The sequence below is a fragment of the Melozone crissalis genome, unplaced genomic scaffold, assembly GCF_028551555.1.
Source record: "Melozone crissalis strain CALT ecotype California unplaced genomic scaffold, PUWL_Pcris_2 ptg000068l_1, whole genome shotgun sequence".
In the NCBI taxonomy this organism is placed as follows: domain Eukaryota; kingdom Metazoa; phylum Chordata; class Aves; order Passeriformes; family Passerellidae; genus Melozone; species Melozone crissalis.
This window is the reverse complement of record NW_026535846.1, coordinates 6,284,148-6,415,591: the sequence shown is the minus strand read 5'-3', so window position 1 is coordinate 6,415,591 and position 131,444 is coordinate 6,284,148. Positions and strand designations below refer to the sequence as shown.

At 44.6% G+C, this 131,444-nt stretch overlaps 2 protein-coding genes across 3 annotated transcripts; one reads left to right on the top strand and one right to left on the bottom strand.

Annotated features, from left to right (window-relative positions):
• Positions 1–13,026: 13,026 nt before the first annotated feature.
• Positions 13,027–87,626, bottom strand: DCX (doublecortin). Of its 2 annotated transcripts, none has more exons than XM_054289416.1 (7): positions 87,391–87,626; positions 85,505–85,895; positions 75,335–75,675; positions 30,122–30,224; positions 25,283–25,420; positions 17,906–18,000; positions 13,027–15,503 (listed from the first exon to the last, which is right to left on the bottom strand). In XM_054289416.1, the coding sequence occupies exons 2-7, from the start codon at positions 85,866–85,868 to the stop codon at positions 15,447–15,449; spliced, it is 1,098 nt and encodes a 365-aa protein (XP_054145391.1). In that variant the 5' UTR covers positions 85,869–85,895; positions 87,391–87,626; the 3' UTR covers positions 13,027–15,446. The 2 variants fall into 2 exon arrangements, with proteins under 2 accessions (XP_054145391.1, XP_054145392.1); XM_054289417.1 differs by having other exon boundaries at positions 25,298–25,420.
• Positions 87,627–115,941: 28,315 nt separating this feature from the next.
• On the top strand, positions 115,942–122,406 carry SERTM2 (serine rich and transmembrane domain containing 2). Its single transcript, XM_054289615.1, has 2 exons — positions 115,942–116,409; positions 119,375–122,406. The coding sequence occupies exon 2, from the start codon at positions 119,955–119,957 to the stop codon at positions 120,228–120,230; it is 276 nt and encodes a 91-aa protein (XP_054145590.1). The 5' UTR covers positions 115,942–116,409; positions 119,375–119,954; the 3' UTR covers positions 120,231–122,406.
• The last annotated feature ends 9,038 nt before the right edge of the window (positions 122,407–131,444 follow it).

Sequence of the window (131,444 nt, the reverse complement as noted above, 5' to 3'; positions counted from 1 at the left end):
CATGCTCCCTGCAGTTCTACATCTGCTTTGAGCACTGGGATGTTCCACCTTGGAACGTGCCATTTTTGGTGGTGTGTTGATCATGTAATGACATTTTTTTATTCAGTGAATGTTTGTTCTTCTTGCAGTTTCAGGTGCCAGCTCTGCTCTCACAGTGCTGGTGATTTCTTGTGCTGTTGTAGATTTCCAGGTGAAACTCTTCACATGGAGTCTGAAGGGGTGATTATCCCCATCCTGCTGAAGGAGTGATTGTCCCCATCCTGCTGAAGGTGTGACTGTCCCATCCTGCTGAAATTGTGATTATCCCCATCCTGCTGGTGCCTGGGGACCAAAGAAATTCTAAGCCCATTTTGGGCACTTGCTGTGTTTTTTCTGTGGTCCCAGGTGACACAGAAACCTGTGGCCACATCAAGAGCTAAAATCTCCTCAGTTTTAGCCCCCTGCTCTAAATATTCTTTTCCTAGTTCTGGTGCCTAGCATTTAGATGATCTACTTTTCTGACCAGAAAAGCAGAGTATGGTGAGTCATTTAAAAAAATTAAGGATATTAAGGGCAGGCTTGGTTTTATGCACCTAAGTCTGTGTTAAGGGGACAGAAAGGTGTTTTTTAGTTTCTGTTTTAATGGGGTATGCCTTGTGGGGATGCTGTACTGGCCTGTGTGTGCCGGGAGCCTGTTCCAGGGTACTTTGTCACAAAACGCAGGAATAAGGGAATTGTCCTTTAGGAGGAGAGCACGGGAGGACACGTTTGCCCTTGTCCTCAAGTTCTCCAGCACGTAACTGCATTCCCCCATCTCGTGTCCCCTCCCCACCCAAAGCCTGACCCATTCATTTGCAGAGCTACAAAAGCTTGGCCTCATCTCCTGCACTTGGCTCCTACTCCCGCTGTGTGTGCACAAGCAGTGCCTGGGTGGGCGACCTCATTTGAGAGCTGATTTCATTATAGATCAGCTGTGTTCCTCCCCCCATGGATCTCCCAGTTATCTTCCTCCCTGATGAGGACTTCTTAATTAAAGCATGGACAATTTGTGACAGAATGGCATTTTCCAAAGATTTTCTTTCCTGCTTGCACAAGTGTGTCTCTCTCTCCAGAGGCCAGGCTGGTCATGTGTTAATTTAAAATGAAGGTTTTATTGCTGCACCCTGCTCTGGGTGCTGCTCACTTTTCTAGGCAGCGCTGGAAGAAACAGCATTTACAGGCTGATTTGGCTGTAGATTATTCCAGGCTTCTATCCTGTGTTAATTCAACCTTATGTTGGCATTGGTGCCTTATTTTTCAGCAAAACTGAGGCCGTGCCAGAGTGGCATCTTTGTCCCCCTCCTCTTCCCAATAAGAGTAATTGACTTCTCCTGTTCCACCAACTCTGAAGACCTGAGCAGATCCCAGGAAGGTCTTTCTGCTTCCCCCAGTGTTCTCTTCCACGGGCTGTGGCACTCACAGGGACCCTGCCATGTCCCCAAATTCACCGAGGCCACATCAGAGGGAGAGGGAGAGGGAGCTGTGCTGCCTCCCAGCAGTGCTGCCCAGCTCAGCCCCTGCCCTGGCACACAGGGGATGATCTCAGTGGCCTGGTTTAACCCCATGCCCTGTTTAACCCCATGCCCTGGATTAACCCCATCCCCTGCTTTAACCCCAACCCCACACAGCCACTCACTCACTGCCCTGCCAGGGTGTGACCGTGTTCCCAGGGGTTCTTGGATGAGGGAAGAGACGAGGATCTGACTCCATGTTTCAGAAGGCTGATTTATTATTTTATGATATATATTATATTAAAGCTATACTAAAAGACTAGAGGAAAAGGTTTCATCAGAAGGCTAGCTAAGAATAGAATCAGAAAGAATGACAACAAAGGTTTGTGGCTCGGACAGAGTCTGAGCCAGCTGGGCTGTGATTGGCCATTAATTACAAACAAACTAACATGGGCCAATCACAGATCCACCTTTGCATTTCACAGCAGCAGATAATCAATGTTTACATTTTGTTCCTGAGGCTTCTCAGCTTCTCAGGAGGAAAAATCCTAAAGAAAGGATTTCTTATGAAAAGATGTCTGCGACACCAGGGGATGGGGGGGACTCAGAGGGGTGAAAGTGAGAGAACTCATGGGTTGAGATAAAGACAGTTTGATGCATCAGAAATTAAGAAGCTAATGATGACGATAATAAAGGAGAATTACAATGTACAAAGCAAGTGATGCACAATGCAGTTGTCCAGCCCATGGATGGCTTTCCCTCAGTTTATGTGATAAGCATGACTCCAGATGGTCTGGAATATCCCTGGGTCAGTTGGGGTCAGCTGTCCTGACTGTGACCCCTCCATGCTCCTTGTGCCTTGAATCTCCTCACTGGCAGGGCATGAGAGGGTGAAAAGTCTGAGCACAGACACTGCTTAGCCATGACTGAAAATAAGTGTGTTATCAACATTATCCTCACACCAACTCCAAACCACAACAGTTGGAGCTACTGGGAAGAAAATTAACTCTCTCCCAGCCAAAACCAGGCCAGGGAACTCTTAGTCAGGTCTCTCATGTTCAGAATATTAATATTAAAAGCTTTTGCATACGTTTTTAAGGTAGCTAAAGATGCAGGTCAGGCTGATGAGGCTGACAAAGCACTGACACAATTAAAGCAGTGCCATTGGGATGTTCGTCCCACTCAGGGGTTTTCACAGCTCCCTGGAGAATCTCCTCATTGTTTTGGTCACTCCCATCCTGTGGGACACCTCTGCTTTAGAACGTGGTCCAGCACTGCCTGGTGTGTTGTCTGGAGCACAGCACAGAGCCAGCCTGGGGTGACAACCTGAAAAAAGCTTTTTAAATCACAAGATTTGATGGCAGATGGTGAAAGGGAGCAGCAGAAAGTAGGGTCAGACTCTGGATTTGATGGCTTAGGAAGCCCAAAATCTGAACACAGATGCTGAGCATCATTTCCAGGGATCTAAAATCCTCCTCTGTGTTGTCTTCACAAACCAGGAAAAGTAGAAGACAGCAGCCAAGGGGTTTTGAACCAGGCCAGAAGTTACTTCAGTCCAAGCAACTGATACCACATAAGGGCTGACACACTTAGACTGAGACTTTCCAGGAGCAAACACTCTTGCTGCTCTGATGTACCAACATATTCCAGGATCCCTGATGTTCATTTCTGTCTAGATCCAGGCTGATGCAGCAGGAAGGCCAGGCTGTGGAAGCTGGATTTTTTGCTCTCACTGACACAACAATAAATCTGGAGTGATTCCATATGTGCCAGAGGAGTTCCTGCTAAGACAGCAGCATCATTTCCAATGGCTTGCAGTGCTGCTTGGGGGTACCACACTACGAGCATTTAGATTCTCTTTAACTCTCTCTCCAGAGTCCCTGGGATAGCTGTGATAGATGCACACAGCAGGTTTTTCAGAACATTTTGCATGGGCAGGAGCGTTTACTCCAGGATTTTATTGACCTGATACAACACATAGCCCCTGGAAGAGACACCAGGCTGCTTTGTTGCTGGCTCCTCGAGTGCACAGGGACACAAGCAGAGAGTTTTCTAAAGCACTCGTTCTGCTTTTCTGATAACATTTCCTTCAGTTTCAGCCCATGCACATTCACATAAAGGCTGCCCTGAGTGTGGTTTTCTCCTGGTTTCATGATGGGAACTGCATATTTTTCCACGAGGCCTTTCCCTGCAAACAGAACTGCACTGTCTGTGCTGCCCTGGCCTGTCCAGGCACCAGTGGGTGCCAGCACTTTGCCAAGAGGGGCCATGGGTTGGTGGCCCAAGGTTTATTGTCATTTCTCAGGGCTCACAGGGAAGAAAGCTTTTGTCCTCACTGTGGTTCTGACAGAGAGACCAGGAAAGGAAAACTTGGAGCTTTGTCAGGCCTGTGTGGGAAGGCAGGACAAACACAGTGCAGCTCTCAAATGTCACCAAACTTCCCCAAACTCATGTGGGACTGTACGGGCCTTGCCCAGGCTCTGGATGCCAGGGCAGAGTTCAGATGGGGGCCACATTTGCTGCTCTGAATCTGCAGTTTTATCTGCAGGGCTCACACAGGGAAAGAGCTGCCCTTACTTCCCCCTTTTCTCCCAGAGTGGGACCCATACAGAGTTCATCCCTTTAGGCAAAAGGATGGGGCCTGCACAGGTTGGGCTGCTTCAGTCAGGCAGATTTGTATCCTAATTAATTCAGGGGCATCAAATTCCCTCCCCAGCCTCTTTTTTTTCCTGCCTTTATACAAATGGGGCAGATTTGGGAAAGCTGAGGTATCACAATGAATGAGTGTTCTATAATTCACAAGTCACAATCAACACACACTCGACAAATAAAAGCCTCAGAAAGGTTTTTATCGGCCTAAATATTGAAACCAAATTTTATTTTTTGAAAATGACATTACACACATCTTGCAAATGTACATTTAGATGAGAAAACAATGAGTAACAAATATTGAGAGCAAAGCTATAAAGTGGACAGGTTCTCTGCTGCATGGCATTGCATTACAGGAATACTCAGACTCGGGATGGTTATTACAAGTAGTAAAAACAGTTCACAACACCTCACAAAAATGGAATTTTTTCCTAGTCAAATCTTCTGACAAAAGGAAATTCTGTTAAGGGAGAAGAGCCATAGGGAATAGAGGTGTGGATCTAGGTACACTTTGTGATTTTGTGGCACGGCTTTTTGGGGTTTCTTTAAGTCTATTTCTCACAAAACGCATCTTTGTGAGTGACCCCATCTTTTCCAAGGCTTTGCCCATTTTCTGTCCTCCACTGCCAACAGAACCACAGCTAACAAACAAGAAGCCCCTTGTACTCAACTCAGAGCTCAGGAGTGTGGAGAAGGAGTTGTTTACAGACCCCCCCAACAACACAATTCCCATATCCCATCCCCACTCCCTTGCTGTGTATCCAGGAAAATCAAAAGTGTGTGCAAACTCCGCAAATCAGGGGCTGTGGGACGCGTCCCAGGGACATCACCCCCACCACCACCACCAGCAGGACTGGAGGCCACGGCCTGCGCCGCCCGCGCCTCTTGCCTCAGCTGCAGAGGCCCAGCAGCGCCTCACCCTCCGGCAGAGCCTCACCCCCCAGCAGCGCCTCACCCTCCGGCAGAGCCTCACCCCCCAGCAGAGCCTCACCCTCCAGCAGAGCCTCATCCTCCCCAAGGCTGCACTGGCTCCCCAGCTCGGGCAGAGGCACCGGGGGCTGAGCTCCTGCTCCTGCTGGGCCCTGCAGGTTGGATCTGATCGACGTGCCAAGGCAAGGCACCGCGACAAGTACGTTCCCCCAGAGAACCTGTTGAGAACTGCTTTTCAAACCTGGTCGTTCATCGTTTTATTTATGCCCAAATCTGTACTTTACAACCACGAGAGAGAGAGACAAAGACAGAGTAAGAGAGAGGGAGAGAGAGAGAATCTTTCCAGGAAGAAAGGAAGAGCTAATTAAGAAAAGAGAGGTACAGGACCATGCATTTACTCTCAAGAGCTTGTTCACGAGCAAGCCAACATTTCTAACACTACAACCACTCATCTACATCTGTTTGCTAAGTAACTGAGTTCTACCTACAACTAGAGAGCAGAAGGGGTCTTTTTTATTTTCTTCCCCCTCCCTTTAAAACGTCAATAAAAATGTTTTCTGTACAAGTTGAATGGCACAAAAGGTGGTTAAAATGCTAAGTAACTCACCACAAATGGAGAATGCAAAATTAGTTCAAAACATGCATGGACTGTGTACAGGTAAGCAAGGAATCATTGGCATAAAGCTGCAATATATTACAAGATGATACAGTTGAGATCTTTTGGAATAACCTCTGCTTGTTCTGTCCCTTTGAAGAGACCTTCACATAAAAATTCAGCATAAAGGGAATTCAAGGTACATATCCAAGCAGGAAGTTAACTATGGGCAACGTTATTTGTCTGAAGAGAAAAGCATTTCCCCTCCCCTTCCACACACTCCCCCAAAGTACAAAAGTCAACATGATCAGCATTGCTGCAGGCTTGCCAAAAAGAAAGGTTAGACAGGTCTGGGGTAGGAGAACAAAAGCACCATTTAAATTAATAACTCTTTGTACAATGTCATTAATTAAATACCTTACTCTTTAAACAAAAACATCCTGAAGCTTACCAATCCCACCAAAATAACCACGGACCCCTTCCCACCCCCGTGTCCTCCAAGGTTATGTACACAGAGTTTAAAGTATACCAGCTAAACTTTAAACCCAGCTGCCCCTCCAAACCCCACCCTCTGAATCACAAGAGAAAATCCACGGTGGCCTCTCAGTTCTGTTATATTATATTGCAGCTTTGTCGTTAATGAGGAAATCATACGAACTCAATGCATGGTCTGAGACAGAAATCCACCATCAGGTTCCAGTTGAGCTGCACATCTCCCTCCCTCAGCACTGCTGGGTGCTGGCTCTGAGCTCTGGGTCCTGAGCAAAGGCAGCTCCTGCTCTCCAGACAGGAAGGATCCTGCTTGGGACAGGGTTTGTGACTGAGAAAGCAGACAAAGGCTGGTGACAGCAAAGCCAGCAGGCTGATCCTCCTTTCCCGTGCTTCCAGGCTAGCTTTGTGACACTTCTGTGTCACAAAATCCAGAGGATTATGGAGGGGAATGTGTCATTTCAGAGAACAGAAGAGTTTTGGCTAGACAGGTTTCCTCTTTCCAAAAGACCCTGGGTGTCTTCTAATTGCTAATCACAGCTGTGCTAGGACTGCCACGGTGCTCAAGCTGCTTGGATCACCCATCATTTAAATAAGAAGCAAACTAACAACAATTTCACATGTCAGAATTCAGCATGTAATTATAACTCACAGGCTCCCTTGTTCTTACATTCAATACTCCTGCTTCACCATATCTAAAAACACCAATTAAGTGCAATTAATTCCCTAGACATTCTTCTTTTTAGGCAGATGCATCATTAGACATCACATTAAATCTGGAAAAAGCTCCTCTGTCTTAAAGAGAGGGAGAGAAAGGAAAAAAGCTGTGTTCTGCAACCCCCCTGTGACTGTATGGTCAGCATGAGAGGGAAACAGAATATCACAGGATTTCACCTGCCACCTGCTAAGGAAAGTGAATTTCAAGTCCATCCATGCATGCTCTGCAGTGGTTGGAAGCAGATAGAGAAAAGCAGCCATGCTGTAATTAAAAAAAAAAAAAAGACAAAATATTCCTCCAACATAACCCCAAAAACCCCAAACTACAACAAAAACAAACCCCACAAAATGTTTCTCAGGGATTCCCTGAAAATAAAATCTGTCATGTTAAGAACTGGGCCTGGACTCAAGGTTGGGATCCTTTGTTCCCTTTCAGGTATTTCCCAAGTCTGACCCTGTGCATGGGTTTCCCAGAGCTCAGGTTTGGTTCTGGCTCTCCCTGACCAGGCGCCACCACCATGTTCCATCCTGCCTGCACGTGCCAGGTGAGTCCCAGTGCTCTGCAACAACCCCTCTGTGCAAATGTGACCCCAATTTAGCTCCATTTCCTATCAATAACTCTTGCAAAGTGAGGTGGAAGAACCAGCTTGGATAAAACTCAAAAGCAGCCTTGAGTGTAGATGAGTCACCTAAAATGAACCCAACTTCCTTTTTATTTCAGAGACATTTGGCAATGCTTTTCTCTAAAAACCAAGCCAACCACAAATCTCTGTTCTGCCTGGTACTAGCTGGGACTAGAGTAGAAAAATACTGGTAAAAATAGAAATACTACTTCTAGTCCCATAAACCTGCTGCGTTCAGGGCATGTCTATTGGTAGACTGAGTGAGAGTGAAGTGAGATAAAGTCAACACTCTTTAGAAGTAGAAATTATGGAGGAGGCCGTGATTTGCTGAGGTTCCTTGTTTAATTTTCAATTCTAAAACTTGTAATGTATTTCAGCAAACTATTTCAGCTTTACTTATCAGTAACTATAATTAAACTATATAAAATATCTCCCATCTACAACTTGCTATTCAAGGTCCATACAAGAGATCACTTGATAACTGGGGTCAGTGAGGTTTTCTCTGCAAAGGCTGCAGCTGTCACCCAGGAAACTGAATCTGCACTCAAGTAATCTATCACACAAGAATTATCAACTGCAATCAATCTTTGAAATAGGAGATCAACCTTGGACCAGATAGATTCATAAATTAATTACAGAGGAGCTTCTGCCTAGTTAAAGCAGCAGAAAATTAAGTGTATTGGGCTCCGTTTGCATTGTATTGAGTGTCTGAGAATTTATGGAATTTAAAGAGATGCAATCTTTATGCCACAAAACGAATAATCTGAGATTGTACAGCAAAAAAAGTGTTTGCATGAGTCATTTATTTTGTGGTTTAGGATTAAATTCACAAGTAACTCAACTGAATTTAGGAAAAAGGTTTGGCCTTATTTCTGCCAAGGGGAGAGGGACAGACACTGCTGTGGACAGACACCACCCTCTGGCCCAGGTACCTGCAGGGACATCACTCTCAACAATAGCCAGGAGCTGCTGCTGCTCTTCTGTCCACACCAAGCTGATTCTCAGTGAGCCCCAGCCTCCTCCTTTGTTTGTCCCTGGAATTTCTTGCCTTTTGTCTTTCATTATTCCCACACATCAGTGGCACTGACATGTCCCAGTGCTCTCCCTGCCATTGGATTTTCTCTGAAGCTCCAGTTCATTTCATGACTCAGCACCTACCTCCTAACAAACATCCCCCACCATTCCTCTAAGAACAGGCTTTCCCCTTCCTTCGCTGTGTTTTCCATCATGGCATCTTTCCCTGATGATGCCAGCTTTCTCTTTTTCAGCTGACACATTAATTACTGCCAAGATTTGTTAATTCCCTCTGGGCATCCTCCTTTTTCTTCAGTTTGAGTGATAAACTGTCAGACCTAGGGACCCTCCAAACTGGCTCAAGAGCCCTGAGTTCAAGAGGGAAACAGAATATCACAGGATTTCACCTGCCACCTGCTAAGGTGATAAAGAGCAAGAGTCACAAGAGGTGAGTTCAGTTGCACTAAACAAGGACACTGCTCTCTCCCATGTAGACATCTGACCATGAACACTTTCTAAACAAGAAGGTTTTCAACACCTGGCCCACTGTTTTTTTGGTAAAAGCCACTGAAATAATTAGACTTATTCACTGTTTATAAACAGAAGGCCCATATTTTGACTACTAGCACGAATTGCCCTGATATGTGCAAGTACATCTAACAAACAGAGGGGCAGTGGGGGCTGTATCAGGCAGGAGAGAAATGGGCTGCTGGATAAGGATATCTCCTTCCTCCCAGGGATGCTGCTGGCTCCCCCATGGTTTCAATGGGGAACTGAAAATGAGGTGTCTCTCTTTCCCCATGACTGAAATACTTAAACATTTTTACAGCAGAGTTCTGAGAGAGCCAGAGTTCTGTGAGAGACTTTCCAGTTTGCTTCTGTAACATGCTCAGAATTGCTGAGCAATAAATACATTCTAAAATCAAGCTCTTTGTATCAGCTTATCTCAAAGCAAGCTACAGATGGAGGGAAGTATTGGGCCCACCCCTCTGTGCACTGGCACAAGGAGAAGTGATCTGTCCAGAGTAGTGCCACACCCCAACAGCTCTGAAACCCACTGCTGAATCCATTAGGTTTGATTCTCATTTGCCCAGAAGTTCATCTGTTGGCCAGAAATAGGTGTTGATGTGTTTAACCTCCTCTAAGCAGTGTCCTGAGAGATGGACAGTGGTCTGTGACCCTAAAACTCCACATTTTCCTCTGCAGGTGTTGTACTCACACCTGCCCTGCAGCTGGGATCCTGTCAGAGCAGCTGTGCAATGGCATTGCAGGAAAAACCCTTTCCACCCACCTACTTATATTCCCTGAAAATCTCCCCTCTCCCTGTTAAAACATGGGTTTGTCACCATGTGTGACAGTCATCACTGACTAGAACTGTTCCAGAGGAAACAAACCAAAGCAAAGGGGGGTCTGTACATTGCTGCTCCCAGCCTTTCACCTGCAGGCACCAGGAGAAGCCAGCTCTCGAGCCAGGAGCAGAGGAGGAGGAGGATGAAGAGCATCTGAACAGCAGAATCAACAACCACTGCAGCAGAACCCAGCCCTGCTCTCTCCACAGTGAGGAGCAGCTGTGAGACACGAGGCTCAGCTGTAACATTTCCTGAGATACTGTGGAGAGGCTCAGATTCATGCAGATGGGACAGCCAGAAGAATTCTGTGGTTCTGGAGACAGCAATATTTAAGAGATGTGCTAAACACCTCGAGAATTGAAGTGTGTCCTGTCTCCCTTTGAACCCCAGGCCTTGCTGGGCACATGCACAGCGCTGCTTCTGAAGCCCAGGGGATGTTAGAAGGCACTTAAAGTCTTCACCTTGCTGCTCTCATCACACCAGGGTGGGGTTCCAGCTGGATCCCTTCCAGGTGTCTTGAGTAAAGCACTCGTCCTGTTGCATGGACTGGCCTGACTCTTGGATACCCAGAAAAAAGATCCTCATCTCGTGCCATCCATTTGCTTCTACAAAGAACCTCACCAGTCCCAAACACTGTCCCAGCCTGCTTCCATCAGCAACCAGAAAATTGACCTGGAGCCTAAGTCACCACATGGAAAAAAAAAGCTGTTTTATTTCATCATGGCCATGATCAGCACCTGGCGTGTGGCAAACACACCTCTACAGAGCTTTCCTCTGGTTATAGATTGTCTTAGCTTGAGGAGACATTTTCTAGGCTAATTTTATATCTACTTTACTTGGCTATTTTTTATCCCTTTCTCTAAAAATGATTCTACAGTGGAAGAGAGCCCTTGGTTGCTTTGCATGGTTGTGGGGCACCACAGAGGTCAGCAACAAAATCACTCCAGTGCTCTCAGCACACTGGAGAAGGCTCAGGCTGCAAAATCCACACTGGACCCTACAGAGAAAATGTCACTTCCAGGGATGGCTGTCCCTGGAACAGTGTCTGGGTAGGGATCCAGCCTGGAATCCCAGAGCATCCCACAGGCTGTGCTGGGAATCATCAGGAAGAGCATCACTGACCTCAAAGGCATGAAAAGGCAAAGTCAAGGCATTCCAGGAAATGTTATCCACAAGGAAACTAACACTTTAATGCCCTTGCTTCCCATTGGAAATGCCTGGGTGTGACACTGCTTTGCTGTTTGCCACAATTTTTGGTTCTGCCTCCTTTTTTTCCCTTTCAAAAGTACTGAACAAGCAAATGAGAGAGAAATGGCAGCTTGACCAAGTGTGGGGATTTTTGTGTGCCTACACATGTGTTAGCTGAGGGTGAGAGAGATGGGGAAGCTGTTTTCTAAGCAGGATTATTCTATCATCTATGGAAATAACACAATTAGGGTTTCTAACTCCTGAGAAGACAATAAATAATGTGCAGATATTGGAAACCCAGACAGTGGTAGGGAAAAGCTGCTTCCAACTCCCACCACAAAGTAAAATCTCATTGTCAAACTCTTTCCAAATCACTTCAAGATATTTAGCTGGTGGAACTGAACTAGCTCCAAATCATATACCAGACGAGGCTTTAAACCAGAAACTTCAGGATTATAAATGTTTTACAAGTGATAAAAATCCCAAGGCTGAAGGTTTTGCTGCATTGCTCTCATCTTCTACAGTCAAGACCATCACCTGAGTGTAAAAATGCTAAACCTTTCTGTCTGTACAATTCCTTCCTAATGGCTGTGCCTGAAACAGGGATCTTAATATGCAAATTTGCTAAATTATTCTGAATAAAGACAGATTTCAAAGAAACAAAGCCCTGCTACTTTAAGAGTTCCTCCAATTTGTTTTTAAATACTGTATTGTTTTAAAACAATATAGTCTCAGTGATTCAATTAGGCTCTGAAAGCACTAAAGGCAGCCTCATGAGGCAAATTAGACAGGGTTTTTATAGCAGAATTAATATGGCAAATCCTCATATCACGTAGAGCTTTATGTGCTTGTAAATGTAAAAAAAAAATAAAAATATGAAAGGTGAACTGTGGAGTATATAGTGGAATTACTGTCATTGCTCCAGGATCTCACAGGGTCTGGAATTGCCATAGTAAATTGGAAGTAATTACTAATTCACAGCAGTTCAGGAAAGCTTTCTGATCAAATCCAAGCTTAATCTCGTGAAAAGTCAACAGAAGTAAAGCACGTGCTAAAATTTAAGCTTTTAGGTTTTTTTCCTGAATCACAGCTGTCCTTCTGTTTCAGTGACTAAGGTCTGATGCCTGTGCACTGTTTCTCTTTGTATTCAAATCTAGATGAGGGATCCTACAAAGCCAAAGATAACTAGTTCTGAATGTATGTCACATTCCACATGCATTTCTGTACAAGAACTCATGCAATATTGGCATTAATACAGACTTCACTCTATGCTACAGCTGAAATGCTCACTGACTTCTACTGCCCAGGCATTTCTACCTAGAAAATTGCTTCTTAAAACTTGGGAGTCTGACCTCATACCCTGTTTTCTTTGTGGCTTCTGCTGGTTTGAATGGCTATTTTTCCCACTGAACAATTAAATTTAATCCTTTTAGGCCTTTTCAAGGTCCCCCTAATTCCCTGAAGGAATTGCTGGGCTCAGCCCCACCACAGGATGATCCTGATGCAAACAAAGCTGCATTCCCAAGGGACAGCTGGCAGGATCAGGTCTGGGATGTGTCACCAGGTGCAGCTCAAGAGGAAGAGCTCAGTGATGTTGCACCAGGAAAAGCATCTCCAAATAACCAAACAGAGCTTCTGGCAGGAAGGAAAGGAACCCCTGCTCAACAACCATCCAAACAAAGCATCATTCCTCCCTTGGGATCCTGCTTTCTCTTACACAAACTGGGTGAGAGCAGTTTCCCCCACCAGCAGCTCAGGCTGCAGAGGGCAGCCCAGATTTGGGTTTTCTGCTGGATCTGTGGTGAGCATCCTGCACTGAGCAGCACGAGAACCTTGGTGGGGCTGCATGGCTGGTCTCCTATCTGAGGAAAGGTGGCAGGACAGGCTCACCCTGACTGTGACAGGAGTGGCCTCTGTCACAGTGTGACAACCCTGGGCTGCAGCTCCAGTCCGTCCATGGTGACTGCTCAGGGTCCCTGCACAGGCAGAGACTCAGGGAGATTTCCACCAGCACAACAGAGGAGAGGGTAAGAGCATGTCAAGTTATCTGTCCCACTAAAGCTTTCCCTAAGACAAAAGCTCTGATGAATAATATTGTTATTAGCATAACAAAGGCCTTTGACATCCTTATGCTGAAAAAAGTCCTTTTTGCTCATGACCAGCTTCTGCAGTAGCACTCACAGGATTAAACAGCCAAAAATTAGCACCCATAACCAAATCTGCACCCAGAATATTTCAGCACCTTCTGTTAGAGGATCTGAAAGCACTTGACACATGTTAACCAACATTTGGCCTCACAACCCCCAGTGAGGTAGAACAGAGCTGTCCCTGCAGGGACAGACAGACAGATTGAGGCACAGGGTTACTCAGAGACCTGCTCCCATTCAGTCACAAAATTCAGCAGTGCCAAGGGCTTAGAGGTGTGCTGACTGCTGCACCCAAGCTTTGTCCACAGCACCATCCTTCCCCCCCACAAACCCTCAATGAGCCCTTAGCCTGTGAACTAACCCCAGATTCTATTTACAATATTTAAAATGACCATTTAGCAGTTGTGCAGTCAGAGAGTTATTCAATCAAATGAAGCTATCAGCGAGAACAAATGGCTCCTTGTGCAAAACTCTGGCTGTAAATGATCATGCACTAAGACTACTGGGTGCAAATTTGGTGCATGATAACTCTGACCCCTTGACAATTCCCAGTCCTGGCCTCTCTCTGATAAATCTCTTTTAAAAAGTTGCATTATAAGTATGATCACACGAGCCTTGAAAGATGCAGCCTGCACAGATTGTTTTCATCCCAGCAATGCAAGCAAACAAAACGTGGAGTGGCTTTGGGAACAACCCAGCATTCATGGAGCATCAAACATCACGAGGATGAAATCCATCCTAACCACAAGGGGCTGCAAGGCAACAGGGAGTAGGTGTCTATGTTGGGAAAAAAAAAAATAGGAAAAAGCAAATAGAGCAACAAAGAAAGGCTTGATTGCACAGATTTCAATTAGGTAAAGTTCTGCAGGAATCAGTTTCATCAAAGCTTGTTCCATGAGGGAGGGAGGCAGTGGCAGCTGGCCTAGGACGAAGCTTTGGCGCAGTAAAAACCACCAGCCCTGCGTGAGGAGATGAACTTTGCATTCTGGAGGAGGCATTACTGATTAATAAAAAGCAAAAGCTTCTCTAAATACAGCGAGTTTGTTTTTTCTCAGATAGAAGAGTTTCTTAAAATACAGGTTTTTAGAACACCACAAAACTTCATTTGTTATATAAGTAGAGAATCTGGCCATAGTTAGGAATACTGAAGTGTAAAAAACCAAATACGTAGTCTTAAACATTACAAAAACTATCAAAACATTCAATATTTTGAATTGACCGTTTTTCCCCCCCTACACGTGTCTGTTTTGGCAGTGATGACAGGATTTCTAAACTGAGTTGCTGTTATTATTGTTCTGCAGTTGTGGTTGGTTTTTTTTTGTACTTTTTTTTTTTCTGAACGTGTTTTTTAAACAAAAGAAAATTACCAGCTTTTATAAAAAAGAAGGAGCTTGAATCCTTACTCCCAAAACACAGATAAAAGGTTTTCCTTTATAAAAAGTGTATTGATTTTTTTTGCTATAAAAAGTGACCTATCGGGTGTCAAACCTGAAAACAAATTCTCACAGTGTTTTCAGTGTTGGCTGTTCACAAGGCATTACTGTTACAAACAGAGATAGAGAGATACCATAGGGGAGGTATAAATATTTGTTACCAGCTAGCAGCATTGCATGTGGAAGATGTTCTACACCAGATAACTCAGCTGATTTATGGGGTTTTTTGCTTAATTATTAAAAAAAAATCCCAAACAATATTTGAATAATTTGAATTAGTGTACAAACTTTACTTAGCATCTGACATAATCGTTCCTAATCTCATCCAAGCTTCTGCTGGCATATTAAGCATCCAACTAGAAATTCCCTTCCTGCTCTCCGCAATAAAACCAAGACTCTTTAGAATGCAGGTGCCAAAACTGGGGCTGTGAATGAGGAGCAGGTGAGCTGGCACTTTGCACAGGTGGGGAACGTCACCTGCAAACTGCCCAGCAAGGGCTCCATTTGCACGCCTCCAGGGGAACTACTTTACTAACACCAGGAAAACCACATGGTTGCAGCAGCAGAGGAAACAACAGAAGAAAATGGGAAATGCACAGAATCCTTGGCACAGAGGCCCCAAATTTCTCACAATGCCCATTTTGCACCCCTGTGACTTAAGAAGAATGGTATCCCTCTATCTCTATAGACTGGCAGGTGTTGGTTTGTGGCACAGAGAGGAGAAATCACAGAACAAAAATGACATTTAACTGCGTGTCCTTTGACTTGAAAGCACCAGTCACCGATCTGCTTGTGTGGCAGAGGAACTTTGCTGTATCCCAAATGCAACATGGACATCTTGCTCTACATGGAGTCTCCCAGGGAATCCGAGTCATCCAAAGACAGAGGCAGGTACAAGTCCTGTAGGGAGAAAGGGGAAAATGTTAACCCTCACCATCAGCTCCCAGCCTTGGCCACGCAAAGGGAAGCAGCTCAGAGGCTGAAATTCACATTCCAGAGGGTGGAATGTGCTGGTGACTGGGCTGGGATTACCAGAATCCAGGGAGCTCAAGGCTTAAATCAAGGCAGGCTCCTTGCACAGAGGAGCAAGAGCATCTCTGTTCCTGATGATTGGCCAGGAATAACTTTCAGAAATGTTTTTTTTATTCTTCTGGATCAATGTGTCCATTCCAGCAAGTGCATCTTTGTTCCTGATGACTATTCAGGGATAAGTTTCAGAAGTGTTTTTTTATTGCTCTGGATCAATGTGTCCATTCCAGCAAGTCCATCTCTGTTCCTGATGACTATTCAGGGATAAGTTTCAGAAATGGTTTTTTTGGTGTTCTGGATCAATGTGGCCATTCCAGCACATGCATGAAAGAGCAGCATCGTGCCTTAAACACATCTCTTTAAGCCTAAATCCAAAATAAAGAGTCTTACCTTGGTTTGACAGCTGCCCTCAAGACAAATCTCCAGGAAAATCACATGTTCCATGGTTTTTTCTTTATTTTAAGTGACTTCTAATCAGTTGGAAAGGTTAATAAAATAATCCCAAGTTTGTTATTTGGATCAAATGCTCACTGTAAAGCTTTTACTGTGTCCCTTTCTGGTGTAAGCATTTTATTGCATTTGTTAAAAGTTCTGTGTGGGACAAGGTACAGGAATAAGCTCAAGAGCTCCCCTGGCACCTTTTTGAACTCTGACCCACACATAGGTAATAACTGTGAGCAAAATGAAGAAAAAAACAAGTATTTGTGAAAGAAATCCCAGAAATCTTGATATAAGAAGAGGTAAAATAGGACTTTGTGGTGAATTCAACCTAAGCATTTATCACTTGAGCTTTAAGGAGAGAAAAGTGATTTCATCATAAGCAGGAAATTACTTCTGGCAGAAAGACAATGATGCATGAATATTCTGGTAACCTAAAATGCTGAATTAGTGTTTGCTGATTGGCTTAACTTAGTGGAGAAAATCATAGCTGGGCTGGCTTTGCCCTCAGCAATCTCCATCTATTACAAATGGTCTCAGGGCTGCACTGGAAAGGTCATAAATCAGCCAGCTGCAAACATACATAAAACATTAAAAAGGTGAGTTTTACTTGTCTTGAGCAAGAAACAAATCCTCATCTCCAAAGTTCTCAATGAGCTGGAAAGTTTGGAAAATATTTAGTGCTCCTAATGCTGAAGCAAAGGATGCAGTTTGCAGCATTACTTCTGCTGAAATGATGAACTCAGACCATGGGCCAGATTCTGTCCGCAATTATAAATGAACAACAAATCTGGACACATTGTGTTAAATTTGGTGTCTTTCCTCAAACTTAGATTGAACAGCTGAGAACAGAGTGAGGTCCTGAGGAAAATACAGTTTTCATTTGGATTCAGCTATGTCTTTGTTAAACAGAATTCGTTCAACCCTGCAAGCTGCCCCACGGTGGGTTCCACATGGCTGCTGACTGCAAAACTTCAGCACCACCAGAATTTTTAAATTACTCTTCAAAATCTTTGAGTCAATGCTTTCAGAGTCAGGCTGAGAGGTGCATTTTGTTTTACTAAAGAGAAACCCCCCTGACTTCCTCTCTCACCTACTTTTGTGCCCAAGCTCCAATTCCCGGATCAAGTGAAAACTGTTGGAAGCAGCATTGTGGCTATTCCAGAAATGCAAAGGCTCACAGAAATGAAAGTCAGAACTCAGCACACAGTGGCCCTGAATAACAGGAACTGAAAAAGCTGTGACAGCTGCTGTACCTTTTAAATAAATCAATGCATGAATTATCCATGAGCCAGCACAGGTTTCCTGGTCCCTGCCAGGATGCTGTGCTACCTGTTGGCCTGTTCCACAACACAATTATCACACCAGCTGTAAGAATCAACTGATTCCTGTAAAACAGAGCATGGCCTTAAATAATTAAAAAAAAAACTTAAATTCTTCAGGAGCATCATTAAAGTGACGTCTGAGAGCTCCAGTAACATTTGTGTTGCCTCTGCTCTTTAATGGGCCTGATTTGCCAACGCTTGAAGCTTTTCAGGCCGGGAGGGCTGACATGAAACCACATCCATCAATGATTTTTTCAAACAGTGGTACAAGCTCATGGTTAAGTTGTCTCCTCTGATCCCTTTGGATGGTCTCCAGCACACATTAACAACTCCAGAGGAGGAGTTGGGCTTTGCTCACCACCTTGCCCTAAAGCACAACTTTTACAGGTGAAGGCCCAAACTGCCCTGTTTGAACATGAGTTGTTGTTATTCTTCCAGAGGATATGGCCATTTCAAAAGCCGAGGGGCTGAGGCAGAAGGAGGTGTAGTAAGGTATAAGAAACGTAATACCTTGTGCTTGCGGAGGCTCCCGGGGCTGGTGGGCGTGGAGATCGGCGACTGCTTGGACTTGGGGGTGGACAGCTGGCTGCTGGAGGTCCCGTTGGCTGCCAGGAAACAGAACACAAGCTGGACATAAGGCAAGCAAGGGTGTCGCAGACATCTTTTCATGAAAAAACCTTTCTTTAGGATTTTTCCTCCTGAGAAGCTGAGAGGCCTCAGGAACAAAATGTAAACAATGGTTTTCTGCTGCTGTGGAATGCAACAGGTGGATCTTTGATTAGCCCATCTTGGATGTTTGTAATTAATGGCCAATCACTAGCTTGGGCAGAGAGCCCAAGCCACAAATCTTTGTTATCATTCCTTTCTATTCTTAGCTTAGCCAGCCTTCTGATGAAATCCTTTCTTCTATTCTTTTAGTATAGTTTTAATGTAATATATATCATAAAATAATAAATCAGCCTTCTGAAACATGGAGTCAGATCCTCGTCTCTTCCCTCATCCTAAGACCCCTGTGAACACTGTCACGCAAGGGGAAGGGTTTTCTCCTTTGGGGAGATGGAAGGTCTCCAAACATTTAACACCAAGGTTTATTCATATTAATAAATAGCAGGAGGGAATAAAAACCAAACCAAGTGAACAGCATAGCTGTAAAGATAACTCGAGGATTTCAGCTGCAAAATACAGTGAGATACAAAATAAATTGAGGGAGCAATATTTCACACAACAAATACTCACCAAGACAATCCAAGGCACATATCACCAGAAAAACTGAAAGACAATTTGTGTTCTCAAACTGTTCAAGGGCATGACTGGAAAACAGAGGCTGAAGATATCCTGAATCCTACTCAAGCAATGTGAGATGTCAATGATAGACATAAAAAATTAGACAAACAGCAGCATGGAATGGCCTGGATGTAGTTTGCTGAGGGTGGGATTAAGTGACCAAAGAGCCTGATGGACTTATGCTTTTAATTTTAACAGCTGAATCTACAAATCAGTTACTTAAAATTCATCAAGTACTTGAATGTCTGGAGGAGACTGAAGAAGTGTATAAAGTATCATAGAGTAAAATGTTTGAATGTTGTATTTTTAAGAGCCAAACCAGGACAGCTCTTGCTTTAAAGCCTCACAAAACCTCACTGCTCTTCTCTGTTACCTCCTTGTGATGAATAGGGGTAGCTCAGCCTTGCAGCAAAGGCAGAGGTCAAGCAGGTGTGAAAAGAAAGATGTGCTTGTGAAAAATGCATATTTTATGATTGGCTTTTCACAAATATTAAAATGAATATTATATGTGTTGTGTTAGAAAGTAATGCTGTACTAATTCTCTTAAGTACTGTGTTAAATATAGTTATAGGTTATAAAAATTGTTATAATAGAAATGATGCTATGTAGGGTACTTTTTTTAAAGAAAGGACTCGCAATGAGATAGCAGCCTCAGGACACCTGAATCTTTCAGAGAAAGAGAATTTATTGCTCCATTATCAGAAGAAATTAACTTCTTCCTGCCTCAAAGGCGCTGTCAGGATTCAGAGGAAGAAGTTGACACTGACCAGCCAGAATCCTGTGTTTGAATGGAATTTATGCATCATGTATGAGGTGTATGAATATGCAACAGGCTGCTGCTTTTAAGGGTGAATCCTCTGGTAACATGGGTCCTTTTTCGGGCTCATGCTGCCCAGAAAGAGGTACCCGGACTGTCCATAACTCTTTGTTTCTATTGTCTCTTATTGTCCTAATCAAAATTGTCCAAATTATTATTATTCTAATTGTAATACTATTTTTCTAACCATTTTATTACTATTAAACTTTTAAAATTTTAAAAACAAGTGATTGGCGTTTCTCACTTGCTCAAAGCCCTGGGACACAGGAGGAGCTGCCAGCACCTTAAAGCAACAAATTCATGGTGTTGTGGCTCCTCTGCCTTCACATCCATCCTTTCCTGTTGCAAGAGGAGGGTATTCATCACACACAGCTTTTTTCCTATTACAAATGCACCTAACTGAGGAAATGGATATTTTTAAAAGGTGGTAGAAATAATGATTTATAGATAATTGGGGAACAGAGTGACACTTCACCTCCTTATCTTACTCAAACCATGCTTTATTGATAGTGGGAAAAATCTGTTCTTGAAAGGCAGGAGCTGTTTCCTGCTGGCTCCTGCACTGAAATGTGCCACTCTACAAAATGAGCTGCCCTCCAGGCTGGTGGGAAACAAAGTAGAATTCTCTAACTGTATGCCAAATAATGAAGGCAATTCAGTAAAAAATAACTTGGATCTCTTTTATGTTTTATTTCACTGAGTGAATTTGTGTTTCCTATTAAAGAAAATGTGGGGAACAAGAGGACTGATATAATCTCCATTAGCTAGAATCCATTTCCAATTTCTAAAATGCCTCTTTCTTTATCTCCAATTGTCACTGATCCTTCCTAAGCTGAAGAATGCCACCTAACAACTCTGCAAGAAACCCCAATCTCCTTTCCATAAACAAGACTGGAACAACAGCAGAGCCAGTGTGCAGCAAAATGGATGTGATTGCTGCAGGGCAGGACAGAAATTCCCTAATACAATGAGAGTTTTAAGTGCTACAGCAGGCATTGTAAATATTTTATGAGCATCAACAAAAAACCAGATGTGACATCCAAATCAGAAATGGAATGAGATGGATGGATATCATTACAAAGCCAGCAGAATTTTGCAGCAGGAGTAACAATGAAGAAGCCCAGTTTAATTTTCTCTGCCTGCTAATGAAGAATAGTGCTCTTAAGCAAACTTGCCTGCATTTCCTTTGAACTGAAATGCAAGAAAATAACAGGAGGCAAAGAGCAGGCCCTAGGTGGTGCATAACACTGCTGCTCCACTAAAATCTGCTGATGATTTAGGGTAGCTCAGGATCTCACCTACACTCAGCTATCAGGAACTGTTCTTTAGAACCAGCTTTCCTTTCAATTCTTTGGGGTTTTCCCACCATTTTATTCTTTGTGCATTATGGCTTATTCATGGCATGTATTTGCTCTGCAACATCAATTTACCCTAAAGTGTATCTGTATTATTCTTTAATTGCAGGAGCACGTGCACCTTTTTTTCCACAGGATCCTCACCTCCCCCTGTGCATGAGGTAGTTTGTACTCAGGAGAGAAATCAGACCTGTCAGCACAAGAGAGGGAGGATGGAGAATATTCCTGTTGTGTTTGAGATGAGAGATCCAGGGAAATGGAATTCTCTGCTTCCCCCACAGATATTTCAGAATTATAGAATGGTTTGGGTTGGAAGGGATCTTAAAGCTCATCCCATTCCATGTCCCAGGACCTCCCACTGTCCCAGGCTGCTCCAAGCCCCATCCAGCCTGGCCTTGGGCACTGCCAGGGATCCAGGGGCAGCCACAGCTTCTCAGGCACCCTGTGCCAGGGCCTGCCCACCCTCACAGGGAAGAATTTCTTGTTTATGTCTAAACCTGCCCTCCTTTAGCTTAAGTCCATTCCCCCTTTGTCCTATCACTCTATGCCCTTGTCAAAAGTCCCTCTTCAGCCTTTTTTAAGGCCCCTTTTTAGGCAGTGTTGGAATTTTTTAGGCAGTATGGAATTGTTCCCTGAGTGCTGCTTAGGTTTGCTGGGGCTCTGGATCCAGAGTTAGTTGTCCCATTCCAGCTTTAGCCCATGCAGTCCCATTCTTGTTGTTTTTCTCTCTTCAGCCCACACTGTTTGTGCTCTTGGGCTGAGATTTGGATCATTTGTCCTTGGTGCCCAGCTGGAGCAGGAATTGTTTTGTCTCCCTGCTCTGTGCACAGAGCTCACCATCCCCTCGTATGAAGCCCAGACCCACACAGTAAAGCAGCACAGAATCTGAGAAATATAAAAGCAAAACCTGAGGCATCATGGCATTCCCCAGACATCTGCTGCCTTGGACACACTCATCCCTAATGACCCCTGGGAGCAGCCCTGCAGCCAGGACAGACGGACACTGGGTCTGTTTGCTAATTGCTGCTGCCTGCTGAATGTGCTTTTGTCCCTCTGTCCAGTAGTGGACTGAGACATTAAAGGTCCTGCAGCAGCCTCAGAGCCCTGCTCGTATTCTCCCCAGGCCAAATCAAAGCAAAGACATTTTCAAATTTCAGTGACTCTGTCCTGATTTTAATAATCATAAGCTCTCCCATCACAGCACATGTTTTTATACATGTGAACCCTTGTTTGGCACGTCAGTTAGTGTAAGATAAATTCAAGTTTTTATAACAAAGAAAGAATGGTAAATGACATCATTATTTTCTCTCCTGTGTTTCTCCCCTGAGATTTAGCTCTGGCTTTTGCTTGGCCTGACTCCTTATTGGAGCAGTCTGTTAGAGAAATTCTGCCAAACTTCATGCTGACCCTACTCCGTTTGAATCTCATGGATCAGAGCAGAAGCACAGAGGTTCCTCATGCCCAGTTTTCCTCTGCCATGCTAGGAGAAGGAATTGGCTAGTGCCCTGCAGGTGAGGTTTGTATGGATTTCACTGCTCTGACCTGGCTCTTTCAGCAAAGCTGAGTCCCTAGGAAGAAACATTGAGGTTAGAAATACACAGAAGCTTTGTAATAACTCAAATTCTGCCAGAAATCCACTGGCATTGCTTACGAAGGACAGATATGGGTTAGGTGTTAGTGAGGGAAGGGAGAAAGGATTTCCCTTGGGAATACAAGGATTGGGGTGAGCTCCCATCTCCTCAGAGCAGGGAGACATTTCTTTGTTCTGCATTCATTCATTTCATTTTCATTCATGCATTTAAATGACTGCACGGTAAGAGAAAAGCACCGTGCAAAGAAAACAATGTTTAAATTGCTTCTGTGGATTTGCCACCTCACTTTTTTGGATGTCCTGGGAGCTGAAGGACTCTGGCTGCCTAAAGGGATTCAGCTTTCCACAATGAGGCCCTGACACCTCACTGTGATGTGAGTTCAGACTCCTCTCACCCAAAGATTCCCCTCCAAACCTGCCCAGACATCAGTGCTCAGATATGTCACAATGGCTTTGGAGACCTTGGTGGGAGAATAGGATACAGAAACCTGCACAGAAAAGAACTGGGAAGAACAGAAACAACACAAAACCAAGGAAAGGCTCATGAGTTTCCACATGACAACCACAGCAGAGGGAAAGATAACAAAGACAAAAGGTACAAATGGGTAGGAGAGCAAACACACAGCAGAAATATTGCATATATTTGAAGTAAAACTGCTTTTAAATAGTTTCACACATTAAATGGGTGAGATTCTGAGGGGAAAAAAATAGGTCAGATCATCTTTTATTAATCAGACTTCATTCAGCTTTCTTTGCTTTTTGAATGTGATAACTCCAAAATCTCATCTAAATGTAAATATTGGTTCTTATAAGATGTGTAAATCCACTTAGTTTATTACCAGTTCAATACAAGAATACAAAATAGTATTCTTTTTTCTCTCTGTTCTGAGAAAACAAGAGTCTTCTATTTTTCAGTACTAAAAGAGCTCAGTCTTTTTTATTCTTATTAAGCAGGACAAGTGCCATTTTTTCCTTTATTGAAATTACAGGAAAGCACGAAAGTCTCTTGTCTGGATGGATTAAAGAAACCTGATTTGCTCTTCATTACTGACCTTAACTCCAGGAACTGGTTATTGTTCAGCCTTTCTGGTTGTTTTAATCTCCCCCTGAAAAGCTCTGCTAAGTGCTTTTTTTTTTTAATTAAAGCTCATCAGATGAGTCACCATTCTGGGCCTGGAGTGCCTCAATCAGTTAAAATCAGGCACACAATAATTGCCATTTCATAATAAACCCTATGCTCATGCAGTAAACTCTGCTTCTGGTGGGAATCAGCACCTGATGCTTGTAGAGGAGGTTTAAAGCTGCTCATGCATGAGCTCACTCCCACAGCACTGAGTGTTACTTCTGGGTTTTTGTAAATCATATTTCTCATTGTGCCTTCAGTGTGCCTACCCAGCTTCAGCAGGCATTTGGGATTGTGGAAGTGGGTAAATTATGGCAAGCCTGAGTTTGAGAATAGCCAACAATGGAATCTTGAAGAAAAACTTTATGACTGCAAAATCACCTCAGAGAGAAATGTTTTTTTAAAAAAATACAGAGTCTTGGCATGTGCCAACCCATTTCACACTGTCCCTTTAGGTAGCTGAAGAACACCCACACACCCTAAACAAATGAATTGCTTCCTGAGGGAAATTCTTCTGACTGCTGCCAAGAGAATTTTCTGACTAATAATCCCATTTCTACTGATGGTCAGCTGTTGTGTGATGTTCCCATGCAATATGCAGCATGTTAGCATGATGGTGAAAAGGAATTTCTGGTTTATGTCACCTGTGTTGGTGCTGTGGGACCCCTGAACTCAAGCTGTGAAGTTCTCCTGGAACTCTGACATGTTTAATTGATGGTTTGGCAGTTTTAGTGAGAGGCCATGTCTGGTTCTCTTTTGGAACATCTGAAGGGTGGTGATGGACTGAGAGTTGGTGATATGAGGGATGGCAACTGAGTTGAGAGTCCAAGGTTTTGTCTTACTGTGATGTATTGGGAACTTGGTTGGGGGGAGGAGGAATGTTTGGAAGGTTTTCATCCTGAGTTCTGTGTGTTTCTTTTATATATTGTAAGTTAATAAAGGTTTTTTTTTTCCCTTCCATTCCTAAGCTGGAGCCTGCTTTGCTCTATTCCTGGTCACATCTCACAGCAGACACCAGGGAGAATGCATTTTCATGGGGGCACTGGCATTGCACTAGCGTCAAACCGTGACTTTTTTGGTCAATCATAGCCCCAGAAACTCTGCGTGACTCTAAAGACTGTCAATTACCAGAATCACTGCAATATGCAGCCCAGCCTTGGATTGACAGCCCTGCAGCTCCCCACATGTGCTGCCAACCCTGGTGCTGCTGCAGAAGGAGGGAAACCATTTCAAATGGTGCAAGCTGCTGCAGCAAATTAGGAATCCCATTTTCCCTCTCTTCCATTACTGAATGAGTGTCTCAGTGTCCCATCAATAAACCCATCAGCAGTTCTGCAATTGCAAGGTCACTGCTCTCCTTTAAATAATGATTGCGAGGAGCTACTCCTGACCTGTGCAATAATCACCATTTGCTTTGCACAGGATGTCACCCTAAATCACTCTGTATCTGCAGGGACCATCTGGGAGCACTGTGGGTCTTGATTTCCTGCCTGGGGAATAGAAACTTCTTTTAAAATACTTTTTGGGGAAGGAGCTGTGAGCCTGTGGCTGGAACAACCCCAAGCTGCAACCGCGCTTCACCAACCAGGAGATTGCTTCCTAATATTTAATAGCTTCTTGTTTACAAGAGACACCCAAGTTTTCTTTACAAGCACAGGGAGTTTGTGCTTTTCCCTGGAGCACAGTGAAAGGCAGACACCAAGAAACAATCACTCACCATCTTGGTGGTTACCTGAATCGGCCGGGGACTTGCTGCGGCGCATGGGCGCGGGGCTCTTGGCCGAGCTCTTCTGAGGGGTGGGCGAGGATTTGCTGCCCGTGGCACCTGCTGGGCTCCCCTTCATCACCCGGCACTCTGGGGGAACACAGACACACCTGGTTATGGCCCTGCTGTGAAACAGCTCGGTGCCTGGTCCCCAGAGAGGTGCAGGAAATGCCAAGGGCAAGGGAAAAGCTGAAAAGCTGATATCGTCCCTTGTTCTCCAGGGCTGAAAGGAGACTCGATAAGGGGAGGGCAAAGAGAACAGCTCTGCTCCTCTAGAGGAGGTGCTGAGGCTCTGTGGGTGTCAGGCTGGCTCCCACCAAACATTGTCTGCCCTTCCCTTGGCTCTCCTGAGCACAATGAAAATGGCCAACACTGATTGAGGGAACACTCAAGAAAATCCAGTTATTTTGCTGTAACCCTCCCATGTCACAGACATCTTTTATGAAAAATCCTCTCCTTAGGATTTTTTCTCCTGAAAAGCTGAGAGGCCTCAGGAACAAAATGTAAACATTGATTATCTGCTGCTGTGGAATGCAACAGGTGGATCTGTGATTGGCCCATGTTGGATGTTTTTAATTAATGGCCAATCACAGTCAGCTGGCTCGGACTCTGTCTGAGATACAAGCTCCTGTTATCATTCTTCTTTCCTATTCTATTCTTAGCTAGCCTTCTGGTGAAATATTTTCTTCTATTCTTTTAATATAGTTTTAATGTAATATATATAATAAAATAATAAATCAAGCCTTCTGAAACATGGAGTCAGATTGTCATCTCTTCCCTCATCCTGAGACCCCCGTGAACACGGTCACACTCCCGTGAAGATCCAGTACCAGGAATGACGAGTGCCCTTCCTGCAGGTGCAGAAAGCCAGCAAACAGCTCATGGTGTGCTGTAAATGAAGCCTCCAAGTGGCAGATGGGGCAGCTGCCCCAGGAGGCTTTCACCCAGCTGGAACCAGCCTCTCCTGTCCTCAACAAGCTGCAACTTTTCAGATGCACAAAGCAAAGGAGACAAAATGGTTTTACAAAGCACATCCTCTGTCCTGGCCACTCGTCCCTTTCAGCAAGGTTCGTACAAACAAGCCCAGCAGATTTATGTACTGGAAGATGTGAGCAGATGAGGACCCCAACTGTGCTTCCTTAAAAACTAAATAGGCCAGGAAGAGTGGAAAATGTAAACATGATCCACAGAGTGCTGCAGAGGGGAACTGAAATCCTAACAAACCTCCACGTGTCCCAGGATTTCAGGCATGCCTGATCTTCAGAACTGTGTTTTATTTACATTGAGAGCTAACAGAAAAGGAACTTTCCACCCCTCAAGTTATTAACTTAACCCAGATAAGAAGAAGGCAATAAAAAAGGGATTTCCTTTTTGTCAAATGCAAGCTGGTTCCACCTCATCTCCTCCAGCAGCTTGTCCTCACCAAGATGTGAAAAATGTGCTTTTTTTACAGATGTGAATTACGTGTTCCATATGCAGGCAGTTTTTTATGGACAAGTTCAGCTCAGCCCCACATGCTCCACACTGAGGCCCCCTAGAATGGAGTCCCCAAAGGAATTAAGGCAGCACAGAGCAGATAAATAATTGGTCAACTAAAATCAAGCTGTCTGACCTAAATGCGTGAGTTATTTAATTATATCTCAGTGTATCTACGAAAATATAATTGTCTCAAATTTTTCCCCAGGCTTTGCTCATTCTCAGCCAGCCAAGGCTCCATCTCTGCTCCTTCTGGATGGTTTGAGAGAGTTTTGCTGTTGGGTCATGCAGCACAAGAATGCCAGGAGAGGAGGCCTTGTGCTCCAGGGATGCTGCATGGCAAGAATTAATCCTACAGTCAGTTTATTTTCTCTCCTGCTAAACCAATTTTGGAAATTCTAAATCAGGGATAGAAAAAGTTGTGGGTTTTTTTTCTTCAACAATACTTGGATTCTTACAGATGATGTCGCTTGAAAGGCTTGTAGAGGTCCAGCCCCAGTATAGCCCCAATTTTGGGGGGCTATATTATACATGAAGAGCAGTACTGGTGCTGTGAGGGGACTCAAAGGGTGTCAGGCAGCTGTGTTTAGTCACCTGAATTACTCACTAAAAAAAACCAAAATAAACCAAAAAAGTAAAAATACTTCATGTTAGGTCTTTGCAAGAGCTTCCAAATTTATGCTCTTCCCAGGGGAGTAATTCCTTGGAAGGAAACCTGGCTTTGCATTTTCCAGCAGAGAAAGGCTGACTCTGAGGAATTCCTCCAGCTCAGCCCTTGGCAAGTGTCAGAGGCAATCCCTGAGCTTTTGCAGGAGGTGGAAACCTGGCTGTGCTGAGCTTGGTGTGGAAAGGCCTCTAAATGTCACCAAAGTGTGACATTTCCACTGTGCTGAAACCAGGGGGTACAAAAGGGACAGAGCAATGTCCTCTGGAAGGTGCTCAGAGCAGGATTAGAGGGTGGAAGCTCTGGTGGGCAGCCAGGAGGAAAAAGATGACATAATCCTGTCTTGTGCTGCTTCTCTTTTTGTTTCCTGACGTCCTGCCAGAGTGAACATAATAACCAGCAATGCTGGTGTGTGTCATCCAAACAGGCAGGAGAAATTTCCCCATGACAGAGGAGATTTTATTAAGTGACACTCATCTGCAAAACCTCAGGATTTGCAGCTCTGCTGGCAGCAGATGGATGGAAGGAGGAAGGGTGATGGGTGCGCAATGGGGAAACACTGCTGGGGCTCCTCATCTGCTCCCTGGGAGCTGCAAGGCTCCTCCAAAAACACCTCAGGAGCTGCTCACTGCCTTCCCAACAGCAAACCTGGCTTCCTTCTGCCAGAGAAATCCAAGCTGGAGAAGTGAGCAGTGCCCAGAAGAGGAGGCGGAGGGCTGGGATTTCCATCCAGTTGTTCTGCATCCAAGCTGTTTTCCAGCGTGGAGCTCCCTGTGGAGCTGACTCAGCTGCTGAGTGGTGAAAAACAACGAGAAGCTCAGCTTACTGATCACTTCCACAGGCTTTATTCTCTGCCTGCAAAGTCTCAGCTGAACCTTGGAAGCTTCTTTTGAATTGGGGTACCAAGACCATCAAATGGGTTCATCTGGAGTACACAGGTCAAAAGTACCTAAAGAAGCACTTTAGAAGCACTAAAATAAAATCAGGCTTGCAAGGGAGTAATAAAAAACTCAGTGTTTGGAGATTAGAGGCTGCTTGGCTTCCTGGCATCCAGCAAAAATCCTCTTTGGTCCTCAATACTGAGCCAGTTTGCAGCATATAGGACAGGATGGGGCTTGTGTTCCTCACACAACACACCTAGAGCTTTGGGAAGCATGCCTAGATGCTTGGAGAGCACATTTTTTTTCAGTTTAAATGGTTAAAATGACATTAATTTCCTCTTGCTGCACTCAGTGGCACCTGCAGACAGGTGGGTACAGTTGCCAGGTGGGGTGGGTGGTAAGTCCTATAAGAAATCTCTGTATATTCTGTAAAATCAAAACTTTCATGGTGTAATTGATCACAGAGACTCACGTTATTACGGATTTCTGCTGGCAGTGGTGACAAGGAAAAACAACAGTGCTGTGCCAGTCATGCCCCCAAAAAGGGAATTATTGCCCTGCTTTTTGAATCAGCAGAAGTAAGCAGTGGAAATGTCTTTTTTTTCAATTCTTGCTTGTTTCCATTTTTAATATGCATGTGTCTACATAGGGATGATTAGCTCTCAAGAAAAATGCACCTATCTGAATGTGACTGGAGAAAATTGAAAGTATAAACACTCCGCGATTTTGCAGTAAATGTCAAAATGCTCTAGGACTTAATTTATTCTGACTATACCTCAGTCAGTATTTGCCTGATTATAATATTGCTGACTGGATAAGTATCTGAAAAGGATGTTAAATGTTATAGCAGCCTTCTTGAGCCAGGTCTCATAAGCTCTTGGAGGTCTATAACACACCCAAGACAGCTCAGCTACCCTTGGAGGCATAAAAATTGGCAGGATGGCTTCTGTTGCAGTGTTGGAAACAAAAAGGTTTAAGAAAAGGCAAAATAACAAACAGAGAAAAACCGAGCCAGTTGCAAGAGATTCTTGCTCTTGGTAAAACACTCCACAAAAGCCATAAGTTTCTTTGCTCACTTCTATTTCTAGTAAATTGCCCAAGTGAGACTTTTTGGCTTCTGTCCAATTGGCTATCCTTAAGTTTGAAATTATGTCCCCTGAGCCTCTGAAGTGGCTTTTTTCAAAGAGAGAAACTTCTGGGCTTCTTTTATTTTGAAGAGACAAAGGATAGCTTTGTCACTCCATCAACAGAAAACATATTTGTCGCAGACATCTTGTATGAAAAATCCTTTCCTTAGGATTTTTTCTCCTGAGAAGCTGAGAAGCCTCAGGAACAAAATGTAAACAATGGTTATCTGCTGCTGTGGAATGCAACAGGTGCATCTGTGATTGGTCTCATGTTGGTTGTTTTTAATTAATGGCCAATCACAGTCAGCTGCCTCAGACAGAGAGTTCGAGCCACAAACCTTTGTTATCATTCTTTCCTATTCTATTCTTAGCCAGCCTTCTGATGAAATCCTTTCTTCTATTCTTTTAGTATAGTTTTGATATAATATATATCATAAAATAATAAATCAGCCTTCTGAAACATGGAGTCAGATCCTCATCTCTTCCCTCATTCTCGGACCCCTGTGAACACTGTCACACACATTCCTAGAGTTAAATTCCATGTACTGGGTCTCATAAAGCAGACCAGAAGCCTGCAGCACTGAGCTCAGACAGGAGCAGGGAAGGGCAGGGCAGTAAGGGTTCAGGGTGGGTTTGATGTTACCGCTCTCGTCCAGGGAAAAGTCGTCCTGTGCATAGCGGAACTTCTCAGGGCCACAGGCGATGAACACATCATCATCCCCAAAGAAATCGTGCAGACAGGTCACCTGCAGAGAGAGCACAGGCATGCATTTTAGTGGTAATTAATTACTTTATTATACTACATTATTCTATACTATGTTACACTATGTCACATTACATCTAAACAGAATCTGCCAAACATTCAGCTGTAAGAGCCTGAATGAGGGATGTGGGACTCCAGGAGCTCTCCAAAATGCAGTTTATTCCATCCAAGAGTTACAGCATCCAGGGTTGTGGGTGACAGAGCTGTGCCCACAGCTGTCAGCTCCAGCTGCAGGCAGGCCTGGAGACCCTTAGTTTAGGTTACAATGCATTTTCTTTGCTGAGCATCTTAATACAGTAGAACCAATCTATACCTTAATTTTTACCTATAGCCTGTCATAACTACTATAATTACCACATTCATGTTACTGTTCCCCAATCACTAAAAGTTAGTACATTACAGTTGAAGCTAGAAGTTGTTTTTCAGTTTTCTTGCAGTGGAAAATTCTGAGACCTTTTTTCTACTTGCCACATTTGCTGCCTTGTTTGCCTGTGCTTTCTGCTTGGTAAAAACATCTTGTTTGAGGTGGGTTTATCCTTTGCTCTAAGCCATAAAAACCCTTCTAACTAACACACCTTTTGCCTCCTTGGTTATCCAGTAAGACTGGCTCAGCAATTCTTTTCTTATATATCAAAACTTGCTTCCATCTCTATTCCTTCTTCAGATTCTACATTAAAAATCTTTCTGCCAAGCATACATATCTGCGAGACTTTCTTGTCAAACTTTCATCCTTCCCAACACTCAGCTCTGCACACACTGCCCAGAATCTCATTACTGTCCCCCAACAGTCCCAGCTCACACACACATACCTGGCCCTAACAGGCCAAGGGAACAAAACACCATCACTCTGGGTAAATAATCTCCATATTGCATTCTACTTTAAAATCCCATCAGCTGGGAGCTCCTCCCCATTTTCAGCTAACAGATGTCGCAGACATCTTTCATGAAAAATCCTTTCCTTAGGATTTTTCCTCCTGAGAAGCTGACAGGCCTCAGGAACAAAATGTAAAAAATGGTTACCTGCTGCTGTGGAATGCAACAGGTGCATCTGTGATTGGTCTCATGTTGGTTGTTTTTAATTAATGGCCAATCACAGTCAGCTGGCTCGGACTCTCTGTCTGAGACAACAGCTTTGTTGTCATTCTTCTTTTTCTATTCTTAGCTAGCCTTCTGATGAAATCCTTTCTTCCATTCATTTAGTATAGTTTTAATGTAATATATATCATAAAATAATAAATCAAGCCTTCTGAAACATGGAGTCAGATCCTCATCTCTTCCCTCATCCTGGGACCCCTGTGAACACGGTCACAAACAGAGATCTGCAGATAATGGACTTGCTTTAACAAGGCAATTCCTAACAATATCCTGATATCCTGATATCCCAGATATCCTGACTAAATATTGTGTCAGGAGCAGCACAGATGCTCATCTGCAACCACCGCAGTGTGGAACAGCTCCAGCAGAGCCAGCCTGGGCAGCCACAGACCCCAGCACCCAGCAGAGCCCAGGGGGGCTTCCCAAAGCTCCACTTTCCCAGGAAACCTTCCCAAGCAAGCCCAGGGTCAGCTCTGGTGTTTGTAATGGAGGGGAGAGGCTGAGAGCTGCTGCTGAGTGGGGTTTTGCCATGTCTGGGCACTCAGAGGGACTGCAGAGAGCACTGGAGATAACCATGGGGAACTCACTGCAGGCAGAGCTGAGTTTCTCTATCTACTGATCTCTTGGAGCTGGACTGTGAAAAGTTAATTTCAAGCTCTAATAAATCAGCACTAAAGAAGGCTTTTGGCTATCTTAATAAGGCTCAGTATTTCACACTGGTTAGTATAATGTATAATTAAAGCACTGCCCATGAGTGCCAGCTCTGGTTACAATGCCAAACCTTAGTGAAAAGAATGTTTTTCACATTGTCATGACTTTCAAAATGGAGCAGGCTGAAATCTGCTGTGGCTCTGATGATCAGAGTTAAAATTTCCTCTGCTAACTCCAGTGAATTCCTATTTTTGATTGTCTAAAATTAGATTGAAAATAGCTAACTTCATCTATAGAGAATTCTCCCAAAGAAAAGATGACATTTCAAACCAGCGCTTGGTATTACAGCCCTCCCCCTGAGGATGTGTGGCACTGGTTCATTTGCAAATAATTGGGTTTGGCTCAGCACACCAGTTCCCATCTGAATGCTAAGTACCACACTTGTGCCACTGAAAAGACCCATGGGTTGCTCTGCTCCGCTGTGCAGTTAAATCTGTGATCTAAACTTGGATCAAAAGGCTTCAGAAATTTCCTAGCCTTTTGCATGACATCAGAAAGGGCCCACAGATCCTTTTGTTGTCTCCAGGTCAGAAGACCAAGTGTGGATTTTGTCCTTGACTGCCCACAGCCACCCTGAGCAAAAACAAAATCCAGGCAATCAAGAAAATCTTCAGATCCAAGGGTCCAAACACGATGGAGAAGTTCCAGAGTGTCCAAGGACAGGAACCTGACTACATTTCAAACAGAGACACTTGCAATTCACTTTTCTGCATGGCTGTTCCTCCAGAGAGCAGTTATTGTGAGTAAATACACACAGTAATTATAGCTATATATATATAAAATAATATATATCTTTAAAATAATAGTGTTATATATATAAGTATATATATAATATATATAATATACATTATACATATTATACATATAATACTATATTCTATATACTATATACTATATACTATATACTATATAATATATATGTTTATATATATAAATACATATAATATAGTTATATATAATATATATATAAATTAATATATATATAAAATAATAGTTATGAACAGCTGGTGAGCACTGGAGGCTGGTAGAGAATTCAATAATCTACTTGCTGAACTCTGAATATTCAGAAAACAATCACTTCTGCCTTCACCCTATTTGTTCCTTTTTGGTTTCCTGTTGTAACTTCCACTACTCAGAGCTCACCACAACACAGCAGAAAGGACAGCCAAAACCCAACCCCAGTCTCCTTAAATAGTGCAAAACATTGCAAAATTCAGAAAATAGCTGGGCTCCTGAGCTATGGGGCCTGTAGCTCTGTTGCTTATGTTCACCATGTGTGTGGCATTTTCTATTTACCTTTTGTTTATTCAACCCCAGACCTTGATCACTGCCCTGAAACACATCCCAGATGGGTTCCTGCCCTCAGGAAGCCACTGGAGTAAACTTTCTTTGAGAAAAAATGTGATTTCTCTGCTGGATCTGAGAGCACCAGAGCCAGCTTGACTGAGGGGAGCATGGAAAAAGGAAAATGGAAAAAAGAAACCCACCAGGAAAAAGCCCTGGGTATGCTCATCCCTGCAGGACATGAAGCTGGGAAGTGGGGCCATGCTGGGATAACTGGTTTGAGACCTCATTAACCAGTATGGAATGTTTCAGGGTTGTTCTTGACAGGCAAGGCCAAACCTCTGCCTGCACTAATGTTGTAGAGGCTTTTAGTGACTCCCAAATAACATTATTGGTCTTCTCTGCATTCTTCAGAAGTTTTTTTTCTGATGTTTCCTCCATTTACATAAATAAATAAATACATACATAGATAAATAAATAAATAGATGAATAGATAGATGATAGATAGATAGATAGATAGATAGATAGATAGATGTAGTACAAGTTTCCCCCCAAGCAGTGTGGACTTTTCTTTTTGAAAGAATATTTTCTGCTTTAGCTTACTCTGATCTATCACTCTAATTATATCCAATAATTCACCTGGAACACCATGAAAAACAATTGCTGAAAGAAGCGTCACAGCAACAAAAAATTTACCCCAGATGATAACCTGAAAATAATTTTTTTAAATGCTGCATTTTGCTTTTAGTTATAAATTTATTAAAGCACAGGACAAAACCCAACAGTCAGATAGTGCAAGGAGCAATACTGCCACTTGAAAATGCTGATTTTGTTGGTGGCTGTTGTCACGCACCCTCAACAATGACACCAGGAGCCAGCAAAATAGGAAGAATTTGTCTTTCTGCAGTTTTCAGTCTCCAAACATTTTTCATCCATAACAAAAATTAAACTGGTGTTTATGGTGTTTATGGCTACAGTAGACAAGATAAATAGCATTGATTTCCAAGCATGCCTTTGTTTAAGGAAGGATAATATTGAATTTGAAATTCAGCATTGAAAGGACAATATTGACTTGGGAAAGGATCATACTGCATGAAATGTTTACTCTCCAATTCCTGTAGCTTAAGCAATTCCAAAGAAGGAAATCATATCTTCACAGCCCTGTCAATGAGGCACAAATTTATTTCTTACAAAGTCATTATTCCTAATAGGTCTGATGGTAGCATTTTTCTTTGTGCCAAGGTCTGATCTTTAAAAACCCTTATAATATATATTATGGAAGAAATAGAAGGCTGTAGAGATTAGTTTGCAATTCCTTAGGTTTTCCTTGTTAAATTAAATCCTTCTCTGCTTATATGAGAAAAAGCTTCCCTGAGAGGGCAGCCTAGCTGGGGTTTCTGCAGTGAGAGTCCATCAGTGCCTGCTGCAGCAATTTTAATTGCAGAGAGGAAAAGCTGCAGCCTTGTGAGAGCTGCGGAGCCCCTGCCTCATTTTAATACAGCACTTGTAGAACCAAGCATTTTTCAGGATTTTGACAAAATGGAGTTTGCCTCACACACACATCCCTGTATGTGAGCTCACAGTTTGCTGAAATGCCAGAAATTCTGAGTTCACCTGGAAAATGAGCAGTAAAACCACAGGATCTACACTAGCCCAGCTCGGAGTAACTGGCTGTCCCCAGCTTCCTCCAGGAGGCAGCAGCACTATTTAGAAACTGTGATTTATTAATAAATAAAACTATTAAAAAGAATTAGAAATTAAAAGTTTGAGGACTTCAGCCTCAGCCTGAATCACCCAGTGTCTTGGTTTGGAAAGCCAGGAGTCTGCTAAGGAAGGCAGGAGCCTCCCCTGAAATGGAGAATGTAAACCCTCCCCACCCCTCCAAATTGCTATAAATTTTAAATTAAGGGGCTCTCAGGCAAAAATATGTGAGCAGGAAATAACAGTTCTTTAATAGGGAAAAGAAAAAAAAAAAGGATAAAATAAACAATGCAGTACACTAGAACGACACTGCCAGAGTCAGAACCCAACCTGACACCCTGTGAGTCAGGCTGTTGGCAGCAGTCCCATTGGAATTGTGGCTCAGCCCTCCTGCAGTGTCAGGGGTGGTTCTGCTGGAGCAGGGATCCTGTAGAGAAGGATGGACTCTTCCTCTGAAGATGCAGTGGAAGGAGAGGCAGCTGCTGTTCCTCTGGGGAATCCAGTGGAGAAGCCGTGCTGGTGTCTCAAAACCTCTGGATTATATCTGGGTAGGAATGCTTGGCTCCTCCCTCTGGGCTCACATCTCCCAATGGGATGCTGTAGTTCTTATCAGCCATGCAGGGACATTCAATAGCCTGTTATCAGCAATGTCCCCTCCCGAGGGAGGAGTGAATGTGGTCACTCAGAGAGAGAGATAAGGCAAACTGCCCACTTGACAAAGGTAATCTGCCATACAGATGGTAACAGAAAACATCTTGCATTGCAATCTTTAACACCCAGCAGTGCAGAGCCCGGGCTGCTTTGAAGGATTGGGATTCCCCAGCTCCTTTTGCCCCTCTCAGCCCCTCCCTGTCCCTCACAGGTAATGGACACTGTCCCTCACTGTCACTCCAGGACAATCATGGACACAGCAGTGACAGAGGGCGAACTGAACCATCCTCTTCACCCTTCAGAGAAGTGTCCTTTTCAGACAGAAAATGTTCTTATTTTCAGTTCTCCCTCAGTCATAATGATTTTGGAAACCATTCTCTCTGTCATCTCCCTCCCATTTAGGAATTTAGGCAGCAGAACAGTGATAAGTACATAAGTAGCTTCAAAGTCCCTAAGTGTCTGCAAATCTAATGGTTATGTTCAAAGATAACAGATCTCCGCTTGCTTTCTTTAAATCATCACAGTTCTTCAGCTTGTAGGCTTCCAAATGTCAGAACAGGGGGAAAACTGTCCACAGAAAAAGCCAAAAAAGGGCCAAAAAGACCCCAGAAGACAATTGCATGCCTGCAAGAACAGAGATGAATTAAGACACACTTTTCTTGTCTAGGCTGCTTTGATAAGTGCTGCAAAATTGAACACGTCCAATAATCAGATAAATACAATAATGTGCTTTAGGTGCCTGCTCCTGTCCTTTCTCTCTCAGCACTGAGCTGAGCAAGTCAGGCCAGCAGCCAGACAGGCACTGAGAGCTCACTGAGCTGAAAATGGCAACAAAACCTCTTTAAACTCTGTTTTAACTCACACCAGCAATCTCAGGGATTTATTTACCCTCCATCAGCTGTACTCCAAGTCAGATTGGCAGTGGCCTGCTTGTTTCAGGTCTGAGGAGCCAAAGCCCTACATCACAAAGGAAATTGTCCTTTATGATGTGTCACTTGGGTGTCTGCAATCAGCAAAGCCCACACCAAACACACTCAGAGTGACCCACAGAAAGATTCAGAAGGAATATGGGAATTGATGAACATGGGTAGCAAGCTCCTCACCACACACCCACAAAGAAAAAAGATTTCAGAAGACTGAAGGGTTAAGGCAATGCAATGGAAAATAAATATGTTGGTATTGGCATGCACAGCACTTAATGCATTTTTCTTTTTAACAGTCTGAAGACTGCAAGCCCAAAGCAGACACTGAATTGATTTACATTTTATTAGATTCTGGTTTCCTGCATTTAAAAATAAGAGATGTTTGGATTCAATTATTTCTTTAAAGTATGCACACACCCACTCAATAGTTTCCACATTTGCATTCACAGAAAGAGAATTACTTATCTGCTTTCCTGAAAAAAAAAAAAAAAAACCTACTTAAAATTGATAAGCAATGAAAAGAAGAGCAGGAAAAGCACAAATATTAACATTGCAGAGTGGACCCAGAGCACTCCTGCATGCCCAGCCTGTGTGACACAAATATTTTAATTGTACTTTGTGGGGCCTTCTCTGAGCCACCCAGCAGTGAGGGAAGGGGCTCTGTCGCCTGTTCTTCCATCTCTGCCCCTTGGGCCACCATCTCTTCACCTCTGTCACCTGTTCTTCCATCTCTGTCCCCCCCTGGGCCACCAAATGTCCACGTGGGGACCTGGCCAGACCATGGCCAGACCATGGCCACGCTGTCCCCTCACTCCTGTGAGGCACCATCAAGGGCAGGAGAAGTCACCTCTGCCATCTGGGTTTCTCTGTGACCTCTCAATAGAAACACAGAGATTTTTCCCATTACTTCATGCATTATTCAGAGATCTCAGCTTTTTCTTGTGTTCACAGAGACCACTCAGGCCCTACCTACACGGTTTGATTGAAACAATCAAACTCCACTCTCCTGCAGAGGTTTTTTCTCTTCCTTTCTTACCTACAGAAGAGAAAGTTCTGGGCCAGTCAAGACCATCAAATGTTTTCTTTGACACTAGAAGGAATCTTTACACCTTTTTGCTGCTGAAAAATGCAGATCCTCTAAATTAGGCTGCATAACTCCAGCAGGTTGATCATGACTGATTACATCCACTTTATGAGGCAGCTGAACCAGAGTAGGGACACCAGCTCCTGACCAATATGCTTTATTTCCAGGATAAGCATTTGTGATGCTTATTTAAGTGGAATAAGAAACATTCATGCATGTATGTCCACAGCAGCTTGTAAGAGTTCATGCATGAAGAAATGCTGCTCTCAAGGGGCTGCAGCACACAGGGCCTGTTTATCTAAGTACTGGAAATGGGTAAGTTTGAAACAGAATGGAACAAAAAGCAGGAGGGAGGGAGGTCAACAGCCAAGCTACCCAGTAGGAATGTAAAAGCTGAATTTTAATATCTCTGATGAATTAGTGGTGCTTCCAAACTGTGTGAAATCCAATTAGCCTCTGGGAGAAAGGTTAGTTTGTTATCCCCATTGCCTATACATATGGAGGAGACTGTGAAACAGATATTCAGGCTGTTGATTCTTTTTAAGCAGAAGAAAGGCTTGCTCTTGCATTCATGAGGGTATTACTCTGAGATAAACGTGCTGTGAAGGTTGGGGGAACAAAGAGCACAGCCATGCACACCAATATATAAAACATTACTATTTCTCCATTGGAAAACCATAAAATGAGGAATTCTGGGTGACAGATTGACTTCGAAAGGAGAGATTGCCAGCACAAATAGCCCCAGAACAGGTAGAATTTAGCAATTCAGAAAACTGCATCCTAATCAGCATCCCATCATCACTCTTGAGAGGAAACTGTAGTTTTGGGTGACAGAAGAGCAGCAGAGACTTTGGGAGTAGCACAAGTACATGGCCAAGGTCAAGCAAGTCTAATAGAAATGGGAGCCTTGAAAGTAAGGACACAGAGAGCCTGTAAAGGTGAGGCTGGAATATCCATTAATGGGATTTTCAACTCCAAAAAAACCCTAAAATCTATAGCTGTTGCTGTCCTGTTGTGCACAGTTCCTTTCATAAAAAGGAAAGGCTGTTGTTCAGCTTTGTGCAGGTCTCTCTTGAATGAGGCACTGCCAGTGATGAGGAGATTTTGGGAAATAAATCCTCACCCTGCTTACAACACAAACACAGCACTCTGTGCCAGCATGGAGTGGTTTGGGACAAACTGATATATCCATGCATTTCCATTTCCAGGGGGAATTCCACTGTCTTTCAACCCACCCTTCTTCCCAACTGCTGCCCAGCACAAAGCCATAGGAGGACAGAGCAGCATCCCTGCACAAATAAAGATCTGGGAAAATGGGGATTACACAAAATAGCTGTATTTGTTCCTATATCCTCTGTGATGTGGTGTAAAGAGATGTGAGAGAAAATTCTGTCCTCAGTAGTCACCCACAGTGACAAAGGAAATGACATCAAATATGACTGATGCGTTTCCCTGTAACACGTGGATGTGCTTTACTCACTGAGGCAGCCTCTCTGAGAAATGGAGTTATTTCAGGTTGTCCCACATCCTGCTGACATCAGTAACTTCCTTCCAAAATAGGTGCTGGGGAGAAATGAGAGTCAGACTTGCTGTTTTTATCAGTGCATCAGGAGAGTTTGGGGACATTTCAGTTTGAGTTCAGGCTTCAGGATTCCTTTGAAGGAGCAAATTCTGCGCTGGCTGTGTCTGTCCTGGCACAGCAGCACACTGACACACTTCTAAGGACACCCTCATCCTCCTTGGCACTTGTGGTAGACAGAATATGTCGGGTAGGATTGAGTAAGTCACAAAACCCCCACAAATCTCACTCAGAAAGACACTGCAGCCTGGCCTTGTTTGGCCTACGTCACCTTCTTTTCAAGAATGGCAATAAAAAATAAAAAAAAACCAACAAGACACAATAAATCAAGAGAGTAACAGGATAAATGCTTTCCCTCAATATTATTTGGCACTTTGGCAAATGTTTTTGGACTCATGTGTGCCATCCTGGGTTTCCCAGCCTAGGGCAGACACAGGTATAGTGCGTGTGCCTCAATCCTTTGGGATGTGTGTGCCCCCCTTTGGGAGGGGCCTGGGCACAGGTACAGGGTTTGCCCCTCTGTTTTTTACATCTCTAAAATCCTACACACATCCCCATTGAGAGACATGCTGAGGAGTTGATATTTTTACTTCCTTCTATCAACATTCATGGAAAAAAGACACCAGTGTGAAGTGTTAAATCTCTAAGTTGTGGCATTCACATTCTCTGAAAAAATCCCTTTGCCCAGGATCTTTCTCCTGTGAAGCTGAGGCGCCTCAGAGAAAAGGAAAACAATTCTTATCTCATTTGCTTCTCCTGTGCTGTGCTCACATGTAGAATGTGCTTGGAGATTGTTTACCCACAGGGGATTGTTCCATTGGCTTCTGGTGTGAGTTGTTTACACTCTTTGGCCAATCAGTACCAAGCTGTGCTGGGACTCTGGAAAGAGTCAGGAGTTTTCATTATTATCTTTTTAGCATTCATAAGTATCCTTTCTGTATTCTTTAGTATAGTATAGTATTCTTCAATATAATATAGTATAATAAAATAATAAATTAGCCTTCTGAGGCCATGGAGTCAGATGCATCATTCCTGCCTTGGTCAGGGGTGCCCTGCAAATACAATACTAAATAAACCTTCCTAATACATCTACAAACCTGGTGAGGGACGAATGTCCCATCCTCCAGCAGTATAAATTAATTTACAGCCTATGGATCCAAGTCAGCAAAATTCTTGAATTAAGGGAAGATGCAACTGGTCTGTGTCTAATTAACACTGGCTTTGCATTTCATCTCATTCAAAGCATCAGTGCTGTTGCTCAATTCTTTAAATATTCTGTAAAGGCTCCTAGAGGCATTTTGACTCGTTAAATTTCAATGTTTGCCACGATCTTTATCACAGTGTTAATTCTGGAGATTAATGGGAATTAAAAATGGCGGCCTTTAAAAATTAAATTGTAACAGATGCTACATGAAATCTAAAGGAAAGTAACAATTGTTATCAAGCTGTTCCTTCCAGGGAGCTAAATTTTCTTCCTTAATTACAAGTCTGAACCTGTTCTTTGTGTTTTGGGAGATATCCTGAATTTACAGCTAATGCATATCCCTTCCCTATCAGAAGAGTTTTGTTTTCACCCTAATTTCTGTTAATCTTTGAATAAAGCTATTATTTTTTTTCTCTAATTAACAGGTCTTTTCAACTCAGCTGACAGAGAACAGAGTAGTGGAAAATTCAGCTTTATATCCTGAGCTAAACCATATTAGGGTAGAAATTACCAGTGTTAAGCAGGCTGGGAGATAAAAATACTTTGTATAGCACATGTAGAGAGGTTGCTGAAATGGATGTCCCAAAGCTTTTCACATGAAAATACCTTTTTTTTTCCTTTTTTTGCAATGTATTTCATCCCTTCCACGCCTGCAGGACCAGTGACAGGTTCTAGCTTAGTATGCAGCAACGTTAATGGAATAATTGATGCAGGAATAGTGAAATAGATGATGTGTAAAATGGCAGGCTGCATAATTGTCTGGAGTGAGTTCAAGTATTTCTGCAGTGAAAAATGGTCCTGTTTTACACTCCCATCACGTCTCCTCGCTGCTGCGTGGCGAGCAGATTTCATTTGGAGGTGATGCCAAGATGCAGTTGATTTACTGGAGGGATTCCAGAAGGCAGGAGGTCAAAACCTTCCTACCCCAACGAAACAGCACCTGGGAGAGGCATTACAGGGCTCACACTGCTTTGGGGAGCAACCACTCAAATTACAGCTCAGTAACAAACGCACAGAGCTCATCAGGGTGGAGCTGTGCCACTGAGCAGCGGCAGAAGAGCGCCTGATTAGAGAAACAAAAATATGACTTTGTAATGTTTGACCTTTCTTTTTTGCAATATAAAATATTATGTGGTGGAAGTAAAGGGGGAATGGAAAGAACATAGGTTTTTAAAATTATGATGCAATTAATTTCTGCTCCTGTGAAACATGCAAGAGCCATTACATTTGCATGGCATTTCTCATCAAATCAGTTGTAGACTACTGAAGCAATTAGAAACTAATTGCTAAGAGATTCCCCCAAGAGATGTATGATGGAAACAGGAGGTGGCCTGAGACTTACAAGCCGAAGTGTGTCTGTTTCTTTGCCAATCTCTAGGAAACAGCACATTCCAGCCCTGAAATGGTGCAGAGGTGGCTGCAGGGCTCCCAGATCAGCCTGCTGCAGATGGCTGCACTCCCTGACATTCCCTTTGTGCACTCTCTGGGGTAATTGGGGGTTGCTTTGCTTGTTTGAACCACAGGAATGATGCACCAGGATTTTAAACTCCTCTGTCTGCATGAATTCATCAGCTCCTCACCCATCCTTCCCTCTCCAGCTCTTCCCAGCTCCCATCCTTAGAGACTGAGTGTCTTTTCCATGGTAAATGGATCCTTTCTGCTGCTGTGCAGGACACCAGCCTGGCATCTGCCCCACAGTGCTTCCCTGTCCTGCCTCAGGCATGGCCTGAGCTGGCATCCCCCTGGCACTCTGCTGTGAGGCAGGAATGAGCATAGGGGGCACCTCACAGCACTCTTCACCTTGCCTGGGATGGATATTGCAGATTCTTTCCTCCCCTGACCCTTCCTGCTGATCCTCGATGTTGGGGAAGATGAAACAGGAAAGCCTTATAAATATGATTGCCTGGCAAAATGTTTTGAGAATATGCAAACTATAAGTGAGATTGGAATGAAAGCAAGCTTTGAGATGCCTCAGTTACTGAACAACTGGCAAACAATGGTGTGGCCAGCTGAAGGTGATCCCCTTTTGATGGAACAACACCCTCTGCTTGCAGACAGGCCCAATGGTCCGAGCAGACCCTGCCAGCTTGGCAGAAGGGGCCCAAAGAGGAGTTTTTAGGGTTTAAAATGTAACACAGCATGGTAATGTAATGATTCTTATAGGCTGTATGTAAATGTTATAGGATTTGTATGGCATTGTACTAGATTGGTTAGTGAGAATCAGAATATTCAACACAGAAGAAGATTTATTGTGTTGTAATGGGAACCTCACGCTCTTACCCCTTTTACTCTCTTACCCTTTTGCTCTCTTACTCTCTCATCCTCTCTCCCCCTCTCTTCTCTCTTTGCTACTCTGAGCTGTGTTTGGCAGCTCCCAGCAGGGCCCTGCACCCAGGCCCTTTGCAATAAATGCAATAAACCACAAGTTCCAGACCTGGCTGCAGAGATCTCTGTCCGTCCTGACCATCCTGACCGTCCTAACCCCCAGTGCTCCTACACCTCACATCTGCACAAAAGAGTTTCTTGTTCCTTGGCAGGTTTTGAGTCAGCTTCTGATCTCAATTATTTGCCCACCAGCCCTGGGTCAAAGCATTCTGAGTCTTCTTTGTGACTGTGATCAGAAACTCTGCAACTACAGTTAAACAAAAAGATTTTAAATAACCCTTTGTTAGGTTCAGCAAAGCTGACACGTTAATAACACCCATTTAAAGATGCAGGTGTCTTGTTGGGCTTGTAATTGTGCAGTTTTTTGTTTGTTTCAGAGTTCAATTTTGTTGTGAATGCCAAGAAAGAAGCGAGGTTTGTTGTCTGCTCACGATGGGAATGCTGCTCATACATAAATGGATATGTAGGCACTGCACAGAGGCTGAGGATGCAGTCATGAGCAGGAATGTAAATAGAAGGGCCAAGGCCATGCTGACACAGGAGCCTCTTGGTGCAAATCCACGGGAGAATTCCACAGAGCATCACTCGGGCTTTGCTCCCTGATTACACTGACAGCACTTCTGAAAATTTGTATTTTTAGTTTTTCCCCCTGAAATGTTTTACAGCCTCACTTTGCTGCCTTCCCCTTCCATCTCAGAGGCAGATAATTTCTGACAGGTAATCCAGCAGTATCAGCCTCTCCCTCCCCTCAGTGGTGTGATTTCCATTTGCTCCTGCCCTCCCATAAACATCCAGCACAGACAGCCAGGGCTGAGCTTTTTTAAGAAATATTGAATGTCTGCAATTCCAGCTGGGCTCAAGAACTGCAGAAAAACAGCATTTCTGAGGCTTGGGATAGCAGGGGTAAGTGCAGAGAGGTAGTTGTAACAAAATCAGTGTTGTGCTTTCCCTGGTGTCTCTGAAGAAATCCTGCTCAGAACACACATTTCCATCCGGAATTTGGCGCTGGAGTTCACTAAAATGTCACTGTGCTAAAACAACTTTCTCTAATTTCCCCCTGTGTGCCCAGGCAGTGCAACATCTGTAACCAAATAAGGCAACACACCAGCATCCTTATGAAAGAATTAGGGACTCATGTCCTGACAATTAACATGCTGGTGCAGTCAATTCCTGGAACATCAGCTCAGCCATGATACTTGCACACTACAGCATCTTAACAAGCATTTTGCTTTTGCTGTCTTGAACTCAAACATGCCAAAGTAATTTCAAAAACCTGACACTCTTCTCCCTTTGTAGTCCAGGCTAAATATTTTGTTTCTTTCCCCCAGAGAATACATAATCTACACTATTGTCTTGTTTTAGTTCCAAGGCAACCTTCTTAGACAAAAGAAAAATACCAGCTGCCTAGAAAATCAGCCTTAGATAATGAATGGTACATTCTCTTTGCAACTCCTTTGCATTTCTTTTTAACAGCAAGGCAAGTATAAAATTCATTTATCCTAGCTGACTTATATTTCAGTTTTTACTGAGAACTCTGCTGTCCCTTTCCTCTGGTTCTCTGATCTGGTCCTGTAGATGAACCCATTGTCCCTGGGTGTGTTTGATTAAGTCACAGCTTAATTCAGCTGGGTTCTGACCATGGAAATTCCAGCTTGGGCACCCACAACATGTCTGGGAGAGCAGAGGGAAGCTCTCCAGGTCATTGTGTGCAAACCAAACTCTCCTGGTTACTCTGTGAGATGCTGTTTTGCACCCAGATCTCCTTCACTGGGAGACTGTATAAATATACATTTATTTATAATGTATAAATGTATACTTACGCGTTATGTGTAAATATACATTTATTTCAGGACAATCAGGTGGTCATAGAACTAAGCATTATATCACAATAACATACTGACTCATAACAAGAATGCTATTCTGGATACTGCGTGTAAGATTTAGGCCAGTGAGTGGCACAAAATGTTCCCAGTCTTTTCCAGAAGGTTTTTTTTTTTTTTTCACTTCAGGATGCAAATGGGAATCTGGGAAGTCTTATCTTATGATGAGCCTTTGCCTTTCTAATGCCATTTAAAGAGCCCATTTAATCCCATTTCAACTCACCTATATTGAATTAGAAATCAAGCATCACTTTTGTAAGGTCTGCCACTGTGCCGCAGCCATCCACTGCAGTTCTGCATTACAGGATATCTCTGAGGAGCCCTGGGGTGCTTTAATTCCATCCTTTGCAGCTCCTCTAATGCTGATGAGGGATGTCCCAGAATCTGGGGGAATTTTGGGCTTTTCCTGGTGAGCAGCACACCCAGAGAGAAAGTCTGAGCCCTTGAGACCAAGGCTTGAGAGCTGCTCCTGGAGCTGTGTGTGGGGCAGAATTGGAACAATGGGAAACAAATAATGGGACACAAACAGCAGCTCTGTCCCACTGGAGGTGCCTTGGGTACCTGTGAAAAATTGTGCCATTCAATGTAAAATTTCCTTGAACTAGATTTCATTTTAAATGTGCTGATGACAACTTGGTTTTGTTTTGGTTTTTTTTTTCAGCAGGTAGCATCACAGCAACACACAAGAAAAGGGATTCCATTTGAATTGTGTACATATTCATTGTGCTGTAATTTCCCACTCATGCTTACAGCCCCTCATAAGATGATGTTGCTCCCTTGTTTGTGTACACAGCCCAGCCTGCTGTTTAGGGGTTAATGAATGATAGCAAGTGAAAGCATGGAAATAAAATTAGCAATGCCCAGAGCAACCCACTTTATCAAACTCACCAGTTTATAGGATTAGCAATGGATTCTGTGCAAATCTCTGCTATGGGTATTACGGGGCAAGATTCATGCCAATTAGCAGAAACAGTGCAGATTAATTGGGAAGAGCATTGACAAGAGTTAAAAACTCCCTCTACTTTCAAATTGTGTTGGTGGGACATCCATTTCAAGCATTCAACTCCACTTACAAGGTTATTTTTACTCAACTCCCAAGTGCTATTTGATTTCTTACATGTATCTACTGCATTGTTTCCTGAGGCAGTGAAAAAGGCTGAATTGTTCCTTTCCTAAGATAAATCTTGCACTCTGACACTCTGGTCGGGCTGCCCTCAGCAGAGCCCCACGTGTGTCACATTCTGCACTCCTCTGCAGCAGATGTGATTCCAACCACACAGACCCCACTGGGGAAATGCCCTGCTCAATTCCAGAGGGATCAGGCCCAAATCCCCATGGCAATCAAGGACCTGAGGGAAAGAATTCCAGACATGGGTTGGTAGGTGCCACCTGAGCAGCAGCAGAGGAGCATTGCTGATGGAACACAGGTCCTAAAACCTGCAGCTCCCATGTGGGCATCAGGACAGCAAATCCACATAGAGATTTCATTGATAATCAGATTAGGAAAGGAAAACTTCATGGAAAGTGGACTTTTCCCATATATTCCAGAGGGATCAGGCCCAAATCCCCATGGCGATCAAGGACCTGAGGGAAAGAATTCCAGACATGGATTGGTAGGTGCCATTTGAGCAGCAGCAGAGGAGCATTGCTGATGGAACACAGCTCCTAAAACCTGCAGCTCTCATGTGGGCATCAGGATGGCAAATCAGATTTCATTGATAATCAGATTAGAAAAGGAAAACTTCATGGAAAGTGGACTTTTCCCATATACTCAAATGTACAAGACAGGAACAAGCCTGAAGCTGGTGCCATTGAAGATAAAACATCCCTTGGAAAGCCAAGTTTTTGGGGGAGGACCATTTGTTCTGCTTCTCTACAGCTAAGTTTTAATAAATTAATGAACTTCCAAGACAGCATCCTCTCATCTCCGCACAGTGGATGATTTAGAGCCCTGGGGGATATGTGAGCTGGTCCCACTCTGAAGAGACAAAGATGCTGAGTTTGGTCTAATTCCACACACACACACGTGCCACAGATCCACTAATGGGTTTTTGCTCTGAAACAGTTGATAATCTCCCAGCCAGTTTATCCTGAAGAAAAGCTGGTTAATAGAACTAGGTATTTACAACTGAGACAATTGCATTGAAGCAATTTGTGTGCGGACATAATTATGTTTCTAATGAAGATTAACTTAAATTAAATGCTTTTAATTACAATTTGCACTGCCTTTGGCTATTGTGCAGACCGTATTCTGACACTCACGCCTCACCAGACACAAGATTTACACTTTGCTGTGTCAAAGCTGACCATAATTATTGGCTGGATATTTGCTGTCAGGTGCTGCTGACATTGCAAAAGGGCTCAGTGCTGGAAACCATGGTGTGGAAGGATCAGAGATTGAACCTTTCAAGAGCTGTTTGCTCAAACTCCTCTGATAACACCCTGTCTGCCCTTGTGACTGCAATTCTTCTACCTGTCTGCTCCAGCTTTATCCAGAAGGAGAGGGAATGTTGCTTTTTATTTCTAGAGGAGCATGTGGAAGCCTCTGTATCTGTATAATTTGATAACTTCTTCTTGATAACTATGGGAGCCCAGTTTACATATCAGATCCAAATTTGAAAAAAATTAATTCCAAAGGGTCCTTAGGGGCAGCATCTTCATTATTCAGAAAATCTTGGCATGTAAACTCCACCTACCAGCATTCAAAAGGAATGAGTGATCAAAGCCAGATTACAGATTCATTAGTGATTAATCTGTTCAGGAAAACCTTCCCTGGTGCTTTGCAGGAATATGATAGGAATATGATTAATAGTAATAGTTACAATAGGATCACAGCCAAAGCCATAAACAGCTACTAAGAAACACAACCACAGGAGCCTTGGAGTTTCCTTCCTGAAGAGATTTTGTTTGGTGGAGATGTACTCAGAGCTCTGTGTCCTTCCACAGTGGCTGGAGCCCTTTACAAGCCTCCACATCCCTGGGAAGAATTGGTAATAAGAGACCTTAGAGGTCACAGTCTCGAGCTGCACCAAGGGAAATACAGGCTGGAGATCAGGAAAAAGTTTTTCACAGAAAGGGTGATAAAGTTCTGGAATGGCTGCCTGGGGAGGTGGTGGAGTCCCCATCCCTGGGTGTGTTTAACAAAGCCTGGATGTGGCACTGGGTGCCAGGGTGTCAGGGAACAGGTTGGACTCAATAATCTTGAAGGTCTCTTCCAAACTTGTGATTCTGTGAATTCTGTGGTTCTGTGACCTCAGTGGCATTTCAGTGCCAGAATTGCAGTGCCTTGCCTCCCTTATGCCCTGTCCAACTCTCATATCTTCAGGAAAATTGATGATGACATAAAGCAGGGCAGAACTTAGCCCAGGGCTTCCCCTCTTGGGGTTTGCCTCGTTCTTCCTGTCCATGTGTTGGAGTGGGAATGAGTTACAGAAAATATTTCATCTCTCCCTTCTTTCTGTAAAGACTGTCACAAAAACAACTCTCACTGTGGGCACACTTGTGACATTCCACCTCCAGCACTGCCCTGTGGCTTGGAGCCTGCATCAGCACATTGTCCTTCCCCAGGGGTTGTGACAGCCCCTGCCTGCCCTCCTTGGGAAGGGGAAACCAGGGGGGGCTAAATCCCCCTTTAAAGCACAGTCTCTGCATAGACAAGGAGCACTTTGTGCAGCAAGAAACATAAAAAATCTCCAGCAAAAGTTACAGCCTGTCTGATTTGCCTCACAGGAAAGAATCTCAGAATGGTTTCTGTTGGGAGACAGCCTTTAGATCACTGAGTCCAGCCACTAAGCCAGCCCTGCCAAGGCCACCACTCAGCTGAGAGTAATGCTCATCCCACTCAGCATTCATTCCAATACATATTTCATCATGTTGATGCATATTTTATTGCACTGTTTGTACCAATTCCTCCAGCATTTTGCTTTTGCAATGGTGCCTAATAACCCATGATTGCATGGAGCCCTGTGTGTTGGTGACTGCTGGGATTCCCTCCTGTCCCAAGGAGGGAATGATCCTTCCAGGCTCCTGTTTTCCTTGTGTATTGCTTCCAGTTTAGTTCTCCCTCCCTGGGTTTCTCAGCCCATGATTTTCCATCACAAGAATGATCCCATTCCCAGCTCCACTCAGGCCATTCCTACAAATTTCCACCCTCCATCTTTTTAGATACAGCATCCATGGCCACTCTACCCACATAAACAAAAAAAAACTTGGAATTTTTACTTTCACCCACAGTCATCCTGATTGGACTAAGTTTTATTCATAGAAATACAGATTGTTATTTGGTAAAATACTAAGAAAAATGCATATTTGAACGAAAGATAAGCCAATGCTGACCATCTTTTTTTTCTTTTTTTATTTTTTTTTTGAGCTGCTGTTTCTGAGTTAAGAGGCTGGCTTGTGGATGGCCAGTGCAGTGCACCACACTCTGCAAGATCAGGCAGTGGAAGCCACAAACATTTGTGGAGTACATTATTTCCAAGAGGTTATTTCACCCACCAAAGGAGTCTCCCAGATTTTAAGAGCTCAGCAAGAAGGATGTAGAGCAGTGTGGTGATTCAGTTCACTCCACAGCCCAAGCTAATCCTATAAAGAGCCACCTAAAAATGTGTAAAAGATCATGTCTGCAGAGCTGTACATGTCTGCTTATGTTTATATATTTCATGTATATTTATATCCTTATGTGCAAGCACACATTTTCACATCTTGAAAGAGCACACAAAATAATATAATATTTTACAATATCCCAGAGGAAATGAGGACATGGTTTCACCATCAGATCCTCAAGGACAAAATGTCAAAGCAGCTATTGAAGGTCCTACATCAAATTAGTTCCTATAAAGAAATAGATTCCTGTCTACAGAAATCACTAGTGGCTTTAATGACCCATGTTAGAACTTGTGCATTTGAATAAAGCTCCATGAATGTATCAAAATAATTTAAATCAATCCACTTGCAGAGTAATGTCTTTTTAATCAAATGCCATATGTGTTTTTGCACTCAAATTTAACACATGAATTTTAGGCCATTTTCCTAAGAGAAATTGAATAAGCAAATTTCATATGTATTTATTTCTAGCAGTACAAAATACATCCTCTTCCCAACACACATCAGGGCAGATTCACAGAAACTAATTAAAGAAACATACACATACACATGCAAATATGTGTGTGTGTGTATATATATAAATGGTAATTAAAAATATATATAAATATATATATAAAATATATATATAAATCTATTTTTAAAATAACATTGATTTTAAATATATTTCAATATATATTATTTATATATAAAATATGTGGTTTATATATTATATATATTTATCTATATAATAAATATAAAAATTATTACAAATATATAAATAAATGAATAATATATAACATTTTATATAAATATATATTAACAGTACATTATAATATATTTTTAATATTTCTATATAAATATATAAAATACTGCTATAAAATATCAGTAAAATTACATCTACTATTTTCTTTTTATTCAATAATTTAATTATTTCACTTAATTATTTACAATTTTCTTATTATTTCATTTATTATTATTATTTATATATTATAAAATATATAAAATTATTTTATATATAGATGTAAAAATTACCATCTTTGTGGACACCCGAAGATGCCCAGGGAAACATGAGAGTGAGGAGCACCACTGATAATTTTTCAGTGTGTTTCTGGCCACTGGGAAGGCAGTGTCCAAATGTGAGGGCTTTCAAGGTAAAGTCACCCCTGAGGTATTGGATTTTGGATTTGGGAAACTCGCAGAGCCCCCACTTTGCTGGTGCCTCAACACTTGAGGCAAGAGAAACCTTCTCAGGAGCTCATGCCCCAAATTATCTGCAGTTCTGAAAATCCAAGTCAATACCCTGATTTTGTAACAGAGGAGCAGGGAAATAAAAAGAGAAAGAAAAAGGTGTTTTTGCAAATTACACACTTGCAGGTTTTTTCCCCCCCAAGTCTTGATGTTCTCTGGGCAGAAGAGCAGAGAACAAAGCCCAGCCTGGCCGGTTCCAAAGGGCTGGATTAGCATCCTGAGACCCAGCCACCAGGAGCAGATGGGCACAGGAGGCCCCTGGGACAGGATCTCACAGACACAAAGCCTGGACAAGCCTGGAGAACGGGTCAGGATCCCTGCCATGGCTGCAGCCAGAATCCTGCCTGGGCAGGTTCACAGTTTGCTCTTGGGCCAGCAAAGCACAGGCACTGAACGGGCTGAATTGAGCTAAATTCAGTCATTCTGCTCTCTCTCTCTGAGGGTGGCATAACCCAGCTGGTTCCCACCATCCCCTGTCACCAAAGGGGTGTTGGGGACAGCCAAAGGTGATACAGACTCCATCCTCAGAAGGCATCAAAAGACACTTTATTATTAGAAATTCACAGTTCTTCTAGAAGCAATGGTGCACCTAAGACCTGATTGGTCTTTAGGAACCTTCTCTCACCTATCTTCTCTCACCTTCTCTCACTATTCACATGTGAACTTATGAATAGCACACTCTGGAGAACCATATCCATAAACAATGGCTACAGAAAGAGAGATAATAATTGTTGGAATTCTTTCCTCTAAGTCTCCCACAGCTTCTACACAGCTTCCCAGGATTTTCCTGGGAGAACCACGTCTCTCTCTGCTCAGAGGACATGTAATTATGTAATTAGTGTAGTCCTCCATCTACACAGCATAAGGAGCACTGGCAGAAACCAACATGACAGATGTGTCCTGACAATGCAAAGAACTGCCACAGTGTCACCCCTGCAGGTGACAGGCAGTGCCACCAGCCTCAGGTGGCCTTTGCTAGATGTTTACCCAACTTTTAAGAAATCTCCCAGCCAATGCTTTCAGGGTGGTTTTTATCAGTCCATTGTAGCTCTCCACTTTGCCTGCAGCTGGTGCATGGGGGATATGGCACACCCACCCAGTGTTTCTGTGGTGGGGCAGGAGGGCAGGATTGGTATGGTGAGGGCAGGATTCCTGTCCTGCACCCAGGATCAGCAGGGCAGGACGTTCCCTGTGCATCCAGAATGGGTAAGGCCAGTTATCCAACCAGCAAAGCAGCTTGAAAAGCATCTTCTACTAAACAGAACTTCAGTGTTGGCAAAGGATGCTGGATAAGCACTGCTGACTCTGTTTTAGCTAATTCCCTTCTCCTGCTCTTTCAAGTCATTCCCTGTGGAAAAATAATGATAAAGAGGCTCTTCTACCAGCCACAGATGGGACAAGTAATGATCCCAAGCCTCAGGTCACCAGCCTGTTTGTTGCCCTCTCATTTCGTCCTGTACTCTCCATGCACACCTCCCCCACAAGGAATTCTTTGTTCATTTTGGAGCTGTGAAAAAAATCAAGTTATTTCACCTGCTCACACCTACAGGCCCCATTTCCACCTGGAGGTCCTCCAGGGATAAGTGGAGATTAATTGTGCTCTCCCCCATGTCCTTACTTTGATAAATGGAATTTGCCTACATGCTTTGTCCAGGAAGAGCAATTTCGAACAGGTATGGAGTGCACACAGTGCAGCATTCAGCACAATGCAGCTGGGAGCCTGGTTCATTGACAAGGAAAAATAGAAATAAACCTTCCAAGGATTGTAGGGAGCATTAGTGGGGGGAGTGAGAGAGGTGTGGGAAGGATCACTGAGCTGGGCAGGGGAGGAGGGGAATGGTGAAACCTCTCCAGTGTAGTACCTGCTGGGTGACCTGGACCAGCCAAGAGGGCTGAGGGTGTAAAATAAAAACAGATCAGTGAGGGAAGGGGTCTTGGCTGCTTTTAGGACCAGCGTGACATCTCCTACCCACATCTCAATGTAGCATGGGCTTCATGTGTAACACACCTGAGCTGCACTGTCCTTCCTGAGGATGCAGCATCACCTCCCACACCCAACACCAAAGGTACTTGATTTCCCTGGGTTTTGGTCTGACTCACCCTTGAATAATTTAATCAAGCATGAGGTGCCTGGAGTGTTCTTATGCTTGACTAACTGCTTGTTTAGGAAGGTGCTCTTTTCTCCCCAAATTAAAAAGTGTGCTCAGCCAAAATAATCCTGTTTTGTTGAGGCATAAATCCATTTATGCAAGTTACCAAAGTTACCACTCAGCTTTTGAGGGCTGGAAAACTTAAAGAGTGTCCTATATTGAACTGAATCATAAGTACTTCTCCATTTCATCAATATTCCCTGAACTTCCCATTCTGAATTCCTGCAGGAGCAAATGCCTTTCCCTATCAGACTCCTTACATTAAAATTTTTAATCTTTCATGCCGCCTGCTGGGACCGTCTGAGAAAGGAGCCCAGAATAACCACAGTGATCACAACAATTCTAAACTTTGAACTTAAATTCATCCATTTGGCGCCTGTGATTACTGAATTTGAGCCCAATTTGACACCACCCTTATTTTGAGGCAGATTTGCTCCAACATTTCTTTTGCCATGTGCCAGTTCAATTACAAATACTCCGTCTCCACTCTGCTGCCTTCCAGATGCACTGAACTTCCCTCCTGCAGACTGCAAGAAAATGACTTGGCTCCCTTTCCACTGCTTTCTTTTCATTCCATTACATCAGGCAAATAAACAAGACTAATTTGCACTAACTTAGTACATCACTTAAAGTTTCCTGCACTATTTTTTTCCTCTGAAGAGATACCAAAAAAACCCAAAGCATCCAAGTCCCATGCATTGGTAACCTGTATGCTAAAACATCCATATTCTTTCTTATTCTAGGCAGAAAGAGAAGGATAGCAAGCAAGAGGAATTATTATAACATCTCCCCAGGAGGCAAATGTTGGTTCTTTCATATAACTGAATTTTATTACTGGTGTTCAAGGACCAAATCGTGTTTGAGCTTAATTTTCAGTCCACATATTTTATATAAATGCTGAAATAAAATGGAGAAGAATGTGGTCAAATTCACTATAGTAGGTTAAGAAGGCACTGGATACTTGCCTCCTACAGGTTTTGGGGTGGAATTTTTTTTTGTTTTTTGGTTGGTTTTTTGGGGTTTGTTTTTTGTTTGTTTGGTTGGGGGGTTTTTTTTGTTTGTATTTTGTTTTTTGGTGACTTCCAAGATCTGGTCTCTTGGTTATAATTCATCCAGTGACACCTTTTAGAGCAGTACTAATCCACAGATGGAGATGCCAAGCAAATGGCTCAGTGTCCTTATCCCCAGTGACAGACCCCTGACAGAAGCAGTGCTTACCTTTACCCAAGGCCCTTCAGACTTGAGATCTGCCCCAGCCAGCAAATGCAGGTGACCTATTTGATAAGGCTGAAATAATCATCAGACTGGATACCTCTTATAACCAAGGAAATGAACTTTGGGACCTCCTGATGCCCCTTCTGAGCTCCCCAAGAAGATGAACGTTTCCAGTCTAGCGCAACGGCCGTGATGGATTTAGAGCACCCAAGCATTTGGCCTCCTGCAACAATTTTATTTCCTTTTGCAGGAAGGAGGCAGCACATCCCACGGGCACCCCTCCATTCACCTGTGCAGATATTCGAATCCCCTGCCCACTGGGCTGTGCAGAAAAGTCTCTTTCCTCACCTCCACGGGCACGTGTGGAAGCTGCTACTGCTGCCCTGCCAGCCACCCGCACTGATGGGAATTGCTGCAGCCCCTCGGCCTTGGCCCGGGTGAACCGGGGCTGTCTGCAGAGCAGAGCTATCACAGCAAGGCACAACAGCCCTGTATTTGCCCCACTTCTGATCTGTTCTGGCTTTGGGGACCTCACAGCAGCAGAGCTCCCCTCAGACCCCACTGCCAGCAGCGCCAGGCTTTGTTCGGCCATTTACACCAATATAAAGTGAGAGCAAACTGCAAAGGAAGAAAGAAAACCAGGGGCTCTGTGGCCAGCTGGGCAATAAACAGGCACCTCCACTAATAGGATTAAACTCTTGCTAGATTACAAGTGTGTCAAGTTTACAAACAGTCAGATTGGGGCCATGCCCTCAATTTGCAGCGCTTGACACTACAGGTGGCAGCTCTGGGGCAGGCACACCGAGCCTATTGGTACACACATTTGTAGTTGGAAGTTCAATATAATGCCCTCTTCCTCTTCAGTCAGACATTTTCCTATTTTCCTTTTAGCATATTAAGTGGATCTCCACCTCAGTGCCTCTGTCCAGGTTCATTTCCCCGTCACTTGCTGCCACACTGACAACTCATGCCTGCTGATGGCCAGCACAATGGAGAAGCCAAGTGCAAGCTGGAGTAGGTGTCTGCTCAGTAAGCAAAATAAAAATCTGAAATTACCCCCATAGAAGTGGAGGAAACCTGGAACTGGGAGTCTGATTTGTGTTCTGCAGGTAAACAGACAAATGGTTGCATTAATAAAGTCCAGTTCTGCTTACAGATTCTCGGATGAGATTTGAACCCCAGTATCCCTGACTGCTCCAGTCTGTCTGTTCTGCACATCCCTGTGAATTAATGAGCCAGAGAAGCATCTCAGAAGGTGCTTGTCTTACCCTTCAGTGATGCAGCAGAGGGAAAGGGGCCACATTCTGGACAGCAGGCTGAGAGTCCAGCTCTGATCCATGCCAGTGGCACAAACAGAATGAAAATAAGATAATTAGGGAAGCACCTCAGAGGGAAATATCCCTTGGAAGGCAAGCAGAAGTTAGTTCTTGGAGCTCTCTCCTGTGCAATGCAGCTCCTCTGGCACAGCCTGAGCAGTTCAGCTCTTCCACAGAGCTGAGGCAATTCCTCAGACAAAGGATGTGCTGGGCTCCATCACTGCTGCTGGGGAAGATGTGTGAGCCCAGCTGCACTGAGGTGCTGCATGCTCACCCCTCACCTCCCCTCTGATCAGAGAACTCTGCTGCAAGGATGCAGAAATTACCCTGAGCTGCTCAGCTAGGATAAATTAGGAGAGGTTTTTCTTCTGCACATTTTGTTTTTCCTCTGCAGCCATGAAGAGGACAAACGCTGAGCCTCCTGCCTGGAGCTGCCTCAGATGCTGGCAGGGAGAAAATAGTAAAGGTTGTTTTGTCTGGTGCCTAAGTGGATAAAATGGCAGATTTGCCCTAAGAGAAAACTGGGTAATTTCTGAGACTGGCAGAACAATGCTCCTGCTAACAGTATCATGCTCAAAATCCTCTGTACACCCTTTCCAAATGCATTTTTAAACTGTTAGCACTTAAACAAGGGACAGAAGCAGCACCGCTAGGAAGGACAAGGAAAGCAATATGAACTACATTACTTTGGTTTTAAAAGCAGCTTTAGGAACAGATTATCAGCCAGTGTAAGTCAATAAATCTGCACTGTTTTTAATAGAGTGACCCAGGCTTATGTGAGTCCTTCCTCTGCAAATAGCACCTCAGACCTTCCTGTTTACAGCGTCTCAAATTCATGCTTTGGGGATATTCCATTGTCAAAAGGGATCTATTTTTCTAACAGTTCTCTTGCAAATACATCCCCAAATGTGACAGCCAGACAACTCCCATACCAGCCCTGCTAATGGATTTCTGCAAAGTCTAGACCTGCATGCACTGTGCTTTGGGAATATGTTTGTTTTGAGTGCTACCAGAAATAGCATCTTCACCACTGTGCCATCAATTACATGGGTGCTACCCACAAGTAATTCTTCCACAGCTCTCCACTGAGAGCTCAGCATCTTGCTCCCAGCTAAAAGGAAGGAAAGGGATGGAAACCTTGAGTATCATGCCTGGTTATTACAAATACACTGTGGCACTGGGGATGTCCCCAGGCTGGGGCTGAGGTCCTCACCTGCAAAGTGTCACAGCGCTTCATCTCTCCCTAAGCTTGGATATTTTCCCTCTTACAGGTATTATTTAAAATGTGAAATAAGGCTGAGGCAGCTCCAGCCATGCCCATTCCTGCATTCAACAAAATGCTCTGTTTTTATGGGAGAACAAGCAGAAAGTGCTGAAACAGCACCGGGTAACAGAGAACAGGCTCTGCTTAGGCACCTTTAGTAGAAGAAAATGCTGATGATGCAGGGCATCAAGACCAGAAAACATCAGAATTGCTTTAGTCAGGCTGAAAAAATGACATGCAATTATCAAAACCATTAGAAAAGGCTGCATTTGCAGGGACCCACCCAGAGACTGGATTACTGCCCCAGCTGCCTCTGCCTTCCTCAGGGGTTCCCTAAAACCACACACTGAGCCCAGCCAGGACAGGGACATCTGCAGGAGGGCACAGACCTCCACACAGGTCACCAACTCCATGCTAGACACGAGTAAAACAATACAAAATAAAAGCAGCTCTTGGGGATGCTGTGACCTTTGCTGTTACAGATGGGTTTATTCCAAATGACAGAAGCATTTAAATGACTGGGTAATAGTTTCCCCTCCAAAATTGCATTTCTTGCTACATCAGACATTGCTGATTCCTAAATTATAGTTTGCCTTTAAGTAGGTTTTTCCAGTCCTTGCTCCACAGGAGCTGGCTGGGACAGTGATATCATTCCTAAGGAAAAGCCACAAACTTTAAGTGAGCTACAGTCAAATCCAATTTAAAACAACACAAGCATTTAGAGTTACAAAAGAACAAAACTTTCTACAGCCAGCTGGCCCAGGGGGGAAAAAAAAACATAAAATCAAGGCTTATTTTGTGCAGCAGCAGATTTGAGTCAGTGTGCTGGCATTTTGGATGCAAATGCTGCAAGGGGAGAATGGGTTCTGCTGAGAATGGGGATAAAGGGGGGACTGTTGAAGAGCCTCATTTGTGCACTGGTGAAAAGCAAGTCCAGAGTGCAGCATGGAGTAACAACAGGGCAGACAAAGAGCAGCCCAGAGGGGCTGGAGCCACAACAAGAGAGCAGGCAGGGAGTAACAAGCTTCTGCAGTGAGGAATGGAGTGAAACAAAAGGCTGGTCTGGGAAAGCTTTGGCAGGGGGAAAAACAGGACACATTTACACAGGTTTCTTCCAAATGGCCAGCTAACCACTGCTGCTTGTAAAGCTGTGCACACACCATGCTGGATGCCAGGTGAGATCCATGCTCAGGGCACGAGGAGGAGAGCAATGTCTTGCTTAGTCAGTTCTTGAATGGTAAGTCATTTGGGCAGGAATCCTGTCAGGGGAGGGAGTCCTGCTAGGGAGAGCAGGGTTAGGAGCAGCATTGTGTTCAAGGATAGAATTTTGGTTCATGCAGTTTATTAGGGTAGACAGCTTTAGGACTTTGGTTGTGTTTAGAGTGAGGAAAATGGTTGCAGTTATTACAGCATACAGGTAGAAGTTGAGGAGGGCGAGTTTAGGGTTGTAGATGATGATGATTGCTATTCAGCCTAGGTGGGAGCTGGAAGAAAAGGCTAGGATTTTTCGGATTTGTGTTTGGTTGAGACCCATTCATCCTCCCAGGGCTGCTGAGAGGATAGCTAGGATGGTTAAGAGCGTAGGGTTTAGTGATGGTGAGGTTATGTACAGTAGCATGGGGGAGTGATGCTCCATAGCAGCACATCCAGGTGATCAGCTGGCACCCAAAATGTTCCCCACAACCAGGAGCACAAGGGATACAAACATGGCCCTTCTGAGGCAGAGAAAGGAGCCTCTGTGTGCGAGACAACTTCCCCTCCCTGTTGTGAGGGGAGAGAAGAACATCCTTATTGTCAGAGGTGACAATTCAGGAGCAGTGCTGGTTTTCCCCTTGTCATGGAAGGCACTGGACCATCAGACTGAGGTCATGGCCTGGAGTGTTCTGTAGATTTCAGTGAGCTTTGGACAAGGCTCTGCAGCTGGGCAAGGAATAAAAATCTCCATGCCTGAGAGATTCATGCACATCTCTATAGAAAAAGATGAGCCAGGCCCAGTCCCGGCCACGTGCTGTACTCCAGCCTTTTTAGAACTTCTTGGAGGTTACATAATAATGAAAATTACAGGTTTATTCAGAATGACACCACCTGCACTGATGGACACTTCCTCCAACCTGAGCAGTGGAAGCCCAGGACTCAGGGAACTGTGTCAAGCTGCAGGGCACAGCCTGCATGGCTGCAGGGCTCAGGAGGGAATCCTGTTCCTCCCACTCCTGCACACCCTACTGCTATGCCCAGGGAGCATTTCCAGCTAAAGCAACGAGTCAGCCAGGGGCAAAATGAAGGACTTGGAAGGTTAATGGTCTCCTTTGGTGTGGCAAATCCTCTGAAATCCACTGACAATTTAGAAACATAATCCCCTCTCTTTTATTAGTGGCATGCTTCAGTCTTCCCTACAAATCATAGACTATATTTCCCCTGCACCACAAACTTATAGCCAGTGATTTCCCTCAAAAAGGATGGGCTCCTCAAACTGCCTGCTAGGAATGTCTTTGCCCCTGAACACATCGAGGATTAAGGTGTGAAATTCCTATTAGGGCAGGGGGATTAGGCTGTTGCATTTACATAAGGATTTGACACAGAGGATCAGTTCATCGGAGCTGATGCACAGCCTCTGTCAGGGGCTCAGAGCTGAATTCCCTGTTTCAGCAGACAGGGAAGCTCCTCCTTCACAAATGTACTTACATCTTTCTGCATGATGCTGCCTGGAAAGGCCCTGATCCCTTCAGTGATCACTGTAAACCCCAAAGCATGAGCTGGAGGATTGCCCTGATTATTGTCTCCATACATCCAAAAGTAATCGGTGAGGAAACTGCTAGATTGAGAATCAGCAAAATCCATGCAAATACCACACATGCAAAAAGTATCTGGGAAGCACCAGCTCAGGGATGAAAACTGTGCCATAAGTGCCTGTATTAGAGTGACAAAATGTTTTTAGGGCAAGAAAGAGATTATGGCTTAAGTATGTGTTTTTTAAGAAAGAAATTCCACCCTGGCTGTGGTTTATTCACTCAAAAGGTTCATGTAATAATGCCCTGTGCAGGCATGTGGGCATAAATAAAAGGTCCAAAGCCCCCAGGTATCCACTCCAACACTGGCTATGACAGCTCATGAGTGAGAGGCACTAAAATTCAGAGTTCTCATTCTCACAACCAGACCTGAAGATCACACCAATGCAGCCCTTTCCCTTTCCCTCAGCAGCTCTGCATGCCACATTTAGCACTGAGTGAGGCAGGTTCATTTCCACTTCAGTTCATGTTCCTCAGTGTTTCTCGACTTTAGCCCTGGGAGCAGGGCAGCCCAAACTCTCAAAAGGTAGTTTTACTCCATGGCACCTCAGGGCTTTTGATCTGGGAGGAAAATGCCAGAAACCAACAACACTTCCTCGTTTGGAGTTTAACAGCATTCATACATCAGTTTATCCATGTTAGTGTGCATTTCATCAGTGAACTGTAAACATTTAGGGTTTATTTGTCACCACATAGCACCTTGCATAAATAAATTACCAAAAAGCCATTAACACCTGACTAGAACCAACATATTCTTCATTGTTTTATTTTTCACAGTACCCGAGGAGCAGTGAGCTCTTCTGAGGCAGAGGAGGAGCCATTCATAGCTATTTCACAGATATGACCTGCACAGCACAGGATTATTACAAAGAATGAACAGGCAGGCAGTCACACACTGGATTAAGGAACAATGATTCATAAATCCAAATCCCCGTCTCACATGTTGCTTTTATATAGAACCTGGTAAAAGCCTGCCTGAACCAGCAGTGGCAATCACAGCTTTTCATTTCATTCCTGCATTTTTTTTCCTGAAATAACAGGCCACTTCTGCACGTGCTGTCACCTCCCTGACTCAGGGAGAAAAAGGTGCATGCTAAAGAAGCCATAAATAGTATCTGCTGGCGCTCCCTTTTCTATTATGTTGACTTTGATTCAGGTCCTCGCAATTACTGGGAACAAGAGAAAGATAAATAAAATTATCCCAGCTGTTTGTGGCGGACAGACAGCCCCGGCCTCCCAGCTGAGAGCTCTTTGTGCTGCTGAGAGCGTCACCAAGCAACCAGCCCTGGCAGCTGCCAGGCTCAGGGAGGTGAAAGCATGACTTATGGAAAGGAGGCAGCACACGTGAAGGCTGGGATTGAATCAATCTCAGCTTTGTGTCCTGGCTAAATATGGCACCAGAGTGCCCTCAGTGCATCCCACCCGCTGAGGGGGCAGAACCCGGATGCTTACTCTGTTTTAGAAGCCAGACCCCTGCAGAACTTGTTGGGGAAGATGAAACAGGAAAGCCTCATAAATATGATTGTCTGGCAAAAGATTTTGAGAATATGGAAACTATAAGCGAGACTGAAATGAAAGCAAGCTTTGAGATACCTCAGTTACTGAACAACTGGCAAACAATGTTGTGGCCAGCTGAAGGTGATCCCCTTTTGATGGAACAACACCCTCTGCTTGCAGACAGGCCCAATGGTCCGAGCAGACCCTGCCAGCTTGGCAGAAGGGGCCCAAAGAGGAGTTTTTAGGGTTTAAAGTGTAACACAGTATGGTGATGTAATGATCCTTACAGGGTGTATGTAAATGCTATAGGATTTGTATATTGTACTAGATTGGTTAGTGAGAATTAGAATATTCAACAAAGAATATTTATTGTATTGTAATGGGAACCTTGCTCACTTAGCTCTTGTCTCTTAGCTCTTGCCTTTTACTCTCTTACCCCTTTTACTCTCTTTCCCTCTCATCCTCTCTCCCCCTCTCTTCTCTTTGCTGCTCTGAGCTGTGGCTGGCAGCTCCCAGCAGGGCCCTGCACCCAGGCCCTTTGCAATAAACCCCAAGTTCCAGCCCTGGCTGCAGAGATCTCTGTCTCTGTCCATCCCAACCGTCCTACCCCTGATGCTCTGACAAGAACTAAGATCAGGTATTCTGTAGGCTGTGCAATGAAAATAAGGGGGGTTCAGTCTGCTGTGATGCTGTTGAGACTTCTCTCCATCAGTCTTAGCTGGTGGTCCAAAAAGCAGCAGAAGGTGGCCCACGGTGCAGCTGCCAGAATGACTGCATTGTTTCAGCTGTAAGGCACACCCACGTGTAAGTCAAGTGGAGGTGAAAAAAGATTGTGTGGTAATTGGAACAATATGGCAAGGAAAGCAAAGCAAACAGGCATATCCCCATGCACATAGGCAGGGAGTGAATAAAATGGGAGGAGGGGAAATGGAGAGATAAATGGCCATTCAAAGCATGCTCTGCTTGCTCCTGATTGTACAGCACTGTTCAGAGAGGCATTGCTCTCTTAAAATAGACATTCCTCCTGCAGGATTTAGGCAGGGCTGAGAAACCCTGGCTGGCACCTTCCCTGAGCCCCAACATTCCCCAGCTCTCAGCAGTTTTACAAATGAGTCCTGTTTTACCTAAAGGCAGCTAAGACAGGGATGCGTGGAAACTCTTCCAACTCAGACATTAAAGACAAATTGACAAACTCATTTCAGCTCCCTGTGAGTTTAAATGTGTCACAGCAGCCCAGGCTGAAAACAGCAAATTAATTGCCTTGCTCGTGGTCATACAGTGCAGTTGGGTTCAGGCCAGGAGCCCTGAATACCTGCAGCACACTGCCCCTCATTGTGACATCGGATATTTCCTGGGGCAGTTACCTTCTCCTGCTTTGGAGAGAAAGAAGGTCTTTGTCAGCTGTGCTGGGAAGAAAAAAATTGGTTTTCACTCATTATGAGATCTGTAAAACAGTGATCAGTGCAATTATGGCCCAACTTTTTTTTTCCTTATCTGCTGTCTGTTTTACAGCACACTGAACACACGCAACTGGAAACAACCCAAACAATGAATGTCAGGATCAGACAGCATTTTCTCCAGCATCTCCTTTTGGAAGAAAGGGCCTTCTGGAGAAATGGTGTAAAATGGAGCAGTTCTGCATTGCTTGGTACTAAATAACTAGCTGCTGCCAAGAGCAATGCAAAAACTTTAGGAAGAAATTCATGATATGGATGAAAATTCAAGGAAAAGCAGACATTTCAAGAGCTGTTCTCCATTTTAAAACTGCAAGAAATGCCAAGACTGTAAAGATCTCTGTTGCTCTACGGTGCTAAAAATAACATTTGCCAACAACTCCATCAAGTCTCTTGCACAAAATTCAGCCTTATGGCTTTCATTTTGACTGTGAAATGAACACATCATTTTGCAAACCTCCATGACTGGGGCTGTCTAAAATGAAGGAAATCCCCAGTACCATTTACTCTCAAAATATTAAAATTCACTAGAACCAGAAAAAAAAAGATGCTTCAAATTTCAGCTGGTATTAAGAGATGTTAGTTCTTGTTTCTAATCCATTATGAAGGGCTTTCAAGTAGGCAAGAATAACGTTCTTAGATCCCAATGTTGGCTACCTAACTCGACTCTTTGATACACTTCATTTACATGTAATCCTGCAGCCTGCCAGCAGTTGATAAGGTTCCTGATATCTGCACATTTGAGAAAGAGAAGTTTAGTTCATGATGGGCTAAAGCTGAGCTCCATGATGGAAGGCTGCTCTTAGGGTTTCACACTGATTTTTTGCTTGTCTGCAAATGCTTCTCAGCATTTCTCCCCAAATCATTTATCTGCCAAGATTAAAGTTCTTGACCAAGTTGAAATGGCTGCACTGGATTTTTGCTTTTTTTCCATTAGTAAAATATTTTATGAGTTCCTGTTAACACTGGGTGGTGGGGAGAAAAGTGAGGGGTGTATTTTTCTCTCCACTCCATTTATACTATCTGGTAGTTAAAAGGAGAGCAAAAGTTACAGAAGTGGCTGAGAGAAGCCACAAATGCTGAGTTAGTGGCTCTGCAGCACATCTGACTGAAGGATGGACAGGTCCATATCCATCAAAGCCAAGACATCTACAAGCACTGAATTTTACGTCCCTCATGTAAAGAGCAGGTCATTCCATGCAGTTTTGACAAAACCTTTCATTTGACAAAAACATTAATGAACCATTTCAAAGGTTCCACCACAGAATCATAGAGCAGTTTGTGTTAGAGGGGACCTTTAGATGGAATCTCATCCAAGCCCCCCTGCAATGAGCAGGAAACCTTTCTCTGTCCCAGGTTGCTCCAAGCCCTGTCCAACCTGGCCTTGAACATTTCCCGGGATCCAGGGGCAGTCACAGCTTCTCTGGGCACCCTGTAGGGCCTCAGCACCCTCATTGTAAAAACTTTCTTCATTTTATCTCATCTAAATCTACTCTCTTTTAGTTTAAAACCATCACACCTTGCCCCAGGCTAAAAATGTGCCCCCATGTTTATTCTAAATCCCCTTTATTTACAGAAAGGCTGCACCATGCCATGCAGAGGGATAAGATGTGTCACCTGGCTGTAGAAATTCAGGGTATTCCCCACCTGCAGAGCTACAGCTGGAGCTTCTCTCAGCATCTTTGCACAAGTGGAAACTTTGGGTCTCCAAAATAAGTGAACCTTCACAGCCAAATTCCCAGGTTCAAAGGCACAAAAATACAGCAAGACTGGGCAGCAGGGGTGATTCAGCACTCAGCACTCCAGAGAAAACAGGCTCTGACCATCTGTAACCCCCTTGCCGTCCCACCAAGCTCCAAAACCCAGCATGAACTTGAGTTCCCAAGCACCTGCAGGAGCCAGCCCAGCCTTCCTGGGTGCTTCAGAAGGTGGGAGCACAGCACAGCCACTGGGGCAGCTCTTTATTTCCTTCCATCCTCTGAGACACATCTGAGAATGTGGAGAGGTGAAGTGGAAAGATAAATGGAATGCAGCAATATTTTTAAAAGCAGCTCCTTTCTGTGTGAATTTTGAATGGGTACCATATGCTTTAGCATGCTGTTTTCATTCTCTTCTAAGATATTATTTACTAGCCTGCCTCAGCAAGGCGATCCTCTCTCCAGAATAGTTATTTTTAGTTTAAAAAGACAAATATAAGAGTAATTTCTACCAGTGCTGCTTTGAACTTACGAGCATCCATTACCCTGCCTGTTCATCTCAGTCTCCCAAATTTTTTATTACCACAGTCCTTTCATCATCTTCACCAAGTGCTCCCACCTCCAGATCACTTCAGAAGATAGTAAACACCGCTTGTTTATTGGTATTTTTTTTTACTCTGATAAGAAGTTATTTCTACCCTGGTTTCTTCTTCTAAACCTGTTTCAAATCTGTGATAACATTTTCACTTCTTATCACTACCTTTCTTCACAGGAGTCTTTCCTTCCTTATGAATTTTGAAGTCCAAATGTTTATTGGCTCTCCCCCATCCATGGTTTTATTATTTGATATTAATAGATCAGCAAGGTGAAAGGGGTTTTTGCATGTTGTAGCACATTTTTGCATAGGTTTTTTTTTTCTTCGCAATTTTGTCTTTCACTTGATTTATCCAGCACAGAAGCTGAATTTCCTGGTGTATTTTCACTGTCAGACAGGTACCAGACAGGAGAGCAGGTACCATTAGTCCCACTCTGCTCCTCTTCCTGCACTATTTTGGGCATGAGGGAGTGAGGAAGGGCACAAGAAGTGGCACAGCAATAACTTGAGGAAATGCTTCTTTCACAGAAGAGTGCACACACCAGGAGATGCTTTCCCAAACCTATTTCTGTTCCCTGCTCAGAGAACCTGAATAAAGACAGAAAAAACAACACCTGCAGCCAGAAACTGTTCTGCCAGGAGCACAGGGAGGTGCTTCAGGTGAGAGATTAGACTGCTCTGTCACAGCCAGGAACTGATGGCCATGGGCAGGGATGGATGGATGGATGGATGGATGGATGGATGGATGGATGGATGGATGGATGGATGGATGGATGGATGGATATCCACAGCCAGGGATGGATGCATATGGGCAGAAATTGATGCCCACAGGCAGGGATGGATATCCACAGGCAGGAATTGATGCCCACAGACTAGAATGGATGCTCACAGGCAGGAGTTGATGCCCACAGATGGAGATGGATGCCCATGGGCAGGGATTGATGCCCACAGCCAGGGATTGATGTCCACAGCCAGGGATGGATGCCCACAGCCAGGGATTGATGCCCACAACCAGGGATTGATGCCCATAGCCAGGAATTGATGCCCATGGGCAGGAATTGATGCCCACAGGCAGGGATGGATGCCCACAGGCAGGGATGTATGCCCACAACCAGGGATTGATGCCCACAGGCAGGGATGGATGCCCACAGGCAGGGATGGATACCCATGGGCAGGGATTGATATCCACAGCCAAGGATGGATGCCCACAGGCAGGGCTGGATGCCCACGGGCAGAAATTGACACCCACAGCCAGGAATTGATGCCCACAGCCACGGATGGATGCCCACTACCCCAGCAGTGGGCCCTGCAGCCCCAGGGCATGCAGCAGCAGCAGCAGATAAGCAGCAGGGAGCAGATGGTGAGGGCAGGGCAGGGCAGGGCAGGGCAGGGCAGGGAGGAAGGAGCCCCAGCCCTGCTCTCCCCGCCTGCCCCGCAGGCTCAGGGGCTGCATAATGATTCCTGGGGAGCCAATCAAAGCTCCTTGAGCTCATTGTCCTCCTGATAACAGAGCTCAGACCTGGAGCACTGGCAGGACTGACCTCTCATGCCAGCTCGGACTGGAGCAAAATCCCCTGGAAAAATCCTGCTAATTATTGGGGCATATTAGCTCATCTTCCTCATCGTCATAACTAAATCCCCCATCTGGGGAAAAAAAACGGAAAAAAGAAGCAGTAAAAGGTAGGATAGCACTAGCAGCCACTCTAGCTGAAAAATCCTTGTTCTGAGGTATTTTTTAAGATAAAAAATTACAAAAGTGCCATGAGCTAATACACATTAATTTCCTACTTATTTTAGATTACGTGGATAATTTAAAAACTAGTGATAACACTGAGGTTTGCATTTATGTCAAAGAATAATGTAAAAGTAAGCAAACATTTTCAAAGTGCAGTTAAAGACCACAGTGAGATGCCTTTGCTTTTGATTTATTAGGGTTAGGGAACAAAAAACAATAACACGGCTCGAGGATATCAGAGCACAAGAATTCCAGTCCCTGGGATTCTTTAACTACAGGAAGAGTTAGGATTGCTTAGACAGCAAATTGAGCTGCAGAGCTGTGTTGTACAACACTTAGTAAAATGTATTTATACAGATAAAAATATGTTTGCTCACACACACAGTGCTTGCAGTTAACCAGGGAACTAGAACTGGGTTTAATATTGTAGATTTTTATTAAATATCCGCTATATAACACCCAGCAAGGCCTGGCTGCACATTGACATGGAACAGGGTGTGCCTGTGGCTGGGAGCAGTGAATGCTCTGGTTATTAGCCCTGCTTATTCCCCCTATTCAGCCTGAGCAAATCTCCAGGAGCAGGCCTGCAGTTCCTGCTCTGTTTTAATCGATTTTCTGCAGCCTGAGGAGCACAGGGACAGCCCTGAGCTCTCACAGCTCCTCTCTGCACCTCCCCAAGTGTGTAGGGCTACCTTAACAAGCTAGGAGAAGCGTTGCAGACATCTTTTATGGAAAATCCTTTCCTTAGGATTGTTCCTCCTGAGAAGCTGAGAGGCCTCAGGAACAAAATGCAAACAATGGTTATCTGCTGCTGTGGAATGCAACAGGTGCATCTGTGATTGGTCCATCTTAGATGTTTATAATTAATGGCCAATCAAAGTGAGCTGGCTCGGACTCAGAGCCTGAGCCACAAACCTTTATTATCATTCTTTTCTATTCTATTCTTAGCAAGCCTTCTGATGAAACCTTTTCTTCTATTCTTTTAGTATAGTTTTAATGTAATATATATCATAAAAAATTAAATCAAGCCTCCTGAAACATGGAGTCAGATCCTCGTCTCTTCCCCAATCTGAAAACCCCTGTGAACACCGTCACAGAAAAGCTCCAGGGATTGCATCAAACTTGGATTTTTCCTCCTCAGTTCCTTTATGCAGATACATTTCTGCATGCCTTTTGTCACTCCCGGCAGAGCTGAGGGTGGATGGAGCTGCATTCTCTGCAGGTGAGCAAGGCTATCCCTGCTTCCCTTACTGAGCCATAAAAACACCTTTGTGGCCACTGGCACCGTGGCCAAAAGACAGGGTGAGGAGGGTTTTGAAAACCTCTCACACTCACAGAGCCCTTAATATTTAAGCTCCATCCAGATACAGGCAGTAGACACAAAAATGGATAATCTGGCTCAGCCCATGTGCAGTTTCAGAGGCAAGAGAGAAGGAAATGCTGTTGTGCTGGCTGACAGCTCTATCCCAGCCTTTCTCCCAGCCTCTGTTACCTGATTGTTTGCCTTTATTCACACCTAGAGCAGGCTTTTCCTAGAGAAAAGTGTGAACTGTCTCATAACTTGCCTGCCACTGAGTGAAAACAGCTTTTTGGTTGAAGGCCAGTAAGAACTGGTCTTTGGTTGAAGGCCGGGAAGGGAAGGGAAGGGAAGGGAAGGGAAGGGAAGGGAAGGGAAGGGAAGGGAAGGGAAGGGAAGGGAAGGGAAGCGAAGCGAAGAAATGGTTTCAGGCAGTCAAGAAAAAGAGGTGAACTCGCAAGAAGATGTGGAACGTGGCACCAACCACCAGGACATCCTCAAGGTGTGTCCCCCTGAGGGAATTCAGGGGTGTTTGCTCAATCTTTGAGCTACTGCAGGTAAGGAGAGGTGAGCAGAAATAATGTGTGATGCCACTCACAGCTCAACACTAAGGACCCTGGCACAGCAGAGTAAGCACTGAATTCTCAGAATTCTGCTTATTCTGTGAATTCAGAATAAGCAGGATATTTCCCCATTACAAACAAGGGAAATTCACATATTTGATCATTCCAAGTGATCAAAATAAGACATTTACAAGAATCCACACCCTTGCTCAGGATATGTAAATGTAACCTTCTCCCTCTCAGAGAAGGAGAGACTCTCATTCACATTGGTGGAATTGCTGCTGAAGCATCAAAAATGAAGCAGAAACTCAAGTTTCACATAATGACACAAACTCACAATGGAAAAAACAACAAGGCTTTCTTGGCCTGTCCACAGCTCCAGATATTCAGCCTTATTTCCCTTGCTCATTTTCAGCCCATGTATTCCAAGATAAACCCTCTGGCACTACAGTGAATAATCCTCTTCTCTCTTGGGATTCAGAGTGAAAAGGGAACGTGTCACTCTGTATGACAGAGAGAGCTGCTAAAATAAAGATGCTGCTGAGGATCGAATTTTGAGCACACGTCTCTTTGGGGGTGTGAATGGCACCAGGATGCAGAACCAGGGGCCAACACTCCCAGGTCACCAGGTCAGCTCTGACTGCATCTTTCAATAATTCTGACAGCCTGCCATCTGTGGCACGAGGAGCAGGTGTTCATGTGGAGCGTGGTCGGTGCATGGGTCTAAAATCAACCATTTCCAGCAAACAGCAGCTCTGGAGCCTGCTTGTGAACTGGGAGCTTCACTGCCTTGGGAGAAAATGGATTTACAGAGATTTTACCCCAGCCAGTGAGTACACAAAGCCCTGTGCATGGCAGGCAGGGGATGACACCTCCTCCAGAGCCTGAGAGTGAGGCAAAGCAATGGCAAAACACCCAGCAAAGTCTGCAAGATGATGTTGTCCTCCACTGTCTCCCCTTGCTCTACACACAGAATTATAGAGTGGTTTGGCTTGAAAAGGATCTTAAAGCTCATTAAGTGCCATCTGGGCACTGCCAGGGATGGGGCAGGCACAGCTTCTCTGGGCAGCCTGTGCCAGGGCCTCACCACCCTCACAGGGAAGAATTTTTTCTCCCCAATATCTAATTTAAATCTGCCCTCTGACAGTTTGAATCCATTTTCCCCTGTTTCCATCACTACCTGTCTTGAGGAGTGTTCATACACCACACCAGGGGCAACCAGCTAACAGGAGAACAGGTCTGATGGAGAGTTCAGCTGCTGGGATCAGCCTGTGCCAGCTTTAGGAAGCACAGGAATTAGGGTTCACAGTGCTCCAGACAGGCCCCTCTTCACCCAGATTCTGTGGCCCAGAGACCCAGGAGAAACAGAAATTAATAAGCATGAGGTTTCTAAATAACATCTCAGGAAGTCTTCTGAATATTTTATCCTAAGTACTTAGCTACACACTCATGGAAGCTGGGCTTGCTCATTCTGGTGCATGCTGAAATCCTTGTGGGATACCTGTGGACTAATTGGTTTTGTCTGTGTTAGTGTCTAGTCACTGCATGAATCAGGCAGTGCTGGAGCTGCAGCTTGCACTGAGAGCTCCCTGAAGAAGGAGAACTAGGCTGTGTTGTCTGGCTCTGTAAGTGGCTGGGTTCAGAAGTTCTCCAGCCCATACATTATTACTAATCCTCCCTGCATGACTCCCTGCTGCTGCAGAGCAGTGATCTCACGCGAGCGCCCCGAGCCAGAGCATCTGCAGCAGCCCTGGGGAGGAGAGAGCCTGGGTTTATCCCCATCCTGAGGGATTTGGGCAGGAATCCTGCCTGCTCAGCTCCTCTGCCCATCCTGAGGGATGTGGGCTGGGATCCTGCCTGCTCAGCTCCTCTGCCCAGCCAGACCTATACTCTTTATCAAAATGGGAGATTTGCACAGGGCCTGGTAAATCTCAGAAGAAGCTGAGAGAGGAAAGGGCTGAGGAGCAGATGCAAAGCAGATCTGGGTTTGTTGTTCCAGCTTTGTGAGGCAGGGAGGGAAGGTGGAACTCCCCTTAGCACTGGCTGTGCAGGAGCTTTACAGAAGGTGGGACACAGAACACACATCTCTCCTCTCCTCCTCTTCTCTCTGATTTCCTCTGAGGCTGAATTCCAGTGTCTCACTATTAGAGATGTAACACAACATGCACACACAGCTCTCTTAAGATAGTGAAGAGGGTGTTCAATCTCTGACTCCAGCATTTATAGATGTATAAAAATGACAGGGGATTGGAAGGTGACAGTGCCACCTCTCCAATGACACTGGACAAACTAACAGTCTATCAAATTTCTCCTCTTCTATAAAAGAATGCAAAACAATAAGTTATTTACATAGAGTGTGTGAGAAAGTTCGTTACAAGAATGTAAACATCAGAAAGTTTAAAAAAAATTTAAAAAACAGGACAACACCAGTGCATAAACTGAGTATTCTGGGGTCACTCCAAGGCAGCTCCTCAGCATCCTAAAAGGCAGCCAAGAACCCAGAGGGAGGAGTTGTTCTGACATCCTTCACCACAACATGTGCAATAGCACAAAGCAATTTGCTCACTTTGTAGCCCTGAACCTGGTGCCTCAGGGTGTGAGTTAACTCCTGCCAGGGCTCTGGAGGGAACAGGCTCCCTCTGATCTTCCAGCAGTGCAGATGTTATGGGCACAGCCACACAGGTGTCACCTCCTTCCTCAGCACCAATTACAGATTACAGCTCTCGGAGGCATTTTTCTATTTCAGCACAAACCTCATTCCATGTCTCATAGATACAATTTCATTAATACAATCAATACATCTACATTATCCTGGAAGAGTTTGGTCCACTGCTGTTATCAACACTTGATTGATTAATTTTTTACTGTTTTTTTTTTCCAAATACCAGCTTAAAATCAGGGCAGCAAGTCCAAAGTTTGGTTTCTCCAGTGCAACTTGTAGGGATGCCTTAGTGCAGTGAGATGCTTTATTATCAACTAATTTAGCAGATGCTAATCAACTTATCAACTAATCAACATCTCCTATTATCAGCTAATAGGAGATGCTTTATTATCAACTCATTTATTGAATTTGATCACAGTCCCAACCTTAAACTTGCTGTAAGCTTTGTCATCCTGCTTACCCCTCTGTGGCTGCTGCCCTTCCTCAGTGCAGGAAATCTAAAATGAAATGGCAACTTTTGCTTGGCCAGGAGAGGTGGGCTGGCCCCCAGGGCACTGGCATCAGCTTTGCAAACCCAGGATGGACTCCCCTCATCACCTGCCACTTGATATCCTTATCAAAGCTCAGGCTGCTAGAGGGGACCACTTTATTAAGACTGGAAATTCTATTGGGAGTGCAGTCACAAGTGCCCTGACATATGGAAATGGATGTAATTTCATCTGATGAGACAGCTAACACTCAGCTGGAGCAGCAGCACTGTGTCTGGGCAAGGCAACAGCCAACGAGCAGAGCATGGGAGACTTCTCCCCATGTTTGAAGATTTCAAAGGCCAGAGGAGATCACTGATGTTATCATGGCTAAACCCACAATCTGCTCCCTGCTTGTTGACCAGAATATCTCTATTTATGTGCAGCTGAAGTACACTAGCTCTCCCTGCTCTGAACAGCCCCTATTCTGCTTATCTTTTGGTGATGATAATTGTTGGGTCACACAATGGGGTGTTTAGTTAATTAAGGCATGGCAATAAAACAGCTGGAGAAAAAGAGGAAATTCCACACCACAAGAGTATATTTTGTAAATAAAGTACAAAAGTACATAAAGTATCTCTTGTACATAAAGTACAGCTGGACTGATGAATTTCAGACTGATGCCTGATGAATTTCAGAGTATCACCAAACTCAGCCAGTGACCTGGTGCTGACAGCAGCAAGGGGCTGACAGGGGTGCAGCAGCCTCCTGTGAACACCGACCCATTGCGCACCATGGTGAGGAGGGAGCTCAAGCATGAGCAGGACAGGAAATCCACACAACCTCTGCAAGGTCTAGCTCAGCCTACTGCATTCAAAACATCCCAATGCAACTCCATCCAGGGTCTCAAATTCTGCTTTCTAATTTGGCTTGTTAACGACGCGGGGCAGGAGCTGTCATCGTGTGTCTGTGAAGCAGCCAGGGCTCCCAGGAACCCAGACTTATTTGGGACATTGGGTAGAACTAGGAGCTTAAAAAAGGAGGAAGAATCTACCAAAATAGCTGTTTTCCAGCATGATCCACAGGCATGACCAAATTAAATCCTGGATGTGTGTATTTTAATTGTCTATATTTATATCTCAACACCAGAGCAGTTGTAGTCACAGAACCAAGTACTGAATTTGGCCCATTACAGCACCTGCTTAATGCACTGAATTCCCTTACCCACTCCATTTCCTGCACAGCCATGGAAGTTCCAATGTTAAATCTCTGTTGTGATCCCCTGTCACACTTATTTTTGGTCAACTATTTGAAAAACCTTTTGAGCTCAGGGGTGTGCATCCAGAGGTAATGCTTTGCTCCAGGGAGGGAAGGACCCTGAGTACAGACATCAGAAATATGTGCAAGTTAAATAAACTACTTAAACACAAGATGCTAATTTAGCAGCTTCAAGGGCCATATTTCTCCAGCCAACCCAAGACATAAAAAGACACAATTTCATTAAAATAACCTAACCCCACTGTTGTTCTGAGTGCTGCATTTATTCAAACACATCCCACCAGCTCTCAATTAGCTGCTTTGGCACTCCAACTGCAGCAGGTCTGTAATGCACAGAAATGTAATTATTCACACCACCCTGTCACTGCCACCACTGTCTGTACTTCTAAAGCATCTTGATTACTGCACTGATGAGCACTATGGAAATGCCTATAAATAAAATAATCATCTCCCCTCATTAAGTTCCAGCTCGTGGACTGAGGCAGGATGATTTCCCTTTGTACATTCCTTTTGTAAATTTTATCATTTCACAACAGAGGGAGCAACGTGCCTCTGATGGCACTCAAAGAGACAGACTGTCAGGATTCTTGTCAGTATTTCAGCTTTGAGCAGCTTGCATTTTTGCATGAATATTTCCTCCCGAAAATAAAGCGCTGTTTGTCAGAACCACGCATGCAGTAATCTCTTTCTAATGTCAGCATCAGACATGCAAAACCCCCTAATGTCATGTCAGGAGGTCAGATTTTATGGAGCAGTATGTCATGGAAACCCTAAGAGCCAGCATAACCTTCTAGCTCAGACTTCCACACTAAGAACACACATCTGTAATAAAGAACAAGCATTGAAGGAAACCTTCCACTAAAAAACAAAGCCTTGCTGAACCAGGTTTGCTCCTTAGGAAGCTTCAACAGCAAATGGTGCTGCAAACAAATACCAAACATCCCATTATTTCCAAATCACAGTCCCACTGTTTACAATAACTGCATTACTGGGTGTACATTTGCACACACAATCTCCCAGCAACATCTCCAACATGCAAATATCTGATTTCATAAAATGGTGAATTATAAAGCCAGAGAAACAAGTTAAATGTCATATCAGGGCTGATCCTGTCTTGCTCTACAGCCAGAGGTGGAAGGGAATCACCACTTGCCCCTGCAAACAGCTAAAAGGGGGAGAAGAGGGCGGGAGCATCCCTATTTCTGCACCTTCCAAAGCAACATCTCAGCCCCAAGATGCCAGCAGCTCTCAAAGAACTGAGGCCACTCACAGGTTCAGATTAAGATCCCCCTTCCCAGCTGGGAGAATAGCAGGAGCAGGGATCTGCTCTCAGGCTAGATCCAGCCATGGCAGCCTCTACAGAGCTGCTGTGACCCCAAGGGCATGGCCTGTGCCCAGGTGTGATCACCTCAGGGAGCACAGGTCAGTTGAGAACCTCCTTCCTCTTTCCCTGGTCTCTTCCAAGGTTTCCAGTGCACCTGTCCTGGTATCACTGCTCATTTCCAGCAGGTTTTTGTGTCTGTGGACAGGCACCCTCTCATGTTCAAACTGTGCATCTGAGGAAGGAAAAGGGAAAGCTTTGGCAGACAGATGGGATTTTTTGTGCATCTGAAGCTGGAACCAGACAGTAACTAATGTGCAGGATACAGGATGGGACAAAGCAAGAATCACAGAATGGTTTGGGTTGGAAGGGACCTTAAAGATCATTTAGTTCCAGCCCCCTGCCATGGGCAGGGACACCAGACTATCAGGTCAGAGTGACATGCTGCTCTCCCAGGAACTACACTGCACTCCTGGACTGTGCAAGACATTTAGGAACCTGCATTTGGGATGAACATTTTTATTTGTAAAATCTGCATTTCCTTGGGCAGAGTACTTGAATAATTTTCTTGAATAATTTTCTCCAGAGACAGGACAGAATTAATTTCATGCAAACCCATCAATCCCTAGAATAGCCAGCATCCAAACCCACACAAGAGATGTGCTGCCTGGCTCCAGAATCTGGACCAGGAAAAATAGCGACAAAAATAAGATCATTCCTCAATTACAATAAACAGAAATGTTAAATCAAGCTCAGAATCGTCCTTGAAGAATCTAACTCTTCCCAGCTCTAAAAATGATCCCTCACATTCCTTTAAGGCTTTTCATAGATACAGCAATACGAAATGGCTCGTTGCTGTGTAGCTGCTAACAAGAGACAGATGTTTCCTTCAGTTCCAGCAACATGTAGACATGAAGCACATTTTGATGACCTGCTAAATATTTCTGACTCTTTCTGCACGTTACCTCCTCGTGCACTTAGTCAAGGAAATGCTCCCCAGTTCCACACTTTTCCTGCTCACTCTGGAGCTGGCCAGAAGAGCATGCTTGGATCAATCGCTTTGTCTTAGCAAGCCTTCACCAGAGGGCAAGGAAAGTCAAGCAACACGTTTTCTCTGAGTGGAGCCAAAGCTGGAGAGCTCGTCCAGTGAGTCCAGAGCCAGAGCAGCTGGAGGCTGTGAGCCCAAGCCCCCCTGTTATTTATTTAGCTGGCCCAGAGGACACGCACCGCACGCCGGCGTGCAGGGCGAGCATCTGCTCCACCCAGACCCACGGCTACATTCTTTACTTGGTATTAATATCAGGGAAAATTTAGTAACCTAACCACTGGCATGAGAAGCCATACTTCTAAGGCAACAGATGGCAGCAATCATCTCAGCTTAATTTTAGCCTTCAAGAATTGCTCTGAGTCAGCAAAGCCGCACGACAAGAAGAACAAAAAGACGTAACATCTGTAAAAACCTCCTACCTGCTTCCCATCCAAGGTGTAGAGCTTTTTGACCACCCCTGTCTCCAGCTTGATAGCTTCAGTGATGTCAGTGAGGACCTGCTCGAAGGAGTGGGCTGTCTTCTTGTTGAGGAGCACACGCACGGCCTTGCGCGGCTTGACCCCGCTGCGGATGATGGTCACCAGCTTGGGGCGCACGAAATCCTTGTTCTCCTTGGCCTGGGCACTGTTGCTGCTGGCCAGGGACTGAGGTGCTTTCTGGTTGGCAGAGGTCTTCACGTTGACAGACCAGTTGGGGTTGACGTTCTTGGTGTACTCCACCTTCTTGAAGAAGTTGTCGGACGAGCAGACATAACTCTCGCCTTGAGGGAGAAACGAGATTCTGCAGTAAGCGTCAGCTCTGTGCTCTTCCCCCATAAATCATGCACATCATTGATAATTGTTCCCATTAGCACTCCCACGACAGCTTGTTCTTAAAACATTCTGCCTTGTTTTAATGCTATATTTATGGTTATTTTAAATATTGCTGGTATTTCCACAAAATAAGCTTGTCAGCCATCAGCAAATACATAAAATCACGTGAACCAGGGGTTGAGAGAGGTTGAGTTATAAAGGTATTTAGGTACTTGAAGATGCATCTAAGCCTTCCAAGAGCTTCAAAACACCAAATTAATTTGATCACCTTGATTATTTTATAAATTTGCCAGTTTTCCCTTTATCTTTACAGACCTAGATGCTACTTCAGTGTGTCATTCCCTGCCAAGAGGACATCAACATTCATCCACAAAGTGCCTTCTGCATCATGCCTGAAGAATAATCAAAATCTTGTCCTGAACAGTCTCCACTAAAAGCAGCCTTGATAAATCTAGCAGGCATAACAAATATGCACTATTGGAGCATCAGTGGTTTATTAGGGAACAGACCTAGTGGCAGCTGAGATTAAACATTGCACCAAATACCACTTCTTGATTTACATGGCTGATACCAACCAAAAATACATTAAATCTGAATTTAGACATGGCAGAGAAGAGTTACAGGGTCTTTTTAGTAATTCCCAAAAAGCCCTTCCCTATCCCACCCAAAATTAGTTTCAGGCTTTGTCTGTAATTTACAGGATCCTATCTATCCAAGGTTTTAAAAGCACCTTAAAGGATTTGTAGGAGCTTCTTTTGGGCCTGCAAATCTGATGGATGCTGCAAGAGTTATTACTAGAATGAGACTGTAAACCAGTATCCCTAAGGGAATGTAGCTGTCTGGTCTGAAATGACTCAGGCTGCACTGAAAAAAAGTCACTCACTGCTGGAGGAAGAAGCTTTCATCTCGCCATTAGATAAAGTTTTAATAGGAACTGAAGGTACGACCTGTAGGATTTTAGAGTCTCTTCTGGTGTTTTCTTTGTCTGATCTTACAGAATTAAGTGTATCTTTGTCTGATCTTACAGAATTAAGTTTTTCATGTACTACAATATGTTTGAAATCAAAATACAGATTTAACTATTTTGAAAGACAATTTTTTAAAAAAAGAATCTCCTTCTTTACCAAAAACAGATTGGCTGCATTTCCTTGTCTGTCCCTGACTGCAAACTCCAAGGCTCATCTTTGAAAAGCCTATCCTACAGCCAAGTCTGGCTTCCGACCCAGGGATCTCTAGGACAGGATTTGACATCCAGTTGGCAAAATAGGGATTTCCAAACATCCCACTGATTTTCACATGGCCCAGGCAGGTAACAAGCCCAGGATAAAGTTCATATTGGAGCTCCTTCAGCTGACTAAACTGCACTTCTGATGGAGGCACTAGAACCCATGGTGAGACCACAACAGATACACAAAAACCAGATTTGAACAGGCTTATGACAGCACTATGTGTATTTCTGTCCCTATTATTGACCAGGTGTGATGCCCCAAGCAGTCATAGAAAAGATGCAGGATTCTCACTTATTTCAACCCCACCTTTGTACCCACTTTGCCACCGTGATGCCCACTTGTGGTGTTTGCATCACCAACTGCAGCTCTTCTCCATATGTATAAAAATGACCAAAATCCTTGATCAACAGGAAGCAGATATTCCATTTCCCCTTTTAAAGATGGAATACAAATACAGAAGAGAGCTGACAAGGTTTGTGATGAACACTCAGTTGAGCATTTTTTGTCTGGGTATACCCCAAACCAACAATAATCCCACCAGCAGGTTCTGTTGGCCTGAACAAACAGTAAAAATCTCTATTTGCTGACAGCAACACCCCTCAATAAACCAACCCTGCAGCCCTGCCCATAGCTGGAGCTCCTTAATCCCCAACATTTTGTGAATCTGACTCAATAAAAACTCAAATATACCCTCCAGAGTACCACGCATTATACAAAACTCCCTCTGGGGATATCCTTTTCCAGAAGCTTTGAATACTTCAGATCTCTCTGATTAATAAGTGATAAGTTGTGGTTTATTCATCTGCTTCAGCCAAGGAACACCTGGTGCAGAGCAGGCCCAGGCTTCTCTCCAGTTTCACGACTGGGAGAAGGGCAGCAAAGAGTCTGGAATGCTCCCAGGAATTAACCATCCTAAGAACATGAGCCCTGCCAAGCCCATAATCCCCGGGCAGCAGAGCCCTCCTAAGTGTGCTCAGCAGAACTGTGCATTATCCTCTGAGAAAAGGGATTTCTCTGTTTAAATGCAGCACTAAGAATTAGTGATTTGAGTGCTGCTGTCACCCCAGCTTCCCTGTGCCAGCTCCTGACCTCACATTCACCTCTGCTTCCCCATCTGAAAAACAGAAGTAAACCATCAACCACTGGAGTGTGGCAAGGCTTGGCTTTCATCTGCATTTGACCTTCATCTGTATTACTTTCACAGTGAAAGAAAGTGCACATTTGCACTGTATTCTGTAGATACCTGAGGTTCTGGAGCATATTTTTACAAATAAGTTGGGTATTTTAAAATAAGCAGAAGAGATTCTTGATGTGTCTGGTACAGTACCATTACTCTTAGTTCCAGCTGAGTCCTTTTGAGCTGCTCACAGCTGTAAAACACCTATTGGTGTATAATTGTAAAACACATATTTGCCATTTGTGGATTTACACCACTGTACACCAAAGGGAACAGTGGCATGAAGGCAGAGCTCTTGTAGGGTTTGCTCCCCAGATGTGATCCCGGGCAGCTGTGCAGATCCACACACAGCCTCTCCAGCTATGCCCACACTCACAAGTGCAAAATGGAATCTGCCTTTTCTCCCTTTGTCTCATTGAACCCAAACTCCAGCAAATAAAATCCGTGCTGTACTCCATTCTAAAACTGGAGAAATTTCCTTGGAGAGACACTCCAGAGGAGCAGTTCAGAGCAGCAGCTCTTCTGAGCATCATCTCTGCAGTCACAGCAGCACAGCTCCAGGGAAGAGGAGCTTTTCTTCCCTTCCTCCCTGACCTAAGGATGTGACCTGAAGCTTTAACTTCATTTAAAAACCACTTCAACTAATGTCTTCTCTAACTCAGTTTATGACCCCCAAACAGCAGCAAAATCATCATTCAAGTCCCTCAGTGAAGCACACGCATTTTCCAGCCAGGAACACACTTCCCACACTATATTTCACATCCCACAGTGGAATTTTACACAAATCTTACCATGGTGAAAGCAGGATTGAGCAAGCATGGGCTGGAGACCTGTGAACTTTGCAGCTTTGAACTGCACAATGTGGCCAGGAGATAATAAAGAAGAGAAATCTTAAAGGGAATGGAGGGAGGAGTGGGCTCTCTGTAGGTTTCTGTGCCACATCTGTCTGAGCTAAGCCTGTAATGAGAAGTCAAGGTGTACAACTGTGCCAGGCACAGAAATGTGACTGACAGACACAGCATGAGAGCAGAAGATGTGCTCAGCATAACAGAAGGGATGGGAAGGGGATGTGAGATCTTGTCACGAGCAAAAGAAACAGCTCCAAGAAGAACATTGCTCCCCAGCCCTAAGCACAAAAATCTGTGCACAAATATTTTCAGGAGCATGTCTTAAGCCAGCTAGCAGCTGTGCAGAAATCCCACTGCAAGCCATGAGAAGGTACAATGGACAGCCAGGTGATTAATTCCAAACCAACCCCAAAAAGGGAGTCCCAAAGAGACACATTCATGCACTGGGGCTGGGGAGCATCACCCTGACAAAATCCCTGGTGCCAAGGACAGTGTTGGTTCTGTGCAGGGCCAGCTCAGAGCATGAAGTCCTTTTTACACTGCAGAGCCAGAGCCCACAGGGGGATGAGCATTGTCACCATGCCAGGGTGCTCCATACGTGTCACAATTCCTACGGTGCCACCAAAGCAGCCAAGGCATTTCCTCAGTGCTCCTGCCTGCCCTCAGCAATGGCTGGGCTGGCTGCAGACCTCAGAGATGCTGTCATGACCATCATATTTGCCATTTGAAGGCAGGCTTGCATCACACAGAACTACTCCAAGTGCATGACACATCCCAGTGGTACCAATTTGATGGAAGCACAAGGAGATTATTCAGCTCCTAAAGAAGGAATGATCTCAGCAAAGATAAGGTTTGCCTTGGAGAAGGTTTCTTAGAAAAACCCTGAGCTCTAGATGAGTGCTAATCCTCCAACCCTCTTAGATCAGCTCCCTGTGACAATACTAAAAATGACAGGCTGTGCTTTCAGGAAAAGTTATCCTTCCTCAGCATGCACCAGCAACTTTCCAAGGATAATGAACTGTGGGCAGAAGTCTTTTGAGAAAAATCAGGAAAGCTGGATTGAGGCCATTTTGAATGCCTAAGTGTTAACAGTTATTCCAGGAACAGTCTCTGTGGGCAGCAGTCAATTATTCTGGCTGTTAGATCTGCAGTTGCAAAGTTGAGAATGTGCTACTGTGCCCAGCTTTTGTGTTTCATGGAATTTACCAGGGCTGCAGCAGGAATTAAGTGGACTTAACACCTTGCAGAGTTCATTCCATGTGGTGTTGGAGGAGGCCTTGAGTTTCAAATGCATGAACTTGCTGCTGCTTCATGAGTTAAAAAGATCTACTCCAGTTAGAAAGATCTACTCCAGTCAGAAAGACCTACTCCATTTAGAAAGGCCTACTCCAGTTAGAAAGATCTACTCCAGTTAGAAAGGCCTACTACAGTTAGAAAGGCCTACTCCAGTTAGAAAGGCCTCCTCCAGCATGGCAAAATGAGCCCTGGAAGAGCTCCCTTCCCTTGGCTTCTCCATGAACAGAAGAACCTCTTGTTCTGCTGGAGAAGTGGAAGAAATGCTTGATTAGAAATCACCTTCAGAACCACAAGACGCCCCTAAAGAATTTTGGGCCCACACCAGTCCTGGCTGCACCTAGCTGGGGTAAGCAAGCAAATAAAACAGAGCCCCATGGAGAAATTTTGTTCTGTAGGATGTAATTAGCTGAGTCAGCCAATTATCAGGCCAGCAGACACCCACAGAAAACAATTCCACAGGTTACCAAGGTTTCAGTATGAAACTGCAGGAACTTCACTTTTCCAGGCAAACTGGAACACACACATTGGGTGGAGGTTCCAGGATGTTTCCCATAAACCCCTCAGTCCCAGCACACACCAGACTCCTCAGTTCCAGGGTGGAGCCCCTCCTATGATTACTTTAAATGCTCCTGGACAAGATTATGGAAAATATTCCCAAGGGCATGACAGGATACAAAAAGCTTGGAATCACTTTGTGGAATATCTCACACAGCCCAAGATCATTTGCAATAAAACCACATTGAGCAAAACAAATCCTACTCAGCTTTTTCTGGAGTTTTATTTGAAACAAAGGCAAATTTCAAACAAGCAGCCCAAGACAAGGCACAAAATCCACCTTGGGATGTGCCTTGCCTTCCCTCCCAGGTTGTGCCTCACTGTCCATTATGCCAGGAAGTTGAATATGGGAAAGCAGCAAAATTATGAAGACAGCTAAAAAAATCCCTTATGTCCCACAAAGAACTCATTTATGGGACAATGGGAACTGGAAGAAGTGGCCAAGAGCAGCATTTCCTAAGCCACCTTTGCTGCTGAAGTCAATGCACAACCTCAGCTTCCACCTCTACCCAGCCCTCCATTCAAGGACAAAAAATAATCAGAGCTGAGGTGGGGCAACTTCTCATCACATGAAATCTTCCAGAAGAGGCTCAAAATGAACAAAACCACCACATCCAAATACCAAAGGAGCTAAATTTCAGCTGAAACTTGCATGAAAAATGTGAATTGCTCTATGATCATCATGAGAAAGGCTGCAAAGGATGGCACATGATTATTTTAGCATCTTTCATATGCAAGTCTGATCACAGCACAAGGCACAGAATTATCAGTTACAAGTGACTCACCAGTAAATGCAGATCTATAAATCAACTTCCCAAAGCCCTGGCCACTGGAACCACTTCCATATGAAGGGGAATAAAGCCCACATGGTGCTCTTTTCCAAAATATTCATCTGTCACCATAAATGGCAGCACCTTGGGCCAACATCCACTCCTGATCCAGCCAAGGCAGTGGGACATGAGTGGAAGGATGAGCTGGAACAGGATTTGCCCTGCACTTGACAAGCACAGAGGTTAAGGAGGAATGCAGCCCCAAGCAACATCAGCAGGTGCATTATTTATTTATATTAAAGCTTATTTATATATTATTAATAATAATTATTATTATAGCTTATTATTTATTTATATTACAACTGAATGCTGAAAATAAGAAGTCAGGATTGAGACAATGCCTGCAGTGATGGAAGATTGCTGCTAGGACTGAAAAGGGGAAGAAAAAATTATCAGGTGAGAGGATTTTGAGAGAAGGTCACTGGGAGATGAGACAGCTCCCTGGAAAAGAATGGAAAAAGCAACCTGTGACCAGTGAGGGAGAACTCAGGTGACAGAAAAAGGCACCTGTGTGACAGAGCTCTGAGAGCTTCCAAAATGTGAGATGTTAGGGTGCAGCACAGGAAAGGACCAAGAGGCTCAGCCCAACAGATGGAAGGAATGTGCAAAAAAAGTGTGGAAAAAAGAGTGTGAAAAACTTCACTTGTTCTCATTATGGGAGTAACCTTGAGTGCCAGGGAAGAACTCTGGGTCTGGAGAACAAAGGGTGATTCCAAGCCCCAGTTAATTAGCAGCACACCACGCGGTTTTTGTTCACCTGAAATCTCTGTCTCTAGATATTGGTGCTGTGCAATATCATTCTCTACCCTCCAGAAGTACACCCAGGCTACACTATGTAAGTACATTTTTCAATCAGAAGTAATCAGGTGAACATGATGTGAAATATTGTCAGTAATTCACAAGTTTTTTTCCATCAAACCACTGAGATAAGCCTCTTTGATGACTTTTCCTAGATTCTACTTGTTTATTGGAAATTACAATGATAAATTAGCCCCATTATAGCAACAAGCACTGGTTTGGTTACCCTCAGTCTCCAAACAGATAGCCAATTTATAAAGCAGACATGCCCTGGCTGTGTGTGCACTGTTCTTGTGTGTCACAGCAGAATTACTCCCAAATTCTGGGTTTCATGCAGGTATTTGGTATTTTGGCACACAGGTATTTTGTACACAGCTATGCAAACACCCAAGCTGAGGGCAGAATTCACCACAAGGGCTGGTTATACCCACAGTGTTGTAAATTGCTTTTCTGCAACAGCAGTGTAGGTCACCCCTAGAAATATGGGATCAATAACAGCGTGCAGACCTACTCTGGCATGGTCAAAAATGGATTCCTTTGTCTTCACTCTGCTCAGGTTTTATTTTCCCAGATGATGCTCTGCTGAGGACACAGCCATACAGACAATCCCATTTTGGTTTAGTGCCTCTTCTTCAGTGCTGTTTCCAGATGCCATTTTGGCAGAACAAAGCCAGAACCCAAATGCCAGCATCTCCTGTCTGTACCTCAACCAGAAAAAATGTATTTTTACAAAGGAGGTACCTCCTTACCTGCAGCAAAACCCATTTAAAGGAGGTGTAACAACTAAACCTTTCTTAAGTGACAAAAAGCAGGCAGAGTATAAGAGGAGGAAGAGGGTAAAAAGAGAATAAAGAACTGCATTTTCTCCTGGAGTTATTTCTAAAGATTTGCATAAAACCTAGGACAAGCAGGACTGAGAGCTGCCATTAGAGAAAGGTCGTGGCCATATTAAGAGACCAGAATGAAACATGGCAGAATCTCTAAAATTAAGAGAGGCCACACCTCCATTCGACAGCTGTAAATGGGCTGAGAATAACTCCACCAGGAAGCATCGCAGCTCTGAAAGGCAGCGATTTCTTCCCAGGAAAACTCTCCTCTATGGAAACCAAGATTTATTCCACGTCCTTGTCCCTGAGAAGTATTTTTGGGAGATGAGTATCCTGCCTGACAGGGAAGGAATGAGAGGGAGAGCTGCTTTAGTCAAGGTCACACAATGACTCGCAGCGAGGCTGCCCCTGCAGTTCGTGCCTCACTTCCATTGTCTTTCGCTAAAGGCAAAAGCCTCGTGGGTTTTTTGGTAGTCACCAAACTGGCCAGGGATGTCTGCTTGGGAGAAAAACACCAAGGAAAAGGGAAGAGCACCTCCCCTCCTGCAACAGGATATTCCAGGTCCGAACAAAGAATGAATGGATTGCTCGGGGAGGAGAAAAGCAGCGTGGCTGTGGTGCCCTCTGTCCATCCCACTGTGCTCTGGCAGAGCTGCCCTCGGGCAGGATGCACTGCCCATCCATCCCTGCAATGCCATCCCAGGGCTGTGCTGACCTGCCGGGAAATCGGCGAGCAGGGCAGCACCCAGGGCTGGCAGCTGAGCAAACCTTCCCCAGGGCATCCTTCCTTCCGAGCAGCATCGATTTAGGCTCATCCCTCACCCCGCAGAGCAGCAGCCACAGTCCCTGGGGACACGGGGACACCTCGGCCCTGCCCCGAGCACCCCCAGGATGCTCCAGAGCCAGCGCAGCGACCGCTCCCCAAAGGCAGCGAGGCGCTCCCTTCCTCACAGCCCTGCAGCGCATGAACTCCCCGCGCCCTCCGTGCACATCGTCCCCCAGACCCCCTTACAGACTCCCCAGACGCCCTTAGAGGCAGCCCCGCACACCTCCACACCCCCTGAGCACGAACCCCAGCGCAAAGAAACCCCCATAGCTCCCCGTAATTCACCCTCCTCACAGCCGCACGCATAAACCCCAAAATTCACCAAGCGCAACCTGCCCAAACCGCCCTTCTCTATTCACGAGCCTCGCTCATTAAATCCCCTCCCTGATCAGGCTGTGTGAACTCCCAACACATCCCTGCATAGCTCCCCAAACAGAGACCCCCGCACCCTCCCAACATCCCTCGCACCCCAGCACCCCTCTCCACACCCCCAGCTGCCTGCCCAGCCCATCCCACACCCCTGAGCACACACATTGTGGGCACCATACCCCAAAAACCCCGATATAGAGCGCACAAACCCTTCCCAGCCCATCCCACACCCCTGAGCACACACATTGTGGGCACCATACCCCAAAAAGCCTACACAGAGCACACAAACCCTTCCCACACCCCTGTGCACACTCACACCGTGTGTGCCATGCCCAAAGACCCCACACGGAGCGCACAAACCCTTCCCAGCCCATCCCACACTCAGGAACACCTCAGCCCCTCTTCCCCTTCCATTCATCCCCACCCACCCCAGTGGGAAACCCAGCCGGGCTCACCCCAGCCCGGACAGACGTGGGGACACCCTGAGGCCGCCCCTGAGGCACGGACACGGACACACGGACACGGCCAGGAGCCAGACACACGGACACGGCTGTGAGCCGGACACACGGACACGGTCAGGACACATAGACACAGCTAGGAGCCAGACACACAGATACGGCCATGGGTCAGGCACACGGACACAGCCCGGAGGTGGACACACGGACACGGCCAGCAGCCGGACACGGCCAGGGGCCAGATACATGGACACGGCCAGAAGGCGGACACATGGACACGGCCAGCAACCAGACACGCCCCTCCGGCCACGAGCCGGACACACAGACACAGCCAGGAGCCGGACACACGGACACGGCCGTGAGCCGGACACGCCCCTCCACCTGCACACCTGCAGGCTCTGGGGACCCTGCGGGGGTGGCCCCAGCCCCGGGCGGGCACAGCAGGGCTCGGCACCCCCAGAGCCGAAGCAAGGTGACCTTGCGGGCAGCCCCGAGTGCTGCAGCCCCCTCCCCATCCCTCCCTCCTCCTCCTCACTGCACCAAGGGATGCTGATGGATGCTCGTTACCTTCCTCCAGCTCGTCCATGCTGCCGATCTTCCTGGAGCCATCGATGGTGTAAATGTAGCGCACGCCCTGAGGCAGGTTGATGTTGTCGGACAGGGAGCGGGTCAGGTCCGCCAGGAGGGCATCAAAACTTCGGAAGCGGTCGGAGGACACGGCGTATACAATCCCCTTGAAGTAGCGGTCCCCGTTGCGATAGAAACGAACCTTCTTGGCTTTCTTCTCGTTACTGAGCGCCTGTAAGGTCCGGGTTCTGTAGAAGCTACAGTGAGCGCTGTGAGTGGGGCTGGGCAAGCCGTTCATCCGTGTGCCTCGCATGTTTCTGGACGCCTTGTCTCGTTCGTCAAAGTGTCCAAAATCAAGTTCCATAGTTTGGTGAGCCCTAAAGATCTGAAGCTGAAGGGCAGGAAGGAGATGGGGAGAGAAGGAGGGCAAAGGGACGGGTTAGAGCCGCGATCCGGAGAGCAAAACCACGCTAAGGCTGTGCCTGGAGCAGGACAGATGCATTTGGGAAGAGCCCCCTCCCCTGACCCAGATTTGTATCGATTCTGGGGACTGAGAGTAGGAGGGGTCCTCGCATTCTGAAAGGGATCCAGCTACTGGGGGCAGGGAACACGCTTCCAGAGAGCTGCCTGCTCCTCCTGCACCTGGGAGTTTTCAAAGTGCAGCAAATCGGGACTTGGGGCCAAAGGGATACATGGCAATCACAACTCAGCCCCAAAAAAACTCATCCGAACACCAGTTGGCAATGAATTAAACCTCTGAGCCCTGTGAGGTTTCCTTTGGCAACAGAAAACAAGGAGATCCCAGTAAGTCAGCCCTTCAATCTGTCGAATCACGGAAGGACCCAGAGCATCTGAATGTTTAACATTAGAATAAACTGGCATTTATGAAAGAATGGTCGCAGGGGAATAAGCAGTTTCTTTGTGACAGCCTGTTCAATACGGGTTAGCAATGAGATCCAGCCCACCCTTCCCCCTATCCGCAGCCCCCTCCTAGCCCATCAATCAATTCCCAGGACCAGCCTACATCTCCAAGAAGAAATGACTGCAAAGAAAAAATCTGTCATTGAAACGCAGCTTCGGTAAGCTCTTTTCAGCCCGAGCCTCCTCTGAATTGCATTTTCGCTCCCGTTTAATGAGGAAGAGAAAATAAAGGGGCTATTTCCACACCCCACTCGCAGCCCTAAGTGATTTAATAGCTGGAAGTGCCCGTGCCCCAGGGACACGCCAACCCTGCTCCTCACCTTTCATTGTTCTGAGCACTGCAAAGCCCAGGCTGGAGCTGACACCCAGCCAGCAGGAATTCTGCACTGTCTCTAGTTTATGCTCGAGAACAACCTTTCCCCTGCACCAAACCCCAGCACAAAAGGAGAAGGAACCCCCCTCCCAACGCTGCAATAGAGACCCTTCCTCTCCCCAGCAGCACCAGGCACATGCACCTCTTGTACGCATTTCTCACGTTAACACAGGGCTGAAAGGGGATTTACAGCGCTCGGCAGCCAGGTATAAACCCAGGAAAAGCTGTTGCTATCTCATCCCCGCCCTTTACACTCGCCCGAATGAAGCTCCTTCCCTGTATTTCACAATGTCAGCGTGACCCATGCGAGAAAAATATCATTGTCCCCAGGCTGCAGGGAGGCAGATGACAATGCAGGCATTGCACACAAAAACCCCGAGTTGGGAACGTTCCCCCTACGATGCCAGCCGGGGTAGGTTCAGTCTGGTGTCATGCACTGAACAATGAAACAGCCGAGCAACTTCGGGAAGGAATCAGAGGATGCCGGGGTTTTGATTTCAAAATGAGCTGCAGATGCTGTAAACCAGCAAGAAAAGATTCCTCCTTTCTGTTACTTTTCTGCATGCAAGTCACTCAGGAAAGCTCTACTCACCGGTTTTCAGCGTGCAGGGTGGAGATGCTCAGAGAAAGAAAACCAGGCTCACTCTGCCTTTGTTGTCTGAGCTCCAAGCAAGAAATTCCTGCCAGTGTGGATGAGACGCCTCCTAGGTCCTAGTGCCTTGTTCCATCCCCTCACGGTAACTTTGCCTCAGTGATTCTCACTCTCACCATCAGCTGGCTGCTCACAGGCTGTGCTTGAGGGGAAAATGAGGTGCTGATTCCAGCTCTGGAGAGGTCAGCAAATCGGTGAACAAAAGGTTTAGAGGGGCACGCTTGGGGGTGGTGTTTGGAAGGATGCAAATTTCCCCTTGAATCCAGTTGTACCAAGAAATCATCTGGCTCAGCAGGAAAAAAAAGGGAAAAAAAAAGAGGAAAAAGGAAAAAAAGCCAGGATAATTGCCCCAATCCTACAGGATTAGCAGTACAGGGGGGTCACAGTCACAATCCCACAGTGTGGCACAGTGCTGGCACAAGACGCCTGTGCATTAGGAAGGCAAATGAGAAAATCTCTGACCAGTAGAACTGGGCAGCCCTGCTCCTGTGCTGGTTTTACACAGCATCTGTGGTTTACACTGGCAAGCAGAAAGGGAGAATTCACTTGGTGGTTCTGCATGAGGTGTCCCTGAATACTTTTCCTCTGTTAACATTGGACACAAGCCAAAGCCAGAGTGCTGAATCCCAGTTCATTCAAATCCCCAGGGGCTTCGGGATGGAGTCATCCAGCACAAGCCAAACCCAGCAGATCCAGCGTGGCTCATATCCCACTGTAAGAGAAGTTTATTTTCTGATTCCATTACAGGAGGAGCCAGCTGTTAAAAAATTGCACTGAGCTCTTTCACTTTGACAGCAAAATCTTTCACCTGCTTTCTGGGTGGAGATTCCTGTGCTGCAGTACCACTAACCCTTCTCCTAACCCCACTGGTGCTGGCCTCATCTTTGCATTAGAAAAGAATGGGATTTGGAAATGGGAGAGTTTTCCCATCTGTAGAAGGAAACCTTTCCTAACAACACTGCGTCTGTTTCAAGTGAAAACATCAGATGTTGTCATTTTGGCACATCCCAGCAGTATCACATTTACACAGAAGGAGTTGGTATTTATTCCAGCTTTGTCTGCCCTGTGCATGACAGTCCAGGCAACACTGACACAAACCCACTGAGAGCTCCTCTCTGTCTGCCAGCAACTTTCACACATGACATTTGTAAAAAGTTTCTTATTCCCTGAAACCAGCCTTTTATTCAAAGGCTCCCACACATCCTCTGCTGGGGCTTTTGGCTGCTCCCTTGTGTGCGTGGTCAGATCACTGCAGAGGAGACAGAGCTGCTCTCCTCCCTCAGGAATCAGCCCTTGAGAGGAAGAACAGGGTCTGTCCTCTCCAGGGTATATTTCAGTAAGGGGTATGTGGGACTTCAAACCTTGTCCTTCCCATTTGGTCCTATTTTCTGAATTAGATAATTCCTGGCTGCTCATCACCATGAGCTTAATCTGTCCAGAATTAACAATTCTTTCCTTTAACACAATACTGCTGTAAATATAAATCTGCCTGTGCTTTAAAAAAATTGCCAAAAATATAAATCATTCAGCATGTGCCAAGTACAGCAGCAGCAAGAATAGAAGAAAGGAGAGTCTTCATTCAGCCTTCAGTGGCACACACAGCTTTTACAAAGAGGGAGATTTTTGGGATGATGGCTCAGGATCCAGGTACCACACCAAAGAAACCAGGCAGGATGATGTAGGTCCAGGTGGAATTGTACCATAATGTGTCAATCTCCCAAATTTGACTTGTATGGGAAGTTCTGAGGGGACAAAAGGATGACAAGCACCATTAACAGATGGCTCTTCTTTCTGCACCCCAGCCCACGCCCTCTGTGAGATGAGCACATCTGCATAGACACCTCTGCTCAGGACAGGGACAGAAGCTTTTTGAAGCACAGGCACTTCCTTTGAAAAGAATTTTAAACTAATTACTCCAACAAGAAAACTGGAATTTGTCCCTGACTGAAGGATAAGGTTTCTACAGCACATCATGGTAACGTTCATCTTGAATAAAACCTCGAGTTCCTCCTGAGCAGCCCCTAGTGTTCCAGAACACCTCCTGTAATCCCTCCACGAGACCAGGAGGATCTCACAAGCCACAGCACCATCAGAGGTGAAGAGCCCTGGAGCCAGACTGATTTCACATGTCCCCAGTGACATCACACCATATTTGCTTCTCTCCAAGTGAGAACAGAATCACCTCAGAGCACAGACACCAACCCAGAAATCAGCAGCAGTTCCTTGAGGAAAGCAAGGGCCTGCTCCTGACTTCACTTCTTCTTCAGAACTTCTTCCCTGGCCTTAAGGAGTTAATGCCAGTCAAAACATATTTACATCAGAAGAGACTCACCCTCTGAGACATCACACTCTAAACAATTTTAGGCAGCGTGAGTGATTGAGAATTGGAAAGAAAATTCCACTTCCCATCAATAATTTCATCTAGCTGCAAAGGAAAGATAAATTTAGCTCTTCCCATTAAATTATCTACTTCAAATCAGGTGAATCATCTTTCCTCCAGGAAGGCAATATTTAGACTTTTGCCTGTGTCGCTAAATCCAGATAAATACATGTTTGTTGACATCGCTGAGCAACTGCGACACTTTGGAAAGGGACAGACTGCAGGTGACAGGGGCTGTGTGATGCTGTGTGCTAACTTCTTCACATACACCTAGAAAACCCAGGTTTTAACATCACCAGGAGCTGCAGTCTCAAACACTCTGTGTCAATGCCGTGTTGCTTTGCTGTGCAACTTCCTGACTTGGATAAAAATTGCCTCTAATGGCACAGCACATTGTCTGAACAGGAGATAAGTGAGGGTGATAAGCAGCCAAGGTCTGTCTGTGCCACAGAAACACAGAAAAATCAAGTGATCATTGGGTTAGAAGAAAGTCTTGGATGAGCATCTCCATGTCAGTCTATTTGGAAGCACATGTTTAGTTACATTTCTTACTTTAACCTCTGTGGTTCTGGACTGCGTAGAAATTGTCATCCCTGATCACTGCTGTCACAGCTCTGCTTGATGTAACTTAAACACCAAAACTCTCTGAAATGACAAATTGTTATTTCAGGGGTCTGACAAAGGTGTCAAGGCACTCACAGCTGAAATCCCATCAAGTCAGTGCCTCAATCTCAACCCTACAGAGCAACATCCTTCAAATCTGAATCTTCAGAAGAGCTGAGAGTTCATCAGAGAGTTATCCTATATCGGGATATAAAGTTCCTCCTACAGAATACTACGAGCTAACGAGCAATGGGGACTTGGCAGACTTTCACCGCATAACATTTGTTTCCTTTGGAGATTTATTTTCATAGGGACCACACACACATCTGAAAGGCTTTTAAATACCAAAGCTGGAGAGCCAAAGTCAGCCCAGGCCCTGGGGAGAGGAGGGTGGATGGAGGGTCACCTCCAGAGCAGCTGCCCCTCTGCAAGCCTTGGAAACATCTGCAGGGGCTGCTGTCACAGACATCTTTTCATGAAAAATCCTTTCCTTAGGATTTTTACCCCTGAGAAGCTGACAGGCCTCAGGAACAAAATGTAAACAATTATTATCTGCTGCTGTGGAATGCAACAGGTGCATCTGTGATTGGTCTCATGTGCTTGTTTGTAATTAATGGCCAATCACAGTCAGCTGGCTAGGACAGAGAGTCTGAGACAGCTGCCTTTGTTATCATTCTTTCTGATTCTCTTCTATTCTTATCTAGCCTTCTGATGAAACCTTTTCTTCTATTCTTTTAGTATAGTTTTAATGTAATATATATCACAAAATAATAAATCAAGCCTTCTGAAATATGGAGTCAGATCCTTGTCTCTTCCTTCAACAGAAGACCCTTATGAACACCATCACACCCCTGGCAGATGCCCTCGGTCTCAGCAGGTGACTTTAGCTTCAGGTATTTGTGAAATCTGGGAGCCAGAGGCTTTTGCATCCTCTGAGGGACCATCAGGAAGCAGGGTGAAATGGAAAAGGCAATTTTCTGTGCTGAGTATCTGGAAAATGTGCAGCTCAATGAACTCAAGATATTCCAAATGCATCCAGATACAACAAAGCATTAAACCCCACAGCAGTCATCCAAAAGGAAAATACCTTCTGCACTAGATCGCTTCTGGCTCAATCCCCTCCCTTCTACAACAAACCACCACAATAAACAAATCTTTCCCAGCTGAAAACAAATTCCCTGACAGCAGGAAGTGCAGCACCCCACCCCAGCACACCCCTGTGTATTTTGGGTGAACTCTGCCAGAACCAGTGAGTTCCAGGAGCCAGTTTCTGGTGGCAGCTCAGTAGCAGTATTTTCCCTTAAAATCCAAGTGCAAATCTTGCAGAAATCCATGGCTGTGCCTGCCTCATACACTGCCTGTACCCAGGGATGTGCAGAACCCCTCTGAGCTTGTCAGTGCATTTGTGCTGATCAAGTTATGATGATACATGGTCTGTGAGCCCCAGGTCATGACAAATGGAACAGCAAAACATCCAAATTCTCCTTTTTCCAAAGTTATCCGTGGGCTGCATCGTAGTAGTTAGGAGACTTGTGACCAAAAATTTAATAACTTCTTGATAATTTCATTTTATACAGTGATTGGAATTGAATACCTGATTGCCAGCCTCTCTCAAAATGCCTGCTGAGCACAACACTGGCTTGAAGGACTTTCCTGATGGAATTCTAAGTGATGGAAAGGAAAATCCCATCAAAGCCATCACGGGGGATCATGTCACATTCAAGCTGGAAGTGCAAGATGTTTCCTCTCAAACACAGATCCCTTCTGTCACTCTGGAGGCAGTGACAGTGAAATCAGGTGACACTGGGGAAGCATTTGTAAAAGAGACCCGAGTAGGTCATCTTAAAAGCATAGAAATTCCAGCAAGAGACCATTTCAGAAGTTGTTTTCCATGAGATTTCCACTCAGTAAATGTCATCCCAGACCAAGCCCAGCAGAGGCTGCAGGATTTGCTGTATCAGTGTCCCAGGAGTAGGGCAGTAGAGCAGGAATGAAGAGGAAGGAAAGCAGGTAAAAAAAGATTTTGTGCCTGTTTTACTCTTTTCAGGAGATGGTTACAATCTGTTTTGTCCTAAAAATACAGACAGCACTATTGAATGGTGATTTTTTTTCATGGCAGCAAATATTCCCCAGCTATTTTGCTATTGTTCCTCAGGCACACATATCATGTACCTACAATAAACTATTGAAAATCGGTGCTTTGCATCTGTACTGGCATTTAGAGGTAGATACAGCAATGAGAAAAGTCATTTAGCTACATCAAAAGAAAAGCTTATCTGCCCCAAGTCTCATGCAAATGAGGAGCACACTGACAGACCATTGTTTAAACATCAATGAGCTGGGGGCTCCTGTCTGCAGAGCTGCAGAGAGACACAGAATCCGAGTCTGACACGATGGAGGAACAATTAAACACCGAGTACAAGGTCAGCATCTTCAGCCCCCTTTCCCCAGCAGGGAGAGCCAGCACTGCAAACTCTGCCCCAAACTGAACCAAATCTGGTTTTTTTCAGTAATTCCTGGCTCTGGCACACAGCATTGCCCTTTTGTTTACAAGGCACCCCTGAGCACAGGAAGGAAGAAGTTCCAAACACATCCTGACAGAGAAAGCTCCGACCCAAGCAGCTCCTGAGGCACCCAGGGATTTGTAAAACACCTCCTGAAGGCCTGCAGAGGTGGATCCCTGTGTGGTTTTAATCTTAAAGTAAAGGCTACAGTATGGAAACACTGTGGGACACTCTGCCTTCTAAATAGCTTTATTTTAAGTACTGAAACTGGAGCTGAACTTGTGCAGCTCTTCCCCTGCTCCCTCCACACACAGCAGAGCTGTGCTGAGGTGAGTGATGGCTGCAGGCAGGAGTTCTCCCTGTCTACAGTGAGACCATCAAGAGAAAAGCACTGAGCATCATTAATGCCCCTGGACAGATCACTGGAGAGAAGCATCATCCAGCAGGGTGACAATGACTTAGGCACTTGTCACAGACATCTTTTATGAAAAATCCTTTCCTTAAGATTTTTCCTCCTGAGAAGCTGACAGGCCTCAGGAACAAAATGTAAACATTGATTATCTGCTGCTGTGGAATGCAACAAGTGCATCTGTGATTGGTCTCATGTGATTGTTTCTGATTAATGGCCAATCACAGTCAGCTGGCTCAGACCCTCTGTCTGAGCCACAAGCCTTTGTTATCATTCTTTCCTTTTCTATTCTTAGCTAGCCTTCTGATGAAAATCTTTCTTCTATTCTTTTAATGTAGTTTTAATATATTATATATCATAAAATAATAAATCAGCCTTCTGAAACATGGAGTAAGATCCTCGTCTCTTCCCTCAACCTAAGACTCCTGTGAACATCATCACAGGCACTCACTTTTTTAGGGAAAAATGTAATACCTTTTACCTTTTACCTGTGAACACCTGCAGCTTACTGGAAAAGTCCTTTCTAGCATTGCAATGGAGGAGGAGATGATTGTAGGAGCTACTGGACAAGAAACCAAATCCAGAAACTCCACAGAGATGGTTCTGATGCTATTTTATCTTCAGGTTAGGCAGGTTCTGTTCATCAGGAAACCCTTCCAGAGGGGCACACACTACTCACAGATTGTTTTATGAAGTTCCCAGCCTGGAAAACTTTGGGAACCATAGAGTAACTGAACAGGGGAATGACAACCATATCAGAACATCATGATTGGTATCCCAAAGTTTAGATGAAGAGCCACGTCAAGAAGAAACTCCTGGTCTCCTCTGAGGGTGCTGTCAAGCACATTTCTGATTCCATGAGCTCTCCTAGGGGTTACCCAACATCAGCTATGTAAACACATTGAGCAAGGACAGCAGGTTTCCAATTAAAATCCATTCTGAGCAGTTATCAGTCACTACAGAGTTGGAGCCAAAGAGCAGCTACCTGCAAGGAGTCACAAGGGAATATGGCTGTTTCCTGTGGCCCCCAACTCCAGGGAAACAAGCTCTAGAACCACTGAGTGTGCAGTGTGTAAATTCACTCAGTGTGAGTTTGAGCCCTGTCTCTACATGGGATGCACAGGGCAAGTGGCTCAGGCCAGAAAATCAACTGATGAAATGCTGTGGTAGTGAAAAAAAAAAGACAAAGATGATTTTCAATGCTGGCTAGATGCAAGCAAATGGTATCATCAGCAGCCTGACTTTACCCAGGGCCCTGTGGGCTGTAACCACAGTCATCTCTTTCATTAGAGCAGCCAAACTGCAAAGGCAAGGGCTCTCCTGCAGCAGCAGCAGTGCCCAGTGCTGTGTGCGCATTAAACCCCAGCATAACGTGCCCATCCCACCTTTGCACCATGGGATAATGGTTTTTGATGATATAATTGCTACAGGCTCTGCTTTTGCCCAGCTCCTGCTTCGCTGTAACTCCCAGAGCTGCAGCTCAGCTGCTGCAGCCCCAGTGCAGAGCCACAAGCACTCACAGGACATTGTATGGTTCTGTAGCCACGGAACGCTCTGCTGCTCTGAGCCCAGGTTTGATTCTGTTTCCAATTAGAAACCCAAACTGCCTGTTGGATTAGGTGATTTCCACTCTCTAGGCAACCCAACAAATACTTTCCATTTTCTCCTTACTTTTCTGAGCCCTGCAAGCACAGGGAGCACTCTGCCCAGTTAAACCCAGTTTAATTCTGGGCCCACCCAGCATGAACAGCCCTGCACAGGGAGTCCTCTGCCCAGTTAAACCCAGTTTAACTGTGAGCCCACCCAGCATGAACAGCCCTGGCCAGGGCCATGACTGGTTCCACTGTGCTCATCCTGCAGCCCCAGCTCTGCTGACCAGCCCAAATCTCCAGTTTGTGGGCTCAGGCTGTGGCCATAACCCTGGCAGAGAGTTGTGAAAGGCAGGGCTTGTTTCACTTTTAGGCCAAATCACCTCCAGGCTGGTCAAGCCAGAGATGCTTTCATTTTCCTCTCACTTCACTGTGGGACAGGACATCCATTCCAGACCTTCTTCCTCATCTCTTCCATGGAGAGGGGACCTGCAGGGAGGTCTGGATGTGCTGTCTGCAATGCTAATTATTATATTTTTATAATTATTAACAAAATAATTCTATATGGTAATCATACTTATTATGTCACATACCCCAGCTAAATTATTATGTTAAATAATTTATATTAAACTATTATTAAATATATTTATAGTATATATATTTCTATTCATTATTAAGTATAATATATTTCCATTAAGGTATATTATATGCTATTAAATTATTATCATAGTAGATATTATTTCTATTAAGTATTAAATAAAAATTTAATAGAATTTTAATTATTTTAAATATAATTTTAAAATAATTTTAATATATAATATAATATAATATAATATAATATAATATAATATATTATATGTATAAATAATATAATTTTAATGTATATAATATTTAATATAACTTAATAGTTAATAGAAATAATATCTACGATGATAATAAATTAATAGTATTTAATATAATTATTGTATATATTATAGTATATATTATTTATATAAAATATTAATATTAATTACGCTATTAAATAATTACGTCACACACCCCAGGTAAAGAGAATACCTGGGTGTTTTAGACCCTAACCAGCCACTCTGCAGCAGAGACACCTTTGTGGTACTCCCCAAAATCTCATTTCAGTGATCCTTTAACTCACCCCACTCACAGACAGTGACATTAGCACATGCTGTGTCCCTGTGAACGGGGAAGAAAGGACAGGAAATATTGATGAAGTACCAATATCTGTGAGTTCAGTGCCCTGGGCGCGATGCCCGTGCCAGGCTCGGTCACCCGGAGGGACCCGCGGTGCCACCGCCCCTTGCCAGGCGACAGCGGTGCCACCGCGTGGTGACACCGAGCAGCGGGCCGGGCACGGCTCGGGCTGGCAGCGCTGTCACACAGCGCTGAGCTGTCCCTGCACACCGGGGTGACCAGCACACACCGACAGCACCAGCGCCTCTGGGATAATGTAATTAAAAATGGAAAAAAACCCCAAAACTGCGCAGCACCATCAGCGCTCAGAGAGGAGCGAGATGTGTGAGAGGAGGAGAGAAGCTGAGCCCAGGGAGAAGGGAGGGCTGGGGGGAAGGTATTTCATTATTTGCTTTTATTTCTTGCTGCCCTGCTCTGATTTGATTTGTAATAATTAATTTCCCCAGGACGAATCTGTTTTGCCCGTGACAGTAATTGCTGAGTGATCTCCCTGGCCTTATCTCCCCCACGAGCCTTTCATCACATCTTCCTCCCCCTGTTCAGCTTCTCTCAAACCATTCTGAGTGGTTATTCAGGTATGGACTGCCTGACAGGATCAGAAGCAGAAGAACCCTTCCTTAGGCTACACTAGTTTATAAATGAGGCTTATTTCAGGGAAAAAAAAAACCCTCCCTAGATGGAGTTTTGGCTCAGTCAATATTGCATTGAAACAACTGTAATGCACCTTATGGGGTCAGCCCAAGTAAGACACTCGAACAGGAGGAGTCACAGGACACTTTACCTCCTATCCTGGTTTGCAGTGTCCCCTCTGTCCCCAGCAGTTAGATGCGGTGCCAGCAGATGGCAATCCAAGAAGGCTTTGAGCTCCCAGCAGCTGCCACAGCCACGGGGCTGTCACAGCCTCGGGGACCAGCTGCCCTCCCTGCCCCAAGCTCTGCTGGAACCCTGGGCGCTGAGAATGTCAGACTTTTGTGCTGCCACACACTGGCCCCCAAGGGAACACTGCACTGACCTGAGGCCGTGGAGAAGCTTCCAAAATGGAATGACGGAACTGGGATTGTGGGTGTGGAGTTTGAATAGAAGTGCGTGCTAATATAGAGTAGAAAACTTGGAGTTTAAGGGTTTGGAATATAGTAATATTTTAATCACATCTTTCTCCCCCTGTTCAGCTTCTCTCAAATAATTTTGAATGGTTACTCAGGCCAGGATCAGAAGCAGAATAGCCCTTCCTTAGGCTACACCAGTTTATAATTTGAACTAGATCAGAGGCTGGTTCTTCTTCTTTACCTTCTCCATGGGTTTGGGTGGTTTTGTGTAATTGGATTAAAAAGTCCCCATTCAGGCCATGGGTGGTTGGTTATTGGGTTAAAAGTGTTGTCATCTTATCACAGGGATTCCATGCTGTTGTCTCCTTATCACAAAAGTTTCACACCTTCTTGGTGTTCCTCACGGACATCTCCTCAGAGCACTGACTCTTTCTTCATCACAAAGCAGCCAACTGACTCCAGCTCCCTTGTCAACACCACCCCACTCTTTTATAGCATCTTTTTTTTTCATTGGTTATAGCTGTGGCCTGTTAAAGTCAGGCCTGTTCATAATCTTAGATAATTGGCCCAGCTGCAGCTCCTTAGGGGTGAGATTACTCTCTACACTATCTTTATTTTCTTATATTCCATTCCCCCACATAAAAGTAAAATAATTTAGGTGTCATTTCTTAATTGGACAGTTTATCCTTAAAAGGCCTTGTAGAGAGAGAGATGGGGCTCCATTTTTGGTTTGTTAGAGAGAAGTGCTGTAGAACTCAGGGTTTGTGAGACTGTGACATGGATAAGAATTAATAAACATCTGAGCCCAAACAAGAAATAGCATCTCATATTGGACATTTAATGCCAAACCTGTCAAAAAAGAAGCAAAGACTGTACACTGTGCCACTAGAGCCAAACCTCTGAAGGAGCTCAGAGGTTGAAGAGAACACCTGGGTGCTTTAGACTCCAGCCAACCTCTCTACAGTAGCACACCTTTATGGTATTCCCCAAAATACCCATCTCTGTAATGGGTATTTAACTCATCCCATGGAATTCTTACCCATTTCAATAGCCTTTAACTCATCCCATGGAATTCTTGCTGGCCTCTCAGTGCTGGCACATGGAAGTTCACCCCACTGCACATGGTCACTGTGATTTAGCAGTGTCAGAGTCCCTTTTCTCTCCCACCCCTGCAGGCTGGATGCCGGTGGTTTCCTTTGAGCAGTGCTGTCCAAGGCACAGCATTGATCTCACACACTCTGGCATTTCAGGCAGCACAAATCCATCTGCCCTCAGCCCATCTTCTCACGTCCCCATACCCAGGAATTCATTTCAGCCAGCTCTAGAAGAGCTCCTAACTTTATGCAGTGAATTGCTGGTCATATTTCCCTCTTCCTCTAACAACTTATTAGGGTTTGGATGCTTAAAGCACTACTGAAAATGTTTCTGCAAAGTCCTCCTGGATTTTCAGAGGCTGTCAGGGAGCAGGTCTGATGTTCCCTGCAGACTTGCTGTGCTGCCCCTTTTGAAGGAGCAATTCTCAGCCACAGGACCAGGGTGCCCAGGGACACAGCAGGACCCCAAGGGCTGAAGCTAGAGCAGGAATTCAGACAAGCCACAGCCCACATGCTTCTCCCTCATGTTCCTGTCAATGGCTCAGCTCTGTGCTGAGAAAGAGCCCACCCAAGGTGCCTCTCTGGTGACTGGGTCTACATGAGAGATACCTGCTCAGATTAGAGTCCAGAATATTCTTAAACCTGTGCTTCTACATCTACAAAATGGAGAATTTAGATGTGAAATGGAGAACACTGCTCAAGCTTCCCAGCACTTGAACAAACCCCAAACCCAGGCACATCTTCACCAATGTGATTTTTTTTGAGAAGAGACAAACTATTGATTATCCCTCCACAGGGCAAAGCAGCTGCTGTGGCAAACACATCTAGAAGGACCTGTAGTGACCACTTGGAGCCATTAAAGGGGATATGAGTGATCTGCGTGGTGAGGGATGAGATTACAGCAGCATCCCGCTAATTAACAGACAGGAGGTCCCATCCACTGAACTACTGATTGAGCTGGTGCTTTTAATTAGACTCTGAGTTGCTGTGCTGCAGGGCTGCTTTCCAACCCCTCACCCAGGACAGAGATTAGCAGTAGTTTTATGCTAATTTATGTTGGCTGAAAAGCTGGTGATTTCAGGAGACATTTAGATTTCAGGGAGGAACTACTTATTAATATTCATCTCAGCTCCTATAAATACATTTCTAATCCACTGCAGGATTTAGAAGGCTGTGGATGGCAGCTGTGTCACTGCTCACATTGGATTTGCTGCAGAGCAGGGGTCATGTTGGGTCAGGGGGTAATTGGAGCAGAGCTGTGGCAAGGTGGGCACAGCTCACAGCTGTGGGATGTGGTAGGTGGCATTTCTGTGTTTCTGCCATAGTCCCAGGATGAGCACACACAGTCTCTTGGGCTTTTCCTAATTCTGGCTTCTCAAACTGACTTCAAGTTACAGAGGAGGTAGAGCTCAGCTTTATCTTATGGTTCTTCAGGGGCTCTCTAAGCCTTTGCTTTGCATAATATTTGTTCTCTGTCTTGCATTTCCCAAACACCTTCATACATCCCTTTGCCCCAAAGGAAAGGAGATCTCAAACCCAAATTATACTTGCTAATGTGAAACAATCACTCATCACACTTTCAACTTTGCTACTTCCCACCTAAACTCCTCTCTCCAGTTTAGCCACAATCCAGCTGGGTGTGGGCATCCCAGAAAGTGGCACCATTTTCTATGTTCTCTGCACACACATGGCCATGCACTGACCTTTCCACATGCCTCCATTTACTTCCCATCAATAAGAACTGGCTCCAGTGTTGCAGCATATGTCAAGAGAATCACAGAACAGCCCCATGCCACCTCAGGAGGCTGCAAGCATCTGCCCTTCTTGTTCTTTAGCCCAGCCCTTTATACCCCTCATGTTGATGCCCTGCCCCTGTGTGCCCTCTGCTCCCTTTGGTGGTTGCTCAGCACACCTGGGCACTCCATGGCTCATTGCTGTCAGTGCTGCTCACCTGCTGCTCACAGCTGTGCCCACTGGGGATGGGGCTGGGCCAGCCCATCCCAGTGACCCCAAACTGTGCCCGCAGCCCCATCCCAGTGACCCCAAACTGTGCCCACAGCCCCATCCCAGAGACCCCAAACTGTGCCTGCAGCACAGCCCCATCCCAGTGACCCCAAACTGGGCCCACAGCCCCATCCCAGAGACCCCAAACTGTGCCTGCAGCACAGCCCCATCCCAGTGACCCCAAACTGTGTGCCTACATTCCAGGATAACATTTTTGCTATGGCCAGCTCATGATTGTTTCAGCCACAGCAGTAGAAAAGTATTATTTTCTAAGAAATATACTTAGAAAAGTATTAGTTTTCTAAGAAAACTAATGCCCTATTGTAGAATCTCTGGTGCTATGAAGTCTCCAGAGGGTACAATAGCATCCATAAGCAAAATCGCAACTTACAAGACCTAAAGCTCTAAATCCACATTTCTAGAGCACTGAAACAAAGAGAACAATGTGAGTGGAGCAGTACCATTCCAAACAACCACCAGCAAGCTCATCAGAAGCTGGGAGAGATTACATCACACCAGCTGGCAGAAGAGCTTTTGGTTCCTTTCTGTTTGCCACATCAGCTGGGAAAAACCCACAGACCATGGGGTGGACAAAACCAAGAATAACCAGCCCCAAAGTGACACTCATCACAGGACAGCAGCTGCAAGGAGGAGAGGTGCTACTACACCTTTGTGAGCAGCAGCCTGCCCCATGCCTCAGCCAGGGAGCCTGGAGCAGATTCAGATGGTGCTAAACAGAGATGTCTTCAGGAGGGGTGAAGGCATCCTGGCACTGTCATATTTTCTGGAAAAATCCCTTTGCCAGGATTTCTTCTTGTGGGAAGCTGAGAAGCCTCAGAGAAAAAGGAAAACAATATTATCTCATTTGCTTCTCCTGTGTCTTGCTGCTTTGGAATGTGGCTGGAGATTGTTTATCCAACATGTGAATTGTTTTTACTTAATGACCAATCACAGCCAGCTGTGTCGAGACTCTAGAGAGTCACAGGTTTTTCATTAGTATCTTGTTAAGCCTTCTGTAAGGATCCTTTCTCTATTCTTTAGTATAGCTTTAGTATAGCATAATATAATATAATATAATATAATATAATATAATATAATATAATATAATATAAGCCTTCTAAGAACATGGAGTCAGATTCATCTTTGCTCCCCACAATGGGGGACCCCAAAAATCCCACAGTGTCCTTCAGGAGGGAAGCAGGCTGCAGCTCCTCCTGGTGTCACCATTACCTGATGTGAGGGCTGTAGGGACAGTGGGTGGGATGGTCAGGACAGACAGAGACAGAGATCTCTGAAGCCAGGTTATGGAACTTGTGGTTTATTGCATTTATTAAAAAGGGCCTGGGTGCAGGGCCCTGCTGGGAGCTGCCAGACACAGCTCAGAGCAGCAAAGAGAGAAAGAGAGGTAAAGAGAAAGTGTGGTATTTGCAGGGGTCCCTAGGACAAGGTGAGAGATGAATGAATCTGACTCCATGTTCTTAGAAGGCTTATATTATATTATATTATATTATATTACATTACTAATAATATATGTTATATAATATTATATGTATAATGTTTATATTTATATATTATACATAAATATAATATATTTATATATTGATATTTATAATGCTTTCCTGTTTCATCTTCCCCAACATTTGGGTTTGTGTCTGGAATGAGGAGCTGGTCTCCAGAGCCCCTGGCAGGAGCAGCAGGTGGCACCATCTGGGCTGTGAGGTGGCCCCATGCCAGCGGCACTCGGGGCTGGGTGACTCTGAGCAGGGAGCACAGGCACAGCCTGGAGAGAACGGAGAGCAAGGGAAGGAGCAAACTGCTCTTAAAGAGCCTGCACAGTTGGGAGATGTAGGAAATGTTTTCAGTCTGTTTGCTCACATGAAGAAAGGGAAAGGAGAGTTAACCTGAGAGCAACATTAGGGGGGAAAAAATAAGAAAAACAGTCATTCAGGGAAGTTCCTAACCCCACTGAGTCAGGAAATCACCCAGCAGTGAAAATGGCAGATGTGAACACCAAAATGACAGCAGGGACATCACAACAGGCAATTCTCTGCCATGCTTGAAGAAACAAAGATTGCCTCACTTGCTAAGGGAGTTGAGTCTATAAAGTTTAGCACACAGGGTTCTGTAGGACTGCCTGGCATCTTTGGCACAAGTCAGCACAGATTTCCCTTGCCTTGTTCTGATACTACAGCACAAAAACCACTCAAGTGAAACCAGGCCTTTTGCACAGTCCAGAGCACTGTTTTCCTTTTCAGGTTAAAAATCCAGTACTATGGTGGTATTCAGTCAAAGGCTGGACTTGATGAATTTTAAGGTCTTTTCCAGCTTCAACAATTCTTGAACAAAGGCCAGGTCTGGCCATTCAGAGTATTTTAAATAAAAGAGATTATTTCCTTGGTTTTTTTCCTAGTGTTTGCTGATACTGGTAGGATGTGGTAGAGAAATTATAACACTTCAAAAGTATGTAAGTTTGTAGTACAACGTGTTTATTTCTCTCTTCTGTCATTTTGAGCTCCTGAAGTCCAAGCCCTTTGTGTTTCAAAGGGTTACAAGCAAAATCTGAATAGGGAAGCCAGGAAAGCTGGGTTTGCCCTCTGTTGGTGTGAGGATATCAGTCAGCCTGTGGTGCTCTCCTCTTCAGAAATCAAGGCCTGGAATGGATGCTTCCCCCGTTTTCTCCTCCCTAATTCCCTCAGGCTCCCATGAGAAAACTGTTCCAGTGTTGGAGGCACACGTGAGGGTCACGCCTGCAGAGAGCTGAGGCAGCAGAGCTGAGCTGGGCCCTGGCTCTGCAAGCACAGGACAACAAAGCCTTCCCTGTGAATTACAGGCACACTGGAGTTTCAGGTCAAACACAACAAAGAAATTTGCCTTCCCCCATGTAGGAATGTTGCGGGGTAGCACGGTCAGGACGGACAGAGACGAGAGATCTCTGCAGCCAGGGCTGGAACTTGGGGTTTATTAAAGGGCCTGGGTGCAGGGCCCTGCTGGGAGCTGCCAAACACAGCTCAGAGCAGCAAAGAGAAGAGAGGGGGAGAGAGGGTGAGAGGGTGAGAGAGTGAGGTTCCCATTACAATACCATAAATCTTCTTCTGTGTTGAATATTCTAATTCTCACTAACCAATCTAGTACAATATACAAATCCTATAGCATTTACATACAGCCTATAAGAATCATTACATTACCACATTGTGTTACATTTTAAACCCTAAAAACTCCTCTTTGGGCCGCTTCTGCCAAGCTGGCAGGGTCTCTCTGACCCTTGGGCCTGTCTGCAAGCAGAGGGTGTTGTTCCATCAAAAGGGGATTGCCTTCAGCTGGCCACACCATTGTTTTCCAGTTGTTCAGTAACTGAGGCATCTCAAAGCTTGCTTTCATTCCAATCTTGCTTATAGTTTTCATATTCTCAAAATCTTTTGCCAGACAATTATATTTGTAAGGCTTTCCTGTTTCATCTTCCCCAACACCCCTAAATTAAAATGTGCTCATTTGGGCTTATTCTAGGGAAAAATGTGACACCAGATGATCAGGAGGCCAGCAGCTAACACTGATTTAGCCAGCCACCAACTAGAAGCTAGATCAGACCGGGGTTGATCTGGTTTTGCTGGTCAGGAGACAAAGCATGACAGCTGCTTCTGAAGCTGCTGTACAATCTGAGCAGTGATGCTGGGACAACAGCTCATCCTGGGATGTTGGTCAGCCCGAGGTGAGTGCTGGCTGCTCATGTAAAGTTTTGGCAGTGCTGATGCTGCAGCAGGATCCTTTTATGTCAGCTACAGCTTTTGGGGTGTTGATTTTCAGTTTCCCCTTTCTTCTGGAGTCCCAGTGAACCTGCCCTGTGAGCTATGAGCAGTTCCTATCCCAGCCCAGTCCCTGCTTGGCTCCTGTTCTCCAACCCTCTCTCACTGCCATCCTCAGCCACTTCTGCCATCACTTGCATCTCCTGGGTTTTAACTGGCTGCCCATTACTTATCAGACATATTAATTACAGAGAGATTTGCTTTTAACTCTGCAGTCCCAGAGGGGTTTGGGGATTTGTGGTTGGAGAGTGCAGTTTGATACCACCTGCCCTGGGGGAAGGATGCAGAGCCAAGGACCATTACACCCCTCTGATTTCTGATGGAAAAAACATTCAAACTTCATCCATGGGCAGCAACAACAGAAATCCATGGGGTTTGTTTCAAGTGGAACCCTCCCTGAAGGTACTGCATCCTCTGGAGTAGCAGGACTGGGATGCAATGGGGAAAAAGGGTCTGCTGGCACTTCCAGAGCAGGGAAAAGTCTGTGCTCTCCAGGCCAAACCTGACTGCTGCTCTTCTTCAAAAAGGTATTTATGAAAAAGTCTATGCTCTCCAGGCCAAACCTGACTGCTGCTCTTCTTCTCTAAATAGGGATTTATAAAAACTTCATTCAGTTGTCTCAGAAACACACGCTAAAGAAAAGGAAGCATAGGTGAGTGATGGGAGAAAAAGAGTAAGAAATCAGAATTAATTTCTCCCTCTCCTTTCCATCAGGGTCTCCAGGGCCTCTCCAGTGAAAAGCACCTTTTTGGTTCCCCTGTGCTGGGAAGAAAGCCATGCTTTGCTGGAATCAGCCATCTAATTAGGAAAGGGATTGTGTGAGTGAGCAGGTAGCTCAGGAGCAGATCTTTTGTGAGCAAAGCTAATTTCATTTGTGCAGAGAGAAATGTGGGGCTTAGGCTGAATTATCAAATGAATTATACCCACAGATCATTTGCCTTCACAGTGATTTAATTATCAAAGATTTTGCAAGTGAAGGGAGGGGGGGAACCAGATGAGGGACAGAGAATTTCCTGAGGGAAATGTCAGCTTGGCAGCTGCATCCCTCACCTGGCTGTGTCAGGCCAAGGTTATTAAGGGAAGGTGACATGGTGCAATCGTTTGTGATGGAATTCTTCTGTACATCTGCTCTCCCTTCAGCTGTAGCTCTTTCCAGCACACAAGCATTTTCCAGTGCAAGGAACTCACCCTCTCTCTCAGATGAATTATCCCAAGCAACCTCAGACACTTCAACATTTCTTGTCAGGCTCATCAAACAAATCTTACCTCAGCTGGTAATGAACCTGATGTGCTGTGACAGCCACAAGCAGGGCAACAAAGAGAATCCTCACATGTCAGCAGATCTGAGCAAGACCTCAATCTCCCAGCACCAGAAAGAACAGGATGTGTCTCTGAAAGCGACAGCCACGATTTCCTCACACATGAACCTGTGAATGCAGGAATGTGCCAGGTTCTATTAACACAGGATTCCTTTATTATTCTTTTGTGGACTTTGTCTTGGATTCCTTTGGAAAGAGTTATTCCTTTGTGGACCTTGTCTTGGATTCCTTTGAAGAGAGTTATTCTTTTGTGGACCTTGTCTTACCATCAGGTCTGATGTTGTGCTTTTCTGGGACAAAGAGCAGGAGAGAATTCCAGATTGTTTTATTTTGTTTTAAAAAGTGTTTTCCTGTCTACAGGAAATATTTGATGGGAGAAGGCAGTTTCTATACCACAGGTCATGCACTGCAAAGTGTCTGTATTTTACACAACATGAAGGTGCTTTGTGGAATTATAGGCACTGAAAATGAAATATCTCAAAATGTGAAAGGACAAGAGGCATTTTATGAGTAGGAAAAGTAGTGGTACAAATCTTCCTTCTTCTTGAAAGGAGATCAGCTGGTTCAGGAAGATTCAGAGGTTTAAATTCCCTTCAGAAGACTTTTATTTAAATCAGCAGAGTTGATTACACGGCAGGGTGCTGTAAAGTTCTTCTGGAGTGTCTGGACTTTACTGATCCCCAGTGGAATTTAAGCTGCACTCTCACATTATCTGTGAGATTAATGATTAATGATTAATTCAATTGTTTGCATTAAACCAGGCAGGGCACTCCTGCAGTCTGGTGGGGTCCACATACATGACATTTCTACAGAAATTTCTACAGAAATCTCACAGCTGATGGTTCTGAGTCTGCTCTAAGCTCATGACCATGGAGATTTCCTCTATTCTCTTACATTCTGATCCCATTTTAATGCATGTATTTATTCCCAGGATAATCTTTGCAGGACTGGTCTCTGCTGAGAGCCCCAGACCATCACACACAGGTTCCACTTGCTCCTGGTGCAGCTTAAGGAGGACACTTCATGTGCAGTCCAGCACATTATTCCTGCACTTGCTCCTCTTTTTCTTTGTTGTTTTGAGCCTGTCATCAGAAGCAGAGCTGAAGCAGGAGGAAATGGTGATAATAAATTGTATGCAGAAGCAGATAATGTGCCTTGTCCTCCCTGTAGCACAGGACTACAATCCTTGGGAATGGGAACAGGGATTTTGCTGGGTAAGACAGAAAGCTCCTCTCCCTTCCAGAAGTGGAAACAGAGAATTTGAGAGCCTTACAGAGAACAGCACTAGCACTGAATATACACTGACACAAACCTGACACTCCCAGAGAAAGGTTGAATGCCTTTACAATTCCAGGGGGAGTCAGGTGTGCAGAGCTGACTTGGGATGTTTAAATGTCCCTTAATCTGGGCACATGGAACTGCTGTTTAAATACCAAAGGGATATAGGATTGTTGTTGTGTCAAAAAGTTGTTAACCTACCTCTGTGTTCAAATCATATGTAGCCAGAAATTTGAGGCTTGCCTAGGAAAACACTTCACCAAAGTTAAGATAGAAAGTTAGAACCAAATTTAGAAATTATTGGCATAACTACAAATTGTCGACAAGGGAGAGACTTTTTCAGCTCATGTTCCTTTCTCCTCCTTCTTTATAGATGTATAGACAGGATGAGATATAGGAATGTGCTCCCTGTTGATGGAGTGACAAATCTCTCCTTTGTCCCCTCAAAAAGGAATGAAGCCCAGAAGTTTCTCTCCTCAATTAGGTGAAAATGCCACTTCATAGGCCTGGGGGACTTCACCTCAGACTTAAGGATGGCCAATTGGACAGGAGCCAGAAAGTCCTGCTTGAGCAATTTACCAGAAATAGAAGTGAACAAAGAAACTGATGGCTGTTGTGAGGTGCTTTACCAGGAGCAGGAGCCTCTTGCACCTGGCTTGGTTTTTCTGTTTGTTATTTTGCCTTTTATTAAATATTTTTGTTTTCAACACTGCCACAGAAGCCATCCTGCTGATTTAACGCTTCCAAAGGTATCTGAGCTATCTTGGGTGTGTTACAGACCTCCAAGAGCTAGTGAGACCTGGCTGGAAGAGGCAGCTGTTACTGAGGGACAGAAGCCCATCTCCAGCAGCAGCCTGGCATCCACACCCTGCCTCTTTCATGTCTCCCTGCAGCCAGGGACTCTCAGCTGGTCACTGCTGCCCGAAAAGGAGGAGGACAAAAGCCCCTCTGTCCTCTCCAGAGCATCACCTGATTCCAGCACGAGATCCACGTGGCAGAGTGGTCAGAGTTTGGAGCTGATGCCCAGGCAATGGAAAAGTTTTAGAAGTTTTCTGGAGTTTTAGAAGCTGGGACTTGCTGCAAAGTCAGTCTGGAGCATGGATGTGAAAAACGACAATCACTTGGGTTTTTAAAATTTTAAAAGTTTAATAGTAATAAAACGGTTATAAAAATAGTAATACAATTAGAGTAATAATAATTTAGGCAAATTGAATTAGGATAATATGAGACAATAGAGACAAAGAGTTACAGATGTCCTGGTACCTCTTTCTGGGCAGCACAAGCCCAAAAAAGGACCCACATTAACAGAGGATTCACCCTTAAAAACAACAGCCTGTTGCATATTCATACGCCTTATATATGATGCAAAAATTCCATTCAAACACAGGATTCTGTCTGGTCAGTGTCACCTTCTTCCTCTGAATCCTAACAGTGCCTTCAAGGTGGGAAGAAGTTCATTTCTTCTGATAAGGGTGCAATAAATTCTTTTTCTCTGAAAGATTCAGGTGCCCTGTGGCTGCTATCTCGCTGAAAGTCCTTTCTTTTAAAAAACTATCCTACATAGCATACTTTATATTTTAACATTATGTTATAACCTAAAACTGCATTTAACACACTACTTAAGAGAATTAATGCAGCATAACTTTCTGACATAACACATATAATATTCATTTTAATATTTGCAAAAAGCCAATCATGAAATACACATTTTTCACAATGGGTAAACCTGCATCCATTGAGAACTCAGAGAGTTTGTGTAGGGCAAGGCAGAGGAAAAGGACCATGTGGTGAATCTTTCTGGGCAGAGATCTTTTTCCAAATTGAAAACACATCTTCAGCCATGAAAGGTGAGGCAATAAAGCAACATTTGTTGTTAATAGGCTAAAAATAAAAAGAGAGATCAGTCTCTGTTCAAAAGGAAGGGTTGTTCAATAAGCTTTTTGTCCAGTGTTTTCACAGAACAGTTTCTTCCCAGACAGCTTGATCCTGGAGACAGAAGGATATTTTGTATATTTTGTGGCACATAGGCTGGAAGGGAGACCAAAACTGGCTATTAATAACCAGGCACATCAGTTAAGCAGAATCACACAGGGATGTTTTTTCTTTCCTTCACCAAAAATGAGCAATAATTAAGTGGAACTGGCCAGTGAGCTTGTTCTGCTACTGACCCAGAGGCTGGGGAAGAGGGAGCTTGTTATTCTAGTATTCTAGAGGGAACTTGACTGCTATTAGACAAACAAAGGCATCCAATGGAAACATCTCCCATTTAGATTTACTAGAAATGTGTAGGAATTGCTGCCACAGCTCAGACTGAGGGGTTGCCTGGGCTGACACCCTGTCTCCACTCTCCCATGAAAACAGCACAAGTTAAAAACTGTTGTATAAAACAATTTGTTTCACAAATGTGGAACAAAATGGGAACTGTGCAGTCATTATTCACATCTTCATCCTGCCTGCTCTCTCCTTCAGCACTCCCCAAGCACCAACTGTGTGGAAGAGATTTTACAGAGACTTCTGTGAGCCAGAGAGGAGTTTGATAAGAGAATCCATGTTTGATAAGAGGATCCACGTTCACCCCTGAAAGAATTTTCTACCAAGGTTGTTCACATAGAAACCAAGAAAGAAAGAAGGATAAATAAGAGAAACCTGCAATTGCCTATTCCAATGAGCACTCTGTTTGTCTCTTGTGACCAATGAGTAAAATGTAAAGTTATGAGTTTTGTAAGATGTATAAAAAGCATGCAGGCCATAGTAAAACAGGGTTCGAAGCCTTCTGAAAATGGAATGTTGCTTTGTATTGTGAGTGTCCCAACTATGACACAACTGGGCTCCCCATGAATCAGAAAGGATTTCAGGAGTGGTTTATGTGATTTAACTCTCTGCTCGTTGCCTCAGTGCAGCAGAATAAAGTGGGATAACACAGGGCAACACATGGGCTCAGTGTCATTAAATGGCAGATGCTGAGGTACAAATGCTTTGGGGTGGAAGCCAAGGGAGCCATGGCGAGAGAGGGATCCCTGCTGTTGAAGAGAAACACCTGAATGGCTTTTGTATCACTTGTAAGATTTTTTTTTTTTTTTTAGCTTTAGCTACAACAATTCTTTGAGTACAACTGTCAGCAGCTCAGGATTCCTGTGCTGTGCTCTCCTGTACAGAACAGATGCATCCAAACAGAGGATTTCCTCAAAAATGCAGTGGAAATGGGTGGCAGAGCAGAGATGGCAGTGTTTGCATCTATCACTGTTTTTCACTCTTCTGCTGTGAAGATTTCAACCATGCTTCCTCCAGACAGGTTTAGAAAGAGTTCATCCAGCCTGCTTGGAAATGCTGATATCTGAAATGTTAAAGTGTGTGGGTGGGCAGAGCTCTCTCAGCTGCATTTTCTGTAAATGGGAATTGAGAAAAGAGACCTTCTTCCCCAAGACTGGAATTAAAACAAACAAACCAAGGAAATAAAAATTGGTGTAATGGGGTCATCACAAAATTGTTTTCCTTTCAGTGTAAACGGTCATGATTATTATTTAATGATGGTAATTGAAGAACTGGTCCCCCCTCAGTATAGGCAGAAGCCCATCTGTTAACTGTGAATCATGCAAATAATGTGGCGCCAACCCTTCAGAGAAGGCTTTAACTGTTTTGCAGCTCACATTCCCCACCTTGCACTCAGCTTCGTGGCCTGGCTGGGGGAGCTGGCCACAATCCAGGAATTATCTGTTCATATTTTAAAGATTTGCCTCGTGGGTCCCTTGGCAGGAGTGAGTTGGTCAATACCTGGCTCTGTGAGCACTGGGCTCAGACCAAAATGCCATCCTGCTCAACAGGGGGCTCCAGCTCAGGGATAGCTCTGCTCAGGAATTGCTGATCAGTGTTGTGGTCACAAGGGCTACCTGGAAAGCTCAGGGGTGCCTTGGTTTTAACATGTGTGACCTTATCTGAGACCTTCCTGACACCCCCTGTGCTGTGAAAAGCACCTTTCAGGGAATCCTACATTAACCCTGCAAGCTGTTCCTGCAGGCAGAGATCTGGGAGAAGCCCCCAGGAGCCCAAGGGCTCTCAGCACACAGCTCTGCTGGGCTGGGAGGGCTCTGTGGTGTCCTCCAGTGTCTCAGGAGTGACCATGGGCCCACACCAAGGGAATGCTGCCCTCACCCAGAGCATGGAGCTGGCAGGGGGGAAATGAGCTGGGAATACAAAATACATTTCCAGGCTCCATCCAGAACACCCAGAGGAATGCAGAGAGCACAAACCCTTCAAATTTCACTCATTTACACACCTCAGGTGTTGGTTTGATGCCAGGTGTCCCCTGGGGCACCAGCCCTGCCATGTAGATGGGAAGGAGAAAATTCCATGGGTGACTCAAAAACCCTGCATTGTCCTCCTGGGTGATTTGTCCATCATGCAGGGACACACCCTCATCTCCTGGAGGCTTTCAGTGGCTGCAGCCAGCCCAGGTGTGGAGTTCACTGTGCAGTCCTGGTGAGCCCTAGGACAAGCTGGGCTGGGAGGGTGAAAAACGAGAGCCCATTTATTGTATTTGCTGGGAAATGTCCTGACCAAGGCAGGAATGATGCATCTGACTCCCTGTTCTCAGAAGGCCAATTTATTACTTTATTATACTATATGATATTAAAGAATACTAAACTATACTAAAGAATACAGAAAGGATACTTACACAACGCTAAAAAGATAATAATGAAAACTCGTGACTCTTTCCAGAATCCTGATTGGCCAAAGAGTGAAAACAGCTCCCAGCAGAATCCAATGGAACAATCACCTGTGGGTAAACAATCTCCAAACACATTCCACATGAGCACAACACAGGAGAAGCAAATGAGATAAGAATTGTTTTCCTTTTCTCTGAGGCTTCTCAGCTTCCCAGGAGAAAAACCCTGGGCAAAGGGATTTTTTCAGAGAATGTGAATGCCACAGCCATTCTCAGTGACTGAGGCACAGTGGCTCACTGTTGTCTCTCAGGTTGCATTTTAGCAACCAAAATATTGTATTTAGCCAGCCAAAACCAAAGATCAGCACATCTCAAGATTTCTCCAGACCTGCATGAAGCTCCTGGGTCTGGAGTTTGTGCTGAACTCCCTTAAAAATAGGCACTGCTGCAAGAGCTATCCTACTTCAGGAGAAATAATAATAATGTTCCAGACTGTGGGCTGGAGAACACAAGATCTGTTTATTTTTCAATAAATTTTTGCCAAGGCCCACGTGATCCATGTGGGATCTTGATGGAGGGTGGCTGACATGAACTTGTGGCTTGGATCCTGCTGGAATCTGATTTTCAAATACTCCCTGCTCCAAAGGTGTTCACAGGACCCTGTTCACTGGCAGCTGCCCTGCCTGAGCCAGCCCTCACTGACTTTTCCTTCTGCAAACAGTGCTAATGCCATTCTGGGGAAATGCAATGCCTTCCCCACGAGCTCGCTCACAAAAATGAAGCCCAGGGCTGTTCCAGACAGAATTCTGTGCAGAACAATGCAGCCCTTCACTGACAACTGTAAATCAAATTAGAAACGTTCCTAAAAATCAGCAGCGACATCAGACAACACTGAATTTCTTCAGTCATCTGTGGGAGACTAAGTTTCTATAAATAAACTGAAGCATTGCCATGATGAAGTTCCAGACAAAGCCAAATTGTCAAAACAGCCCCGGAGCCTTTCAAAGCAACAAAACTCTTTCAGTCCAAACTCCATGAGCATTTTCAGGCTCAGTGTGCTGGAGAAAAGGAGATTGTGTGGGAATGCACAGAGGGAAAGGGTGCTGCTGGAGCAGGGCACACATGACCACTGCATTTGTGTAGCCCTTGGTGGGGGGAGGGAACAATAATTTTCCTTTTTCATGAAAAAGAAATGAGACAGAGAGAAGTCAGTACATTTGGTTGGGGCCTAAGCAAGGAACAAGCCTGAGGCAACTGTCTTTGCTTCCAAGGATGCCACCCCTTGCACTGTGGGGTTTCTCCTCAAAGCTGCTGGCAGCTGGGCCCATTTCACAGGAACCTGAATATTTATCATATTTTAAATTCCATCCTTTATAGACCCCTGGTTCAAAGCCTACCAGAACGTGTCTTTTAACGTGTTCTACAAGCCTGCTTGTGGTACAGGACAAAACAGATTAGAACAAAAACAGATCCCAGTCTGCCAAGACAAACAGCTACCCCTTGCTTCAGCATGTCCCCAGTCACTGCAGCTGCACTGAAAGGAAATTTTAAAGCCCCAAATTATGCATTTACTGTGTTGATAGGATTCCTGAGTTAGGGTAACACCAGAATCCCTACAGGAGCACACAGATTTTACTCACTAACAATCATGCAGAGATCTTGTTTGCTTCTTTAATCCAAATTTCTCTCTAAGACTGGTGGGGATCATTATAAGAAAGATGTGTAAAATGACCTGATTAAAAGACTGAGACACAGGCCAAATGGTGCACAGGAAAGAGTCCAACAAGCTCCCTGGGTTTTTGCCCCCAAATTCCCAAGGGCTGTTTGAAAATATACATTCCCTGGGGTCACATCTCTGAGCATCTCCAAGGGAGTTTGTACACCTTTATTTTATGTAACACAAATTTTTCGCTGATTGTCCCAAAAATTTACATACTTCTCAACAATTTGGGAATTCAGCAATCATTCAGTCGAGTATTCATCAGCCTCAGCTGGTATAAATTGTGGCAGTATTTAAAATTCATCTGTCATTATTATACCCTGCTACAAAACAAACAAGAAATCCAAGTGCACCCACCCAGCAAGCAGCAGCTTGGTCCTACAAAAGGGAGAGATAATTTATTGCAAAATCAACAAAAAGAAGCTGGATGGCATGGACAGGGAGAGAGCCTTTCATTTCAGCTCATTAGCATTATATAGCAAGCAAGGATGCAAGGTTTCAACATATCTGTCTCTTCTGGGTCTCATAAATTCAACCAGCAACAGAATTCCTGCTTAAACAGAGCTCTCACTTCTTTCTTCTTAAATACAAGGATGTGTACCGAGGGTTTGGAGGTGGTTTGTTGGTAAAGCAGCAATTGTAACAATTCCAGGGGAAAAAACCACAATTTTTCTTCTTCTTTACCACTGTACTTTCATCCCTGTGTGCCTAGCAGGGAATGGTGGCATAGACTGCAATATTGGGGACAGCACTTGATATTGCAACAAAGGAAATATGCACTAAAGTCAGCAGTCAAAGCTGCCTTTTATGTCTTAGTTTACAGAGTTCATCCCTGCACAGAAGAATGGAGGAATTGGGGTTTCTTTTAAGGGACTATGTTTTATTTATCTAAAGAGTGCTGCATTGTAATAATACACTGCGCTTGTGAGCTCCAGAGACTGAAGAGCCTTTGGAGAGATGGATTTATAATGCATCCCAGGAGGATGAAAGAGCTGGGCAGCTCTGGCTTTCATTACCCTTTGGCCCCTCTGCTCAGGCTGTGGCCATGGGGAACCAGGGAGGGAAAGCTATTCTAGGAGACAGCTTGGAGATTAAATGTCCCTATTTTGTCACACAGAAAGCTGCAGAGACAGAGAATTAATAGGTCTTTCCAAAACCCCTGTGCAGGACCTACTTTTCAGAGGGGAAGTTTATTTCCAGTGCCCCAAACACGGGCCATGAACATCAACCTGGAACTTCCACAAACCAGAGGCCAGAGTGGGGCTGTGGGTGAGGACCACCCCATGAAGGTGCCTCCAGCCCTTGCTGGGGCACAGGGACATGGGCACACTAAATACAGCTGCACAAAGCTGCCCAAGCTGCTCAGAGCTGCAAACTGCATCTCGTGTGCTGGTGACACCTTGGGGACAGCTGCAGTCTGTTGCAACTCAATACATCCATTTGGATACCCAGAGTTGCTAAGAACCTTGTCAGGGGGCTCAGAGACCCTGGCAAGCAGCCCAGAGCACCTGGGGATTTGATTTTGACCCCTGGAGCAAGTTGCCAACTTTGTATGAGGACATGAAAGTCACACAGGTTTGAATAGTGTAATAACAAAATGATCACAGGGTGAAAATGTAGATTTTAGGATTTTTGGTATGGAGGTTATGGGGACAAGATGGAGGAACTTGGGCATGTCCAGCCTTCCTTCTTCTTCTTCTTGTTCTCCATTTTCTGCAGTGATGTTGGCGCTTTGGGATTGGTTTAGAGTAGAAGTGCACTGTCTAACACAGGTGATGGGTATTGGGAATTAAGTGTAAATATGTTATATGTAGTTTGTAGTATAAAAGGACAACACCGCCTTGGGGGCAGTCAGAGTGCCTGTGGCTGCCCTGCTGAGCAGACCTCGGCTGGGCAGAAAGAAAATTTTATAGTTAAGAATTAATAAACAACCTCAAGACTGAAAAGTGAAGAGTCCAGACTCGTTCTTCAGCTGCAGAGCCGAAGCAGAGACACCCTGCACATCTCGGGGCAGCAAATATCAACAGCAACCCGAGAGCAGTGCATCCCAGACTGGCATCTGTCACAAAACATCCCCACTCTGTCAGCCCGGGAGGGTGGGGAAATGCAGGCTGGGAGGTGTGGCAGTGAGAGGGATCCATGTGCTTTGGGTTCTCACCAGCCCTGGCTCCTCCTGCCTCATTTCTGTGTCTGTAAATTTCTGTTTGTGTTTCACACATTCATAAATCAGCAAAAATCATTTTTGCCCACAACACTGCAGGGTTGGGACTGTGCTTATTCTTGCAGTTCCAAACTACTCAGGGGGGTCAGGACCTGTAAATTCAGCATAGCCCTTCCCAAACCACCGACCAGCAGGCACAGGGACAAAAACGCACCCAAAGCTGCACGGCCAAAGAGCAACGCTTGGGACTGTCCTGAGGGCTGGAAGGGGACAGGTGTCTTTGCTCCAGACAGGATGCATAGAACAGGGTCTCCTCCCCCTGCAGGGTCGAAGAATATGGTGTTAAGGTTATTGTCTGTAAGGACTGGAAGGGACAGAAGTAGGGTACTGCGGTAATTAGGACTGATCAGGCGAATAGAGGGGTTAGGAACCCTCACCAGGAGGCACAAAACAAACAAAAAAAAACCCGAATTTTGAACTTCCCTAGAAAACAAGAGGACCCTAAGCTCCTCTCCAGGGTGATGTCTCACTCCTCAACCAGCGGGCAGCGCAGCCTTGCAAGCACGAAAGGGTTAAAACGGGAGAGAAGGAGTTAAACCGAGCGAGTAAGAGTTTAAGCGAGGGAGAAGGAGTTAAACCGAGCGAGTAAGAGTTAAAGCGAGCCCCGCACAAACTTTGCAGCGAGCTGAGCTCAGAGCGTCCCTCCCTTCGCTCGGAGCCGGAGCTCGGCTCATCCCCTCCTGGTGCTGCCGAGGGAGGGAGGAAGGCAGGGAGGCTCTGCCTGCATCCATCCCACAGAGCAGCTCAGCCAGAGCAGCTCCTCGGCCCTTGCCCTGCCCCTGCAGGGACCCAGGGGTGCCCTCCATCATCAGCTGTGCCCTCCTTCATCAGCGGTGCCCATCATCAGCGGCGCCCATCATCAGCGGTGCCCTCCATCCATCAGCAGAACCACCCTGCCCTGGTGGCATCCCAGGGTCGGGATTTCAGAGCCACCCCTGCCTCGGATATCCACAGCAGAGGAGGAAAGTGCACTGGGCTGGAGGGCACGGTCCTGGCTCCAGGACAGCAGAGCCTTCTGCACAGATCCCACCGAGGAGATGCTCCCGGGGACACCAACAGCAGCGAGCTCATGGTGTGGAGCAGGGGCTCTGGAGCCTTATCCCAGCCCTGCCACCAGCTCTGAAAGGTAATTGTGCTTTATTCTCTTCTCTCCCTGTGCACCAGCATGGCCAGCACCCTCACAGGTGTTCAGCATGAGAACAAAATATCTCCTCTGCCACTAAAAGAGGAGACACAATCACCCCCCTGCCTCTCTTCTCTCCCCGAGGGAGAAAATGCAAGCCATGGATGGAATTGATAGTTTTGATGGGTTTTTTTGTGTTTATCAGTGCTGATATTTTTCTGTAAAGGTGACTTGAACAGAGCACACCTGGTGCTGTGTGTTCAACCCCAAACCATCCTGGTGCTGTGTGTTCTGTTCAACCCCAAGCCACCCTGTACTCGCCAGCCAGCTGGGTGCACTTGAAGAAGCTACACAAGGAATTGTTCTATTTTGTCCCACTCACCTGTTTGTAAGTTTGGGGACTGTCCTGAGGGCTGGAAGGGAGGAGAGGCCAAGGGGAGCTCAGGGAAGTTGCCTGCACTTTCAGAGGTGCTGTGCTGGCAAGTGGTGCTCACACTGAGCACGGGAGTAGAAGGGAGCAGGTGGGCAAGACAAAAACATTTACTGCAGCTGCAGGGTCAATTTGTACTGCCTGTGTGCACTGTTTGGAGAAAATCTTTCTTTCTGCTCCCCTGTGACCTCCAAAGGTGCAGAGCAGAGCAATGCAGGCTTCATAAATGCTCCCCAGAGCTGAAGCTCCCCACACCCTGAGAGCTGCAGTGGGAGGCTGCTAATGTCAGTGCCCATGAAGTTTTGGCTGATGAATTTCCTGGCTCAGAGACACACTGTGGGGGAAAACCCTTCTCCTGTTGTTTATGAAGGCTTCTATTTTCATTGCAGATTTTTATTAAATGAAATGTGTTGGGTTTGGGTTTTTTAAATTCCTGATTTAAAAAAGCCACAAACTGATAAAAAAACCTCCAAGCGTCTGCTTGGAATCAGTCTGCACCCACTGAGCACCAGTGATCAGTCAGAATTGGAGCATTGTTCAGCCAGAGAATGACTGAATCTTGGAAAATGAGATCACAGGGAATGCTCCTGTGTCCATGAACTTGAGGGCTCCTCATGGTCACCAGTGAGGTTCTGCCTCCTCTAATCTGAGTCATACACAGCTTTACACACAGAATTATTGTCTACCACTTGTTTTCACATCATGTTGGTCTCTACAGTCATTCAGTTTCTCTTCCTTAGAGGGAAGTGTACAAAATCTGAATCTAATGGTATCCAAAGAGATGTGCTCAATGGGATAATTGGTAGATTGAAAAGCAAAAAATCTTTGGGGTTGCCTGGAGCTATTGAATTATTTCTGGCTCATTTCTGGAGAAGATGCAGTTAACGTTGCAGCTTTCAATAGTCTGAATAGTTGATTGCTCCTGACAAATCTGTAGTTGAGCCTAAAAAAAACCCCAAACAGTGCCAGCTCCCCATTCCTAATACTTCTTACTATTAATCTGCTCCTTTTTTCAATAAATACCCAGCTGAGCTTTACTAATTCAGCATCTTGGTTTGTAGTTAATTACTGAACTTCAGACTAATGTCCTTAGCATTCTGCAGTCTAATTTTATGAAGGATATAAAGCAATTAGGCTGTCTGCTCGTTAAGGAGAGGAACCAGCTCTGGCTTTTTCTCTCAGCAACAGAGCAGATGGGATGGGCAAAGACATGGCTCTGTGCTTTAACTCACACAAGTGTCAGATTCCAGGCTGGTTGCACTTCATTATCAGCAGAGAAATCACATTGTAAGAACAGAATTTAATACAGTTACCTTCACACCCTCTATTCCCCACCTGCTGTGTAACACGAGAATATTCTTCACGGGAGAAGAATTTCCATTTATAGATTCCAAGTGTGAAAATCACAGTTATTGCCCTGTAATTGAGAGCAGAACAGCCTGGCTGCCCTGCCCATACCTCTGCATCAGCACCAAGCCCTTTGCCAGAGTAACTACAGGTTAATACAGAAAATAAATACAGAAAATACAGTTCCAGAGGGGCTGGGTCAGCCTCTGCAAGAACACTGAGCTCAAATGCTTTGGTACTGAAGGAGGAGCTGGGAGGCAAAGTGTATCCAAGCCCCCATGTCCCTTCTCCAAAACTCAGCAAATCAGATATTTCTTCATCCCATGAGCCAAAGCACGTCTTTCTTTCTTGTAGTGAAAATTGGAGTCCCTTAAAAGTCAAAATGTTTTGCAGCAATTTGTCATTTAGGTGAAATGTGTCAGAGCTTTTATCATATTGACCTCTTGTTTCATTTATTCTGATTATCATAGTATATTACCATGTTAATATTACTCTATTTACCATGTTAATATTACTCTATTTACACCTTGTGTAGGTTTATAGGCAGTGGACATTATAAATTATTGCATCAGTTTGTTCAGTGCTTCCATTTTTGTTTCAGCTAAAACCAAAATTCTGGTCTCATCAGAGCAGAACATAATGGTTTTGAATGCACCATATACAGTGAAATTTCAAAATTTTAATTTCTGTTTCCAGCTGGAAGAACTGCAACAGCAAAAACGTTAATATTCCCCCAATTTCTAGTAAGTTGTGCTGCCAGGAGGAGAGGGAAGTGTCACATCCTGCAGCAGGGGGACAGGTAGGGCTCTGGACAGGTAGGGCTCTGGACAGCTGCCAGGTGCATCCAGCCACAGAAAAAGAGGGTGCTGAGACGCAATAAATGAGACACATGGTGAAAAACACTGATTGGATTCATATCTCCCCTTCCTCTCTGACATCTGATTGCACAGCTTGTGCAATAATGTATTATATGTATTACCCTTAATAATGTGTTACCAGAGAGGACATCAACCATTAGATTTGCACTGTGTTTTTCTAAAGTTAAATACTCAGTGCTTCTCCTCATCTCAGAGTGTCTCCCAGGAGCATTACAGGGGTTTTCTTATCTATTTGCTCTAAAGATACCACATCCAGGCTAGGCTATTTTGCTACCTGGTGTCATTTATCTCTCTCACGCTTTTTTCCCTTTAGAAATCTGACTTTTTGACCATTCCTAATGAGAAACTCGGAACTCCAGACTCCTTAAGCCCTGAATTAGGAGAGAAGAGATCCTCCCAGACGTTTGGCAAAGCAGAAAACAACCTTCCCCAGCTCACCCAAGGATAAACCACCTGCTGTGGCAGAGAGAAGCTGGCAGAAAGCTGATTGCTCAGTCTGTCTGGAAAAACAACACTTGCAAGGACCAAAGCTGTGCCAACCTTCGCAGCTCAGCTTGAGACAAGAACCAAAGCTTTTCACCATCCAAAGGAGGTGACCTACCAAGAGGAGCCCCAAAGTATTTATAGGATGGAATAAAAGCCAGAAGGAAGTGTAAAGCACAAGTGTGATGCTCGTTGTCATTATGACAGCAAGGTGCAAAATGGTCTGCACAGGCCTGTTCCTCAGTCGTGTGAGCAGCAGCCTCAACACCGCGGGGATGGAGCAGCTCCTGCTGAAGCCATCCTGCCATCTGTGCTGAGTTTCCTCTCCTGACCTCCTCTGTGAGCCTGGTGAGGGGAGACAGGAGATCTGAAGGTAAATACAGAAAATGGACCAAAGCTGACAGAGAGCAATGACTGAGATCTATTTCAAGTTCCGCGGGAACCTGACTGGCCGTGTCCACCTTCCAACCCTGGCTACTGAAGTAGACACAACAGCAGACAAATATTCTGGCCTCTATGTGTACGTGGGGCTGTTCCTAACCCTGCTGGCTCTCCTCCTGATCCTGCTCTTCTCCATGCTCCTGCGCCTGAAGCACGTTGTGTCACCCATCACCTCCCCAGAGATCACTGAGAACGTGCAGCACTTCACGGACGTGGAGATGCACAGCAGGATCCCCACCACGTAGGGAGCCCACAGCAAAGAGGGCTCCGTGCTTGGGAAAGGTGTTGTTTGTTCAGCAAAGGTGGTGGACAGAAGCTCTGGCTGCCTGCTGAGCCCCACAAGTTCTTGCAAAGCCTCAGCAGCATCTGGAGGGTGTCACTGGTACCACGGGCAGCATGTGTGCAACATCCTCCATAAAATGGACATCACAGAAACCTGCTGCTGTCAGGGGAGGCTCACACCCCCTAAAAACCTTGCAGAAAATGGGAAAAACCACATTAATGACAGCCAAAAACCCAGAGAGACATAGCAGAATGTGTCCTGGAGCCTGTGTTTGCTGACTTCTCTCTCTGAAACAACAAAGCTGAAGTGGTGTAAGTGGGAAGAGCCTACAGGGCACACACAGAAATTGTTGGTGGCTTGAAAATTCTCAGGCATTTCTCACATTCAAGAAGGAAAACATTAAATTGTTCTCTTTCACTTGAATGGCAATTAAACAATGGATCTTCACAAATATAGAAATCTTTCATCACCTTCTGGAACTATATCTTTCTGACATTAGAACCCATTTAGTGAATAGTTGCACACCAGATATCAAAAAGAGACAAAACTTTAAAGAGGAAAGAGAATAAAGCCAAAATTGAAGCAAGGTTTAAAACAAAAAGAAGCAGCAGCAGCAGGAAATGAGATAAAAAAACTTATAAGACACTCTACCTCTTCCTTAGTCCTTCTTTATATTAATTGAGCAGAACACAAACATTTTATGCTCCCATGCTTTTAGGCTCCCCAGTATCACTCAGTCATTAAAATGCAGTGTAAGTTTTGGGAGCCCAATTGACATTGCTCTCCTAACAGACTCCACTTCATAATAACATGTTCTCTCATGTCCATATTGGGTTTTCTTCCTCAAAAGACAGACGAGTTCTTCCGAAGATTTTTCATTTGTTTTCCTCCAAAGAAAGCTGAGGAGATGCCCAGGCCTGGCACTGCAATAAGGAATAGCGGGAACAGCTTTGGACACAAACTAACAGGGAACATGCAGATGGAAAATAAACTCACTGAGCACTGGAAGATATGATTGGATTCAAATATCCTGATGGAATCTCACGGGGGAAAGAAATGTTTATTTGGATTTATGGAACAACAATCTGACCCAGTCCTATGAGTGACGTACAGAGGTAGCCTTTGCTGCTGTGGATGGAAAAGATGGAACCAAATATGGGAAAGCACTCCTGGGAGAGCCACTGCCTCTCACAGAAAAACCTTCAGTGAATTGTTTCAGCCACATCTCTAAAGGGCAGGTATTTTACACAGCTTATCCACTTTATTACAGTCTAACTCTAGCTCAGCAATAAAATCCCCTGGATGTTTTCCACACATATCTACATTCTTATTTGCCAATTCTCCTCTCTCCAAGGGCTTGGACAGTGTAAAGTCCTCACAGACACCCAGTGCAAAATTAGAGAAGATGCTGTCACTTGGACCTGTGATAGTAACACAATATTTTTCTTCAAATGCTCTGTGTACAACAGGTTTTTTGCTTACCTTTGAAGGTCTGGGTGAGCTGTTTGGACTGGGAATATCTGGGCTTTTGCAGATGGTTGAGAGGGAAACAGAATAACAGGTAAAACCCCCCCTGGATACACTGGATCCATTGGCAGGACTAGTGCAACTTCTCACTGATGTATTGAGTACAAAACCATTTAAACATTGCTTCCTTATACTGAATAATTCCTTTTACTTCATTAATCCCTGTGAATCACAGAATCCCAGAATGGTTTGGGTTAGAAAGGACCTTAAAGATCACCTTGTTCCACCCCCTGCCATGGGCAGGGACTCTTTCCACCGTCCCAGGCTGCTCCAAGCCCCAGTGTCCAACCTGGCTTGGACAGTGAACCAGAACAGTGATTGTGTGAGGGAATACACAAAAAATTCACTCTCAGCAGTGTCTCTCCATGCCATGCTTGGCTGTGTTTCCCTGGGAAAATGGCAGGATGCAGGTTATCCTCTGTGGAGACAACACCAGGCAGGATCACACAGCATCTGAAGATTGCCTCCTCGACTCTTAATACTGCACAAGAGCCAATTTTTTTTGTGATGATCAGGATATTAATCCAGCTAAGACAGATGGCTACTGAGTTAGACAATGACATTTAAAATTAACAAAAATCCATGCTGCTCAAGTTGGTTTGGTCTGTGTTATTCATTGAGCCATCATGAGGCAGCTCAGCCCAGGCTCACCATATGACTTACCCTGGAAAACTTCTCCATTCAAAAGCTACCACTTACCTAGACCCTGTTCTAACTTACTGAATCAGCAACCAAACCACATTAGCTTCCCAGCACAGCAATCTGCAGAAAAGCCTTGTATCCAAGAGTCTGCAGGACAGACTCAGCTTTTATTGATATAAAATATCAGACATCTGATGGAAAATGACAGTATCAAATTCTGAGTGCTCTTAACTCAGCCAAAATGGCCCCCGAGGTGAGGTACAGGTCAGGACTGAGCTTCTTTCCATCACACTAAGGAATTTTAATTCAGAAGAGTCCCACAACACTTTAAAACTTATTCAGAAACTATCCTTTAAATAAATGAGTAATCTCTTTATATATCAGATGGTATCTTTGGGCAGACTGGGTATTTTTATAGAGTACTCTTCTTATGGAAGGCTGCCCTATCTTCTCACAGGAAAATGACAAGTTTTCCTTTCCAAAGCTTGATTTCACATAAAGTCTCTGTCCCACTTGACACATCTACAGTGGCACCCAGGGTGCCTCATTTGTCTGCAAAATGCCAGTATATTTTAAAACTTTTCCCACTGAGAAATAGAAGAATGCTTTTCCCCTCTTTTCATTATCATTTGCAGTGTCCCAGACCTGAGGATGTGTCTGGGAAGAGAGAATGTTGGGGTGTGCTGGTCTGTGCTTGGTGAGTGGCCTCTAGTGGAGTTTGGCATCCTTTGGCCTTCCAAAGTGGTTATTGGAACTTTTGCATAGTTTTGGAGCATCTTTTGGAACTTCTGCTGCATCTTGGAGCACTGCAGGTCTCACAGCCATACCCTTCCCCTCCTGCAGGCTGTTCCCTTCCCACTTGTCCATGCGCTATAGAAAATGGGATTTTTTTACAAAAATAAAGAGGCACAATGCTACCAATGCTGAGTCACTGATTGCTCTGTACGTTCCCACCTGTGGGTCTGGAGGACCAGCTCCCAAAAAGGCTCCGGTGGTGCCACTATTCCAAACCAACTGGGCAAGAAAACCCTCCACCACTCTGTGTGAGTATTAATTGAACCAGCACAGTTTGCCCCCACCCTTACTCCCATCAGACACTGGAAATAAATCGAGTATTGAGTAAATTCCTCACCTCCTCCACGCCCTGCCTGCGGGGGAGCACAGCCACCTGTTGTTGGGAAGGAGCAGAAAACACACCCGAGCATCACTGCCCCTGCTGGGTGGGGCCTCCTCTCACCAAAAACCACCAGTGCTCCCAAATCTCGCAGGGTTCTTAGCCTGGGAGCTGTCAGGAGCAGGGTGTGACTCCCCAAACCATACAGCATTAATCATTTAGTAAATCTCACCCACGTGGTTTCCATCCACAAGCATGAATTTTCTGTATTAACAGACCCTTAGGGGTGGATATGTAGAATCTCTTCCTTCTCTATGTCAGAATAAACATAAATATTTTCATACCCTGTTGTGTTTGCAGGGTCCCCTGTGGCAGGGAGGAATGATGAATCTGACTCCATGTTCTCAGAAGGCTAATTTATTATTTTATGATACTATATTATATTAAAGAATACTATACTAAACTATACTAAGAATACTATACTAAACTATCCTAAAGAATACAGAAAGGATACTTACTGTATGTTAAAAAGATAATAATGAAAACTCGTGACTCTTTCCAGAATTTTGCCAAATGAGTCAAAACAACTCACACCAGAAACCAAAAAAAACAATCCCCTGTGGGTAAACAATCTCCAAACACATTCCACATGAGCACAACACAGGAGAAGCAAATGAGATAAGAATTGTTTTCCTTTTTCTCTGAGGCTTCTCAGCTTCCCAGGAGAAAAATCCTGGGCAAAGGGATTTTTCCAGAGAATGTGAATGCCACAATACCCTCTCAGAGCTGCAGAGAAAAACTTGATTTTGCAAACAACGTATCCCAGCAGAGGATCAACTCTGATCTTTGATCCTTCCCAAAGGATCTTTTACGATTTTACTTGAAAAAGAAATTTAAAATGTTCAAAGCCTCAAAATTTTGTGAAGTCACCCATCCATTTAACTGACAGCATTAATGGAAACTTTGATGTATGATTTATCCTGACTAGGAATTGATATTTCCTTACATATCTTTCCCTGGAGTCACTGATGAGGTGACTGCTGAGGAGGGAAGTACAGAGAGACAGCTCCAGCTTTAGGGAAGGTTGGGGAGCAGGACACATGCAGACAACTCCTCTGTGATAATGCCACAGATCTGCTTTTGCTACAGGTTGGGCAGCAAGGGAAGTGAAATTGTGGAATGGCTGCACTTTTTTCCAAAGAAATGCATCTTTGTATTGTCTCTACACTTTAGCTTAATTCTGGTATGGAAAGAAAGTTGGTTCAGTTTATTCGTGTGCCCTGCAAAAAATGGGAAACGGCATTCATTACTACAATTCAGATGCAGATATATCTGGAAAGGGGAAATCCCAAACAGTGTTTTGTTGGTGCATGAGCTGTAGTCTCAAATGTTGACATTTTGGTAGAAAACTAAAGCTGGAGATGGTGAAGTCTACTTGGGCTCAAAAAAAGGCTACACAGAATGTTAAGGAAAAAAGATAAATACTTGTGGATTGGGGAAGGTATTTTCAGTTATGGTTCCTGACACAGATTTCACATTTGTTCACAAAAAGGAACTGCCTGTTATGCATTCCATCTGCCAAAACCTTACCCCATAAAGCCCTCTCAGATCTTCACCTTCCTCAGGCTTTTCCAGAAGGTTGTGAAGTTCCAACAAGGGTAAGAGCAGTCTCCAGCTCCTGGTGTTCATTCTGGCAGCAAAGATATCAAAATAAAGCCTAAAAAACCCACAGTGATCATTTGGTTTCTTGTACACTTGCTCTCCAGAATGTGATATATGAACATTTCCTTCTCAGTCCTTTCATTATCAAGAATAGTTAAATTGTTATCTAAGATGACTGATGTTAAGAGTGGAAAAATAAACTGGATTTTAATTTTGATGGATTGGATTTTTCAAAGGTACTTAGAATTTCTTCAGCTGAAGGCAAAAAGAATTTGCCTAGCTGTAGTCAAAGCTAAGTTGTGAAAGCAGATCTGGCTGCAAGCGGGAAAGGTCTGTGCAACTCATATGCAATTAATAAATAACCCACTCCTTATACTCCCACCTGCATTTCATGGCTATGTAAACTTGTCAAACAAATGATGAATAATTCAAAATACCTTCTCCTCCCTCCCTTCTCCTCTAGATTTATTAACCCATTTTCAAAGTACAATTTGATCAAGCTAATAGCCACAGACTTCCTAAGCTGACTCTCTCTGCATTAATTCTCTCTGCATGGCCATAGTCCCACAGTACCAGCTAATAAAAATCAATTACAAAACAACAAAAGGCACCTGAAAACCAAATGAGAGCTCAGCAACATTCTTTGATGCTTGAAGCCTGTTCTTCTCTGCAAGCAATAAATTTCTCTTATTTAAGGTGGGCTGTAGTCCTGAAGCCAGCTCCTCTATAAGTCCTCAAACACTTAGCTACTGGATGAAGTTTATTTATGCAGTTTTGGTAAAAACAAAAACAACAAAACCACAAAAACAAAAAAAAAACCACCCACAAATCAAAACAAAACAAACAAAAAACAAACCCACACAAAATCAAAACAAAACAAATAAAACCAAGAGAAACCTGAACCACATCCAGCCAACAATGCTGAAGGATCAATGAGGACCTGTCTGGGATATTTCTGTGTGATATTTTGCTCACATGTGTGAGCAAACAACAGGCAGAGAAGCTCTTCCTTGCAGTGCAGAGTTGATTTGGAAGCAAACTGGCCCTGGGCTGCCCTTTGAGCTGTGTGGGCAAGCAAGTTCTGCACTGGGAAACTCTACAGGACAACACCTGAGCTGGATTTGAGTGCACCACAGGCTTTGGCATCCTCCAGCTTCCCGTTCTTCTTCCCATCCCAGAATTCTGTCTCTCTCACAAGTGAGTGTTTCCAGTTTACTCCTTCTGCCTTAGCAACCCTAATTCAAATTAATTCATGCTTCCAGCAGTTACATGCAGCACTTTTTGTCATGTTACTCCATAATCTTTAGGTGACAAGGACATGCCCAAGTTGCTGTGGCATGAGCAGCACACAATGCCCCAGGAAGCTCAGATCTGGGCTGGGGTGAGGTTGCTGCAATGGACTCAGTGGCGAATCTCACAGCTTGTCACTGCAGAATCAAACTGACGTGGGCTTGCTGTTGTTCACAAATTTTTCATGCTTTCACACCCTGGGAAAGCTCCCAACAGCCCTTTCAGCACTGACTCTGTCAGGATGGGAACACCACACCAGTTTGCACTTCATGTTGGCACCTCCAGGGGAAGAAATGTGGCTTCTTCTTCTTTGTGTCCAACAAAACAGAGGAAAGCAGGAAGCACCCTGAATGCACCTGGTTTGGGCTCATGCTGGGCTGAATTCCCAAGCTGTTTATTCTTTCAGAGCATGGCCAGCACTGAAGGGATGGGTAACAGATAACCACAGCATAGCAGTATTCTCCACGTGCACTTCTGCAAGCTTCTCAGGAAGAAAGAAACCGCTGGGATCAGAGTGCTGAGGCTGCTTTTCCTTTGTTTGACTTTGCTGGTAAGTATCCATCAATTTACTAGAAATACATCATCGTTCTGCTGACCTGCTTCCCTCCACTCACACTGCTCAGATGAATAATAATTTGTGCAAAGCAATTTAGAAAATAAATGCTGACAGGCTGAGGGTATACTTAGCCTAGGTGAGATTTTGTTCTATTTCTACTTTTTCAATGAGTTTTGCTGGATTAGAATTCTAAAAAGGTCACCAAAAGGAAAATGATTTTGTGGAAATTCAGTGCTGTCACTATAGGACATGAAACAACACAATGCACACACACTGCTGTTTTTAAGGTGAAAAAGGGAAGCTTATTTTCTGACTTAAACATTTATAGATTTCTAAAAGTGACAGTGGATTGGAGGGTGAAAGTGCTACCTCTCCAATGACACTGGACAAACTAAGAGTTTATTAAATTTCTCTTTTTTTATAAAAGAATGCAAAACAACAAGTTATTTACAGAAATAATGTAAGAAAGTTTGTTACAAGGATGGAAACACCAGAAAGTTTAGAAAATCTTAAAAAATTAGAGTAACACAGTGCCTTCAAGGCCTATGCTGGACAACAGCAATTACAAAGAGATTGGGAAAAGTTTATCACACTTTGAGGAGTGGGATGTCTTGAAGGCCTTTCTTTGGAAAGCTGCTTTCCATATCCATGAGCAGGTCACAGCTCAGACATAAAGCTTGTAGACAATACCTTTGCATTTGGTGCCACTTCTGCCACTTAAAAGCTCAGATAAGTATTCATCTTATGAATTAGTTCAACATTGTTGCCTCTTTTTTCTTTTCTCTTTTTTTTTTTTTTTTAACTTGGGAACACAAGAGTTATTCACACCTCAAGAGCAGGGGACAGAGCAAGATATTTGTCATGAAAACTTTAGGTCAGAGAGTCCAGTTTATGCAGGCACACAAATACCCATGACACAGAGAATATTAATCCATAGAGGAGGTGTGCAAGGCCAAGGAAGGTCTGTTGTGGATGGATGTGTGACTGTAGCTTTCTCCTACTGTTTTACTCATGGTCCAGCTGAATCCAAACACAACAGCCACAGAGTCAATCACAGGCAGAAATCACAGCAGAGTGCCAGCAATGTTCATAGAGAGTAAAAATACATGTTAGGATACATCACACAAAAAGCCGACATTTCTCACTTTAGAGCAATGTGCCCTTCTATGAAAAATCTTTTCTTTAGGATTTTTCCTCTTGAGAAGCTGAGAGGCCCCAGGAACAAAATATAAACAATGGTTATCTGCTGCTGTGGAATGCAACAGGTGCATCTGTGATTGGTCTCATGTGGTTGTTTTTAATTAATGGCCAATCACAGTCAGCTGGCTCGGACAGAGAGCCCCAAGCCACAAACCTTTGTTATCATTCTTTCCTTGCTATTTCTTAGCCAGCCTTCTGATGAAATCTTTTCTTCAATTCTTTTAGTATAGTTTTAATGTAATATATATAATAAAATAATAAATCAAGCCTTTTGAAACATAGAGTCAACATTCTCATCTCTTCCCCAGTCCAAGAACCCCTGTGAACACCATCACAGTGCCCTCCCTCTCAGCAGGCAGCAGATGCTGAGAAACCAGAAACAGCCAAACCAAATGCAGGAGTCCAAGCTGCACTGCCAGCCTGGGACTTGGGAATGCAGACAGACCAGGAGTCTGCTTACTCTAGCTATGCCCTGCTTTGAAAATCTTTTGTGACAAGCAGCCCCTTCCACTGAGGTCAGGTTCAGGAGCTGCTGCTTGGCTGTGCCCAGTTTGCCCCGTGCACATTCCATGTGCTGCTCCTTCCATTTTCCTTGGCACATCACTGTGACAACCACTCCCAGAACAGCACAGCAAACTGAGAGCAAGGAATTAGATAGATAAAATCTTTGAATGTAATTTAAAGGTAAAATAAGGAGAAGACAACCAGCTCTCCCTGGACTGCCCCTACATGGTTTGAGTTCAGTGTTATTGAAGCAGGAAGGTCTGAGAATTGCAAGGGTTTTTCTTTCTGGGTGTATAAATTCTCTCAATGGTTTCCTTGAAGGAAAGACAAACGTGACAAACATCCCTACAGCCAGGAAGCCTGAGAGCTGTTGTCACCCCCTCCACGTGATTAGATGCAGCTGTACCAGGTTTTCAGTTCCCAAGGTATCATTTTTCAGTAGTAATCATCATTTGGTTTGTTTGGTTTTTTTTTTTAGCAGACCAATTTGTAAATAAATGCAGTCTTGCTCTGGGGAAGGCTGTTTATTCTTTCTTGTAAGCGAGTCTGAAAGATCTTTCATTCAGTGTTATGAAGTGTGAACATATATTGCTTTCTATTGAAGGAAAATAAGAGCTTGGATTCAATTTCACCAGACAGCTGGGGAAGGCAATTTCAATATTAAACATTGCCTCTTTATTTAATACTGCTGGTTTTAAACTCATAAGAGAACATCAGGCAAAATGAAATATGTGTATGTGGAGTTTTCATCCCCGAGTGACCACAGCCTAATCTTTGTCATTTTCATCCTCCACTGTGCCAGAGAAGCCTTGCAGCTCTTCTCCCTTTTTTGTCACTCAGCAGTCTTTTGAACAACCCTCAGCAGAGCTTTGCAGCTTAGTGAACCATCTCAGATCTGCAGAAATCCAATCAAATCAATGCTGGAATTTGGGATGTAGAATAGAGCTGTGAGTGAGGAAATCAGAGTTTTTCCCTTCTTGACCCCAGGCAACCCATTCTGGGATGTAACATGCCTGGTGACAGAACCACTAGTCCCATTGTCTCAGAATTTCTTAGTGGTGTAGAACATGTTTTCAGCCATTTTCTCCCCGAATTTCTCAAATCCAACAATATTTCTTGATTGTATGTCAATAAATCCATCAGCAATCAATCAACAGTAACATTTCATAGATCAGTCATTTTATTTAATACAAGCCTAGGTAAAGCATGAGAGGAGTTTATACAAACTATTACACATTCCTTCTTCATCTCCAGGCTAGTCCTTCATGGTTTTCTGGGGGGTTTCTTTGGTTTTTTTTTTTTTGTTTGTTTGTTTTGTTGCTGTTGTTGTTGTTGTTGTGGGGGTTTTGTTTTGTTTTGTTTTTTGGGGGGTTTTTTGTGTGTGTGTGTTGTTGTTGTTGTTGGTTGCTTGGTTTGGTTTGGGTTTTTTTGTTGTTTTGGGGTTTTTTTTTTCCTGTGGCTGGCACAGGCTCTCTTTATCTATTGCAAAATTCATTGTAATTGGAGTTCTTTAAGATTTTTTTGCATTTCTAAGGGGAATTAGTTCTTCATAGAGGAAGGGTTTCTCCATAGTGGGATTCATACCATAATTAGACAAAATGATGGGCTAAGTCCCAATGGAAAAAATGCACTGTAATTGGTGTTCATTTTTGTTACATAAACCCATGGAGATCATGCTGGCTCCTCCTCTTGCAGCCACTTCTGAAGCACAGAGTTCAATTTAAAACTGATGTACCATTATTATCTAGAACCCACAAATATCTTCAAAACATTCATCTGAGTCTGACATGAACCTTCTTCCTCTGAGCAAAATAAAATTTAAGATCAGTTTAAGGCATCTGCATTACCCAATCTCAGAAGCCACAGATTATAACCAGCTTTTCTTTGTGTTTGTTGAGGCATCCTTAGAGTCACAACACAAACACCTGGCATGGCATAAATGATATTTGTATGTCAGTGTAAGGCATACTGAAAAATTTCTTCCAGCCTGCACAGCACCTGGGACAAGAAAATAGCTGGTGACAATCACAGAACAAAGGTACCAACCCCTAACAGATCTTATTGAGTGCAAACAAGATGTGGCCAGATTTTGTGGAAGATAAACAAAAATATTTAAATGTGTTTATTGCATCTAACAAACCTTATTGAGGATAGTTGTTATTAAGAATTAACCAAATATTTGTAAGTAGTTTTTAAGTGAAAAATACCAGTCTCACATTTTTTTTGCTATTACCTTGCTGATTTCAGAAAACAGAGGATGTTCACAATTAAGCCAAGTCACATCAACCCCAAATGTATTTTTACAGAGGAACAAACCATGCTCTGTGTACATGCAACTCCTCCAGCTAATTAGCACCTTGGGGTAGGTTGTTCATAAACAGAAAACAGTAAGGGACCACTACATCCCAGCAGTGCCTTGTGTAATACCAATCTCAGAATCAATGAAGATTTTACCTGAATCCTCACCAAGTCACTGCCTCAAAATAAAAAATAAAACTCCAGGTTCAAAGAAACCAAAGGGAATGATTTTGCCTATGATGACAGAGATCTAAGGCCCTGGAGGGACATGGGACACTCCTTCAGAAGACATTTCCTTTCGATCTTAGGCATGAATCATTTCTTTAATATCAAGCTCATTACCTTTGGAAAAATTAATTTATTTTACGAGTGATGCCACAACT

Bases quoted from the DNA above. Each gene is read 5' to 3' on its own strand.
- DCX (XM_054289416.1), bottom strand. From the start codon at position 85,868: ATGGAACTTGATTTTGGACACTTTGACGAACGAGACAAGGCGTCCAGA. The intron at 30,225-75,334 runs GTAGGAGGTTTT...CTCTCTCTGCAG, and splicing joins ACACCTTGGATGGGAAGCAG to GTGACCTGTCTGCACGATTT. The intron at 18,001-25,282 runs GTGAGTGATTGT...GTTTCCTGGCAG, and splicing joins TTCAGGTAACCACCAAGATG to CCAACGGGACCTCCAGCAGC.
- SERTM2 (XM_054289615.1), top strand. From the start codon at position 119,955: ATGACTGAGATCTATTTCAAGTTCCGCGGGAACCTGACTGGCCGTGTC.